Source organism: Sus scrofa, chromosome 10 (genome assembly GCF_000003025.6).
Source record: "Sus scrofa isolate TJ Tabasco breed Duroc chromosome 10, Sscrofa11.1, whole genome shotgun sequence".
Taxonomy (NCBI): Eukaryota; Metazoa; Chordata; class Mammalia; order Artiodactyla; family Suidae; genus Sus; species Sus scrofa.
In genome coordinates this window covers 64,745,934-64,868,011 of record NC_010452.4, presented here as the reverse complement: position 1 = coordinate 64,868,011, position 122,078 = coordinate 64,745,934, and the positions used below count along the sequence as shown (strand labels likewise).

Here is a 122,078-nt window from a genome sequence, read left to right as displayed (position 1 = left end):
CAGAAGAGGGATTCAGGAAGGAGGGGCTGGAGGGGCAAGGGACCCGGCCAGGGCACTTCCGGGCTCTGCCAGCCTGGGTGGTTGGGGTAAAGCCTACTCCCACTTCTGTGTTTTGCATCTGCCCGCAGCATCCCCCGACCCGTGTCCTTCCCTTTAAGCCCAGTTTCCTGCCGGGTGTCAGCCGTGGAATCTGCCTGCGCCTCCATCACGCTGCCCAGTGGTCTTGCTCCCTCTGCCGAGCGCCCGCATCTGCCTCTTGGCCCCTAACTGGGAGAACTGTAGCGTCAGGGCCGAGAAGCCCCCTTCTGGGTCTTGTAGTCACTTTAGCATTGGGGTAACTGAGGCGCAGAGAGAGGAAGGGGCCCGTCCGAGGTCAGCCAGTGTGCCGGTGGCCGCGGTTGGCACCAGATTCCGGGCCTCCTGATGCCAGGCCCTTCCCAGCAACCCGGCCGGGTCGGTAAGGTGCCGGGGGACGAGCTCACCCCTGCTCCTGCGACAGCAGCTCCTCCCTTGGGAACCGCTCTCCCTTAGCTCGGAACCGTGGTTCTCCAGGACCTCCGAGACGGGGGATGGGGCCCCGGGAGCCACCGCCGCCGCTGCCATCATTTGTGTCCCCACCTGTGGGGGCATGGGGTGGGGGGCGCTGGTTCACCCTGAGACGAGGAGATGACTGGCGGGAAAAGGAATGGGAGCGGGCTGGGTCCTGGCTGTGTACAGGGGTCCCTGCAGCAGATTGGCATCTGGTCCTGTGACTTGCACACTTGGCCTTTCACCCTGAGTAACCTCAGCATTCTTCCAGAAAACGGCCCTTTAGAGCCAAGATGCCCGGGCCCCATGGCGCTGAGTCTGCGGCTTGCTTGTTCTGTGACCATCCGCTGCCCGCAGGCCCGTCCTTCCCTCTACACAACCCCGTGCACCAGGAAGCTCCGCCAAGGCCCTAGTCATGGTCCTGGATGCCTCTGGCACTTGACACTGTTTAAAAATTAATTCCCCGGCTAATTCTTGAAGCCGTCTTGAAGAAGGCAGCAAAGGCCTAGGAAGAGCTTAAAAGCCCTTCTCAAGTCCCATCCAGAAACTTCCCAGCAGCAGATCTATAGTTTAGCTTTCATTTCAAACATTTTTTGCAAAAATAATATTACCCACAGTTCAGAAGGCCTGGAAACCATTATTATGTTATGTATTTTTGGTATTTTTTGGGGTTTTTTGGGGTTTTTTTTTTTTTTTTTTTTTTGCTCTCCTAGTTGGGGGTCTTTCTGGTCTTTTTGGGGTTTTTTTTTTTTTTTTGCTCTCCTAGTTGGGGGTCTTTCTGGTCTTTTTGGGGTTTTTTTTTTTTTTTTTTTTGCTCTCCTAGTTGGGGGTCTTTCTGGTCTTTAGGGAAATTGTCCCTTGGAACATGACTTTGACTGGCTGCTGACGACAACTGTTTATTAAGTTTTTTTAATCCTGAAAAAGGTTTCTAGGTAAGCAGATGAATGTGAGGCAAATGAAACTCAAACTTTTGAAAATTTGGGGTTAAGTTGGGTGATCTGCATCTATTTGATATTTTAAGAGAGATGGCAATATTTTAAGAAAGTATTTAAGAAAGTGGCAAATTTGAGCATCGAATGGGGGAACCATGTGTTTCCAGTTTAAACGATGTAATGGAGCAACAGGTGTAGACCTGTGGTTTGAGCTAACAGGGGCAATACTTTGTCACAGTTGCAAGCAGTATAGAAACATTTAAGTGAACTTAAGATTCCCTGTACTCAATGGGTTAAGAAAGTGCTTGTGAGCAAACTGTGTATTCCAGAGTTAATTTCATATATGCAGGTATCAATTGTTAAGGCAGTTTATTTTATTTATTTATTTATTTATTTGTCTTTTTGCTATTTCTTTGGGCCGCTCCTGCGGCATATGGAGGTTCCCAGGCTAGGGGTCCAATCGGAGCTGTAGCCACCGGCCTACACCAGAGCCACAGCAACGCAGGATCCGAGCCGCGTCTGCGACCTACACCACAGCTCACGGCAACGCCGGATCGTTAACCCACTGAGCAAGGGCAGGGACTGAACCCGCAACCTCATGGTTCCTAGTCGGATTCGCTAACCACTGCGCCACGACGGGAACTCCCATGTTAAGGCAGTTTAAATAACTACATTTCTAAATGGGACCAGACATCAGACTTTCCGTTAACAGGGACTGAAATTTTACCACATTTTATAAAATAGCGTTATAAGCAGCACAACAGTTTTAGGTGAAACCTGAAAGCTTAACAAAGACCTAAAATGTTGAATTTGAATAAATTGAATATTAACTACAAATAATTCAAATTATATATATATATATAATATATATATATGCCACCTTCAGGAGTTCCCTTGTGGCTCAGCAGGTTAAGAACCCAACTGGTATCCATGAGGATGCAGGTTCGATCCCAGTGAGTTAAGGGTCTGGCGTTGCTGTGGCTGTGGCATAAGCCAGCAGCTGTAGCTCCAATTTGACCCCAGCCTGGGAACTTCCATATGTTGCAGGTGCAGCTGTAAAAAGAAGACTAAAAGCCACCTTCAATTACAGTAAAATGTCCAACAGTAGAATTTTGATGTATCTTTTCCTTTAAGCCGTCATTCCCTCCTTCCTTTCAGCCCACAGCTCGTGTCCTCTGTGGTTGCAATGGGGAAACCGAGGCAGAGGAAGGAGGAAGTGGGCCCAGTGGCAGAACCAGAGCCAGTGCTAGTCTCGGTCACGTGTCCCCCACCCGCCCCACGCCCGCCTCGTCCACTGGTTGCTTTGCCTCTGGAGTGTCCTCATTCCAGGCAAAGTGAAATCCCACTGGGAAGATGTACCCTTTTTCTCCAGAAGCGATCATGGGGCTAATTTGAACTCCCCGTGACTCTTCATTCTCGCCTTCGGAAGGCAGCGACATATTCTCGGACCGTGATGGGGCTGGAAAGCCACCCCTCGGCCGAGCAGCTTAGCCTGATTTCTGGGAAAGAGGCAGCCTGGCTCCTCAGCCATAAATAGGTTATTAGCCTGGGTTCCCGGCTAGCCTCGCCCTCAGAGGACCGTGACAGTGACCGCGGGAGAGAGCACAGCCCCCAGAAGGGGGCTGGGTCCGGAGGCTGATCGGGGCTCTGCTCTGTCCTCGTCTGGCCCGGCCACCAGGCAGGCCACTGCCCCGCGGGGCCAGCTTTGTCGTCCCCAGGACGGCTGAAGGCTGGCCTCTGCTTGGATCAAAAACATATCAGGGCGCAGGGAAAACACACACGCGAGCCCTTTGTACCCTTAAAAGAGCCTGGTTGTACTGACCCGGGAGTGGCCGCCTAGGTCGGGCTGGCTACACTCGCAGCTGTTCAGGACTCTGATGTTTCAGTCACTGGGGCCTCAACACAGCCCGTCCCTGGGCTTCAGAGGCTAGAGTGCATTTCTGAGAACAGCTCTTCAAGGCCAACCCCTGACCTCATGTCAGCTATGCTTTCCTTCTGAAGAAAGGGGTGACTGTCCCCACGGAGCCAGGGCACACGTTCCCAGGGACTGCCGCTGTGACAGCTCAGTGCTCATCAAGGTACAGAGACAGCTGAACTAGGGCCACACAGGAGCTCTCCTTCCCTGGGGGCACTGATCCAGGTCTTGCAAAGGATCTGGCCCCTAGAGACGAAATCCTGCTTTCAGAACCCCGGCTGGAAGGAGGAGAGAGGTGACTGGCTCCGTTCCCTCGTGCAGTCAGGAGCTGAAACAGGAGGACTGCTGGAGGGGAAGGAGGCCCTTGCTGAGAATCGGCCCTGGCCAAGCAGGTCAGGCTGACCTGGGGGCCCTGGGGAGCCAGCACCCTCCCTCAGGGAGCCCAGCCCCATCCAGGAAGCTGCTGCCCACCCATATCCACAGGCTTGGTTTAAGCAAGGACTCTCAGAGTTCCCGCTGTGGCACAGCGGGTTAAGACTCCAACTGCAGGAAGTTCCCTTGTGGTGCAGTGGGTTAAGGATCCTGAGGCGTCACTACTGTGGGGCGGGTTCAGCCCCTGACCTGAAAACTTCTGCACACTGTGAATGTGGCCAAAAAAAGAAAAAAAAGAAAAAGAAAGAAAGGGGGAAAAAGGAGAAAATCTTAAAAAAAAAAAAAAAAAAAAAAAAAAAGAATCTGACTGCAGCGGCTCAGGTTGCTGCAGAGGCAGGTTCAATCCCTGGACGGCACAGGAGGCTGAAGGACTTGGCGTTGCCACAGCGGCAGCTCGGATTTAGTCCCTGGCCAGAGAAAGGCCACAGGCCGCAGGGGCAGCCATTCAAAAACAAGAAAGAAAAGCAATGACTGTCTGAGGGGGCAGGATGCCCCCGAGATTCCTGGTGACACATCTCCCCAGTGAGTCCAGCAAACAGGGCTCTAGGTACCGCCAAGAAGGGAATTTGCAGATGTGATTACGACCCGGGTCCGCTGACCTTAAAGTGGGAGGTGGGGTGGGTGGGCCTGCATCCCTTAAGGCAGAGAGGTTTTTCCCGCTCCTGCCCGGCTGGCCTGACGGTGGAGGGACCATGTGGCAAGAAGGCAGGGGCCTGTGGGAGCTGAGAGTGGGACAGCCCGTGGGAAACCGGGGGCCGTGTGTCCACAGCCACGGGAACTGAATTCTGCCCCGGGGAAAGGGCTGAGACGCAGGGTCCCTGCAGAGGCTCCTGATGAGCCTGGATGCCTTGAGTTCAGCCTTGGGAGTCTCCGAGTAGAGCCCGGTCCCACTGCGAGAGCTCTGACCTCAAGTAAGCAGACGGTATTTAGGTCACTGGTGATGCTCGGGCCACCTGGCAGGTGGGCGCTTCCGTCACTAAGGGGAATGAGCAGCTGCCTATGCCGCCAAGTCAGGTTGGAGGTTTTCTCATCTAGTGACCTTGCCGGCATCTCGAATTACTTTTTTAGGTCTGAAAACCTTTTCATTTTGAATTCAGTTAGATTTACAGCAACGCTGTAAACAGTACAGAGTTCCCATGGACCCTTCACTCCAATTCCCCGTTCCGTAAACCCAGCACAGCTACCAAAATCTGGAAACAAACACTGGCACGGCCCTGCTCAAAGTTTCCCTCTCGGGTCCAGGACACGGTGTTGGATCACATGCCCCACTCAGCGTCACGTCTTTTGAACCCACTTTGATCCGGAGCGGTCTATGGCTTTTGTAATCTTGACGTTTTTGAAGAGGTACTGGCTCGCTATTTTGAAGGATGCCCTTATTTTAAGTGTCTTTTGGCCCACACCCGGGAGCTGGGAAGCTTAAACCGTCCCCAGGGACATGGCAGTGGGGGGGGCAGGGCAACCAGGCAGTGCCATGGGGGCCCAGCTGCCAAGTTCTTCAGGGGCCCTGCCGGTCCCTCCCCGGGCACCCTCCTCTTCCTTCCTCCTTCGCAAATACCACCCCCCCAACCATTGTTCCTGATCCCATCAAAAGTTCCCAGCCTCCTTCTTTGGCCTGGAAACCCTTCACTGGGGACAAAGGCTTACATCCTAGGATGAGTGAGACAGGGCTTGAAAATGCAGTCCCCCAAGGGAGTTCCTGCGGTGGCGCAGTGGAAACGAATCAGACTAGTGTCCATGAGGATGCGGGCTTGATCCCTGGCCTCGCTCAGTGGGTTGAGGATCCGGCGTGGCCGTGAGCTGTGGTGTAGGTCACAGACAGGACTCTGATCCCGCGTTGCTGTGCCTGGGGTGTAGACCGGCAGCTCTAGTTCGACCCCTAGCCGAGGAACTTCCATATGCTGCGGGTGCAGCCCTAAAAAGCAAAAAGAGAAATCTGGGAGGCGGCCCTTCTCTTCCTGCAGCAAGAGCACCAGAGGCTGTGGCCCTGGGCACTTCCTGCCCCCAAAGCCTGGGCAGGGAGTGGCGCAGAGGGCAGCAATGCCAGGAGAAAGGTGGCTCATGTCCTGGGAAAGTGGAGCCCTGATTCTGCCTTGGCTCCCTGGGGCCTGCACCTCTCAGCTGAGTCTCACTTTCCTCTCCCATCCTCCAAGTATCGTCTGGAAGCAGGAGAACCAGCAACATCCCTACCACCCGGGCACCGTGTGCCCCCAACCGTGGCCAGCCTTGATCGGAGACTAGGGCTGAGGCTCCACCATCGGTGTAACCAGCGCTCCAGCTTCCTCTCCCGCCTGCAAGAGGACCTCTGGCCTCAGGACATGAGGTGACCAGATTATGCTGCTGATGGCGACCATGCTATGCTGATGGTAAACCGGGGCCTGGAGGAGGCCTTGAGCCTGGCCAGGCAACCCCTGGCATTTCCTCGTGGTTCTGGCAATTAGGCGAGGTTTCCCAAACACCGCTTTGATGCACCCAGAGCTTCTCAGGAGAACAGCAGCGCTCAATCAATAGTCCACTAGATGGTGCATAGAACTGTCAGCAGACCCACCGACATTCGGCGAATACTGATGAAACGACTTGGTTTATGACTCGTGCTATATTGTTGACAGGGCCTGGGAATAAATTCCTTTCTTGCTTTCTTGCCTTCTAGGGCCACACCCGTGGCACATGGAGGTTCCCAGGCTAGGGGTCGAATCGGAGCTGAAGCCACCGGCCTAAGGCACAGCCACAGCAACTTGGATCTGAGCCGCATCTGCAACCTAAACCACAGCTCACAGCAACACCGGGTCCTGAACCCACTGAGCGAGGTCAGGGATTGAACCTGCGTCCTCATGGATACTAGTCAGATTCATTTCCACTGAGCCACGATGGAAACTCCTAAATTCTCAACTTAAAATTGTTTCCAATCTTCCTCCACTTCTGAAAACCAGAGTGCCAAATCCCTCCCTCCTGCCCCCACCCTGCCCCGGCCTGGCTCCCGAGCCAGTGCTGGCGCGATGAGCCTGGTTCAGCCAGTCCTTGGCCATGAATGCTTATTGCTCGTGAACTTGCCAGGGCTGTTTCGCCCCTTCTGCAAGGGCCGAGCAGAAGCCCTCTTGATTCAATATTCACTTCAGTCCTTGCCGGCTGACTCTGAATGGCGGTGAAAAGAACAAATGTTTTCAGGATCATTTACCAAGCAGCACACAAACCTGAGAGGGCGGCTCTCTGAAAGTGGGATGGAAACCCAGACTCAGGGGTCCTGTGTCCTTTCCCCACAGGGTTAGACTCAAAGCCCAAAGATCGGGCGGCCTGAGTCTCGACCGCTTTGACTCACAGCCGTGTGCCCCCACGAGGGCGGGTTAGCCACAGCCACCTCTCCAGCTCTGGACAGCCGCTGGGTGTCCTGCCCTCCAGCTCAGTTCTCAAACTTTCTGGCTCGAGCCCACACCCCAAGGTTTAGGGGCTCAGCCCCCCCTCAAGTGCTCATTGCAGGCACTTCCCAGGGTCCCCTTTTCTGTCCAATTTGGCTACAAAGTCTGGGTTCCCTCCAACCCCCTCCTTTCGGCTTCAGTTACTTGGTAGAACGGCTCACAGACCTCAGAACAGTGCTCCACTCGCTGTTAGCAGTTTATTATCGAGGAGGCGAGTCAGGAGCAGCCCCGGGGAGAGGATGGGGAGAATGGGGGGGGGGAGTGAGAGGGAGAGGCACTCGGCACCTCTCTACCCTCTCTGGGTGCTCCCCCCTCCGGCACCTCCATGTATCTGTCAACCCGGGAGCTCTCTCAGCCCCGTCCCGGTGGGGTTTTTAGGGAGACTTCATTTTGTAGCTGTGATTGATCAAATCATTAGCCTTTGGTGATTGAACTTCATCTCCAGCCCCTCTCCTCTCTTGGGGGGGCTGGAGGAGGTTGGCAGTGGGGTAAAAACTTCCAACCCTTTAATCATGCTTGGTCTTTCTGGCCACCGGCTGCCCATCCTGAATCTTTCTAGGGCCCCCAGCTTACTGGTCATCTCATTAGCATAGAGATCCTTCCAGAGATGGCCAAGGTCTTAGGAGCCACGTGCCAGGAGAGCAAACATGTGGTTCTCACTGTATCCCAATCAGCCATAGGAGTCCACAGGGCAGTAAAGGTGCCAACGGGGAGGACGAAAGGCCTGGCCATCTCAAAGTGCAGGTCCTCAGGCTCCAGCGTCACTCACAGCAGTCCAGTGCCCCTTATCTGGCCTCCGTGCCAGCTCAGTCCATGGAGTAAAGTGTGCGTGCACTGGGCACATGGGTGTGGCAGGGAGGAGGGCAGAGCGAGCTGACCATCGCTCCCAGCATTCGATCCAGGACACCTCCCCCAGTCCCTGGCTTCCTGCTGCTCTCAGGCAGATGGACGCCCACACGCATGGGGGCTCACCATCCGGATCTCCGGCTGTGTCCCCACAACCGTGTCTTTCCAGGAGGCTCCCCCAGGGCCACGATCCCAAGCCAGCTGCCAAGATGCTATCAGACCCCCATGGCTACTTCCTTCTGCCTTCAAAAGAGGGTGGGGGCAGGTGGGACTATTAACCATCAAAGATAGCACGCTAAGAAACTGACTCTGATGAAGAAAAGATGAAAAAACCCAAACCACTGGCTCTGACTGGATGGGTCCCCCCCCCCCCCCCCCCCCCGCGCCACTATCCAGAAAGTGGGCCAATTGCTATTTGCATGGATACTTTTAAATGTTAGATCAGGAGATTGTCCTAAAATCATTGCTTCCCACTGCAACATGAAATAGCACTTTTCAAAGGAATTAACTCTTACCCAGTTAGAAGGGTGACCTGCCTTCCAGATGTCGGAACCCACCAAATGATAAACCATTTTCTCAGGTGCTGGTAGGCAAAATGAACAGTGATGTAGGGGTGACCCCCTTCCCTGTTTCTCTGGGCTGTAGTTTCTCAAGTCCTACTAGCATCGTTATCTTTGGACATATGTAGTGAGCTGTGTGCGTGGTTCTCCCTCCAGCCCTCATTTAATTTCAATTCAAGTCAAGACGCCATTTGGACAGTCTGGTGTGCCAGAGGACAAAAAGATTAAAATGGGATAAACTTCCCCCAATTCTTCCAGGGATGAAGTCCCCGAACCGCCCGAGGGCGTCGGAGAGAGCTGGCTTTCTCCCTAATAAGGCGCTTCCTTTCGGCTTCCCGGCGTCTGGAGAGGCAGGGCCACTCCGGTGCCCGCCGGGGTCTCGCCACCTCGGGGAGGCTGCGAGCGCGCGGGCTGGCCGGGAGCGCAGGGGTTAAGCGGTTTCCGCGAGGCCCGCCCCGGGGCCGCGCTTCCCGCTTCGCCGCGGTTCCTCCCTCCGCCGGTGACGCGCCGGCCTTTGCCCAAATATGTCCCTTTCCCCCTCCCTCGCCCAGCACCCGGCACCCGCAGACGTCCCCGAGCCGCGGGACTGGCACTCGGACGTCGCCCGGCCTCGGTGTGCAGGGCCGGCCCCGCTGGGAGCGCCCCTCCGCGATGCCCTTCCGGAAAGGTAGGCGGCGTCCCCGCGGAGCGAGCCCGGGCGGGGGCCGGGAGACCTGCGGGCCAGGTGCCCGCGCCGCGCGCGGGGCTGCGCCGGGGCCGGAGCCGGGCGCGGGCGGGAGGACGCCGAGCCCGGGCGCCGCGGGGTCCCCGGCCGCGCCGCACGGCCCCTCTCCTTCCGCGTCGCCCCTATGACCCGGCATCACCCCCTCGGGCCGCTCGGCGGCGGGTCCCACGTGCGCGAGCCGGTGCGCAGCGCGGGCTGCGGTGGGCGGTGCGCGGAGCGCGGGCGCGGGTCGCGGTCCTGGGAAGGCGCCCGGCTCGCGCTGCAGCAAGTTCTGAGAATCAGGTGGAATCGCGTTCTGCCCGAGGACTGGCGATGTGGGCGGGGAGGGGGTTCGCAGCGTGGGTCCCGGCTCGGCTGGTGGTCCGAGTCTCCGGGAGGGACTGGAGGGCGCGGGGTGGGGTCGGGGCGACGCCGGCCTGCGCGCTGATGAGAGCGCGAGTCCTGCCCCCGCCCTTTTCTACCTTCTGACTCTCGGGAAATCATTTAACCACAAGAGCCTGAGTTTCTTCATCCGCACAACGAGGACCGCTCTGTGCGGGCGGGTGAGACTGCGCAGGGCAGCAGGCGACGTGAAGTGGGCGGGCCTGCAAGGCAAGACCTTCCTCCCGGTGCCCACCGCCGCGCGGAGGGCCCCACCTGGCCCCCCGCAGGCCCGGCTCCCCTGCACCCGGAGAAGCCCCAGACGGATGGATGCTCCCATGGCCCCATTTTCCGGGCAGGGTGAGGGAGGCCCTGCTGCGCCCAGGGCGTTGCAGAGCTGGTGGGGGACCCGGTCACCCTCAAGTCGGAGCCCAGGATGGAGGGGATTCTTTTTACATTCCAATCCGAGCCGTCTGATTGACTCCTCTGGCTTTTTCTGTGTGTGTTGGAAGGGGCGTGGGCTAGGGGGACCCATTGTCACTGGGACCCAAGGCTTCCCCACCCCCGGCTGAGTACAGGTGACCGGCGCAGACGGGGCGGCTGGGTACCGGCGACTGGCTGCGTGGCTTCTCCGGCTGCCTCCAGCCCACCGTTCTGGCCACCTCTTCGTTCCTCTTCTGTCCAGATCCATCCTCAGGTGAACCTATTTCCCTCTTGGTCTCTGTCCCAGAAACGGAGGTTGCTAAGGGGTCACTAGGAGGCCCTGGTTGTGAAGGGACAGAGGAGCAGTCCCTGTGGGGAGGGCCAGAGAGAGGGTGACGGCTTCTGTCGGGTCCTCGGTCAGCTGATGACGTCTGGTCCCAAAGTCACCGTCCTGAATGGCTCCATTATCCCTCACGTAACGGAGCCGCCTCGTCGCTGGACGTCTCCCAAATCCCCACCTGACCTCATTCAGCTGCAGTATGAATCGCCGTTTATCTGCTCCGTCCTTGTGGTCCCTGGAGGCAACGTCTCTGGTTTACGTGCCAGGGCGCTGGGGTGCCTCTTGCAGGAGCCAGGCTGAAGCGCCTGGGCGCTCATCAAACCTTGAGGTATGGAGGGTTCTCTCTGTGACAGAGACGTCACACCACTCGGGACAAAACGTCTGCCAGCAGCTGAGCGGGTTAAGCTTTGATTTTTTTTTTTTTTTTTTCTGATCTGAACACTGCTGCCTGGAGAGGTAAATAAACCCTGCCCCTCCGTTCCATGAATGGTACTTCCTGAAGGGTCCAGGGTGTGAGAAATGGGCATTGTTGGGTTTTCTGGAAGCTTTGGTGTGAGCCAGGGCAGGGGGCTCTGGAGGGCTTCCAGCCCCAGGCAGAACTTCCGCCCTGCACTGAGTTGTGGCACCCTGTACAGAAGTACACACAGCAAGTGGGCGTTAGGCTGAGACCCGGTTTGTTCAATACGGTGATGAGGGGTCCTTTGGAGCTGCCTGGAGGTGGAGGGGGACATGGCGCCCCATCCCTGAAACTGTCCCATAGCTGGAGACTTAAATACACACACATGCGCACACCCACACTCTTTTATACTTTCAAAAATTTTTTTGAATCATCCGAATATATTAACCATTCAAAAAAGTAATTTAAGGAGCTCTTTTGTGGTGCAGTGGGTCAAGGGTCCGGCATTGTCACTGCAGGGACGTGGGTCGCTGCCGTGGCGCAGGTTTGGTCCCCAGACCGGGAACTTTCACATGCTACTGGTGCAGCCAAAAAAAAAAAAGGAAAAAAGATGGGAAATGAAAAGGCTTTGCTTCTCTCTCCCCACACGAAGAGAAGCCAGATGGAGAAGGATCCCTTGCAGCTAACGACTAGAAGGTTAAGGGGCTGCGGCATCCCTTCCCGGGCTGTTTCCATGTCTTGGGGATCAGCTCGGTCAGCGCCTGGCAGGAAATAGGCGGCTCCTGTTGGGCAAGTTGAGAAGAGTTTGCTGAGGGTCTGTTACCAAGGTGCGGGCAGGAGAGAGGAAAACCACAGGGACGTTGCAAAAGCTGGGCGGCATCACCCTGGGCTTCAAGGCTTGAGGACCGAGCTGTCACTGGAGCCGGTGGTCTGATCTGGGCTGACCCTCCCTAGAGGCCGCAGGTGGCTTGTGGCCCTGCAGAGACCTCTGACCCCAGGGCACGGGCAGAAGAGGGCCAGGGAGCCTGGGGTGTGCGTGCAGGGCCGCCCGCTGGGACCAGAGCTGGGTGGACTGGCCCTTAGTGGACGGTGGATCTGCAGGGACAAGCTGATCACCAGCCGATGTTTGGTACCTGTGCTGCGCCTCGCCTGTGGGAGGGGCTCGATCGATGGAGCTGAATTTCATTAGGGCAGAGTTCAGTGATGGCACATCATTCACTCATTCATTCTTGTCTTCATTCATTCATTCGTTCATTCTCGAGGTCGAGCACCTGCTCTGGGCCAGGCACACCCCAGGGTTTGGGTGAACGAGAGACTCTGCCGTTCCCTCCCTGCAGTTACACCTCCCCAGCTCAGCCCATGTGACCTGAGTGGGGTGACGCTGGGGCTGGGATGCTGGGCAGTGCCCTTCTCCGTGGGGATGAGACGCGAGCACCGTGTCTGTGCTCACATGGGCACTGGCCTCTCTCCTGGGTGGTGCCAGGTGGTGGTGCTGGGCTGGGGAACAGAGTCGGACCCTTGGCTGAGTCACTGGCGTCTTGAGATGGGCTTGAGTAAGAAGTGGAATGTGAGGCCGTGTCGTGAGAACAAAGGGGGGGCGGGGAAACGTCGGTGGGACCCGGGGGAGGTCACGGACGGGCCGGTCACCTCTGGAAAGCCGGGCACTTTTCTGTCTGGAGGACTTTCAGGGCAGGCTAGGCGGTGATTTTTCAGGGAGCTGGGGCTGCTCTGTTCAGAGCCTGGGGCCTTGGCCACATTCTCGAGGCCTCTTTCAAGTGGAGAAGCTGAAAAATGTGTCTTCAGATGGCAGGGTCCGCAGTCCCACGCATCCAGCCTGCAGAGGGGATGGGCGGGGGCCCGAGGTTACGATGACAGAGCAGTGAGGAACCAGCTCCCAGTCGGGACCCCCTCCCAAGTGCTGTGCTCAGTGCTTTGCTGTGACCCTTTATCCTCACAGTGTCCCCGGGGCTGTCATTGCCTCTGGGATGGTGGAGACAGTGAGGCCGAGAGATGTCCCGTGTACAGCTGTCTGCTTGTGCGCTGCGCAGAGCTGGACCAAGGCTCTGTCTTTGCAGGAACATCCGTGATGAGGGGGCGGGATGGGGCGGGGATGCTGAGTCTCAGGCTGAGACCCTGCAGTGCAGTGAGCCTGCTGGTGCCGTGAGCAGCGAGGCAGACTAGATGCCGGGCACTTCCGAGGCCAAGAGATGCAGGCAGAAGGATGGGCCTCCGTGGGGACAGTCGCTGTTCCCCTCTGTCCGGTGGCCCAGCTGTCAGGTGCTGGGTTCATAAGTCCATTTGGGTGTTGTGGAGATGACAGGCCAGCCAGACGTCAGGCCACAGCTGCATGGGGAGCTGCCCTGTCCCCAACCAGGCACGGAGGCCAAAACAAGTCCCACATGGCAGGGAGGCCGCACCTTGGGGGCTCCGGCAGGCGCCCATGGCAGCGGGGACACCCTCGAAGTGAGGTTAGCATTTTTGAACGCATGCTGGGACCTCTCCTTCCTGTGTCCCCAGCAGGGGTGCAGAGAGCAGACGCTGGAAGCACTCTGCAGGAGGCCGGCTGGCCCTGGTCCTTCTGTCCCTCCCCCAGTTCCCGTGCTGTGCGGGCACCGTGGGCCCCACAGGCAGGCTGTGATCTGGGGCACCCTCTCCTCTCGGGGCCTGGCACCCTGCCAACCAGGCCCAGCCAGCCCGATTCCATCAGGATCCGGTGTCCAGGTTGCCCCTCTTCTGGGAATCCTGAGAGCCCCCTGCTGACAGCGGCTTCCCAGGCTAACAGTTTCCCGTGATTCCTTAACGTGCGTCCTCTGCCGTGGCCGGTGTCCTTAGGGTCCCATAGCGGCCACGCAGGGGGGCTGGCCCTGTGCTCTCACACCTGTGCTTCCCTCCCGCTCCCTCTTCCCCCAGGGCCCAGCCTCACGTGCCAGGTGCCTGCTGGCCCTCTCTGTACATTCGCATGCACGTGGAACACACGCCTGCTTCCGGCCATTCCTCAGGCCCCGCTCAAGTTCAAGGCTTCTCTGCTCTGTGTTCCATCCAGTCTAGGCAGATGGGGCTCCCGCAGGAGCTCACTTGTCTTGCCCTTGGAATCTTCCTGGATGTCCATTTGTCCTGATTTGGGACTGGATCCGTGTCTCATCTTTCTGTCGGGCAGGTGGTGGCAGATGCTTCATAAATCCTTGTGCTTGGTTCGTTTGTCCCAAACTCCACTGCCCTCTGCAGTGGGTAGTTGCTGAGCCAGAGCAAGAGGGTCAGGTCCCTGGTCACTGGGGGAGCATGTCATCCTGCCACAGGTCATTTAAGGTACAGACAAGACCAAGTCATTGCTTTGGGGGCAATATCAGGTTCTAAGCCACAGCAGTGGTAGCTGTGCTGTGAGCACACGGGGGTTGGGGGGGCGTTGGGTGGACCTGGGGGCCCTGCAGGCAGGGCGCTTCCTCTTGTAGAGCTGAGAATACCCGTGCCCAGGGGATGTGGGGGCGAAGCCTTCAAGCATCTCCCCCCTTCCACCCGCTGCGGCGAAAAGAATGTGCATCTCCTTTAACTTCACAGGACTCTCCCGGCAGGGTACCCACCTCCGTCCCAGCGCCGTGGGTGGCCTGCCCATTTCCTCCTTATTGGCAGCTGATGCCTGGAGGTGTGGGAGGCAGCACCAGGGCCCTGCGGGAGGCAGGACAGCTGTGCCTCCCCTTCCTTCCCAGGGGCCGTATTTAGATGAGAGCTGGCTAAAATGAACACTGGAAAGACATCATGGGGTCCCAGGAGAGGGAGTTCCCACTGTGGCTTAGTGGTAAGGAGCCTGACTAGTATCCGTGATCCCTGGCCTCACTCAGTGAGTTAAGGATCCGGCGTGGCTGTGGCTGTGGTGGGGGCCGGCAGCTGCGGTTTCAATTAGACCCCTAGCTTGGGAACCTCCATGGGCTGCAGGTGCTGCCCTGAAAAGACAAAAAACAAAGTCCAGGGAGAAACCCAGGAAGGGTGGGGTGAGGGGATAGGCCGTGGGGGAAGCAGTGGGAGCCCCCACCCACCCGCTGCTGGCAGGGCTTGAGGTCTGAGGTGTGTGAGGAGAGCCCCGGGCCTTCTGTAACATGTGCACTGGGTGCAAAGGCCCCAGGCGACCACCGCGGAGATGCGACCACTCCTCCTGCAGGAGCCTGTCGGCACATGCAGATGCTGCTCGCTAGGTGTTGGTGCGCCCTTGTCAGGACCACTCCGAGCGCTCAGGCAGGTACCACGGGTGGCAGGAGTGACGTGGGAAGCATCTGAGGAGGGTGGGGACACGCTCTCACCAGGGCTCAGATGTGTGCCTGGAGGGGACAGCGCTGGCCGGGTGCCCGGAGACCAGGCAGGTGGCGGCAGATCCTCTGTGCCCACGACAACGGGCTGGGTCTCAAGGCTGCCTGGACAGCACTGGCCTCAGTTTACCCGTCTGGAAACGAAGAGGGTGAGCTGACATTCCCTCCAGCTCCGGCCCAGAGATGCTTGGGTCCCAGCTGCGGGGACACTGGTCCCACAGGTGCCCGGGCCTCCCCTCCTGAGCTCCTTGGCTGACTGTCCCGGGCACCCTGCCTTGTCCCCGAGCAGCTCCAGGCGAGTGGTAGTGAAGGCATCCTGGGCCTGTGATCTGGGGTCTTTATGTCCCCCCCAGCTGTCCCCTTAGGACTGAAATTTGGGCCAGAAGGAGGTCAGTGTTAGAGCCCAGCTTCCATGAAAACACACGGTTCCCTTCTGTGGGTACCACGGTTGGGCCCTGCCCGTGATGTCAGGTCATCGTCATCCTGGGTGTGTGTCCTGCAGGGAGCTCACGGCCGCGCCCTCTTTGCGCGTCGCCCCAGAGTCTGCAGGCATCCTCCGTGGCAGGGCCTCCCGTGTGCAACTTCAGCAGAGTGACCGTGCCGTCCACTTTCACGGGTGGCCAAGGGGAGCGGCGTAATTCACGGATTTCAAAAATGGAAGGCCTGCAAAAATGAGCACGACGATGTACATCAACCATATGTCAATCAAACTTAAAAAACGAAGAGACAAAAAGACCACTCTAAAAGAAATTTAAAAAATAAAGCTACATTGAATCATTAAAAAAAACCGGGAGTTCCCATTGTGGCTCAGCAGGTTAAGAAGCCGACGAGTATCCATGAGGACGAGGGTTCAGTCCCTGGCCTCGCTCAGTGGGTTAAGGATCCAGCATTGCCGTGAGCTGTGGCTCTGAATCCACTCCTAGCCTGGGAACCTCCCTGTGCTGCGGGTGTGGCCCTAAAAAGAAAAAAAAAAAAAAAAAAAGATGGGAGTTCCCGCTGTGGTACAACGGGATTGGTAGCGTCTCTGCAGCGCCGGGACTCAGCCCAGGGGGATAAAGGATCTGGGTGGGTCACAGCCATGGCTCAGATCTGATGGCTGGCCTGGGCTGTGGGGCGGCCAAAAAAGAAAACAAAAAGGGAACAGAAACAAACCCTAGTGTTTTCCGTGTACGTTCAATTGCAAGCAGCTTGGAAAATGGAAAATGCGGAAAACTGCAGAGGCGAACACAAAAGTTGCTCGTGGTGTCACACCTTCCAGGGAACAGTTCTGAAATTTCCTGCTGGTGACTTGGCTGGTGGAGGGACAACAGTAAGAGGGGACCCAGGGAGGCCGCCCCCGAATCCCATTGGCCTTGAACGGCGTGTCCAGCTCCTGGCTGCATTGGTGACCAGGGACTGAGCGGGGTGTCTGGCTCAGGGACCAGGCAGGCGATGCCTGGAGTGACTTCTTTGGTGGTGTGACCGTCAGCTTGGCCTACTGCACCCCAGTGGTGGCTTCAGGCAGGCCTCCCCTGAGGCGGCTTCGTGTCACCCAGAGGCTAGTGATGTGCCCGGGGGGAGGACGGGCTTTGAAGCAGGAAGGGAGGAGGAAGGTCCTGAGCGCAGAAAGATGCATTTTGATGCCCTTGTCACTGCTCCTGTGACCCCTTGGCCCCATGCCGGCTGGGCTGGGATGGCTGGATGCTGGCCGGGAACGGAAGGTACCGGGGCACCGCTTCTTACTTCTGGCCGCACATTCGGGTTGACTGGGGAGCTTTGAAAAAAGTCTGATGCAACAGAAATTCTGACTTAATGGTTCTGGGTTGATGCCCGGACAGAACGGTTCATGAAACGATGCCCATCCTGAGGACCGAGGGCAGCCGGACGTGTCCCGTCTGTTCCGTTTCATTGAAAGAGATTCTGGGAGTTCCTGTCGTGGCACAGTGGTTAGCGAATCCGACTAGGAACCATGAGGTTGTGGGTTTGATCCCTGGCCTTGCTCAGTGGGTTAAGGATCCAGCGTTGCCGTGAGCTGTGGTGTAGGTCGCAGATGCGGCTCGGATCCCGCGTTGCTGTGGCTCTGGCGCTGGCCGGCTTCTACAGCTCCGATTAGTCCCCTAGCCTGGGAACCTCCCTATGCCATGGGAGCAGCCCAAGAAATGGCAAAAAGACCAAAAAAAAAAAAAAAAAAAAAAAAGACTCTGGGCAGGTTGCAATACACCCATTTCAAAACCATGAGTGCGGAGGGAGCCACACTCCTGAAAACGCTGTTCTTGTAACTCCGAGGCCAGGCAGGCCTCACCTGCACCTCCCAGGCTCCCTGGCGGCTCAGCTTCTGGGTGTGACTGAGGGTCTGGGGCACGTCTGGGCGGTGCAGGTGCAGTGTGGGGGTGGTTTCTGAGCCAGGCACTGTGGGAGGAAGCCGCGCATGTGCCTAAAAGGAGGGGGGCCCCCCACCACAGCCATGTGCAGGGCCACTTTCTCTGGGGACATCATAAAATAAGCCTTTGGGGAATGTAGGAAAGGGTGGGTTACGGCTAAGGAACTTGAGAAGAGACGGCGAGACCTTGGGGGCCGGCCCCGCTGCCTCTGCCGACACCCCCCCCCGCCCCCGATGTGACTTCTGTTGCCTCCACAAGCCCTGCAACCTCGTGGCAAATGTCTGTTCGGCGCCGAGTGGGGCAGGGGTGGGGCCCGTGCTGAGGATGCAGACGGGAAGGAAACAGACGCCTGCCCTCGTGGGCGTCCATTCTGACGGGGAGACAGGCAGACGGGAGCAGGTGCAGTGCGTGTCCAGTGGGGACCAGTGGTGCCAGTGCCAGGAGGAAGGTAACACAGCAAAGAAGGGGCAGGGCTGCTTCAAGTAGGATGGCAGGGTTGTCACTGAGAGGTCCTCTGGGCCGAGACTGAAGGGACTGGAGGCGGACCGTGCTGTGTCTTCAGCGTGTCCGGTGGCGGGTGGCGAGTGACCTGCGGCCACAGGGGCTGAGTGTGGAGGCCGGGGGGCTGGCCGGGAGCGAGTGTGGACCGTGGTTCAGAACGGGGGTCGGAGTTCTCATCGTGGCGCCGGGAAAAAGAACGCGACTGGTGTCCATAAGGATGCAGGTTCGATCCCTGGCCTTGCTCAGGGGGTTTAAAGCTCTGGTGTTGCCGTGAGCTGGGGTGTAGGTCCCAGATGTGGCTCGGATCCCGTGGTGCTGTGGCTGTGGTGTAGGCTGGGAGCTATAGCTCTGATTTGACCCCTAGCCTGGGAACCTCCATGTGCTGCAGGTGCAGCCCTAAAAAGCAAAAAATAATAAAAAAAAAAGGAAGTGGGGGTTGTGGGGGTCCTTGAGGCTGCCGGAAGGCCTCGAGATGAGGTGGGAGGGTTTGGCAGAGGCGAGGCATGAGTTCGCTTTATTTTATAAAACCCTCTGTACAGCACATGGCCAGGACGAGACTGCAGGGGCCAAGGGAGTGTGTGCAGGTGGCCCTGTGAGCGGTGGGGTCCGGGGGCACCATGCAGGGGGCTGGGGTGGTTGGTCGGAATGTATAGACCGCGGGCTCTGTGGATGGACCAGATGCGGGTGAGAGAGAGACAGAGACAGAGAGACTGAGACACACACATAGAGACAGAATGATACACAGAGAGAGACAGAGAGACACAGACTGAGACAGAGAGACAGAGGCAGACACAGAGAGAGACCGAGAGAGACAGTTGGGGTAGCTCCGGACCTGCGCCCTGGCTGAGCTGTGACGATGCCGAGGACACCGACTGGCTCTTTAATAGCCCCACCACCGGCGCGGGACAGGTCACGGAGGGCCTGGGGGCTCTGTCGTGCTGAGTGACAACGAGAGGGGTCCAAAGCCCTGGGACTTGGCAGGTGGCCTCTGCAAAGATCTGTCAGGCTCTGGGCCAGTTGCCAGATAGATGCTTCTTGTAAGAAGAAACTGGCTTCCAGGTCTAATCAGGCTTGACCCACACAGGGGACTCGTGGCTTCCGTGTGGCCCCAGGCACAAGAGTGTCCATGCTGGAAGGGAAGCAGTAGGTAGGATTTCCACGCAGCCAGCGTTTCCGGGTCAGTAGACCTGAAGCATCAATGAAGTGTCTCTCAGCTCCTCAGTTTCCTGAGGCCGTGGAGGCCCCGCTGTGGGTGCAGAAGGAAAAGCCCACCCTGGGGAGCCTCCCTGGACACGCGCAGCCCACCACCAGCCACCAAGCCAGCATCCCAGCAGGGTGACCAGCACGCCCGGCGTCGATGGGTCTTCCCCGGCTTAGCATTGACAGTCCTGAGCCACCTCCTCGCCCTAGGCAAACTGGGCCTTGGGTCACCCTCCAGCCAACTGTCATGCCCCAGGCTTGGCGACAGCTAGGTGGCCTCACTTCAGAGAAATAGGTTTGAAAACCTCATTCATGTGTTAACAACAAATAGAATCCAAGTTAATTTGATGGCCATGGGGGAGTTCCCGTCGTGGCTCAGCAAGTTAGGAACCCGACTAGTATCCGAGAGGACGTGGGTTCGATCCCTGGCCCACATCCTCTTGGATGCTAGTCCATCCGGTGTTGCTGTGAGCTATGGTGTAGGTCTCAGACAAGGCTCGGATCCTGCGTGGCCGTGGCTGTGACACAGGCCGGCAGCTGCAGCTCCCATTCAACCCCTAGCCTGGGAATCTCCACTGGCTGCACCTGTGGCCCTAAAAAGGAAAAGAAAAAAAAATTTATGGCCCTGGGATACAGGCTTGAAAGTACAGAAGATATGTTTCAAAATGATTCTGCCAACAGACTTACTAGAAAATCCGAGTAAGCATTTTATCATCCACTTGCTGTAAGAACAGCAAAGGAATCCGAATCTGCACATCCAAAACTCAGACGTCATCCCTTTTTAATGAAAATGTGTCAGCCAGCATCCACTTCACCATGACTCATGGTGGCTGTTATTACATCACTTCCCAGATGTCAGTGGGGGGAAAAACCCGGAACCCACTTCCAGCTGCAGTCATGTTGGGGGCGCATCCTGGATGACAGAGACGCTCTCATGTAAGTCACTTGCGTGCGGCCAAAGGTCACGTGGCCACGCCTGCTTGAGAGGAAGTGGGCTTCTTAACCTTATGAAACTTTGACAAATTCATTTTTGGACGCTTCCCAATAAATAATACACACCTGACGGTAAACACATCATCCACACTCCTGGACACCAGCTGTGCCCAGCAAGGGGACGGGCTGGTGTGTGTCTGCGGCTGGCTTTCTGCCTCTGGCGCTTGTTAGAGAGAAGTAATGGCTGGTAAAAACCTTTTGAACATCAGGCAGCAGGAAAAGAGAAAGGAAATGTTGCCTCTTCACTGCTCAGGAAAATGCAGGCGGCGATCACGGCAGAAGGAAGGTTCCGTTTGAAGCCTTCTTTGCTGGCGGACGTCGTGAGGTCCCAAGACGGTATCAAGTGCTGGGGAGACGTGGATCACAAGGGGGCGTGGCAATGGGTACCAGTGCCTGGGAGTTTCGAATGGTCCTGACAAGTTGAAAGGCAACACCCTGTAACCTGGTGTCACTCCTGGGTGTGTCACTGGGAGAAATGCCTGTGCAGATGGCATTCCTTAAAAATCTGCCTGGAATTCCTTGAAACAACCCAAAGCACAGGCACAGGAGAAGCGTGCGTTCACTCTTGGTATAGTCGCCTCGTGGAATAGTCTCTCCGGCAATCTGGATGAGCTATGCGCTGAAGAGAGCTGCCCCCCGGGTTGTCCATGATTATTTAAAAAAAAAAAAAAATCTTGGAATTCCTGTCGTGGCTCCGTGGAAACAATCTGACTAGCATCCATGAGGATGCAGGTTCAATTCCTGGCCCCTCTCAGTGGGTTAAGGATCTGGCGCTGCTGTGAGCTGTGGTGTAGGTCAGCAGCAGACAGCTCCGATCCACCCCTAGCCTGGGAGCCTCCATATGCTGCAGGTGTGGCCCTGAACAAACAAGCCAACCTCCAAACATTGGATACAGTCAGATACTTTAAAAAAATAAAATTGAAACAACAAAAAGGAAACAATAGGCTTTTAAGGAATAAAATAGTATTTCCTTTATGAGTCAGGAGAATGGTTGACTTCTCTGTGCGAGGAGGCAGAGACAGACAGACCTGATCAGTCGGTACTTCAGATGTCGATGGGCTGATGGATTCCTGGTTGTCTATTATTAATCATTTAAACAAACAAAGAAACACAGAAGGAAGCCATTCAGGGATCAGTGGTGAAAGCGTGAGATGAACCAAGGGTTAGGATTAACCCGGTTCTCTACACGGATGTCCCCAAATCGTAAAAGCACCAAGAGGAATTTTCCTTCCTACTTGTTAAAAAAAAGATCAGCGGCTCCCAAGCTCTAAGATCAGCCGCTCCCAAGCTCCGTGGTTTATAAAATCATTTGGGGGCAGTTGGACTGCCCTGAGTGCCTGCAGGAGGGCTTATTTTCTTTTTTTTTTTTTTTTTTTTTTGTCTTTTTTTTTGTTGTTGTTGCTATTTCTTGGGCCGCTCCCGCGGCATATGGAGGTTCCCAGGCTAGGGGTCGAATCAGAGCTGTAGCCACCGGCCTACGCCAGAGCCACAGCAACGCGCGATCCCAGCCGCGTCTGCCACCTACACCACAGCTCACGGCAACGCCGGATAGTTAACCCACTGAGCAAGGGCAGGGACCGAACCCGCAACCTCATGGTTCCTAGTCGGATTCGTTAACCACTGCGCCACGACGGGAACTCCATTTTTTTTTTTTTTTTTTTTTGTCTTATTTTCTAAATGAAGTGGATGCGAGGCAGGAAGAGGATGCTAACCCAGGACCCAATGTCACCCTCCATCAAACAGGACATAGGTGCTCCCGCTGTGGCTCAGTGGGTTATGAACCCAGCTAGTATCCATGAGGATGCAGGTTTGATCCCTGGCCTCACTCAGTGGCTTGAGGATCTGGCGTTGCCATGAGCTTCGGTGTAGGTCGCAGACGTGGCTCTGATAATGCGTGGCTGTGACTGTGGCAGTAGCTGCAGCTCTGATTTGACTCCTGGACCGGGAACTTCCGTATGCTGCAGGTTCAGCCCTAAAGAAAAACAAAAACAAAAACACCCCCAAAACCTAGAACATAAGGTCGGTTTAAAAATTCTAAATTCAGTTATATTTAAGTTTTAACAGTTATGTTGTCAGTTGTATTATTATCAGTTATTTTTGAGTTTTAACAGAGAAATGAAATTAACTTGGAGGGTCCATTTCAAGGAGTGGGTACTTTTGCGTATTGAGTTCTTAGAGGGACCCGATTAGAGACACGGTTGCGAATGTGGTGTGTGGTCCTGCCTGGGGTTGTAGACGTGACCGGGCCCATCCGCCGAGTTCATTTGGAGCCTGTACCGTATGTGAGTTAATTTCCTGCTTTGATGGTTCTCCTGGGTTATGCATGCAGGCCGTCATCTTTGCTTTTGGGTAATACCCGTAGCAGTGTTAAGAAGTGGGGCAGATTTTACCCTCGGGGTTCAGGGGGGGACAAGTATGAATATTTAAAAATTTAAAAAAATACTATATATGGTATTTAGTATATCTAAAATATTAGTATTAAATAGTCATTAAATAGCAATGATACCCCTCGACGGACAAAGCAGATGTGGCCAGGTGTTAACAATTCGCAGATCTGGGTGGAGAATACATGGACATTCCTTGTGCAACTTGCAGTTTTTCTGTAAGTTGAAAATTATGTCAAAATAAGAAGTTAAAACCAAAGTGAGAGGCGTGTGGTCACCTCTCCAGCCTCATCGCCAACCCCTGACGCTGGTTCCTCTTGCTCCTTCCTTCTGGCCTCACGGTGGGGCCTTTGCAGATGTGGTTCCCCTGCCCGGAATATCCCCCTGCCCCCCAGCTTCCCGCAGCGACTCCCACCAAACCTCGGGGGCACCCCACCTGCCCCCCAGCCAAGAGCCCTCACCCCTCCCTGCCACCCTCCTTGGCCGCCCTCCCCCACCTCCAGGGCTGTAGGCAAAGGCACTTTCTTTTTCCTCCACCCCGTGGCATAGGGAGCTCCTGGGCCAGGGATCAACCCAGGCTCTGGTAGTTGCAACCTTTGCCGTAGCTGTGGCAACGCCACATCCTTAACCCACTGTGCCGGGCCAGAGATCGAACCCACCTCCCAGGGCTCCTAAGACACAGTGGATCCCTTTGCACCACAGCAGGAGCTCCTCAGGCACTTTATTTATTTTTTATATTATTATATATATATATATTTGAATTTTTTTTTTTTTTTTTTGCTTTTTAGGGCTGCACCTGCAGCATATGGAAGTTTCCAGGTTAGGGGTCTAATTGGAGCTACAGCAGCTGGCCTACACCACAGCCACAGCAACACAGGATCCACGCCGTGTCTGTGACCTACACCCCAGCTCACAGCAACGCCAGATCCTTAAACCCACTGAGCAAGGCCAGTGATTGAACCCGCATCCTCATGAGTATGTGTTGGGTTCTTAACTTGCTGAGCCACAGTGGGAACTCCTTCGGGCACTTTTTACACAAAGGCTTCACCACCCCTAGGACCCGGCAGTTCCACTCCTAGGAATGCGCCCCGGAAAAATGAAAAGATACTCGCGTGTTCTCAGAGCAGAACTACTCACAATCCCCTAAAGGTGCAGCCACCCAGTGTCAGCGGACGGATGCGATAATGAAGAATGTGGTGTATCCACACAGCGAACTTCCCTTCGGCAATAAAAAGAAATGAAACAGGCCACAGCCCAGATGAGCCTTGAAAAATACACTGAGTCGAGTTGTTCGCAAAAGATTGTGTGATATCACCATTACTTCCTGTCTGGAAAAGGCAAATCTATGGAGACAAAGTGGATTCGAGGTTGCCTAGAGGTTAGAGGAGGGGGAAGGGGGGCTGAGACAGCCAGAGGGTTCTTCCCGGGGGGTGGAAAGTTCTAGAATCATGTTTGCACAAGTCTGAATATACTAAGAAACACTGAACTGCATGGTTTTGAATGGGTGAGGGAATTCCCGTCATGGCTCAGCGGGTTAAGAACCTGACTAGCATCCATGAGGTTGTGGGTTTGATCCCTGGCCTTGCTCACTGGGTTAGGATCCAGCATTGCCATGAGCTGTGGTGTAGGTCACAGACATGGGTTGGATCCTGTGTTGCTGTGGCTGTGGTGTAGACCGACAGCTCAGATTCCACCCCTAGCCTGGGAACTTCTGTCTGCCACAAGTGTGGCCCTAAACAGTAAAATAAATAAAGGTAAATAAATAGGTGAATAATAGTTCAGGAGAGCAGGACCAAAACCCAAAAAGAACTCATTGTGTCTGTGACAGCTGGTTTGTCAGCCTTTGAGAAACGAGGCTTAGTCTCCTCTTTCTGGGTGAGCAGGAAGATGCAGCCTTCACAGTCCTTGTCGAGGTGACAGTGACCAGGAGGAACCTGGCTCCAGGCTCCATCTGGACTCCTGCCTGCCCAGTACACCCCTGTCCTTCTTCCCTGGGGACCAGCTGCGGGGCCGTGGGGACAAGGTCCCTGATCTGGGGGCTGCCCCGGGAGACCTCAGGGAACTTGGGCGAGCGTGCTGGGCGGGCGGGAGGGACCTGGGCTCCAGTCCTGTGATGTCTCTATCTGTCCTCTGATGTCACCCCCCCTCTCTGGGGCTTCGTTCTTTTGCTCATAAAATGAAGAGTTACCTGAATCATCACTCCCAGCGGGTCTCTCTGCGATTCCCGCGATCCTCTCATCTCTCAGGCTGTTGGATTGGTTGCTTTCTTTTTTTATTGTAGTTCCTTTACAATGTTGTGTTAATTCCTGCCAGAAAGTGATTCAGTTGTACATACACATTTTTAATATACTCTTTTCCACTATGATTTATCTTGGGATATCGAATGTAGTTCCCTGAGCTGTAAGGAGGACCACATTGCTTATCCATCGTATATATAATACTTTGCACCTGCTAATCCCAAACTCCCAATCCACCCCTCCTCCACCCCCTCCGCCTTGGCAACCACATGTCTGTTCTTTTTGTCTGTGAGTCTAATTCTGTTTGGTAGGTAGGTTTATTTGTGTCATATTTTAGATCCACATATGGGATATCATATGGTTTTTGTCTTTCTCTGCCTGGCTGACTTCGTATGATAATCTCTAGGTCCATCTGTTTCTGCAAATGGCATTATTTCATTTTTTTCATGACTGAGTAGTATTCCATATGTACCACATATTCTTAATCCACTTGTCTGTTGATGGACGTTTAGGTTGTTTCCACGTCTTGGCGATTGTGATGGGTGCTGCCGTGAACACAGGGGTGCATTATCTTTTTGAATTATGGTTTTGTGAGGATAGCTGCCCCGGAGTGGGATTGCTGGATCCTATGGTAGTTCTATATGTAGTTTTCTGAGGAATCTCCTTGCTGTTTTCCACAGCGGCTGCACCAACTTGTATTCCTACCAACAGTGTAGGAAGGCTTCCTTTTCAATTTATTTATTTTTTAATTCAATGAAATTTATTATATTTGCAGTTGGATGCCCACCACCACAACCTAATTTTAGAACATTTCCATCCCAGCCCCCCAGTTGACCCCTCTCTCCCCCCATCTGTCCCCTGTGGTTCCCATAAGTTTTTCAGAGACTGTGTGAGTCTGTTTCTGTTCTGCAGATAAGTTCATTTGTATCCTTTAAGATTCCACATATAAGTGGTATCATGTTTGCCTCTCATTGTCTGACTTTTCTCACTTAGTATGATACTTTCTCGGTCCATCCATGTCGCTACAGATGCCATTATTTCATTCTTTTTTGTGGCTGAGTAATATTCCATTGTGTGTCTGAATCACATCTTCTTGATCCACTCCTCTGCCAGTGGACATTTAGGTTGTTTCCACGTCTTGGCTACTATTCATAGTGCTGCAATGAACATAGGGGTGCATGTATCTTTGTGAGAGTCGTGGTTTCCTCTGGATTCAATGTCTTTATTATTATTATTATTATTTTGTCTTTTTAGGGCTGTACCTGCAGCCTATGGAGGTTCCCAGGCTAGGGGTCTAATTGGAGCTGTTGCTGCTGGCCTACGCAACAGCCACAGCCACACAAGATCTGAGCCACTTCTGCAAACTATACCACAGCTCACGTCAAAACTGGATCTTTGACCCACTGAGCGAGGCCAGGGATTGAACCCGCAACCTCATGGTTCCTAGTTGGATTTGTTTCCACTGCGCCACGATGGGAACTCCCAATGTCTGTATTCTTGACTACAGTTTTACACTGCATTAGACTCTCCTCCCATCCCTTACAGCGACAGCAGGGAAGGTATACTGTGGGGAGCCTGACTGCCGAGGAAGGAACAGAAGCCTGGAAGGTTGGCAACTTTTCCAGAGTCACTGGGCGTTGCAGCTGCCCGGCTTGGGAGCTCCCAGCCTCGAGGTCTCGGGTGTTGCTGACTCCGATGGCTCTAAATCAGCTCTGATGCCTTCTTTTGGGGTGTCGCCTCGAGGTTTGGTCTCCATTGCCTCGCTCCTTCACGGCTCACCTTCTAACAAGGCAAATGCTTCTTTTTCATTTTTTTCATTTCAACTGTTATTATTTTGTCTGTTCAGGGCCGTACCCAGAGCCCACGGAAGTTCCCAAGCCCACATCTGCAGTTTACACCACAGCTCACGGCAATGCTGGGTCCATAACCCCCTGAGTGAGGACAGGGATCCAACCCTCATCCTCATGGATCCTAGTCGGGTTCGTTACTCCTGAGCCACCAAGGGGACGCCTCCTCCTGAAAGTTCGAGAACCACTGCAGGGTCTGTGGGACAAACGGACAGGACAGGCCTCGCTGGCCTCCTGCGACAGAGGAGACACTAGATGCTTCAATGACAGCAGAACTGGCCAGAAGGAGGCCTAGGTTTCAAGAGACCTTTTCTGTGACTCACTGAACTTCCTCGTAATCAACGTCCACCGTGTTCTTTGATCCGCAACAGAAATGGCAGAATCTGCTCTCCTCAAAGTCAGTTATAAAGTGGCTCCTCTGGGAGTGCCCTTTGTGGCTCAGTGGCTTAAGAACCTGACTAGTATCCACGAAGATACACATTCGATCCCTGGCCTCGTTCAGCGGGTAAAGGATCCTGTGTTGCCGTGGCTGTGCTGTAGGCTGGCAGCTGCAGCTCCCATTCACCCCCGAGCCTGGGAACCTCCATTATGCTGCAGGTGTGGCCCTCAAAAGACAAATAAAAATCATAAATCCACCCTTCCCTCTCTCCTTCCTGTCCAGGGCCGGAGAGCTATTCCTTTCCTTCCCCCCGTGCTATATTTATGGTGTTTCTGGGAATTTAAAAAAAAAAAATCTTGAATCTCCTTTTTCCTGGTATGATTAATTTAGAAAACAAAGTCCCTCGGGATGACTGTCTGGTTCCCCACGAGCGATGGCAGTGCGTCGATCATAAATCCAGTGCACAACCGGGGGCTGATCTCACGTCTTCTGGGGCCTTAAAAAAAAACATCTGCATAGCTGGGGGTCCGGAGAAAACAAAATTAGCAAATACTTTATGTTCTTTCTGTATTTGCCAGTCGTTTCACAACGCCTGTATACGCCTTTGCAAATAACAAGGAGGGTTTTTGAAGGTAAACATTTGGGGCACGAGGTGTAGAACCCCCATGCCTGCCAGCCCCTCTGAGCAGCAGGCTTGTCCTCATCCCCAGTCACAGGAGCAGATAAGCCACAGGCAGCACCTAAAAAGGAGGAGAAAGGAAAAGAAAAAAAAATATGTGAGGAAAACCAGCATCAGAAGAGAAACCGCAAGTGTAACATGTATGAACCATCAAGACACAGAGTGCGCAGCGGACACAGGACACAGAGTCAGACGTGTAGGGCTGATGAATGATCACAGCTGAGGTCAAAGTGTCATGAAGAGGCGGCAGCTGCAGCCTTGCTTCAGGGCGTGGTCCCCATGGCCCTGACCGGGGGGCTTGTTAGAGATGCAGACCACGCCTCACCCTGGCGTGACTAGAACAGAACCCCAGTTCCCCAAGATCCACAGGTGATGTGTTTACCCACTGATGTCCTTGGAGCACTGAGCTAGAGCGCCTGGCGTCTGAAACTTGGATGGTTGGAAGAAAGAAAAAAGAAAGATTGGTGGACTGCCCAGCAGACGTAGATTTAGCTGAACTGAGCTGAACCGGTGGCTTTTAGTGAGTCAACTACACGGGTGAGGGGGTCTCAGTGTTGCAGCTGAGCTCTCGGCAAAAGCAGACATTAGGAGAAAATGAAGAAATATTTTCCCCTTGGAATCCTGTACTTAGTATATAATCTGCCAGTGAAACGAGAGTAAAATGGATACCTTTAGGAGGGCAAAGATTCAGAAAAGTTACCACCCTGGAGCCTCGGGCAGGGTGGGGGCCTGGGAGTGAAGGGGGACCATGGATGAGGGAGGTTATCTGACAGAATAGCAGGAAGCCCAGAGGAAATAAAGAATTACCGTTATAAGATACAAGGAAGAGGAGTGAATAATGAAATAGCAAACCTAGATTAGTTTTCAGGAACTCCTGGTGTATAATTTTAAAATATTTATAACGACTATAAAATGTTTAGTTGTAAATATTTAAAATATGTATAACATAATTTAAAATATTTAGTTTTAATTATTTAAGAGTTATGGTAATATCCTAGGTAATCTCAAAGCAGAAGGTGGCAGAGGGCAGTGAAGACGGAGGAATAAAAGCCTATGTGGACTGGATGTCAACGTTTCCCTCGTACAAACCGAAAGGAGAGGAAAGATGATTTTCCCTCTCCCCTTCTAGGTCTTAAACCCACAAAGATCCCTATCTGGGGACGTGAAAAGGCTGCCGGGCAGCTGAGGCTTATACACCCTCCTGAGCTAAGCACAGGGAAGGGGTCTGGGGCCTTCCCAGGGGAGGAAAGCAATTCACTAGGAGGTGGCAGAGGAAAGGTGTCATTAACAAAGTGTGGTGTCGACCCCGCCCTACAGCCAAGTCTCTAAGGTGAGGAACAGGCTCCCTTTCTAATGTAAATTTCCCTTACAAAAGGGTAGCCTCTCTGTTTTCGAAGCTTCTCCCGGGTCCGCAGTTTCGCAAAAATAACCAGCTCAAAATAACCCTTATGCCAAGAGGCATATTTTGGGGCGGCTATTCCGCCGCCCAGGACACACCTCCCGGCCCCTGACTCTGGGGATGGAGGTGGCCGGGGTCGTGGGATAAGGAGGGCCAGGCGGAGGGCGGGTCTCTGCGGCGTCTCCCGGCGGGGAGGCCCGGGAGGAGCCTGCAGGTGCTCGCCGCCCTGCCCCAGCCGCCAGCCACCGCCTCGCCCGCCGGGGGCTGCTGTCCGGCGCGAGTTCAGCTGCGCCGGGCCTCCGGGGAGAGGTCACTCCGGGACACGCGGCGGCGGCGGCCCAGGGAGGGCGGGGCCTGGCAGGGGCGGGGCCGGGCGGGCGGGCCGGCGCGCGGATTGGCTGCAGGCGCGGCGCACGGGCTGGTCAGCGCGCGCCCCGCCCCGCCCCACCGCGCTGCACGCCGCGTTCACGTGGCGCCACCCCAGCCTGCCCCGCGGCGCGGGTGCTGCACGTGGGCGCGGCGTGCATCCCGCGCTGCCGGCGGGCGCCCAGGGCTGGCTTCGCGTTTCCCCTCCCCGCGGCCTCGTTTCCCTTTCCGGCCAGGGGGTTTTTCCGAGAAGGCCTGGGAGCGGCCGTGGGTTGTCAAACCGCCCGAGGAAATAGGCCGGCAGGTGGCTCGCCGAATCCAGGGCGGGGCGGCATGCGCGCCGCTGAAAGGGAGGGGGAGCCGGGAGGCAGGCGAAAGAGTGGGAGGCTGCGTTAGCGCATGCTGTGTTTTTATCTAGCGGAGGTAAACAGTGCAAGTGCCTGGCGTTGTTTTTTCCTGCCTGGCAGAGAGGTACCAGACCCGCTGGTGCTGGACGTGATGTTCCCTTTAACAGTATGTAAACAGCCCGCACAGCCGCCCTGGGGAAACGCATCCCGAGGGTGGGTGGGGGGGCGCTCAGTGAACCCCGGAAACTGCCGGCACCTCTTGCATGAAAGCTCTCCCGGCCCCTAGGTTCCCCAGGTGCCGAGCTGCGAAACTCCGCTTCCCTCCTCCAGGGCCTAGAATGAACCGGGATCCTGGTCATGCCTGGCCCTTCCTTAAGGGGGTATGGAGTTAACCTTCAGAGAGTGACTCAGCTAGTGGAGGGTCTGGAAACCACGTCATGTGAGGAGGGGTTGAAGAACTGGGGTGTTTAGCCTACTCAGGACAGGCCCCAGGCTCACCTGAGCCCAGATAGAAATATGTGAAGGGCTCTCAGGTGAACAAGAGATTGCACTGGGCTCGTACTGCCTGAGGGGCAGAGGGACAGAACAGAGATGTTTACGAGAGGGGAATTTCAGGTCAATTACAGAGAAGGGGCACGAAAGAACGTTGTTGGAGTTTTCTCCAGGAATCTGGTACAGCGAGGCGTTTCCATATCAGAAGAAAAATGGTGGAGCCAAGATGCAGGCCCTGATCTGCCAGGCTCCCCTAGCCTTTGCCTTTTCGTGATGCATCCGTCTTAGCAGAGTGGGGGTAATGTCAGTGCCACAGAGCTTCTGCTCTGATAGGGTGCCCTGAACTAGAAGACTCATCAGGCCCTGCTAACTGTGTCACCTACTCTCTACCTCGGACGAAGGGGGAGGTTGTCCTGGGCTGGACAAGGATGCCAGGGCTCCCTGAGAAGAAGGTGGCTCACCAGCTCATCAGCAAGTCCGCTTTTCCAGCAGGGGCACACCTCTGATCCATTGTCCCGCCACACTTGTTAAAACAGTCTTCACTTTGAGTCCAACACAGGCGATCACAGTATCCAACTGCCCCCACCGTTGTTCCTGCTTCCTGCCCCTTTTGAAACTGACAGCACAGACGTCTGAACCCAGCCAGGACACAGATTGGGACTTAAACCCACAGTTTTGTTTTTTGTTGTTTTTTTTTTTTTTTTTTTTTTTTCTTTTTGCCATTTCTTGGGCCGCTCCCGCGGCATATGGAGGTTCCCAGGCTAGGGGTCGAATCGGAGCTGTAGCCACCAGCCTACGCCAGAGCCACAGCAACGCGGGATCCGAGCCGCATCTGTGACCTACATCACAGCTCACGGCAACGCCGGAACCTTGACCCACTGAGCAAGGGCAGGGACCGAACCCGCAACCTCATGGTTCCTAGTCGGATTCGTTAACCACTGCACCTCGCCGGGAACTCCAAACCCACAGTTTTAAATTAGAATCGCTCACCCCGTGTCTGGACTCACTGAGTTCAGGTCCCTCCTGTCCCCTCGCAGAAGGATTCAGCGAGAGACGAAGTGATGGGCAAGAAATAGATTATTAGGGTAGGACGCTTGTGAGAGATGCCAGCGGGCAGGCACGGAAGCTCTGCCCTGAGGATCTGGTGGGCTACAGCTTTATCCTTCAAGGGGCCTGGGGGTCGGAAAGGCCCGCCTCTTCCTTTCTGGGAGTAGCAGCTCCTCCTTGGTCTCTGTAAGGTGTGTATGCAGATCCGCACAGGGTGGTCCTCAAACTCCCGCCCTTGGTCTGAGTCTGAATCCAGGCCTCAGCCCATCCCCCACCCACGACCTGAGGCCGTTCTCGCGCCTCCACTAGTCAAGCAAGCCTGCCTTGTGCGGAGGGCTTTTTTGAGCAATTTATTAACTTACAGTGATGTCCCAAAGTCCCTTAATAAGTTCCACATCAGGACCTCTACGACTACCTGTGCCCACTCCATCCCTGTTACTTTTGTCACATCTGCCACTCTCTTATCTACTCCATGTGCTTAGACCTGGCTGTTAGTGGGAGCAACCAGGGAGGAGCTGGGGGCTGGGGGAGCGAGTGACTCTGACCTGAGTGCACACCAGCCTGCCAGGCTGCACCCTAAAACTCAGGGGGAGGCACCTGCTGGGCTGGGAGGCTTCACTCTGTGGCCCTCAGTGCCTCATGGTTCAGACTTTGAGCCTGTGGAGAAGATGCGTAGAGGAGGTAGGCCCCCCCCCCCCCCCGAGGTCCCAGGTCCACTTTGTGGATTCTTGATTTCATGCTTGCTTTCTTTCCTTTTTCTTTTCTTTTTCTTTTTTTTTTTCTAGGGCCCCACCTGTAGCATGTAGAAGTTCTCAGGCTAGGGGTCGAATCAGAGCTTCAGGTGAGACCGACACCACAGCCACAGCAGTGCCGGGTCTGAGCCATGTCTTCAGCCTACACCACAACTCATGGCAACGCTGGATCCTTAACCCGCTGAGCAAGGCCAGGGATCAAACCCACATCCTCATGGATCCTCATTGGCTTTGTTACTGCTGAGCCATGACGGGAACTCGGTTCCTGCTTTCTGAAAAGACACGAGCACTTGAGTTGATGTTTGTCTCTGCTGCCTTTATTTATTTATTTATTTATCGTCTTTTTGTCTTTTCTAGGGCCGCACCCACGGCATATGGAGGTTCCCAGACTAGGGGTCAAATCAGAGCTATAGCTCCCAGCCTACACCACAGTCACAGCAACACGGGAGCCGAGCCGCATCTGCGACCTACACCACAGCTCACGGCAACGCCAGATCCTTCGCCCATTGAGCAAGGCCAGGGCTTGAACCTGCAACCTCATGGCTCCTCGTTGGATTCATTCGTTAACCACTGAGCCACGACGGGAACTCCTCTGCTGCCTTTAAATTGTTCAGTGTGTCCTATTTTAGTATCTTTGGGAAGGAGGTAAAGATATGAAGTGTGTATAAAGAGGCCATGTCTTGTTTTTCTTGGATCTCCAGGGGACCTGGTTACAGTTTTTAGTCAAAGATCCAGCCAGAAAATAACAAACTGAGCCCTCTTCTCCCAGAGGAATTTGCCTGAAGCAGTGTCTGCCCTGAACAGTTTTCTGGGCTCTGGAAGCGGTCTGTGGGGGGCCACGCTCCTTCTAGTAAGTCTCCTGACTTGGAGGTTAGGGAGCTGGTAGACTCAGGCATCCTCAGTAGCTGCAGAATAGACCGGTGGTTTTGATTTTAATCTTAGGCCTTTGTGTCTGTTCTTCTGGCCACCGGGGGAGGGGTGCCTGTGGGTGTGTGTGGGGGGGTGTGGGTGTGCGGCGTGCGTGCGTGCAAACTTGCCTCTGCTGGCTGGTGAGGGTAGGTGTGGGAGAGGAGCAGGGAGCAAACCCTCCTAAAATGTTGGCGTCCTTAAATGCACATGCCCCCGTGGGAAAGTGCCACAAAATTGCCCACAAAGACCAGAGACCCCAGGGAGGACTGGCCCCAGCCTGACTCTCAATTTCATGTTTTTATAAGGTTTTTGCTTTGTAGATGTGCGTTCGCGTTTCCTTAAAGCTTCCCCAGCGCCTTTGAGGTCCTGGGTCTGTTTGCAGAGAAGGTTGAAATACGGTGGTGTGGGTGGCTTCCTCTCTGGAAAGACTTGACTTTTCCTATCCCCTATTTGCATGAACCTTAAATTACTAACATTTTGGGAGTCTTTTTGGCACTGAACTTCCTGGACTTGTGTTTGTGGTTATTTTGAAGTGGCGGGGACCCGGGGGATGGGGGACGTGCCCTGGGGGCCCACCCGCAGTTCTCTAAGGAGGAGACCCTGTTTACTGTCCGCCGGAGCTCCGGAAATAGACACCCACCCCAGATGGGAGGCGGCGGGCCCAGAAGCCATGACAAAACCTCTGTAGTTTGATTCTCATCTGATCGTCAGCGACTTCTTGGGTTGTTTGTGGGTCTGAAGTCAGAGGGCGGATTGCTTTTGCATCAAAAGAGAACCTTGTCTGCCAGCTTCCTCCCACCCTCCTCCACTCCCATTGAAGTTTCCCTTCCTGTTCCTCTAACAAATGAACCAAGAGGTGGCGGGTTCGATCCCTGGCCTCGCTCAGTGGGTGAAGGATCTGGCGTTGCCGTGAGCTGTGGCGTAGGTCGCAGATGCAGCTCGGATCCCATGTTGCTGTGGCTGTGGCGTTAGACCCCTAGCCTGGGAACCTCTATATGCCGTGGGTTCGGCCCTAGAAAAGACAAAAAGACAAAAATAAATAAAATTTGAAAATAAAAAATAAACGAACTAGAGGCTTTGAGCCACAAAAAGTCCCCGTGGGAAAATTAAGCGAGACCCCCAGGCTCTGCCCTGAGAGTTGCCCTCCCTTGATCCCGCGCTTGAGAAAGGCAGGTGCACCCGTGTCCTTCCTCAGCCCCCAAAGATGACGCCTCTTTCTATGGAGCGTTGACCCATCCTTTTTCATCGCTCATTTCCATGTGAGGTCATGATACCCCAGTGCGGCTGCACAGCGCACAGAATTTACAGCCGAAGACACGTCTTCCTGGGAGGTAGCGGTTTCTGATCAGAAAAGTCGGGAGCCGGCTGCTCCGAGAACTGATGACTCAGCTGGGAGAGCCGGGCGCTCGCAAACTCCGAGTGCACGGGACTCCCTGGCGGTGTTGCCAAAATGCAAATTCATGTCCCGTAGGTCCTGGCCAGAGCCTCCGATGGTGCGGTTGAGGGGCTGACTCAGAGGGAGTGACATGGGGTTTTTCCCCCCGTTTTGCCCCGAGTACTCCATTTGGTGTCTTAGTCATAAAGGGGAATTTGAAAGCCAGCGAGGTCCTGGGGGGGCAGGAGCAGATGTCCTGGAGCCCCCTCCCCGAATGTCCCAGCCTTCCCCTCCCCCACCCCCGTGCTGCGGGAAGTCCCAGCATCCCTTCCCATCAGGGACGTGTCTGTCCTGGGCGTGTGACTTTGCTTTGCTTCTTGGTGCAGATGCCCTGAGGGCCCTCTTCCCGGGGAGGGAAGGTGCTGGGTGTATCGGGAGGAGGGGTGGTGGGTACACAGGGGCCCTTCCTTCAAGCCGGCGTGGTGACTTGCCACACTCCTAGACAGGTGACACGGTGCCCACTGCTTCTGACATTCACTAGCGTTTACAGAGCACATTGCAACACCGCTGCTTAAAAAAAGACAGCTCCCCGGGCCCAGGATTTTTTTCTTCTTTTCTTTTTTGCTGCACCCATGGCACATGGAAGCTCCCTGGCCAGGGGCTGAATCTGAGCCTCATCTGTGACTTATGCTACAGCTGCAGCCATACTGGAACCCTGTCCCTTAATCCACTGTGTCAGGCCAGGAGTTGAACGGCGGTGGCCACAGAGACAAGCTGGATCATTAACCCGCTGTGCCACAGCAGGAACACAGGGCCAGGATTCCTTTTTTTTTTTTTTTCTCCTTTTTAGGGCAGAACTGGCAGCATATGAAAGTTTCCAGGCTAGGGGTCTAACTGGAGCTGTCGCCGACAGCCTACACCACCGCCACGCCAGATCCAAGCCACATCTGAGACCTACACCACAGGTCATGGCAATGCTGGATCCTTAACCCACTGAGCAAGGCCAGGAACCGAACCTGCATCCTCATGGATACTAGTCGGGTTCATTACCACTGAGCCACATTGGGAACTCCGGGCCTAGTATTCTTTTCACCACTTCAGCGATGAGGAAACTGAGGCCTGAGTGGTCAAGTGCCCCCTCTGAGGTGACAGTGCTCTGCAGCACTCGGGCAGGGCGGGCTGTTCTCACTCATGCTTGCTGTCCCTTCTGTTCGAGTGCAAACTGCCTCTGTCTGGGAGCTGGTGAGGGCCAAGAGGCTTGAGTTTCTGAGGACCGAAGCTCTTGGTCATTCATCAGAAAGTGTCCATGCCGTGTCCCGCCCTCAGAGTGCAGGATTCAGAGGGAGCCAGGGGGACCTTGGCCTTGAGGGAGACGGAGAAGCACACATGCACCTCCCAGGCTTTGTGGGGTGCCCTGATGGGGTCAGGTCACTGCGCTGCTGGGGGGTCCTGTGCACAGACGGTCACGTGGGCGGGGGGTGTTGAGGCCGAGGCCTGAGGGTGACTCTCTCACAAAATAAAGGGCAGAGAGTGGCCACCAGCAGGAAGGTGGGTGGACGTGGGAGTTTCGCCTCAATACCTTTGGCGCCGAAAGGACAGTGGTCAGTACATTCGAGGCTTAATGCGGAGAATCCTGACAACTTAGGCTCAGTAATTGCTAGGTCCTCCTGCCGGATCGGCCCCTTTGATCCTTACGAAGCGTTCCTCTGGGCCGCTGCCGATACGGTTTGCTCTGAAACGTGCTTTGCTAGTGGTGCGGCGACTCCCTTTCCTGTTGCGCAGCGTTTGCAGGCTGCGTGTCTCCCCTCCTCTTATGTTTAAGAATCCAGTCTTCATATTTAACCTGCAGTTCTCATTCTTGGCCTTGTTCTTTTTATCCAGCGTGATCTGTCTTCTAAGTAGTGTTTAGACCAGTTAGCACTTAGTGTAACCGTGCACCTCCAAGGCCGCTGTGCCCCTCGGGGAGGGTTTTCTTCCAGTCTCTTCGGGGCCAGGGTCTGGATCGGGTCTGGCCTGCTGGCTTTAAAGATTTCCCCAGTAGTGGGCCCCAGAGCCTGCGACCTTGGGTCTGGAACCTGGGGAGCTTGGAGGTTTGGGAGGAGAACTGGCTCCGTCGTCTCCAGCCCTCACACCCGTGTCTCGCCATTAGAACCCCCTCCCCACTCCCTCCCGCTCCGGTCCCAGAAAGCCCGCTTACGAGGCTCGTGCTTACGAGGGTGACAGCTGACCCGTGTACCCAGGGGCTTGCCTGTGGGATGCTCGCTCCGCACCAGCCTCGTGAAGCCCTGGGGGCGGGGAACGCACAGCACCAGAAGCATCTCTTGGCGAACAGAATTGCTCAGGCTTTCCCTGCAGCCTCCAGCGTCACGACCAGACCGGGTTTGACACGTTCCGGAGGAGAAGGGTTGGCCCCGGGCCTGCGAGGGTGGACGTCCAGCCCTGTACCTGCTCATCCAAGGGCAAGGCCATTCTCCAGGTAAACACCCAAATGGCCTGTGGATGCCTCTGGTCACTGCTCAGCAACCCCGCGGCTCAAACACTAATTCTCAGCCCCTGGGGGACCCTGTGGTGAGTGCGTCGGGAGACACGAGAGGCCCGGCTTCCTGGCCTTGCGTTAGAGCCGAAGGCGCAGGCTTCTGAGGCCCAGGGGCACCTGGCAGGTGATGGGTCCTCAGGATGTGACAGTGCGCGACCTAGAGACCTGGGCCCTGAGGACCAGAGGGAGTCACCGGCTTCCCAGGGCCGGGCGCCGCGGGGGAAAAGGAGCAGCCGATGGGCCACCATCAGGAGCGCTGGGCACGTCCGCCTGTGTCTCCCCAGGGGTGGCCTCTCGGTGATGAGCCTGTGTCTTCTGGACCCTTTCAGTGGCACTAAGCCTCACGGCACCCCCCCAGCCGCCACCCGCTGCATTATTCGGGCCTCCCCTGGACCCTTAGACCGTGTTCCTCCAGCCTGGGACGTTCTCTGAGGCCCTCAACTGACCCCTTCAATCTCCGCTCGCACCGCTTCCTCCATGCAGCCTTCCCGGATTGCCGGGGCAGAACTGGGTGATATTTTCGCTCCTCCCCCCGGCCCTTACACACTCCTGTAACAGTCGCTGCGTTCATCTCTGCTCTGCCAGCAGCCCCTGGAAGGTGGAGGTGGGATTCTGTAATCTCTGCGTTACCAGGGCCTACCTAAACCGGAGAGCAAGCGAGTCAAAAAGCCTCTGCGGAGTTCCCGTCGTGGCACAGTGGTTAAAGAATCCGACTAGGAACCATGAGGTTGTGGGTTCGATCCCCGCCCTTGCTCAGTGGGTTGACGATCTGGCATTGCTGCGGCTCTGGCGTAGGCCGGTAGCTACAGCTCTGATTAGACCCCTAGCCTGGGAACCTCCATATGCCGCAGGAGTGGTCCAAGAAATGGCAAAAAAAAAAAGACAAAAATAAATAAATAAACAAAAAGCCTCTGCGGGAGCTCCCGTTGTGGCTCAGCGGGTTAAGAATCCACCTAGCATCCATGAGGATGTGGGTTTGATCCCTGGCCCCGATCAGTGGGTTAAGGATCTGGTGTTGTCAGGAGCTGTGGCGTAGGTCGAAGATGCAGCTTGAATCCTGTGTTGCTGTGGCTGTGGTGTAGCTCGGCAGCTCTGATTCCACCCTTAGCCTGGGGACTTCCATGTGCCTCGGGTATGGCCCGAAAAAACAAAACAAAAAAAAAACAAAACCAAACCCAAAAAACCCAACAAAAAACAAACCCCCCAAAAATCATCACCAACAAAACAGAGGCATTGATAAATGACTCACCCAAGGGCAGGAAAAAGAAGCCCATGCGTGTTGTTGGTGTCTTTTGGGTGTCGAGTCAATCAGTGTATGTTTGCAGCACCCACGTTCTGTGGGGACCGTGCTGCCTGCTGTGTTGGATACGGAGAGAATGTTCCAGCTCTGAACACACATGCACAGCACAGATCCACGCACGTGAGAAAGGTGTTTGATGCAGTACAAGAACACCGGTGTTTGATGCGGTGCAAGAAATAAAAGCCTCCGGGCACAGCGAGGGCAGGATGCTGATAGCCGCAGGGCACAGTAGGGCCTGGTCAGAGGAGGAGAGGGATTTCCGGAGGAGGAGCAGCGCCCTGTGGAAAAGCAGAGACAGGTGGGTGGTGGTGGTGGTGTTGGGGGGACGTCTTGGGGGGAAGAAGCAGAAGGGAGGCCCGAGTGGAGGGGGCGGAAGGGGAGAAAGGCTGCCGGGAGCCTGCTGCCGAGGCCCTGCAGTGAAGACGGGGTTGGACGTGGTCTTGGGGAAGTAGGGAGCCAGTGATAGTTCCTGAGCAGGGAAGGAGCAGGGCTCAAGTCTGGTTTTAGGGGATGAGTGTGAGCGAGCGGTATGTAGATTGCAGACTGGAGCAGGGAGCCGGGAAGCGGTGCCCTGGGGTCCAGGTGTGAAGTCTGAGGGCTTGCACCGGACTGCACACAGGAGGATGGGACAGAACACTTATTACTTGTTCCGTAAAATAGGTTTTGGTGACTCATCAGCCCAGGGTGTGGCAGGGACCCAGAGTATCACGTTACGGTCAGAGGAGGGTCGGGGATCAGCGGACGGGCCCCCTCTGAAGCCCCCATCTTGTCCTCTAAGCTCTCTGAGCCTCGGCGTCCGTGTCTGTGCCATTAGGGAGCCGAGCCCGGGGACTGTCCCGGACGCAGACCTGCTGTTTACATCATTTCACTGTCCCAGGCCTGTTTACCAGAAGCCCGGGCCTCCCTGATGTCTGCCCAGCTGGCCGAGTCACCTCCTGTCCCCAACCAGCCAGCGTGGGGCTTCTTAGAAGTCCTGGCAGCCCCAGTAGCCGGCCGTCCAGGCGGGCCAGCCCTGTGTGCGGCTCAGGTTCCGAGGCGCGGGGGTGGCCCCAGCCCTGGCTGACCTCCCAGCCCGGCAGCCTGGACCTGCCAGCGGCCCCCGGTCAAGGAGGCCGGGATGGAGCCCAGCTGTCAGGACCGAGGGGACCACAGGGCCAGCCCAGGAGAGTGCGCCTCTCGTGTGGCGGGAGGAAGGGCGGGTGTGGGGCCTCCTCCGTCCTGGGCTCCGAGGTCTAATTCTGCAGCCTTTGCGGGCGATGCCTGGACGTGGGGCCTGGGGTTTGTTTTCGTTGAGATGCGTGGGCCCCGTGTCTCCCCTCAAACCCCGTGTCACCTCTTTTCTGGTTCCCATGACAAGGGACAGCTCCTTTTTTGGTGGAAGAGCAGGAGGCCGAGGTGAGGTGGTGCCAAGTTACCAACAGGTGGTGAAAGGTCTTCTCAGTCTCGCTCCGTGCCCTCTGCCCTCCTCTCTGCAGTTCTGGGCACTTTCTGGGACAGACTGCCAGGTGTCCGGGTAAACATCACAACTCACCAGCACTCATGACGGCATCCCCCCGGGGGGTTCGCACACACTCGCTCGTTCGGGTTCACGGAGGGAGGTCCCAGGTCCTCACCCCCGTTTTCCAGATGACGTAGCTGGGGAGGGGCGGGGGGGACCCCGAGTGACGGCCACCTCCTCACTCACGGGGGCTGGAACGTGACCCAGGAAGTCTGGCTCCAGAGCCCGTCCCCAAGACCTGGTGTTCCTGTGTGTACAGATCCACGAAGTCACCGTGGATGAGGAGACAGAAAAACCAAGCAACCAAAAAGGGCTGAAGGCGGAGACCCAGCTGAACAGCTCAGGGCGCCAGCAAAGAAGGCGTCCGAATGGCCCGGAAACAACACCCAGCCACTGCACCTGCTCAGTCATCTACAGAGTCAAATTAAAGCCAGAGTCAGGCCCTCGCACAATGTGGGGTTGGGGTGCCAACAGCTCCCCCCGCCAACGCACACAGTCAAAAATCCAAGTCCTGCCTCTCTCTGCCCCCAAAACAGAAGAATTGAGTTCCCACTGTGGCACAGTGGAAATGAATGCAACCAGCATCCATGAGGTCGTGGGTTTGATCCCTGGCCTCGCTCCGTAGGTCAGGGATCTGGCATTGCCAGGAGCTTCGATATAGGCCACAGGTGTGGCTCAGATTCCGAGTTGCCGTGACGTGAGCTCTGGTGTAGGCCGGCAGCTGTAGCTCCGATTCAACCCCTAGTCTGGAAAATTCCATAAGCCTCAGGTGTGGCCTTAAAACCCAAAAAAGGAGTTCCCGTCGTGGCGCAGTGGTTGGCGAATCCGACTAGGAACCATGAGGTTGAGGGTTCGATCCCTGCCCTTGCTCAGCGGGTTAATGATCCGGCGTTGCCGTGAGCTGTGGTGTAGGTCACAGACGCGGCTCGGATCCAGCGTTGCTGTGGCTCTGGCGGCTACAGCTCTGATTGGACCCCTAGCCTGGGAATCTCCATATGCCGCAGGAGCGGCCCAAGATATGGCAAAAAGACAAAAACAAAAAAAAAACCCAAAAAAACAAACACCCCCCCCCCCGCCGCCCCAACCCAGAGGAACTGATAAATGACACAGCCAAGGGCAGGAAGCTGATACCTGGAACAAATCAGGACTCAAACCCTTGTTCTTTGCCTTCTGCCTATTGTGACCTCTCATCAAACACAAACTTCCCCCACACCTACTTCATTTAAGCATCTGGAAAATGAAAATACAAGTACTCTATTGAAAAAAAAAATCTGGGAGTTCCTTTCGTGGCTCAGCGGTTAACGATCTGGACTAGTTAGTATCCACAAGGATGTGGGTTCGATCCCTGGGTTCGATCCCTGGCCTCGCTCCGTGGGTCAAGGATCCGGCGTTGCTATGAGCTGTGGTGTAGGTCGCAGATGTGGCTCAGATCTGGCGTGGCTGTGGCTGTGGTGCAGGGCAGCTGCTGCAGCTCTGATTCAACCCCTAGCCTGGGAACCTCCATATGCCTCAGGTGTGGCCCCCCCCCAAAAAAAATCCGCATTTAAGTGGTTCCATGATCAAACCCGTACTGTTCAAGGGTCGCCTGTATGTCCCTTCTCAGCCAGAGTGGCTAAAATGAAAGAGACCAAGAGACCAAGTCCTGGGGACTCTGGAGTGATAACTCTCTCGTGGAAGTGAAAATTGATCCCGTCCTGTGGGAAAAGTGTTTGGCAGTATTGCCTGAACCGTGATCTGGCGATTCCACTTCTCTGGGTAGACCCGCAGCAATGGTTCATGCGTTCTAGACGGGCTGGCACCTCCCCGGCAGCGCTCCTGGCTCCGGCCCCTCAGCGGAACCCATCCCGGCGGCGCGGGGAGGGAAGCGGGGCGAGGCAGCAAGGATGCCGAAGGGACCAGGGCTGCGAGAGGCCTCGTGGAAGAACCTCGGGGGCAGTGCTGAGTGGACAAAGCCAGACCCGGGGGAACAGAAATGCACTCCCCCCTGATGAAACACTCCAACCAGAGACCAAGCCATGTTGTTATAAGTCGAGGGGTGGTGACAGCGGGGCTCCTGGGGTCCCAGTAAGCGACCTGGTTCTTGCACTGGCTGCAGTCACTCGGAGCTTTATGGGACAGTGCATGCTTGACCTGTGTTACATCTCAATGACATGTTGACTTCAAAAGGGATTTGGGGTCAGGAAGCCTGGACTCTAGCTCCGTTAACCTGTGTCTCAGGCCAGCCACCTCCCTCTCCACTCACTGTGCTGTGAAATCGGTGGCTTGGACTAGGTCGCAGTTTGTAAATGTCTCAGAGCCTCAGAACCACCCCTTCAAACAAAACCTCACCTGAGGGAGTTCTGTCATGGCTCAGTGGGTTAAGAACCCAGCCCTGTCTCTGTGAGGATGCGGGTTCGATCCCTGGCCTCGCTCGGTGGGTTAAGGATCCGCTGTTGCCGCCAGTTGCCACTTAGGTCACAGGCATGGCTCAGATCCCACGTTGCTGTATCTGTGGCAGCTGCAGCTCCAGTTTGACCCCTAGCCAGGGAATTTCCGTATCTAAAAAGAAAATGAAAGAAACCCCCTTCCAAAAAAAACCCTCACCTGATGTCAGAGTACATGTGACATACGGAGCTATCTGATCTGGGAAGAAACCAGGCATGAAACCAGGAGGGGGTGTGGCCAGGCTCCGGGAAGCAGGCGGGCGTGTGCTCTACTGGGACTGCGGGGTTGGGGTGGCTTCTGGGGGCCTGTGACCCCCGCCTGCACAGAGCCACTCTAGCACTTCCTTGTTCTGTGGTGGCTTCTTACCGGCAGATGTCCCAGCTCTACAATCAGCTCTGGTAGGGAGGGCTTGACTCCTTTGCTCTATCTCCCAGTGGATGGAAATTCAGACACGACCTGGGGACTCCAATGCAGTCATTCACATCTTAGTATGAATTCCTCGCATCACATTTATCTCCCCCCCCCTTACACACAAAAGAATTCAATAAAACCCAGTTAATGGGACGTGTGGGGTGCGGGGTTAGGGTGGGGATGGTTTGGGAAATGTGGACAATTGCTGGGAGGTGGAGTCTGGGCAGAGGGCTTTGGGCACTTGGTGATCGTGTGAGGTGGGGGCTGGCATGAAGATGCTGGTATGGGGAGGGGCTGAGGTGCAGGTGAGGCTCGCACCTGATTTGGATGCAGCCTTGGTAGCTCATCCCGGGGACGTGGGGAGTCTAACATCAGTGGTGCTGGGTGGTAGGCAGAGCCCCGTGGCTAGGTCTCCTTGCCTTGGGTCTCTGAACCTCCGGGCACACGCCAACTGGCACAGCCATCGCCCGCCATCCACTCTGTGCCAGGCCTGGCTCTAGGTAGTGGCCATTCACTAGTGGCACAAAGATACCTCTCTGCCCTTGTGGGGGCGGCGAGACCGTAAACAGGTTAATAAAACACAGCGCTCTAGACGGGGGTACATGCTCGGGGGAAAATGAAACAGGCAAGAGAGACGTGGAGCATCCAGGGTAGCTGTGCTAGATCTTAGAAGGGGGGCCTCGCCAGGAGGCGGTGACCTCTCAGGGCAAGGAACTGGGGGGTGGGGGGAGTGGGCAGGAACTGTTAGTGGGGGAGCATCTCCCTCCCTGGGGACCTTTGCAGAGTGCTCTGGAATGCAGTCGAGTGCTATTTCTCCTGGGGGCAGGGAGTGGGCATCTTTGCCTTGAATTTGTTTGCTAGATAAAGGGATTTATTGCTTTTGGTGCAATTCCAGCCCTGCGGGGCAGGTGGGGAAGTGTTGGAGCGCACACCCTGGGGCCCCAGTGGGGCACCCTTCTGCTTCTGCAAAGGCAGGATTGGGTCACTGGCACCGCCTTTGAAACAAACTGGCATGGGGGATGTTCTCTTTCCAGCTTCCTCCTTGCTCCCCCGGGTGCCCCTGTGAAGGGCTTCCCACCACTCCGGTCTGAGGACAAGTTATTTAATCTCTCGGGGACTGACTGCTTATCTCCAGGATAGAATCGTTCCTACCTGGTCGAGTAGTTCCAAAGATGAGCGATCTTGTCTTTAACGTTCTTGCCGTGATGTGCTTAACACGATGCCTTGTTATGTTCAGTAAAAGGGAGCTGAGAATAAAAGTAGCTAATGCTCCCTGGGCTCTGTTCTCTCCCCTTTTACCAGCCAAGAAACTGGGCGCAGAGAGGTGAAGTTCTTGCTCCAAGGTCACAGAGCTGGCAGGTGGTGAATCTGAACCCAGGCAGCCTGGTTCCCCTCACGGAGGAGCAGCAGATGAAGGTGGCACAGGCGCAAGCTTGAACTTGTGGGGCGCTGTGTTGCGTTTGAGCTGTTTGGAGAAATCCCTCACTCTTTGCTGGAAGCTTTCTGATCGTTTATCAGCTGTTTGTTCCCTTTGGTGCTGAAAGCATGGGGTGTGGGGAGGGGGCCCCCCAGCAGGAGGAATTTTCCTGCTCCTTCTTCTCTGCTCTGGGATATCGCCATTAGGGGGCCTGGCAAAGGTGGATACAGGAGGGATGGGGCGGGGGGTTGGCACAGAGATGTGAGCCAGACTCAGCCGAGGCTGCTGGCGGCCCGGGGCATGGTAGTGGCTGAAACCTGGTGCTCCTTCCCGTTTGGTGAGTGTGAGGTGGCTGCTGAGCCCTCCTGAGGGACACCCCGTCTTGCTCCAGACCGGAAGCGTCCATTAGCAGGTGCAGAGTGACACCCATCTAAGTGACAGATACGACCTCGTGGAAATGATTGGACTCTCGGCACTCAGCCGTTCAAAGTAACCGGCGTTTAGAAATGTCTGGAATTAGCCGTTTTGAATGATGGAGTGAATGAGTCAACGATGCATACGCTAAGTCGGTGTGGATTCCGTGTCCACCGGCATGTGTGCCGAGGGATAGACACAGTTTTTGTCTGAGGGCAGCAGTTGTCCAGGCTTTTGCTGTAGAAAGGGCAGGAAAGGTCAAAGAAAGAAAGGCGCCCCCCCCCCCCAGAGGTGGCTGCTGTCACCGCTTCCGAGAATTTCTGTCGAATTTTATTTTTTCCAAAAGAGTTGATCATGTATGTATACAATTTGAATTTTGACTGCCTTCCTTTTTGAAAAATATGCTTTCTTTTTTCATACTCTTTCCCTTTATGGGTTATCGTAGGATGGTGAGTATAGTTCCCTGTGCCAACTCCTGGTCCCCGCCCCCAGCCCTGCCCCCTTGGCAACCACAAGTCTGTTCTCCATGTCTGTGAGTCTGTTTCCGTTTCGTAGATAAGTTCACCTGTGTCCTATTTCAGATTCCACATTGAAGTGGTATCATATGGCATTTGTCTTTCTCTGACTTACCTACTTCACCTGGTAGGATAATCTCTCGGTCCAGCCGTGCTGCTGCGAATGGCATTATTTCGTTCTTTTTATGGCTGAGTGATATTCCATTGTGTCTCTGCCCCACATCTTCTTGATCCCCTCCTCTGGGGATGGACATTTAGGTTGTTTCCATGTCTTGACAATTGTGAATAGTGCTCCTGTGAGCATAGGGGTGCATGGTTCTGCCTTTTTTGACTTACAGTTGTGTCTGGATAGAGGCCCGGGGTGGGATGGCTGGATCCTATGGTAGTTCATTGTTCAGTTTTCTGAGGCACCTCCTTGCTGTTTTCCACAGGGGCTGCACCAACTTACTGTGGTGAGGCCGGCAGCTACAGTTCCGATTCGCCCTCTAGCCTGGGAACCTCCATATGCCGAGGGTGCGGCCCTAAAGAGTAAAAAACAAACAAACAAACAAATTGAGATGTTCTACTGGGTCTATTCATTCTCTGGAAAATAGCAATTTGTTGGATGTGTTCCTAAAACTAAGACGTATCTTAATCGTGTCATAGGAAGGCTGATCCTGACGCTTTTCAAGAAGAGTTTAGAAGTGAAAGCAGAGGCCTGACACGTGTTTGTACAGCCATGCTCGTGGCAGTGCTGTTCACAGCAGCCGCCAGGGGTCAGCAGCCCAGGTGCCCGTCGGCGGATGAATGGAGACATCCGTGCAGTGGGGTATATTATGCAGCCTTGAAAAAGGAGGGCCTCTGACACATGCATGAACCCTGAAGACAACATGCGCAGGAAAGAATGCAGCCACAAAAGGGCAAATGTATGATTCTACTGATAGAATCTGGAATTCTGAGTCAGGGAGTAGAATGGGTCACCCGGGGCTGGGGGGGGGGTACTTACTGTTGAGGGGGTGAGAGCTTCATTTGGGAAGAGGGAAATTTCTGGAGGAGGATGGCGATGGTTGTCCAGCCTGTGGATGTGCTCAGGGCCCCTGGCCTCATGCTTAGAAGTGGTTCAGTTGGTCAGTTTTAGGTTATGTCCATTTCACCAGGAGGAAACAAAGAAAAAGATAAGAGTTTGAGCCTTGGAGCCTGGCTTCGGCCCTCGGGGCTCTGCTCCCTGCAGCTCCGGCTCTATCCCACCTGTGCCTCTGGGAAGCATGAGGCTGCACCTCTATCCCTGCAGCGGGAGGGCAAGGACAGGGAGCCCTACAGGAGCCCAGCTCACATGTGGGGTGCCCTTCAGTCCTGACACCACCTCGGGGGGAAGCAGAGCCTCCCTGGTCACAAGCCCCATGCCTTCCACCCTCTGCTTGGCTCCCCAGGGCAGCGGGCCTGGCAGAGCAGCGCACTTCTGCCTGGTGGCTGGGATGGGTGATGCCGCACTGACCGCACCCCCAGATCCCTGTCCTTCCCTTGGCTCCTGCCAGGCTGAAGACGTGGAGCCTGGGTTCAAGGGGCAGTGGGAGCCAGGGGAGGAGGCAGCGAGCTGGCCCCAGGCCCTCCCTGTCTCAGCTGGCTGATGCCCAAGTGGGTGAAGTTTATGGTCTGTCCAGGGTCTGGGGCCGCAGTCAGGAGGGCAGAGGGGCCGAGTCTCCGCCAGGCAGTGCAACACCATTGCCGTGCCCTGGGGACCCCCCTCGCTCCACGGCAGGTCAGCCGGGGTGTCTGTCTGTCCCCATGGCACCACCCTGGTGACCCCAGAAAGTGTATGTGGCCAAGCCTTGCAGGGTCCAGCAGCAGATCCCTGTGTACACACGTACACATGTAAACACACACACACACACACACACACACACACACACACACACACACGTGCACCCAGGCCCATCCCTGGGTGACTTAGTCCTTAAGTTCAGCTTAAGTTGCTTAGGTTAAGGCTTAAATTCTTGAGCCACACCTGCTGCTCTCACGGGGTGGGGGGTGGGGGTGGCATGAATCCCAGTGGGTCGCCTCTTCTCTGTTGGGAGAACCGACTGTGTGGATAAATGGCTTCTCGGGGGACTTTTTCAGCCTGGGGTGACAGGCAGGAGGGGATTTTTTCCTGGGAACTACCCAGTAGTTTAGTATCCTGAGACTCTATCCCGCCTTCTTTCAGAAGGTCAACCCAGGTCTCAAAAGCAAACAAAACACACCCGACTGGGTTTCAGGGCGGCTCAGTGGCTGGTCATAAGCCCCGAGAAACAGGCTGCAGGAGCAGCAGAAACGCCAGCTCTGAGAGGCTCACTTTCTCCCCGTGGTTTGCTCTCGAATCTGCAAAACACCAACAAACCCCACGGCGATTTTGTGTGCCCCTTGCTTCCCAAGCGCGTACTCTTCGCGTCTGATCTCGGTAGAAGAACCTGTACTCAGATCCCACCCCCTCGGGGCAGCCTGCAGCTCCCCGCGGTGCAAGTTAGCATCTTTATTTGGCTAATGCGGGGCTCACTCGAGAGGCTTTTTAAAAACCTGCAAAGCCGAAACCCCAGGCAGCAGTTCTGATCGAATGGGGCTAGTGTGAGGTTTACACATCGACGTTTTGAGAATGTTCTTGCGGGTCCCTGACGCAGAGAACCAGGGATCAGTAACGTGGTTCAGGTGAAGTGATCAGTTTCCCAAGTTCACTCTTCCCCCGCCCCCGATTATCCAGCCTATCAGCCTGGATATTTCTGTCCCAAAACTCAGGACATAAAAACACCTGATTGAAACAGCCAGGGGGCCAAGCCTTGCCTTATGTCAGGCTCCCGTGGGTGAAACCCTCAGGTGACCAGGTCGTGCCTGGCGGGGGGGCGGGCTTCCTGCTGGGGTTGCCTTGCGTCTCTCATCGCCACGAGGCCCCATCCTCATTTGATCTCCTGCTGCTTTGGGAGAATTGTGGAAAGGACTGGCTTTAGCTCTCGGAGCATCGCAGGCTGGGCTGCTCCTGCAGGGGCGTGCTATGTGGATGCCGTTGGAGGGGCCCCAGCTGCGGGGGCCGTGGCCTTTGCATGACTCCGAAATGCACGTGCGATACCCAGTTTCGAGTCATGAATGAGTGATTACAGCCTGCTGCGTGTCAGCTCTTCGTTGTAGGCAAAGTTGTTCAAATTGGGCCATGTCTTCAGGGTCCCGGTGTCCCGCTGTGATGCGGGGCTGAGTGTCCTGTGCTCTGTCTCACGTGGGACGGGCTGAACTGGCACAGGGACCTCTCCCTGACGGAGAACTTTGGAAGAAGGCGCCTTTCCGTGTATGTGGTGTGTTGGCAGGTGTGACGCATTGCAGGGAGCATGGGGACGACCCTATGCAGACGTGACCTTGCTCTGTCCCCGGCTGACCCACTGCGAAGGGATTTCTTCTCCTTCTTCTTCCTTTTCTCCAGCCCTCAGTGTGGGCTAAAAAAAAAAAAAAAAAGAATCCGAAGACAGCTCATACATACTTGCTAATTTGCCAGCTGTCTGCTGCCTCCCGTTGTTTTTGCTGACTTAATAACCCACATTTGCATCAGAGGTCGGAGGAGACAGGAGAGCCTTTAGATTTTTCTCCAGAAGTTCAGGGCCAGCAAATAGGGAGAAGGGGCCAGGGAGGCAGCTCCCCAGGGAGCTGAAGCTTAGGTAGGGCCTCTTCCTCTGGTTGACACAGCGGCTTCTGGCTGCCCCTCCTGCCCGAGGTTCCCTGGCAGACCCCCACCCCGGTCCAGTCCCCTCCGCCCCCCTTTTTTTGGCCCACTGTTCAGATCCACACACATGTGTCTATTTCCTTCAAAAGGGTTTCGTTTCGGGGCCCCGTGGGCAGAGTGGTTAAGGGCGTGGACTTCCAGCTTAGCCGTCAGGCAGCTGGATTCAAGCCCCACTTGTGTGGCTTTCCTTCTCTGAAAACTAGTGACATCATTACTTACCTGAGTGAGTTGTTGAGAAAATATACGTAAAGCTTGAGCCCAGGGCTTAGCCCAGACTCAGGGCTTGGGATAAATGGTAGCTGTTTTAATAATGATTACTACTCTGATTATCGAATAGCTCTTATGGTATTGTGTTCTGGTTATTAGACAATCTTTTAAAATGTAGGAAGGCTTACACACAAAGTGACAGTGAAAATCACCTATAATTCAACCGCCGAGATCCATCATTTCTGATGTATAGAAACACCTAATGTTTTCTAGAGAATTGAGATTCCACCAGCATTAGTTTGTTTTTTTTTTTTTTTTTAGGGCTGCAGGTGTGGCACATGGAAGTTTCCAGGCTAGGGGTCAAATCAGAGCTGTTGCTGCCAGCCTACACCACAGCCACAGCCACAGCCACCCCAGATCTGAGCTGTGTCTGCAACCTACACCACAGCTCACGGCAACGCCGGATCCTTAACCCACTGAGCGAGGCGAGGGATCAAACCCACACCCTCGTGGACACTCATAAGGTTCGTTACCACTGAGCCATGACGGGAACTACACCAGCATTAGTTAAAAAAATTTTTTTGTTCGAGTATAGTTGATTTACAGTGTTGTGTTAATTTCTGCCGTATAGCAGTGATTCAGTTATACATACATATATATATTCTTTTTCATATTCTTTTCATTGTAGTTTATCACAGGATATTGAGGGTAGTTCTCTGTGCTCTACAGTAGGATCTTCTTATTTATTCTGTAGATGCAAGTTTGCACCTGCCAATCCCAAATTTCCAACTGACCCCTCCCACACCCCCTTCCCCAGGTCTGTTCCCCGTGTTCCATCAGCATTACTTTTATATGTAATTTCCTTTTTGCCGTGTTCTGCTATCAGCAGTGCACCTTATGCGTGGCTCATGGCATTGGTCAAAGAACACGCTCGCCTTGGCAGTGACACCATCCGGGTCCCGTGACTGCTGTGTCTGTGGTTTTTATCTTTTTCCTTCTTATTTCTCAGTGATGAATTCCTTCTGTTTTATCTTTTTCCCCCGTTTTTTATTATTAAAGTATAGTTGATTCACAATGTGTGCCGCTTTCTGCCGTACAGCAAAGGGACCCCGTCATACATAGGCATATATTCCCTCTCTTATAGTATCTTCCAGCAGGTTCTATCCCAAGAACCTGTGCTCTACAGCAGGACCTCACTGGCCATCCCTTCTAAATGGAACAGTTGCATCTACTAACCCCAACCCCAGTCCATCCCTCTCCCTCCCCCTCCCCCTTGTCAACCACAAGTCCGTTCTGTATGCCCTTGAGTCTGTTTCTGTTCTGTAGATAGGTTCATTTGTGCCATATTTTAGATTCCACATGTAAGTGATACCATACGGTATTTGTCCTTCTCTCTCTGACTGAGTGTGAGAATCTCTGGTTGCATCCATGTTGTTGCCAATGGCATTATTGTGTTCTTTTTTATGGCTGAGTAGTATTCCATTGTGTATTTGTATCACATGTTCTTAATCCATTTGTCTATGGTGGACATTTAGATTGTTTCCATGTCTTGGCTCTTGTGACTCATGCTGCAGTGAACATAGGGTGCATGTCACTTTCTGAATTGTAGTTTCGTCCGAATCTGTGACATGGTGCTGAGTTTCTGATGCCCTGTGGTGGGGGTGGGTCATCAGGTGGGGTCCTCTGCATTGGCTGCGTGGCTGTGGGGGTGCTTCCTGCTTGATTTGTGCACCCCAGGGACACCCTTGGAGCCGGTGCTCTGCCCCCCTCCTTTGGCACGGGCGGGGCTCTCCCCACACACCTCTATTCCCCGCCCACCCCCCGGGTGTCCTTCCAGCTCTGGAGGCAGCAATCTGGGGCAGCCCAGGCCAGGACACCATGGCTGGGGCCAGTTTCCTAAAGACCAAAGTTTTAGGAAAGAGAACCCTGCCCCTGCCCCTGCTCCCGGCTCCAGAAGGCAGACGAGAAGGGGCTCATGGATCCCCCTGGACAAGACAGCCTCTGGGAGCAGCCAGAGATCACAAGCAGCCAATCCCAGGCCCCCCACCTCGAGTGGGGCACCTTTGCTGAGTGCCTGACGTGCTGTCCCTTCAGCCCCCGTGTTCACTTAGGGTCAGGGACCGTGAGAAGGGCAGACTAGGCTGCAGATGGGATGGGCGGCAGCTTACCTGCAACTGGGGATTCCTGCCTCCCCCACCTGTCCCAGGAGGTGCAGTCAGTGGGGAGAAACATGGAAGGGGCTGGGAGGCAGACAACGGCCATGGCAGTGGAAGTAAGTCTTCAGCTTTCTGCAGCTTATGGCTAACACGGCATTTGATTTGTTTTTGGAAGAGGAAGATGAATTTTTGACAGGTGAGTTCAAGAACTGTGTTTTTAGGAGTTCCTGTTGTGGCTCAGCAGGTTAAGAACCCAACATAGCATCCATGAGGATGCAGCTTCGATCCCTGGCCTCGCTCAGGGGGTTAAGGATCCAGCGTTGCTGTGCGCGGCAGCAGAGGTCGCAGATGTGACTTGGGTCTGGCGTGGCTGTGACTGTGGTGCAGGCCGGCAGCTGCAGCTCCAACTTGACCTCTAGCCTGGGAACCTCCATATGCCACAGGGGCGGCTCTAAGAAAAGAGAGAGGGAAAAAAAAGAGAAAAAAAGTGGCATTTTACAGGTGAGGGTTGCAGATTGAATCACTGGTCTTGTCTGAGTGCAAAGCTTAGTATTGTTCCCACTTTCTGTATAATAAAAGGCTCTGTCTCTCGAGGGGTGTTTGTTGAAAAGTTGTGCGTTTGGCAAAGGGTGAGGCGGCAGAGACTGCTAGCGTTCCCCCAGTATCCATGCACCCCCCTTTCCCTGCTGAGCCACCAGGGAACTCCTTGGTGTCCCCAACTTTGTACTGTTTAAATCGTGTAATACATAGAACAAAGCTTAGATTACACTGTTTCATAGAGGGTGATGGCTATGACATGGCTTATGTTGCACCATTTAAAATATAGTAAGTGAGGAGAGAAGTTAGGCCACCCTTCTAGGCTGCTTCTCCACCCCTGCCCCGTTTCCCATGTGGCAGGTGTTTTCTTGTCGGCAAATGAACAGTCAATTACATTTAATTGCCCCTTTACATTCTCTTTCGGCATTGGGTTTCGAAATAGTACTGATGCCTTGATTTGTATCAGAGGTTTACAACTTCCAACCCCGAGGAAGAGCCTCTTGAGCGGAATGGGTAGAACTCCTACCATTTTGGGCACATCCGTGAACTGAGATGTTTTCGCGTTTTAATTTTTTGTTTTGAAATAATTTCAGACTTACACGGAAGTTGCAAAAACTTAGTGCAAAGCGTTCAGCCTTCCCCCCGGATTTTGCAAATGTTGACATTTACCCTATTAGCTTTCTGATTCTTTCTCTCTCTTTTCCTTCCCTCTTTCCCTCACTCCTTCTCTGCTTCTCTCTCTCTCTCTCCCTCTCTCTCTCTCCATCCATCCATCCATCCACCCTACCCACCCTAGGAACACCACGTAAATGGAATCATACAGAATTTTTGTTTGTTTGTTTTTGGTAACTGGCTTGTTTCACTCAACATAACGTCCTCACGTTATGATCCCCATTGTAGCAGGTGTCAGAACTTCCTTTTTAATTTTATTTTTCTTCTTTTTAGGACTGCGCCTGTGGCATATGGAAGTGCCCAGGCTAGGGGTTGAATCAAAGCTACAGCTGCCGGCCGACACCACAGCCACAGCCACAGCCACACCAGATCCCTGGCATGTCTGCAACCTATACCACAGATCGTGGCAACGCTGGATCCTTAACCCACTGAGCGAGGCTAAGGATTGAACCCGCATCCTCATGAATGCCGGCCGGGTTTGTTACCACTGAGCCCCAACAGGAACACCTTCCTTCCTTTTTAAAGGCTGAATAATATTCCTCGGGGTGGACGGAACACACTCTGTTCATCCACTAGCCTGAGGATGGATGTTTGGGTGGCTTCCACCTCTTGGCTACCATGAATGATGCTGTTTTGAACACAGGTGTGCAAAGATCTCCTCGGGACTCAGGCCGTCGCTTTCTCAGACTAACCCTCCACTTGGGTTTGTTTGTTGCTTCTTGATGTTTGGGTCAGGGCTCTGCTTTTTGGGCAGGTGTCCCAGGGAGGAGGGCTGCATTCTTGAAGCATCACATCTGGACACACACATGTCCCCTTCCCGTGTTGCTCCCTTGTGCGGGATGGCATCTGCCAGCTTCCTCTGTGGTGAGGTTACTCTTCCTCCTTTGGGACTAATAAGTACTTGGGGACAGATACTCTGAGGCTTTGCAGCTATCCCGTTTCTTGTCAAACTTAGAGCTACCCAGTGACTCTGGTCTGAAATAATTACTACTGTGGTGATTCTCATGTGCCTTAGAGGTTCCATCATTCCTTCTTTATTTGTAGGAATTCTGAGTAAGGAGACGCTTTCTCATCTCTTGCACTCATTCACTCATTCACTTATTCATTTTATTACATGTGAATGGGTCCGGGGATTCTCATTTTCCTCTGGGTTATAATTTTGTTGCTCAATTCATACCTGATCCGGCCAGGGGAACCCCTTAAAGCAGGCCCCTGTGTACTTGTGTTTTTTTCTTTTCTTTTTCAGTACATGGAAGTTCCTGGCTAGGGGTTGAATCGGAGCTGCAGCTGCCAGTCTACACCAGAGCCACAGCAACGCCAGATCCTTAACCTACGGAGTGAGGCGAGGGATCGAACCCACGTCCTCAGGGATGCTAGTTGGGTTCGTTACTGCTGGGCTTCAACAGGAACTCCCCTGTGTCTTTTTGGACATATTTTCTCATGCACTCACATGCCAGCCTCACGGTTTCTTGTGGTTCCCACCCTTACACAGTGATCAATACCGGGTACCCATGAACTGCTAAATAGCTGAGACTAAATCCATCTAATGCTGTAGTTGGCCAAACCCCTCAGAGCGCCTGCTGGTCATTTATCTGAGTGCTGAGCCAGCCAGGCGTCAGGCGCCCTCTTGCTTTGTACCCTAAGTTCTGCCCTAACACTCGCATGGTCTTGAGCTCGTTTATTTAATTTATTTTTTTATGGCTGCACCCGTGCCATATGGAAGTTCCCGGGCCAGGGATTGAATCCAGCCTGAAGCTGCGCAACCCCAGATCCTTGACACCCACTGCCCCAGGCTGGGGATTGAACCTGCGCCTCTGCAGCGACCTGAGCTGCTGCCATCAGATTCTTAACCCACTGTGCCACCACGGGAACTCCTCAAGCTGTTTTATTTTAAAGGCAGGTGTGTTGGTTGGGTCCTCTGAGAAGCGGCCAGTAGGATGGAGCTGGACCTGCAAGAGGTTGACTGGGGGCCCGTTGCTCGTGAAAGATAAAGGAAGCGGGTTGCAGGCCTGACGCGGTGACCGAGTGGGAAGGAAGCTGGGTGGGTGGGGGGTGGGGGTGCCGTGGGAAGATGTAGGGCATCTCAGAGGTCTCCCTGGCCCCGGGGTGGGGGGAGCTCAGGTGCAAAGCTGGTCCATTGGGGGCAGAACCAGCCAGGCTCTGGTGCCCTGCTGGGTGCAGCCATGGCCCAGGAGCTGCTGAAAAGGGCCTGGGCTTGGAGGCCACCATGGACCCCAGCATGCTGCTGCTGGAGATGCCTTTACCTGCACTCCTCACAGCCAGGGAGCAAGTTCTCTCACAGGGAGACCGGAGCCAGAAGCCTCTAAAGTTGCCATAGGAAAGATAGGTAAAAGTCGTATTCACGGATTCAAAAATTAGAAGTTTGAAACAGAACTATTTCCTAGTGGGGGTGAGCGCCCCTGGGGACCCCTGAGGTTTTGATAATCTGAGGCAGTGCTGGGCCGGTGTCTTACTCTGTTTTCCTCTGGATTCCAAGCTAGAGTCTCTGGCTGAGCAGGGCCACCACTGAGGTCCCCCATGGCCCCAGCACGTGCCTTGAAAGAAGGAGCAGTCAGCTGGGTCGCCCCGGGGGCTGTCGCATTCCAGGGGGCTGGTCAAGGAGTGTCACACCCAGTCTGCGGCTCCCAGCCTCTCGGCCACCCCCAGGCGGCTTCAACGGGGAACGAGGTGCTGCGTCAGCAGCAGGACCCGGGGTCACGGAGGGTCCCAGTTCTAGACTCGAAGGCCTCCCAGCAAAAAAGGACCCCTGAGCTGGCTGGGTCATTCCACACCAGGGACGGGTCCTGCCCGGTGAGATGGGTGGGGCTCCCCGGGGCAGGCCCTCGTCCCCAGTCTGTCCCGCAGCTGCCCCCTGCCTCCGGCCACAATCTGGTTTCTGCTCACGATGCAAGTCTGCTCCCCCGGGTTTGTCCGGGGTTGTCATTTTATCTCCTCTTGCTCCTTATTGCCCGTCTAGCTCTGTCGCTGACCTCACGAGTCTCTTCCCATCCCTTCCAGGGCGCCACCCAGCAAGGAACCACCGCGCCCGGGGACGGAGCCTGTGCCATAGCCCGGCCTGGCTGCGGGGGGCGCTCCACCATGTCGTCAGTGTTGTTTTCCAAAACCTGCCTTTAAACTTTCTGGCCCCGATCTTGATCTATTTTTAGAATGTTTTCCACCCAGAGAAGGAGGAAGTACAAGGGGAACAGAGCCGGGGCAAGGATGCCAGCCCTGATGGGGCAATCGCACCGCGGGGCCAGGCAGGTTTGCAACACGGCCCGTGCCCCACTCTCTCCACCGTGGTGGCTCCTGGCACGTCGCCCCCGCCGCGCGTGGCAGAGGGTGGGCCACTTGTCACTTTCTGTCCTGCCAGGGGCCTGGGCAGGGAACCTGGGTTGTTTTGACTTTGGCTCTTTGCTCTGTGTGTGTGTGTGTTGGGGGGGGGTCACTCTAATGGCCTCATTTAACTAATTCCTCCTTTAAAGCCCCTGTGTCCAAATGTAACCAGAGTCTGAGGTCCTGGGGTCAGGGCCTCAATGCGGGGTTTCAGGGTCACACAGTTCAGTGCACAGTGGTCCTGTTTTCAGGTTTATCCACGTCGCCATGTGTGTCAGGACCTCTCGCCCTTTTCATGGCTGAGTAACGTTCCACTGTGCGGCTCTACCTCATTTTGTTTATCCTTCATCTGTCGATGGGCACTTGGGCTTTTGGCTCTTGGGAAAATTCTGCTATATCCGCTGTCTTTTTACATGAAGAGGTTCCTGGGGTTTGCATTGCGGCTCAGTGGGTTAGGAATCCAACTAGTGTCTATGAGGATGCGGGTTCAATCCCTGGCCTTGCTTAGTGGGTTAAGGATCCAGCGTTGCTGTGAGCTGTGGTGTAGGTCGCAGATGCAGCTCTGATTTGATCCCTAGCCTGTGAACGTCCATATTCCACAGGTGCCGCTGTAAAAAGAACAACAACCAAAAAAGAGGTTATTGGTGTTTGGGGGATGGGTGGCAGAGGAAGGCCAGGTGGGATGTGTCCATTGACCCCAGAGAGCAGTGCTGAGTGTCTGCGTGCAGATTCAAGGTCCAGCCTTCTGTACCAGGGCGGCGCTGGCCGTCCCTCCTCCTGCCTCGTAACCGGTAGCTGTGCTGTCATGAGCTTGCCCTGGGGCAGTGAGGGCCAGGGGCTGCTCAGGTCTTTAGAGGGTGTCCTCACTGTCCCTGGCATCCGTCTGGCCTCTTTGTCCCATGACTAATGGCTGAGCAATAGCTTTCTTAGCGATGAAGAAACAATCTCAGCTATCAAACGTAAGAATTCCAGAATTGTCTAACTTAGCCTCAGTTATTTAGTGATGTTCTCAGAAAACCCTCCACCTACTTTAGAAGTTGTATTTTAGGCGTTCCCGTTGTGGCTCAGCAGGTGACAAACCTCACTAGCATCCATGAGGACTTGGGTTCGATCCCGGGCCTCGCTCAGTGGGTTAAGGATCTGTTGCCGTGAGCAGTGGTGTTAAGTTGTAGATGTGGCTTGGATCCCGAGTTGCTGGGGCTGTGGCATAGACTGGCAGCTCTGATTCGACCCCTAGCCTGGGAACTTCCATATGCCAGAGGTGCAGGCCCTAAAAAAGAGAAGAGAGAGAGAGAGAGAAGCTGGATTTTAGCAGTGCAGTCAGAGATGGTCCAGCCCAGGGAGAATAAGTCCCAAACCAGACCAGTAAGAGAATGGTGTTGAAACTAGACTGCCCTCCTGGTACGTTTCTAGGAGATCAGCTGCTGGTCGGAATAGAACGTTCAGATCTGCTCAGGGACGCTTTGTCTGTGAAGAAAGGATTCTGTGCCTGGTGGGGCAGAGAAACTGATGCATGAGTTTCTCAGCAAATTTCCCATTAATTGGTCCTTATTCCAGGATCTGAGAGTCCCTTACCTCCTTGTATACTATGGTTGCAGGTCCCAATGTCCAGGAATGGGGTCCTCAGAGTTCCTGTTGTGGCTCAGAGGGTTAAGGACCCAACACAGCATCTGTGAGGATGTGGGTTTGATCCCTGGCCTCGCTGAGCAGCTTAAGGATCCGGCGTTGCCGCGGCTGCAGTGTAGGTGCAGATGTGGCTCGGATCCCGTGTTGCTGTGGCTGTGGTGTAGCTGGGAGCTGCAGCTCCCATTCGCCCCCCGGCCCGGGAACGTCCCTGTGCCGCGGGTGCGGCCCTGAAAGGACAAAATAAATCAATAAAAGCATGAAGAGTGATGGATTCCAGCACCTGGCTCTCGTTCTGCCCCACCCCTGCCTCTTGTTTTCAAACCTTGGAGAGGAATTTCCCAGAATAAAGGTTTCTGGCTTGCACTGCCCTTGTGGTTTTGCAGGCTGAATGCGCTTCGGGGGAAGAGTGGAAGGGAAAAGGGGAGCCAAGTCCTTTGAAACTCCTGCCATGCAGGGGCCTGTATCTTGAGCTCTCCTCCCCGCCCCTGCCTTAGCAACCTCAGCCAGAGATTCTGAATGTCACTGTCACTGCAGGGTCCCAGGACCGTCGTCTGCGGGTTATATAACCCGTTCTTCATCCAGTAACCAGAGGCCGGTCTTTAAACAAACGTGCGTTCTGTCAACCTGTGTGGCCGGACACCTGCCACCCACCGGGCTGTTTCTGGCCCTTGTGATACAAACAGCCGTGAACACCAAGGTCCCTCCCGGCCCCTTGCTCGTCCTTCTGGGTGCCTCTTGGTGCCTTGCTGGGATCAGGAGCCACGAGATGTGGCCTGACCAGTGCCCCGCCATTCTCCAGCCCTCTCCCCCTGCCTGGCTCTTCCCTGAACCCACATCCGGCGCCAGCGCCTTCGCTCATGTGTCCTCGGCTTGGTCGCCTCTTACTCCAGATACCTGGAAGGGCGACTGGGAATGTAGGCTAAAAACCGGAACGCAGGCCATCTCGACAGCGTGTCACAGCGCAGCGTGTCGGAGGCAGAGCACTTGGGGTCTCGGAGGGGTAACCAGAGCATGATCCTGCTGCTAGTTTCTCCCGCTTCTTGTCATGACTGGGAGACATTAAGCCGTGGTTGTAGCTTCTATGGGAAGCCCTGTCCTGGAGTCTCGGCGATGTTGTGCTGTCCACAACGTGGCTGAGGCCGTCAATATGTATTATTACTTTTTTATTACTATTTTTTTAGGGCTGCACCTGCCGCATTCAGAAGTTCCCGGGCTAGAGTTTGAATCAGAGCCGCAGCTGCATGTCTATACCACAGCCACAGCAACACCAGATCCGAGCCATGTCTGCAACCGACACCGAAGCTTGTGGCACTGCTGGGCCCTTAGCCCACTGAGTGAGGCCAGGGATCCAACCTGAGTCCTCAGGGACGCTGTGTCGGGTTCTTAACCCACTGAGCCACAACAGGAACTCCAAGGTGTTTTTTTGTTTGTTTGCTTGCTTTTTAGGGCCACACCCTTGGCATATGGAGGTTCCCAGACTAGGGGTCTAATCGGAGCTGCAGCTGCTGGCCTACACCACAGCCACAGCAACGTGGGAGCCGAGCCGTGTCTACGACCTACACCACAGCTCATGGCAATGCCGGATCCTTAACCCACTGAGCGAGGCCAGGGATCGAACCCACAACCTCATGGTTACTAGTTGGATTTGCTTCTATTGCACCACAATGGGAACTTCCCAAGATGTATTATTAACCATAGAAATGTGAGGTCTATCAGAGAATTTGATCTGTATCAGAGACAGAGGACTTTTTTTTTTTTTTTTTTTTTTTACCACACATTTTTACTAATAAACTTGGGCATCTTAAAACCTTTCGGAAGTGCACAGAAAGCCCAAGGCTTCCTCCATTTCCTTAATGCTGATACAGTTACAGCTCATAAAAGCCGTTATTTCTCCTTCCATTGGCTCTGCTGTGGCAGCGACCACGTGCCTTTTCTGCATCAGAAAGGAGGGCTGTCCAGGTGTGACAGCCGCAGCAGGAGGGCTGGGACTTTGGGGGGCTGGCTCCCCATCTTCATCTCTAGGTAGCACTTTACCTTGTAGGTTCCTTTGGAAGTTTTTAGTTTATTCATTTGTGTAGCAGTCGAAGATGGCCCTTATGTGCACCTGCTCACCAAATACTAAGTAATTTGGACCTTGTCATCAAAACCGCGTGGATCCAGAATTTGGTTGTTGGCCTTGTTGTTGGGAAGGGGACCCAAGTAATGGAATTGGGAGCCACCAGAAAGAAGACCAGCCTAGTTGGAGGTCTTGTTGGTTATTCCTTGGCTTATTAGCTATGTGATCAGAGGAAAGTAATTTCATATTTCCGAGCCTCGGCTTTATCAGCTCTAAGGGAAAAACGTAGGGGTGTGTTTGTGTGTGTGTGTGTGTGTGTGTGTGGTAGGGACACGATGAAACTCAAAAATGAATTCATACTTCTGACAAGGACCGCATCTCACGTGACTTTAGGGCCCCAGGACAGCTGGCTTGCCGTGACTTCTTGTTGGTTGTAGGAAGAGATGAGAGATGCTGGCTTTGCTTTCCTGTGTGCTCTTGGCCTTGGCAGAGACAAAGAACAATGAGATGGATGTGAAATTCCTAGTTGATCTGCCCCAATTACAGGCCGACTTTGCTTCCAGTCCCAGCATGGACTTGCCCTGAGCCTGCATCCCGCTTAATGGCACCTGACCTGACACCTCCCTTCTTGTTCCATATGTTTGTTCTAACGTGGGTCCCTGTCCGCCTCTGGTCTGTGGGAGCGCTTTCTCTCTCACGCTCAGTGTGAGCCGGAGCTCAGAGCACCGGGATGACAGCTGCGTGATCACCGGTCACCGGCTCCTCTCCTTGGCTGGACTCCAGATTGTTGGGATTCCAGGTGCGACCTGTTCCCTGCAGCGTCTGATGCGCAAGCGACTGCCCGTGAGCATCTAATAAATGTACCAGAAGAGGATGGATGGTGAACGGCTCACCCCTGAGCCTCCTGTCCCTCCAGGAAACACAGGCTCAGCGTGGCTGTCTGCCGTCCTCTGCTGAACTCTGCGTGTGTCTCCTCTTCATTCTGCGTCGTGCATGCAAATTGGTGACCAAGACTACACACCCATTAAAGAAGATTTACGCAAAGCCCAGAAATAGCATCCTCCGCCCCCCAGCGTAAAACACAGCTTGAGCTTGATTCTCTTTGCCCACAGGTGCAGGATTCGTGCAAATTCCGTTTGTATATGTGTATCATTTGCAAGAAGCAGAGGTGTTAGGAACACATGCAAATCACTGAAGAGTTCCTGGCTGCCTTTCTACCCCGTTCCCTTCTCCCTCAATGCCTGGATCTGTCCCATCTGTGCTTTCCTTTTTCTCCCTTGTGTTTCGTCTCAAATTTAAGCAAACGGAGCTAGCGCTGATTTTCAATTTTTGGAGTTTTTGAAAAAAAACTTTTCGTTTTGAAATACAAGAACTTACAAAATAGCATACAGAGTCCCAGGAACCTTTCACCCAGCTTCCTCTAGTGGTGACATCTGACATGACTGTCGTCAAATATCACAACCAGGAAACTGCTGTGGGTTCACGCCTGTTCACTAGCCCACAGGATATCTGATTTTTTTTTTTTTAAAGCACAAATATTTCGAGGTCCTAAAATAATATGTTTACACACAAGGAACCTATGTGTTGATATTGGTGAGGTTGACAGGGGGTGTAAAATAGTCTCAGAGCAGGTGGGATGCTGATGTGAGAACCAAGGGGTGGATTTAAGAGTGTGGTCCCGAGGTCGGGGGTGTGCCCTTGAAAAAGGAAAGGCTGACAGGAAGCGGAGTGACAAGGACGGAGCAGAGGGAGATGGAAACGTGCGGGAAGGCTCAGTAGGGCTTCAGTTGCCACGGTTCCCCCACTATCAGGATGGGGCTGCATACAGCTGTCCTTATAACCCTCATAATGAGATGGGTCAGTCCCCTTATTTGGAGAACAATGTATATAGTATTTGAAGAAAAATAGTGATTTTCCAAAATTTATTTTTTATTTTTTTTTAGAGCACTCGTAGATTCACAGCAAAATTGAGCAGAAGGTACAGCATGCTCATACGCCCCGCCCCGCCAGGCACAGCCGCCCCCATCATCCACATCCCTCGCCAGATGGTACCTTTTTACTGAGAATGAACCTGCACTGACCCGTCGTCATCACCCAGACTCCATGGTTGTCTGTCATTTAGGAGTCCCTGTGGGTGGCGTATGTTCAGCGGGTTTGGACAGGTGCATGAGGTCACGTAACCATCCTTATAATGTCGTACGGAGCAGCTCTGCCCCAAACATCCTCTTTGCTCCACCTGTTCACCCCCCTTGCTCCCTAACCCCTGGGGACCGTTCATCTTTTCCCTCTAGTTGTGTCTTTTCCAGAACATCACAGAGTTGGAATCGTACACTCTGGGGCCTCTTCGGCTTGGCACCTTTCACTTGGTCACCTTAGTTAATGTTCCCCTGTGTCTTTATCATGGCTGGACGGCTCGTTTCTTTTGAACCCTGAATAAGATCCCATGGTCTGCAGGCATCTCAGTTTATTTATCCATCACTTGCTGAAGGATGTCTTGGCTGCTCCCACCTCTTAGCGATTATGAATACAGCTGCCATAAACCTCTGTGTGCGGGTTCCGAACGGGGTTTTCAACCCGCCAGTGTGGCACCGTGCGGCCATCTCTGTCTCTGTTCCCCCTCGTGGCTGCATGACAAGCATTTCATTAAAAAGAAGGAAAAGGCCGCCCTCTCCCCTGTCTTTGGGAGCTAAGGGCTTCTTTCCATCTTTTCTTTGGTGTCTCTCTTCACTCAGACACGGGATGGTTCACCGGCGCGAGTGACGACACTTTGAGTCTAATTAGCAACTCTGATTGCCCGCAGCCTGCCGTGGCTTGTTCTGGCTCCTCTCTCTGGGGCGAAGGGGGCGGTTGCAGCCTGGTCCCGATGCTGAAATCGGCCTCACTGGCTCGGGACCATGGAATTGGGGTTGCCTTTTGCTGTAGGTACAGAAGAGCAGGGCTCCATGACCTTGGCCCGCAGAGGGAACTGCGAAGAGGGCGGCTGGGTCGAAAACCCGCTCCCACGGCCCCTTCTGCGTCTAAACCTAGCCAGCGAATTCTCCTCGACCGCTAGGCACCTCCACCAGGCACTGCCGGGAGAGAAGGCTTCCCTGCCGGCTCCTGCCATCTGCTCAGCTGCTCTGGGTGAGACGGTCTGAGTAGAGGGGGCTCTTCCCTCCCCGGGACTCCACTCAGCACCCCAGCCGGGGTCTGGCTGTGCCCATCCTAGGTCCCCAGGGAGCCATCAGCTGTCCGTGTCAAGTAGGGGGAAAGGTTCCTAACTGGTTGTGTTCCTTGACCTTTGGCCTCGTTCGTACCCCTCTAATCTCTAAACTTCCCTTTACCCATTTAGAGGATGACTGGATCCTCTGGAAGAGCCCTTCCAGCCTTGATAATGCCCAGGACCATGGGTCATAGAATCGACCCCCCCCTCTAGTCCCTGGAGCTGTTCTCATCCTTATGGTAGAGGAACTTTGACATTCTCTGCTGCCTTTTCTGAAGGACGGCGTGCCTGCTCGCCAGATTGGGGAGCTGGTCAAAGCCCCAGAGGTAGTTGGATACCCCGATGGAGTCGTTAACAGAACTAGGGAAAGAAGTGGGTGTCTAAACGGGTCAGCTCTGAACCAGTGCACTCCTGGAGTTCAGATGCAGTTGGGTTGTTTGTAAAGGACTTTGCAGTGAAGCAATTTTATCTTCTACAAGGAAACCCCAGCGTATGCACTTCAGGGTCCCAAGGGCAGCACCACTTCTGGCTGCCCTGCCCCCAGGCTTTTTTAGGGCCACACCCGTGGCATATGGAAGTTCCCAGGCTAGGGGTCAAATCAGAGCTGCAGCTGCCAGCCGATACCACAGCCATAGCAACGCCAGCTCCCAGCTGAGTCTGTGACTTACACCACAGCTCCTGGCAACCCCGGATCCTCAACCCACTGAGCGAGGCAAGGGATCGAACTCGCATCCTCATGGATTCTAGTCGGATTTGTTTCTGCTGTGCCACAATGGGAAGTTCTGTTTTAAAAGTGTGAATTCATCCTTGTCCCACACTCCCTCCCAGTTTGTTTGCACTTGGATATCTGAGGGGGGAGGGGGTGCAACTCGTGTTTGCTGGCCCATCAGGTGCAGGAGGAGGTCCAGGGAACTTGGCCTCTGCTCTGCAGAGGGGATGGCTGAAGCCCTGAGGTGTTATTGACACCCAGGCTGGGCAGGCGCCAGGGCTGGGTGTGGAGTGCGAATGCTTAGTTGGAAGCCCCAGGACGGCCAACTGCTTCAGAGCTGGGCCCTGGTCAGGTGCCATCAGGAGATGAAAGGTGTGCCTTCGCGGTATGGACTGCTCTCCCCCGAGCTGAAACCCACACTTGTTTGCGAGGTTGGAGGGTTGGAAGAATGCCACCCTGTCCTCTTGCCCTGCCACTCAGGGTGCAGAAAAGAATGAGTAGGAAAGTCGCAGGCAGGCGGGCACACTGGGTTCCGCCGAGAGCCAAGGTGTTCGAGCTTGCGGGGTGCAGCAGCCCCTTCCCCGACCCCAGAGAGCTGGGGGCAGCAGGCAGGGCGACCGCTGGCTCGCTGCTCTTTCCCCCTTTGGGTCAGCCCACTCTTATTTCAAGAGTGGAGTGGGACTCCCTGGGGCGTTATAGGATGTCATCGCCGGCATTTGCTCCCGCTGCAGAAAAACAAGTCCAAATGCAATGCACTCAGGTTTCTGAACAGCTGCCGGAGCGCCAAAACCAGACAGTCAGCAAAGCTGTGGGAGGGAGAGCTGGGACTCCGGGGAGAGGGAGGCGGGGGTGGGGGTGGGCCTAGGGCGGGGAGGGGCGGGGGGAGGGGGTCAAGGGCACCCTTTCGGTGGGCGACGCTCGCTCCTCGCCCTGGGGTGCGTCGAAAGTGGGGGATGCTCGGGCGGGCAGGGTGCCCGGCGTGGGAATCGGGGCGCGGGGGCAGAGGGTCAAGCGTCCCCTCCCGGTGGGGGAGACACTGGGCTCTCTGAATCCCTGGGTGGGCTGGGGTGCGCGGAAAGTGAGGCCACTGGGCCGGGTGGGGTCCCCAGAGTGGAGGTCCCGGCTCGGGGAGGGGGGAGGGGGGAGGGGTCCCCACCCGGTGGGCAGCGCTGGGCGCTCTGCGACCCTGGGCGGGCTGGGGGAGGAGGGGTGCCTGGACTGGAGCTGGGGGTGCTTCGGGCCACCGGCCGGGCGCTCCCGCCTCCGGGCGGGCTGGGGTGCGGGGAAGGGGGAGGCCCGGCGGGGCGGGGCGGGCGGGAGCAGCTTGCCCGCCGCCAGGGAGCGGGCGCCGTCCCAGCCGAGCCATGCGGTACGTGAGCGACGTGTGGTAGCCTCTGCGCAGACTGTTCCGCGGCGGCGGGGTGGGTTTCAGCGAGCGCCGCCTCCTTCCAATCACAGCGCAGCCCCAGCGCGAGGGATGCACCTCTGCGGGGCAGGGCCGCGCTCGGGCTGAGGCATCGCGTGCCAGAGTCACATCCCTGTAATGCTGCAGACCCCGCACAAGGCACCCCAGGTCTTCACGGGGCGGCCACTGGCCTGACTACACGACGGTCACAAGTCGCGAGCTGACTGATGCAAATCTGCGAGGACCGGGGAGGCAGAAGGGACACAGACACCACAAACGGGCGCGGAGGAGGTGCAATAGGGGCTGTGCAGGTTAAATGCCACGAATTTTAGGGGCTTGCACAATCAAGACGCCGCCTCCCAATAATTACTCCGGGGCTTGCGGGCAGGTAATGAATTGCAGGTCGCAATAGGATCTAATTTTATTTACTCTTCTACTCGGGGAAATAAAGGTATATCGGAAATATTGCACATGTTGACCGTGAAAATCAAGGTGCTGCGTTCCATTTCGGTCCGGGCTCGGTCCGGATCTTTCCCGCCCCCATCTCCGTGGTGGATGTGACTCACAGGTATTATTAGGGAGCAGCTCCGCCAGGGAGTGACCGACCCCACAGAGGCTGTCAACATCCTCCCTCTGGCTTCCTTCTAGGGTGGCAGAGTCACCCCCCCCCCAGGCCCTCCTAACCTCTCTTCAGCCTTTAACCCGGGCCTTCACCTTGACTGTGCCTGACATGGACCGCGTGTTAAAAATGCAGAGTATTGGGGTCCCTTTCCCAGAGAGGCCGAGTCAGTAGGATGCATTTTAACCGGCGTCCCTGGGGATTCGGCTGCAGGGCCCCGCACACTGGCCTGGACAGAGCTTTTTCTTTCCTCCCAGCACAGCCCAAGTGATTATTCTGGGAAGCCGTGCAGGTTGTTTTTAGGGGATAATAGGAGGAGACTGATTTGGGGCGTTATCTGAGGGACCTCCGTGGCCCGGCGCACCGCTGTCACCGGCCTGCAGGGGGCGCCAGCAGGCTGCCTCCAGGCTAGGCCACCCTCCTCCCACGTGAAAGGGGGCTGGAACCCGAGGAATGCGTCCCCGCCCCGGGGTTGACGTGTGCGTCGCTGCCGGCCCGAATTCTTAAAAGCCAGGGCGGAGCGCGAGGCATCTCAGAGGAGCCGGAGAGGAGGCGTGCGGGTGGGGACTGCGGCGCACTCGAGTCAGCGCACGGGGACCGCGGCTGTCACTGCGCTCCGAGCATCCCGGGGCTTCCCGAGTGGACGAGCCCGGCCCTGCGGGAGTTGCGGGTCCAGCCCCAGCCCCCCGCCCCTCTCGCAGCGCTGGTGGAGCCTCACGCCCCGGGCGAGCGTTAGTGATTTAGCACAAAGCACGTTTCCAAAAAGCCGCGCTCTCGCGCACGCACCTTCTCCCCCCTTTGTTTCGGGGGTCGACCGGCCGCTCTCCTCCCCAAGTCTGAATTCTTCAGAAGGGGCGGAGGGCCGCCGAGTCTCGGCTGGGAAGATGCCCTTGGAACTGACTCAGAGCCGGGTGCAGAAGATCTGGATCCCGGTCGACCACCGCCCCTCGCTGCCTAGATGTGAGTGCAGACGCGCGCGGGGCCCCGCTGCCGGGGAGGGCGCGCCGCGGGGAGAGCCGGGCCATTGTGTGGCGGGCGCCGGCCGGGCGCTTTTGTGCCGGCTCCCCTCCGCCGGCGCGCTCGGGCCCGCCGGGCGCCGCCCTCCACGCCGTCCCCGCGCCGGCCCGGGCGCCCCCCGCTCCTCCCCGCCGGCCTCGCCGTGGGGCGGGGACCGCGGGCGCTGCGCCTCCCCGGGCCGGCGTCGGGGGCGCTGTGGCCCTGCGGCCGTCTCCGCGGGGCTCGGCTCGGCTCGGCTCGCGCCGGGAGCGCAGGGGGACCCGGAAACGGCGAGCGCGCCCGGGGCGCCGCGGAGAGCCTGGGCTTCGCGGACGCGCGGGAAGGGGTGCCGGCTGGTCCCCCGGCCCGGGCCGCCCCTCCTCGGGTCTCAACCCCCTTTCTCTGTCCATCGCCTCCTCCCCTCCTCTCTCCCGGTCCCTCCATCCGTCGTCTTTCGCTGTCGCCTCTCCCCTCCCTATATAGTTCTCTAACCTCTCCCCGGCTCTGTATTTCCACGCCCCTCACTGCATCCTCCTGTTTCTCTGTATATTCCCATCTTCTGTTTTTCTCTCTTCCTGTCTCATCTCCTCTCTCTAGTTCCTTTACACCTCTGTCTTCTCTCTCTTTCTCTCTACCCGCCGCTCCTGCCTCTAGCTCCTGTCCTGGGGGCGGCAAGGGAGCTGTCTGGAACCAAGCCTTTGTGCAGTTTTTGGGGAGGGTCTGCAATCGGCGACTGCACAGTTGGCAGCCTTTCCCACGAGGGCACCGACACGCACTGAACTCAGGCTTTGCTGCGGTTCACCTCCCCACCCTGCCTGTCATGGCCCATAAATGCTTTGGGAAGGTTTACCTTGGGGCCCGTCCCCAGCCAGGGAGAGAGCCACCTCTTGAAAGGGTGGTTCCAGTGGTTTGATGGCCACATCACTCCTCCGGGGACCCCGCCCAGGAGCCCAACAGGTGGACGGGCTGAGACCAGGCTGAGACCGTGGTGAGTGTTTTGCTCGAGGTCAGGTCAGGTTGCGGGAGAGGGAAACATCGGATCTCAGGTGCAAACCCTCCTGGTGGCTTCTAGGCATCTTCGGCCCCTGGGCGCTAGGTGGCCTGCTGGCCTCCTCTGCTGCCACATTTCTCAGGGGCTGGTCACCAAGGCTACCGTGACAGCTCTTGCTCCAGGCTCTGCCCAGGTGTGAGTCACCTCCCCATCCCAGACCTGGCCCAGCAGGTGGGGAGAGCGACCCTGGGGTGCTTCTCCATCGGCCCAGGATGAGGACAAGGCAAGGGGCTCCCCAGGCTGGGGGCTGCTCCTCAGTCAGCTTGATCCCTCAGGTCCAGCCGGCTGCAGGGGCCTGGAGGAGAACGAGGCTTCAGTGCAGTGTCGCTAAGGGCTGGGGGCCTTGCAGGTCTGTGTCTTGTTCTCCAGCCCTTTCAGTTATGCTCTTAAATAGCTTGCTAAGCCATGGTCTGGGGCTGACCACATTTCTATAAAACCTACTGGGGGTGGGGAACGGAGCACCCTAAATTTGAGGGAGACGGCAAGATGCAGAAAGAGCCCTGACTTTTGAATAAAAGATATTTATGGAGTGCTTTGTAAACCGTAATGGGTCAAGCGAATGTAAGTTGGTTCACTAAATGCCTGTATTTATACGTATGTGAGTATAGACGCGCACACACCCCCTGAGCTGTCCCCTGGGGTTCGTGGTGGGGTGGGGACTGGGAGGTCTGGCTGGAGGGCACTGCGACGGGCTTGCCTTGGCTCAGAGCGTGATCCTGCGACCCCAGTGTGCAGCCACACTTCCTCCAGGCTTTAGAGACCCATCCATTAGCTCCCATCAGTCTGCACGTCTCACACGCAGATGAGAGATTTGCCTAAAAATCCCTGTCAGAACAATTCAGAGCTGGGGAGAGGGGGTTTGCTAAAGCTGATGGATTAAGTTCTTGTCCCCGCCTACTCTTGGAATCCCTGTGTGTGGTTCTGGGGTTACACTTTTGTCTTATAAAAATATCTGCACCCTGGATATTTATTGCTTGCACGCCCTTATTTTTAGTAGTGCTGTCTTTCTCGGTTTATAGAGTCCCATTTGTCTCATCCAAGAGCGAAAAAAGAAGGTATTTCTTCTTGACGTCTTTCCTGATTCCCTGCCCCTCCCCCCTTTAATGGCATCGCAAATGCTGGATGGATCCCCCCTCCCCCGCTGACCCTGGCAGCATCTTTCTCCGTGGTGTCCTAGTTGGGGTCTGCAGCAGGCAGCTTGGGGATGTGTTAACTAAAATGTGGGTGTTCTCTCCAAAGAACAGTAAAACAGCCACAGAGCGCCCCAGCTTGATTCGTTTGGGGGTATTTCTGCTTCTGAAGCACATCAGTTGGGTGCCCCATTGCTAAGGCTTGGTGGCGGTAAATGCTGCTTCCAAAACCGGTGGCTTCTTTCAAGTGCAGACGGTAACACAGGATGCTTCCCCGGTGAGTGAATCAGCTGAATGCACAAGGAAGTGAATTACGGCCTGGCAGGAGCTGGCGATGCCTTCTCTTGATCCTCCCAGAAAGCTGAGAGATCTGTGTGCAGGTCCCAACTTAGCACTTCTCCACTCAAGCCAGTTTCCTCTTCTGCGAAGGTATTATGTCCTGTCTGCTGATAGAAAGGTTTCGTCTCAGCAGGGGCTCACCCCTGCGGGACGGTTTTCCCCTGACTTAAGAGGGAAGATGGGGGTTCCAGAGAAACGGCGACCTCATCCTTGGGTGGCTGCTATAATTTACGGCAGTGATTGTCAGCCCCGGCTGCACAGTAGCGTCATCTAGAGGAGACTTTGGGGAAAAAGCCAGGCTGGTACCCACACCAAGTTGGAGGCGCTGCAGGTGGGGCCCGGGCAGAATTTTTCAGAAGCTCCTTAGGTTGAGAACTGCTAACTGAGGAAGAAGTGCTTGAGGATTTCGGGAGTGAAGGACCTTAGAGAGGCCCAGGCCTGTCCACTGTCACTTGTGCAGTGGGACTTACTGTGGGAGGCCACAAAGGCCGGCATCTCATGCATATTACCCTGAGGCTGAGCCCAGGAATGATGATGAAGCATCCTTGCATTTCACCGAAAGGGGCAAAGGAGACGCCAGAGGTCAGGTAACTCATCCAAGGCCGGAGGAAGTACTGGGGCCCGGCTTTGAACTCTGTGGTTCTAGACCCTCTCAGCCACGTGCTATTGTACTGCCAACTGATGCGCTGAACGCCGGTCCTTCAGCGGCTGGCAGAGACTGCGGCTGTGTTGAGAGGGCGGTTCGCTGGGTAGAGATTAGGCAGAGTTAAAACGTGCTGGGAAGTAGTGGATGCAGGTGGCCTGCACCACATAGAACAGAAGCACTTTTGAAAGAGGCTTTGCGGGCCCGGGTTCTCCCGCCCGCAGACCCCAGCAACCCCTCCCCACCGCGAGGAGCTTGTGTGAATGTGGCTTCTTATCGCGGATGGATCGGACTCTTGGGCTGATGTGATCCCAGGAGAGGAGGCTTTGTGTCCAGCGGGCCACAGCCAAGCGTCCGCTGTCCCTTCCTGCCGTCCATTCTCCCAGGGCCAAGCACGTGGACCTTGTTTCCCAGAGAGCCCTTCACGGATGCTGTCACCGCAGAGTCACAGCAAGGCTTTCTGAGCCGCGTGTGGTTTGCCCTTTCTGGGGGGGGGGGGCAGGTCGCCATGGTTACTGCAGACGCGGCAGGGCCGTCTTGGGCACCGACCCCGCCCACACCCGCGGTTACACCGCACTATTTTCCATCCGCCCCCACCCCCACCCCAAACTCGCTGGAGCATAACTTAGCTACTCAGAAGAGAAGAGTGTGCGTCACGTGACATCTTTTTGAGGTTAGCATTTCAGAGCGCCTGCGGGTACAAAGCTTGGGGGCGCAGATCAGGGAGCATCAGCAGAGTGTCTTCCTTGGGTTTATTTTACTTGCAGAGCCTGCGTTTGGAGTCCCTCAGTACCGCTGGCTGGGAGTCTGTGCTGCCTGCTTGAGGCAGTGGGTTCCAGCAGCCGGAGAGGTTGGCAGCTCAGTCAGGCAGCAGGGCTGGACCGCGAACCGCCCGTGCAGCCTCTGTCCCCGGGCTGCACGCGGATGTCGGCTTCCTCACCCTCCGACTTCTGTGCGTCCCCTGCCCCACAAGTACTTTTTGGAAAACCTTGCGGTAAACTCCGTACCTGTCTTCTCTGATCCCTGTGCTGCTGGGGAGGAGGAGGAAGAGGCAGAGTTCCAGGGAGGAAGGTGTGACAGATGAGAGGGGGCGGAGGGGCTGCAGAGAAGAGGAAGCTGAGGGTCGGAGGGGAACCCAGGCAGGAGCAGGTGACTGGAGGACCACGAAGGTACTTGCCATGGGCTCTGAGTTTAAGGGGGGGGGTAAGACCCGAGGGGTTCACTACAAAGTTTTGTGGCTTCTTTGCTCCCTTGGGGACCGCAGGCGGAGGGGCCCCGGCAGGCACGTTTGACAGTCCCTCTGGCAGCTCCTTGAACCTCATGCAAGAAGCCCAAGGAAGGAGTTCCCGTGTGGCTCAGTGGTTAGTGAATCCACTAGGAACCATGAGGTTGTAGGTTTGATCCCTGGCCTTGCTCAGTGGGTTAAAAGATCCGGCGTTGCTGTGAGCTGTGGTGTAGGTCGCAGACTCGGGCTTGGATGCTGTGTTGCTGCGGCTCTGGTGTAGGCCGGCGGCTACAGCTCTGATTCGACCCGTAGCTTGGGAACCTCCATATGCCCTGGGAGTGGCTCAAGAAAAGACAAAAAAAAAAAAAAAAAAAAAAAAGAAGCCCGAGGAAGAGGGGGGATGACTTCTTTGTCAGACGAGGACGTGATGGTTTATTTGCGTTTGAGATGGAGTTTGCGTTTTTGGCTTAAGATGCTTGCCCTGCTGTATCTTAATGGGTTTGCTTTTTTTTTCCCTCTCCAACTGTCTACTACCAGAGGAGATGTGCCCCTGTGATTAGTGGGCATGGACATAATCCTCCATTTGATGAATCCGTCAGCCTCTGTCTCCACTTCCTTGGCACGAGGCCAACCAAAGCATTCCGCGCCTGTGCACAGCTGAGAGTGTGTGTGTGTGTCCATCTCTGTGCGGGTCTGGCTGCTCCCCGGAGCAGGGGCCTAGTGAGGACATCACATGAGACCAGGGGAGAGCTGGCGGCTTGGGGACGCAGTAGCAGAATGAGTGCTGTTTCCAGGCACAAGGGAGGACACTTTCACTTTCTCGTGTGTCACCTGCCGCTGCCACATGGCTTACTGTGGGTGTGTCTTCTGTCCCCACGGGTTTACGTGGAGGCTGCCAGCCTTCTCTGCTTGCCCCCTGGGGACTCAGGAAAGCTCCCCGCTGCTTCTTTGTCCCCTGTTGTGCCCGTGCGGGCAGGAAAAGGCCTCTCTTCTCTAGGAACTTGTTTGTTCCTGCCACAGCAGCTGAGCCCTCCCAGCCCAGTGTTTCCTGGCCCCCGATGGCCTTGCTCCTGGTCCTCAGGCTGCCTGGAGATGGTCCAGGAGCACCGAAGACGAAACAGCCCCCGCACGTTTGCATCTTCCACAGCCCCCGCCTGCGGGTCCAGGGTCAGACCCTGTGACTGCATGGCTGGTGTTTGGACATGTGACCTCAGTTTGGTCATCAGGGCCAACATGGGGCCGTGTTGGGGCTTCCACCTTAAGAGGAGGCATCTCCTTGGGCCTGTGCAGTCAGCGGCCTGGTGGCCACTCCTCCTCCCTCCTGTCCGGGCCTCTCCCACTTACACAGAGAACCTCGGTTTTGAGGTGCAGCTGAGGGGCTTTGCCTGTACTGTGGCCAGAGCAGGGGGAGGGGGCTGCGGGGCTGGTGGGGAGCAAGCAGGTGGTGGCCCCGGGCTCCTGAGCACTCTTGTCACCAGGGTGCCCGAGAGTCTCAGGGGCGAGACGCTGCCCCTGAAATGTCCAGAATGGGGTTCTTTGGGCTGCCTTCCTGAAATCCAGTGCAAGCCTCCCTTCCCACTGTTTTATCTTGTCGAGGTGCCAAGGACTTGGGACAGTGGTCCAGCAGCAAAGCCAGGAGGGGCTTCACAGGCAGTCCTGTGGGTTTCCCTGGCCCTGCCTGGGGCCCCTGTGACTGGCATCAGTCAGAACTTCCAAGGGGCAGAGGTGGGCGGGAGAGTCTAGGTTTATGGGGGTCGTCCTTCTGGGCCCCTGCACCGCTCCATTTGATAAACTCTTGTTGAACTTGCCTTTTTTATTTTTTTTATTTTTATTTTTGCCTTTTCTAGGGCCGCTCCCGTGGCATATGGAGGTTCCCAGGCTAGGGGTCTAATCGGAGCTGTAGCTGGCAACCTACACCACAGCCACAGCCACAGCCACGCTGGATCCTCCACCCACTGAGCAGGCCAGGGATCGAACCCGCCACCTCATGGTTCCTAGTCGGATTCGTTAACCACTGAGCCATGACGGGAACTCCTAAACTTGCCTTTTAAAGATGACTTTTTGTAGGAAGGCCACGCAGATCTCCTATGCGGAGGCTCAGAAATTGACAGTCGGCCTCTGTCTGTGCCCGGGCAGCTCCAACCTGCCACCTCGAGTTACAGCTTATGTTGCACTTGGAAAGGGCCTCTCCTACGGATGGCCTCGCCCCTGCTGGTGCCAGGGGTCCCTTCCTCTTCCCCAGGGTGCTTTCCACTCTGGGCGTCCTGGCCAGTCCCCGGCTGGGCTTGGGGCCCTCGGCTGTCAGGCTGGGAATGCGGGGATAGGAGGTCCCTGCCGCTGGGACCTCAGAGCTGTGGGAGCGAGGGTTTGGGCCAGCAGGGCCCCGACCTGCGGGATTGTAAAATTCGGGAGCTTCGAGGTGGGAACGAAGGACGCCCCCCCGCTGGTGCTTCATCCCCGCCCCGTCTGTGTTGCTCTCCGCAGCCTGTGGGCCGAAGCTCGCCAACTCGCCCACGGTGATCGTCATGGTGGGCCTCCCTGCCCGCGGCAAGACCTACATCTCCAAGAAGCTGACCCGCTACCTCAACTGGATCGGCGTCCCCACGAAAGGTGAGCCGCGGCCCCAGGCCAGGACTGGCCCCCTGAGGCTGCCATCCCGTGGCCAAGACAGCCCCCCCCCAAAAAAAGGTTGCCCTTTCCCTTTGCACCCAGTGTCTTCTCCCCCGCTGCTCTGATCCCCACTGCCCCGCATCCTGCCCCCCACAGCCCTCACCTCCTCCAGGAAGCCTTCTCTGATCACCGCAGTCTGGGCGGATCTTTTCCTTTAATTTTCCGCAGCAGCCCTTGGCTGGGAAATTCCCTCGCTGACTGTCACAAGATGACAGTCTGTGCTGGGCGACATTTCTGCGAAGCTTCGTCCGGCCTCCCCAGCTACGGGGAGGAAGCCCTGAGCACCCTCCCGATCCGACCCCTAGTGATGGATTTTTCACACTTGCTGTCCCCCTGGGGCTCGTGCGGTGCTTCTTACACGAAGCCCCCACTTGGCACCCAGCGCCCCCCCTCGGCTCGGGCCGCTGGACGGCAGAGTGGCTGCTGTGGACCCGGCCATGCGTGTGAGCGTCACTCGCTCCCAGCCCTGTGGGCAGGAGTCGTCGCCCCGATTTTCCCTAGACGTATGGCTGCCACCTGCTCTGGGGCTCAGCCTCCAGCTCTCCCTGGTCTGCAGGCTGGGCCCTAGGAGGCGGCCCAGAGCAGCCGGCCGCTGTGAGCAGTGCTGGGTCTGGGGGAGCAGGGCTGCCTTCCAGGCTGGTGATGGTTCTGGACGTGGAGCGGTCTGGTTTCCAGGGCTTCCTGGAATCTTGTGCAAGTCCTGTGCTGGCTTGGTTTCCTTTTTTGGAATGAGTGTTCCTGGCCGCGAGGGGCCCCCGCCTGGTGGCCAGCATGGCAGGCTAAGGGCCCTTTCTTTTCCGTCCAGTGTTCAACGTCGGGGAATACCGGCGGGAGGCCGTCAAGCAGTACAGCTCCTACAATTTCTTCCGGCCAGACAACGAGGAGGCCATGAGAGTCCGCAAGTGAGGCCCGGGCTGCGGGGCGGGAGGTGGGGTGGGCAGGGGGCTGTGTCGCTTTGCTCCGTGCCCCTGGTTGTGAGGGAGGCACTACCCACCCCCCCATATAGCAGCCCTGGCCTCTGCGCCTTGGAGCCCCCCTGCCTTCCTCTGCTCCCAGATGGTCTGATTCCGCTGATGCAATGCAGACCACCAGTAACAGCTCATTCAGAACGAGCAAAATTGTTTTGCTGGAAAAGTCGTCTGTTTGTGTTTGAAAAGGAGTTTTTTTAAGCCCAAGGGACCCCATGTGTGGGGGCTGCACTTTAGAATCCCGCGGGAGCTCGGCACCACCCCGATGCCAGCCCTGCCTGGACGGGACCTGGGCGTCGTGCTCTGAAAGCTCCCAGGGTGGGGGGCTCAGTGTGCAGCCCCCAGGAGACCAGCTCCCCAGGGCCGTGGCCGTGGGCAGGGCTCTGGTTGGGAGCCCGGATCCGGTGGTCCTGGCCCCCTGCACAGTTTGGCAGTGGGATCCTGGTCACCCCACTTGCTGGGGCAAGCTGGGGGTGTCTGGCTTTCCCCTTGGATGGACTGGCTCTGAGGCACCCGTGCTCTTTCTGTGTCGCAGGCAGTGTGCGCTGGCTGCCCTGAGAGACGTGAAAAGTTACCTCACGAAGGAAGGGGGCCAAATTGCGGTAAGTCTGGGGAATAAGACGCCCCGTCGGGATCCCCATAGTGCGATGGTACCCTGGAGAGCAGGAGTGTAGACACAGCCATGTGGGGACACCTCAAACGGGGGCAGGTGTCTCTGGCCCAAGTGCCGAGGGAAGCAGGTGGCAGGGGCAGCCTGGGGACCCAGGAGGAAGGCGGTGGGCACCGCCCTCGGGGACAGGCTGGGGACCAGTGTCCCTTCCTCGTGCCCCCTCCCTGGCATATGCTGCTTCTCAATTGCTTTAAGGACCGTTCCCACCCCGCTTGGGTCCCTGGGTGTGGGAGGCAGTGGGGGACGCTGGGGGGTGCCGTCTCTCGTGGAGCCCCAGAACGTGACAGGCCTGACCTTTGGGGGTTTGGTAAACACCCGTGAAGTCAAACTGGGCTCTCTTCACTGCCCCTCTTTCTCCCTGCCAGGTTTTTGATGCCACCAACACTACTAGAGAGAGGAGACACATGATCCTTCATTTTGCCAAAGAAAATGATTTCAAGGTGAGCTGGCTTCTTGTCCTGCCCGGAGCAACTCAGCAGCAAGGGAACCCCACAGGGTCGGCTGATGCCTGGATCTGGAGCCCCTGTGCGCCGTGCTTGGGGACAGGGGTGTTCCCTCTTTGGGGAGGGCCAAGGACTTGGGACTGAGTGGGACTTGTTCTTCTACCTGTATTTGGGGATGATAAGTGGGGTCCTTCCGGCTCCCCCATGGTGGTGACATCACGTGATCCCAAGTTGGCCCTTTGCGTTGGCCTGGATTTCGTGTTTCCTAACGTTTCTGACTTGCCTCCTCCCAGGTGTTTTTCATTGAGTCTGTGTGCGATGACCCTACAGTCGTGGCCTCAAACATCATGGTAAGAGCCCCCGCTGGTGTGGCAACCTGAGAGAAGTGAGGGACCAGGTCGTCCCGGAGAAGTGCCTGGACCCTGAGAATACGCTGGCCCTCCCAGCTGCTTGGTGGCTTTGTCTGAGAGGGACTCCGGGAGGTTAGAAGTGCAGGGTGCTGTTTAACTTCGAAGCACCTCCTCTGACCTGGACTGCCTTTATCAAGCTCCTTTCAGACAGTCAGCTGAAAGCAGTCTTTTGGGGATATGAGAGAGAAATTGGGGGACCTTGGACAGTTTCTGTGGATGGCAGTTTGGCAGCTGGGGGGTGGGGGGCTGCTTGGGGCAGAAGGCAGCTCGCCGGTCCCGACGGGAAAGGAGGCAGGAGGCCATCTCTTGCTGTTAAGGTCCCTGGTAGATGAGAATGGTTGCAGAATGACAAAAGCCCCTGGGACTCAGCAGACGGAAGGCAGAATTCCCAGGATTGGGAAGTGTGGGGGGCGGTAGCGCCATCTTCCTGTTCCACTCGCCCCCGTCAGGGAGAGGCTGCCCAGGTAAATTGGGGGTAACCGGCAGCTTAATTCGATTAATTCTTTTTTTTTTTTTTTTTGGTCTTTTGTCCTTTTAGGGCCGCACCTGTGGCATATGGAGGTTCCCAGGCTAGGGGTCTAATCAGAGCTATTGCTGCTGATCTACACCACAGCCACAGCAACACGGGATCCAAGCTGCGTCTGTGACCTACACTATAGCTCTTGGCAACACCGATCCTCAACCCACTGAGTGAGGCCAGGGATCGAACCCGCAACCTCACTGCTCCTCGTCGGATTCGTTGCCACTGCACCACGATGGGAACTCCTCAATTAATTCTTAAATTTCACTTGCTGGCAATAGATCATAGACAAATGGTTATTGTGAAGACTTTACCACAAGTCACCTTCTCATATTGTAGATAATTTTCTTCGCAACTTAAATACATCAGGGTAAGATGTTACTTATAAAGAAAATCAGGTTGGGAGTTCCCGTCACGGCTCAGTGGGTTAAGAACCTGACTAGCATCCATGAGGATGTGGGTTCGATCCCTGGCTTCGCTCCGTGGGTTAAGCATCCAATGTTGCCATGAGCTGTGGTGTGGGTCACAGATGAGGCTTGGATCTGGAGTGGCTGTGGCTGTGGCGTAGACCCCTAGCCTGGGAACTTCCATATGCCACACGTGCAGCCTTAAAAAAAGAAAAAGAAAAAAATCAGATCTGACACTTTACAGGGAACGCTAGAGCTTGGCCACTGCAGGCGTGCAGAGGGGTTCATTAGCTTCTGGGATTAGGCCTTTTCTCCAAGGAAGTGGGACTCTTTGCAGGCATTTCTCAGAAATGAGTTCATGTTTCAGGAAGGGCTATTGAAATGGTAGAAAATCAGTCCAGATTGGTTTCGGCGGCTCCAAAGCAAGAGGCTCAAAGGATGAGGAGACGGCCCTTGCCGTGCTCTCCACAAAGCGTTTGCTCTGTTTCTTTGGTTTGGTTCTACCATGTCCACTTGGGCGTGAAGCAAAGCGCAGCTGCAGAATAGTTCTCCCCCGATGAGCGGTTGACACTCGCTTGGCCAGGAGCTCACGACTTGTGTCCTTCTCTGTGACCTCACGGAGCCCTTTGCCTCAGCCCTCCGTGTTCAGAAATCTTACTCCGATGAAGCCCCAAGGCATCTTTGTCATTATTACGCCTTTCTGTTGTGCTTTTTATGGGGCAGGCCGTGCTGGAGAAAGGGCCCCGTGAACTCAGAGTTTGTTTCAAATCGTGCTAAAATATCCATGGTCAACCATTCTGACCATTTGGGAGCGTTGAATTCCGCGGGACTCAGCAAATTCCCTTTGCCATGCGGCCATCCCTCCCAGCCTCCTGGACCCAGGACTCTCGCAACTTCCCCAGCTGAAGCCATGCATCTGTGAAAACTCCTCCCCACTGGACTTGGGAGTTTTGCAGAGCGCCTGCCTCTCTTTCATGGCCCTGGTCACTGCTGAGGGCCCAAAGAGTCCATGCATTCAAAAATTCTGGGTTTCCCTGAAACCTGCCAGGTGGCTTAGGCCTATTATATAGTGAGGGGATGGCAGGCCAGGGGCACCTGTCCTCCGTCCCCAGAGAGCAAGCCTTGGACAGGACTGGGCATGTGGTCCAGGCTGGGAAGCATCATTCGGGGACCAGTTACAAGCGTGTGCCGCCCCCGACTGTGGGCATTAGAGGAGGAATTCTGCCAGGCGCCCAGGGCACCTCTAGGGGCTCCTTTGCTTCCCGGCAACGTCCTCTTGGTGGGGGCAGCGCTGCGGATGCTCACGGGCAACTCAGTTGAACGGAGGGCTGGTTGTCCGCTGGTGATCTGGCTACTGGATGGATCCGGAGTCAGGGCCCATCAGAGGGGTCATTAGAATCCTCGTCCCCATCAGTGAGCCTGTCCACTGTGGGTGCCCTCGTGGGGAATTGTGGGGGTCCTGACTCCACGCCCAGGCTTCTCTCGCTCTTTTTCCTCCTGCGATGCTGGGTAGGGTCATTGGCATCCTGCTCCTGTCCCTGCTTTTCCTCGTTTGCAAAAGCCCCAAATCCTGCTTCATGCTAAGCAGAAAGCCTTCCAGCGTGATTCATCAGCTGCCTCTTTGTGGTGTTACAGGAAGTGAAGCTCTCCAGCCCGGATTACAAAGACTGCAACTCAGCAGAAGCTATGGACGATTTCATGAAGAGAATTAATTGCTACGAAGCCAGCTACCAGCCCCTCGACCCTGACAAATGTGACAGGTAATTAATTCCTAGGAGGTCACTGTCTCAACCACCTACTGAAGGGCTTTGCATGTTTTCTTGATGTTCTCATGAACCATTAAGCTCCTGATGCCTTTATAAACCCTCTTTTAAAGTACCTTTTTTTTAAGAAAATGCTTGATTCGGGTGTGTTGTAACTACTCGAGACACGGTGTACAGGTGTGGAAGGTGGATATCTGAGCCCCATCCTGCTGCTGCCCTCTGAGGTCTCCTTTCTTTTCGTTTCCTTCTCTTGTTTCTCTCCCGTCGCCGAGAGGCCAGCCCGCCTCTCCAGCACTCCTTCCGCCTGGGTCGTGCACCCTCAGAGCCCCTGCGCGCTGATGCCGCGGGTCAGCGGGGGGGCTGTGTCTCCGCGGCGGGGTGGGGCGGTCAGTGCGTGCGGTCGGCGGGGCTCTGACAGGCTGGTCGCCTTCCCGTGCAGGGACCTGTCCCTGATCAAGGTGATCGACGTGGGCCGGCGGTTCCTGGTGAACAGGGTGCAGGACCACATCCAGAGCCGCATCGTGTACTACCTGATGAACATCCACGTGCAGCCGCGCACCATCTACCTGTGCCGGCACGGCGAGAGCGAGCACAACCTCCAGGGCAAGATCGGAGGGGACTCGGGCCTGTCCAGCAGGGGCAGGAAGGTAGGAGGGGAGCGGGGTCGGGCGGGGAGCCGAGGGGTGGGGCTGTGTGTCCTTGCGTGTGTCCCTCGGTGTATGTGTATATATGTGTGTGTGTATGTATGTCTGTGTGTGCGTCTGAGTCTGTGTGTCCCTCTGTGCATGTCGGTATGTGTGTGTATGAATGTGTGCGTGTGTGTGAGCGCAGGCTCAGGGAGGGTGCGTGTGCACCGGCAGCACAGGCGGCTGGCAGAGCGGCGGGGCCCAGTTCGGGGGCAGAGCCTGACTCCCGCGTGTGCCCCTCGGCCCGCCCCCTCCCAGTTTGCCAGCGCCCTGAGCAAGTTCGTGGAGGAGCAGAACCTGAAGGACCTCAAGGTGTGGACCAGCCAGCTGAAGAGCACCATCCAGACGGCCGAGGCCCTGCAGCTGCCCTACGAGCAGTGGAAGGCGCTCAACGAGATCGACGCGGTAGGTCGGGGTCTGGCGCCGGGGCGGCGGGGCCCGGAGGGCAAGGGGGCCTCTGCCGGGATCTGCCGCCCGGGAGCCCTCCACCCGCGGCCCGCGCCATCACCCAAGTGACGCTGGGTGTTCCTGGCAGGGCGTCTGTGAGGAGATGACCTACGAGGAGATCAGAGACACGTACCCCGAGGAGTACGCGCTGCGGGAGCAGGACAAGTACTACTACCGCTATCCCACCGGGGAGGTGCGTGCCCGCCCCTCGGGCCCCGCGCGCGTGCGCACTCCAGCGGGCCAGCAGGCGTGCTATGGGGGAGGGGCCGGGGTGGACCCGAAACCCCGTGTCCGCTGGGGCACGGGGCTGCTGGGGCCCTGGGGACTCCAGCGGGGAAGGGCCCCTGCGTCTACCCTCCACCTCTGTCCCGATGCTCGTCCTGGCACTCCTGCCTTTGAATCCGGTCTTCCCGAGTTAATCCCTGTAAACAGCTCAGGGGACACACGGTGTATTTTCCTACGAGAGGCAGGCAGGCAGAGCTGTGTTTGGCTAATGACGTATGTAACGACTGGGGAAAGAAAAACAGTCTTAGGTGGTGATTCACTCTGCATGTGGGCTCCCTTGACTCCAGGCAACCTGGCAGACACGTCAGCAGGTCACTGGTACTGAGGCCCCGATGGTGGTGGAGGGCACCCTGGGCCAGAAAGTCCCCCCACCCCGCCCCGCGCGCCCTGCTAGGGCTGCGGGAGCAGCTGCCTGGGCCTTGGATGGAGTCCAGGTGCACGCGGTGCTCTGGGGGCCAAGGTTGGCCTGGGGACACCTAGAGGGGGTCCTTTCTGTCTGCGGCACTCACAGGCCTGCGGTTTGTCACACGTCAGTTCCTCAAAGCCCAGCATGCTGTCCCTGGTCTCTGCCACCCCTGGGACCTGGTTAGTGACAGAGGGTCCTGTCATAAAAGCCAGAGGCTTTCCCTTTCTTTTCCAGTTTCCTTTTATTGAGATAAAATTCTCATCAAGTGAGTCATCATTGTAGCCAGTTTAAACGACGCAGCTCAGTGGCTCTTGGTACATCCACAGTATTCTTCAGCCTTCACCACTAATTCTAAAATACTCCAGGGCTCTACAAGAAAGACCGTTTAGCGGTCACTTCCAGTGTCCCGTTCCCCCTCCCCCCGCAACCTCGAGTCTACCTTCAGTCTCTGGAGTTGCACAGGTGCTGGTACAGGGAGGCAGAACCCTGAGGCCTTTTTGCCAGGAAGCAGCATTTATTCCTGCTGGCACCGGCTCATCAGCAGATTCATATCCAAAGGCTGAGCCCCGAACGCAGCAGGGGCGCTGTCTCACATACTCTCCGTTATTTTTTTCTTTTACACTTTGGCCCCTTTGGACCCCTCAGAAGGTAACATCCATTCTGTAATTTCTGAGTGGACAGTTCTAGATGCGGTTGACCCCTGGATTCAGGTTGTTGCATTGTTATAGAACTGCGCCTGCGCGGACCAGTGTTGCAGAATTGCGCATGCGCGGACAGGTGCTGCGGCTGCACGTTGCCTTCTCTTTGTCCTGGGGGGGCCCTTCCCCTTCCCCACCCCCACTACACCTGTTCTGGACCTTTCACGTCAGTGGAATCACACACCCCGGGGCCTTTCACTCTGTGTATCTTGATCAGGGCTCCGTTGCCTGCTTCCCTGGTGACGGTCGAGGATCGGAAAGGAGCAGTGAGAGGGCAGTTGCGGTGGCTTCTCCCAGGGCCCAGAAGGGGTGTGGCATCCACACACCGACCAGGGTTCATAGCGGATCAGTCGGGGTTTCTGATGGGGTTTGGGATGGGGGTGGTGGCCCTGGATGCCCAGTTTCTGCAGCAGCATGGCGCCCCTTCCCTCTGCCTTACAGTCCTACCAGGACCTGGTCCAGCGCTTGGAGCCGGTGATCATGGAGCTGGAGCGGCAGGAGAACGTGCTGGTTATCTGCCACCAGGCTGTGCTGCGCTGCCTCCTGGCCTACTTCCTGGACAAGAGCGCAGGTGCGGGAGGGGGAGGGGGGTTGTCGGGAGCCCGTCACCGCCCCCGAAAGCAGGGAGGGAAACTGGCCTTGGACTTGGAGGATCCACACTGCCTGCCAAGCGTTCCAAAGGCTGCAGGGCCTCCCCCGCCCTGCTCAAGGGCAGTTTGACACTGGGTAGATTTAACAGTCTCAAGAACCAGCCTCTTGAGGCCTTGTACCCCCACCTCTCAGGGGCCTTGGGGGGTGGGGGGGGCAGCACACCTTCTCAGCCCAGAAAACTCTGTCCGTACTTTTAGAACTTAAGTGTGTGGTCTGCTCGAGGTTCAGCTGGATCCCAACACACCTAAATTGTGTGGGAAATGAATTTTGACTCCAGTGCATTATGGGAGGGTTTGGGTTTGCTTCGATGCTGCTCTTTAGGTGTCTTTGGTAGGGCCACCTGCCTCGAGCCGGAGGACCTGTGCCAGGCATACGGGAGTTAACACCCTGCCCAGACAGGTCTCTGCAGGGCCCCACATGGCAGGAGCTCTCACTGGGGCCTGGCAAGGTCTGTCCTCAAGGCTCTCCTCTCATTGTGGGCCCTTCTCTCCTTTTCAGAAGAGATGCCATACCTGAAGTGCCCCCTTCACGCCGTCCTGAAGCTGACGCCCGTCGCATATGGTGAGTGTGGGGACACAGCCCTCTGAGACCTGTACCCTGGCTGGGGTGGGGGTGGGGCTGCGAGTGCGGGTCCCCTCTGATATGATGCCACCCTCTTCCCCCTCCCCTGCCCCACCAGGTTGCCGCGTAGAATCCATCTACCTGAATGTGGAGTCGGTGAGCACACACCGGGAGAGGTCAGAGGTGAGTGTGAGCTCGCTGCCTGCATCTGGGGGTTGCCGCTGAGTGGTGGCACCAGGGGGCACCAACACTTGGGAGGCCCCCTCAGCCGTGTTGCTTGTAAGGGCTGACTGTGTCTGTCGGCGGATTGTCACCAACTCGTTTGGAATTGTGGCCCTCGTGACTGTCCCTCCCTTCCTCGCCATCTGTGTGCCTGTTTGGCGGCTTCCTGGCATCGTCTTCCTTTTCTTCCTTCCCACACTCCTTCCCCCGTTTCCACTTGACTTGAGAAGTGAGCATTGAGTGGGGAGACATTCTGCTCTTTTAAACGTAACTGTAGCACAGTCATCGCTGCCTTTTTCTCGGTGGCAGCTAAACAATTTCAAGTTCCAGAGTCACGGGTGGCACGGAACCCACAAATCCGCCGTCATCTGCCTGCACTTAGGACCCGAGTCACCACGGAGGTGCTAGAAGTGGAGAAGGGAGCGGGGCTGCGGGTTGGGAATCAGAGATGGGGGTGGTGGCAGATGGACCGTTTTTTCCGGAGACCCCGGTCCCTGGCTGCATCTGAGCCCGCCCGGGCGGTCTGGGACTCGGTGGCCTGCCTGGCCGCATCTCCCACGGGCAGCACAGATTTCTGCTCAGGCGTATGTTGGGAAAGAAAGTTTGTATTTGTACCGACTGTCAACTCCAGTGCTTTGCCCGCGTTAGTCTGACCGTTTCTTTTACAAGTGTGGCATCCCTGTCCCCAGCGGGTTTTGGCATGAAAACCCCAGCCTCCCTGGCCGGGTGACTGAAACACAGGCAGCCGGCTCCCCTTGGCTCTCACGGCGCCCTTCTGCACGGGGCAGCGGGGTGTGCATTGCTTTCCCTCCAGGAACCACAGCCTCCCCGCCGGACCCCCCAGCACCGCGGTAGTTGGGTTTGGGCCCAAACTGGGCTGTGAGGGCCCCTGAACACTTCACGGTGCAGAGCAGGGCGGGGGCTTCATGGAGACAGACCCCCAACTTGGGTTCCTGGGCCCCAATCTACAGAGTGACAGGCCCCGGGGACTGCAGGGGTCCCCACTCCAGTGGAGTTGCCCCTTGATCTGAAGGCTAGTGTTTGGCTCTGGCTGGTGGTTTCCCGCGTCTTCTGTCTGCTGGCTCCTGTTGAGGCTTCGTTTCCTGTCCTGTTCTGGTCGTAGTCACTTGGAGCGGGAGCTCTGGTCAGCGGGAGGGCGTCCAGCACCGACACCTTCTCCCCGACCCCTCCTGCCACCCCCAGGAGGTGCCTGAGCCTCCCATCCAGTTGTCCCCGCCCCCCCGCCCTGCAATCTCGGAGGCTGGCTGCAAGGGTCTTTCCTGCAACGTCTTCTCTGCTGTGACTGCATCACTGTCTGGGCAGCACCGTCCTGCCCTCCTTCCCCTGCCTGCTTTGCAGATGTTGCGTTTGTCCGAGTGGGTGTCTTGGAATGATCGGGAAGGGGGCTTGGGAGGAGAGCGCATCCCTCGTTCTTGCCGACTGGGAGACCCACGACGAGCCAGCAGCCCCGGGGCCGTTCACCGTGGTTGCTCTTGCGGTCTCAGCAAGATCCAGAAGCAGAGAAACGGGATTCATTTGGTTTTGGATTTTTTTTTTTTTTTTTTTTGGCTTATTTACTTCCCCTCCTTGTAACTGTCGCCTTCTCTCTTTTGTCTTTGTCTCGCTTAGGATGCAAAGAAGGGACCTAACCCGCTCATGCGACGCAATAGTGTCACCCCACTAGCCAGCCCCGAGCCCACCAAAAAGCCTCGCATCAACAGCTTTGAGGAGCATGTGGCTTCTACCTCCGCTGCCCTGCCCAACTGCCTACCCCCGGAGGCGCCCACGCAGCTGCCCGGACAAGTGCGTCACCCCCTTTTCCTTCCTGAGACTCGTATCAGGGTGGGGAGGGTGTGCCTCGAGGGGCAGCGGTGTTGGGGTAGAGGACACGGACACCTCTCAGTGTGGGACCCCTGGATCCGTCCTTGAGACCATGGCTGTGTGTGCACACGCCCCTTCTGAGGCGGTGGCTTTCTCTGGTCACACCCAGCCGAGTGGGGAATCATTCAAGTGGCTCTGACCCAGTCACAATGCGTGAGTAGTTTCTCCTAAGTTCAAGGACACCCCTAGTTCAGGAGTCTCCGTTCAGCTCTGGGCTGCTGGCTTCTCTGTGGCCTGGGGACGCCTCTTCTGTCCCCTTGCTGAGTATTTGTCTTTAATTCCTCCCTCGCCCTCACTCTCCATCAGAGAAACGCTGTCGTCAGGTGCCCTTGTCGGTTGGGGCCCTTGGAGCGTGTCTGGAGCCCACGTGGCTGGGCTCGAATCCGGGCCAGAGGACCTGGAATTAGCCACTCACTTCTATAACGTAGTAAAACCCCCCAAGTGAAAAACCACTTAGATTTCATTCTTAGATTATTTCGTTTGCTGAGATGATGGAAGGCTGAAGGATACTGGCTGTTGGGTACTAAGATGGGCTTTCGGAAAACCACTATTTTCCTCAACAACTCCTGAAAATCTTTGCCAGCATGAGGAACTGTAGAAATCTCTGGGCACCAATTTGGGGTCCACCCAGGGGTCTCCCCCACCTCCACCCATCACGTCTGGCCTCACGCACAGAAATCACGGGCTAAAGTTCCCGTTGGGTTTGTTAATGAGCTGAGCGCTCAAAGCCACAGAGCCTTCCAGCATTTCCCCTGAAACTCATTTAAACCTCGTGTTGTCTGGAAGTGTGCTGGGGGTGGGGGCAGGGAGTGCCACGCAGCCCTCTCCAGGCCTCAGTTTTCTCAGCTGTGGAATGGGGGAGCAGCGCCTATTGCTAGGAGCCTCTGATGCAACGGTGTCCACCCCAGCGCCGGCTGTGGGACCTTCCTGTCAGGCTCGGTCACCTCCCTGGCCTTCAGTCTCCTAAGTTTTTAAAATGAGGGGGTAGGAGTTCCTGTTGTGGCTTAGCGGGTTAGGACCCTGACTGGTATCCGTGAGGATGTGGGTTTGGTCCCTGGCCTTGCTCAGCAAGGTAGGGATCCAGTGTTGCTGTGGCTGTGATGTGGGCCAGCAGCCGCAGCTCCGCTTCGAATCCTAGCCTGGCAACTTCCACGTGCCGCAGGTGTGGCCGTAAAAATTTAAAAAATAAATACAACAAGGGAGGTAGACTGGGCGCTGTCTCATTGACGCGCCTTTCAGGTCTAAAGTCAGAGCTGTGTTTCATGAACACTGAGAACTGAAGCGTGGCTTCAGGGGACAGTCTGTGCGGGTGTAAATGGCGGGGTCACAGTTGGACATGTAGCTCACCTTTGCCCTGGGGACCGGCCGGGGCTGGGCTTGGGTGGTGTGCGGGGCCGTGCTGCCCTCAGGGGACGGGGACACGGGATGCTGGCCGGCCAGGGTTCCAGACCCAGGGTTCCAGACCCGGCTCCTGGGCGCGGCTGGAAGCCGCTGGCTGGCGGGGCTGGGAGGGCCCAGGGCTTCGCCCGGTGGAGGCTGCCTGCTTGCGGATGCCCGGGGCCTCACCCCGTCCCTGGACTGACTCTCTCCTGCCTTTTCTCTCTGCAGCCTTTGCTAGGGAAGGCCTGCTTGTAAGTATTTCTCGGGACCCTTGTGCTCTGGGTGCCTCTGCCGTCGCCGGCCACTCTGGCTTCTTGGCCGTTGAGAGTGTTGAGGATGCTTGACAGTTGCTGTGAAAGCTGGAGGAGGGACCTGGGATTCTTGAGCTTTCAGGAAAGGATGCAGGCAGTCGAGGGGGTTTGGGGGGTGTCCTCCTGCCTTGAGGCTGTGCTCCCTTGTCCTCGCTCCCTCGTGGGGCCCGGGGTTACTGTTAGTATTTGCTGTGGTCAGTGGCTGGACGTCTGGGGGTCAACCTTTTCCCACGTAAGGTCAGATTTTGGCTCAGGGTTAAGGTCTGTGCCCTTTTATTTTAAAAGGGAAGTTTGCCCATAGTGTGGTGGAGGGTCTGAGCCCTCCTGTCCTGGCCGGGACCCCCCTCAAGGTACTTGGGAACCACTGTCTTGCCTCGGAACCTGCTTGGCCTTCACGGTCATGTTCAAGGTTGGGCGCGGCTTTTGCTCTGCAGGACGTTCCTGGTTCAGGGTTAGCAGCTGCCAGATGACTTGGCCTTGCCTCTGCTCCCTGGTCTCTGGCCGCAGAAGCAGCCAAGGCCTTTATATCACAGAGTTTTAGTAACAGCCACTGTGAACTGTCACCCCCAACCCCTTGTCACCCCCCCGCCCCCCACTGTCTGCCCTTTGGCTGGTCGGATTGCCTGGATCGATGCCCGCAGACTCGTGGCAAATTGGAGTAGTTGGGCATCGTGCTTGGACCACGTGTCGAAAAATGCATTTCGTCACTTGACAGCTCATGGAGAACGTGCCTATATGTGTCCCAAGTCTTTGGTCCTTAGACTAACCCCAGGAGGTCTCAGGGCACTTCCTGTGTCCGTTTCCCAGTTGAAGGCGACTCTCGCCCATGGTCGCCCAGCTGCTCCAAGGCACAACCAGCCCTTGAGCGGCTCTCCCCGTCCCGAGGGTCAGCTGCTTTCCCTGGGCTGTTTCCAGAACAACCAGGGGCCCGTTCGCCTCCCTGTCCCTGGTACCTGACATTTGCCGCCTCTGAAAACGTCTGAGTCCCCTTCTTGTTGCCGCAGCCTCCCCTGCAGCTGCTTCCTGTGGCTGCGGTGTGTTTATTTTAATGGCCACCTGCCTGTCACGCTCAGTCTTTAAGAGTAGCAGACCCACGTCTTTTACCCCCACCCCACGCCCTGCAAGCGAGGCGTTTCCTGCGGGACGACCCAGGATCGAGTTCCCCTTCCGTGCACTAGCCTTTGGGTTTGGAAGCTTCCGGTTCTGCATCTGTGCGTGTTCCTTTTGAGCCACCGCCCATGTTGCCAGGAAAGCAAACTTTCTGCCAGGGCCGGTGGGGGGGGCTTGGGCACATCCCCCACCTTCCAAGGTTGAACCTGCCCATCTCTATGGCTGCAATAGTACCTTTGGCCAGAATTCCTCCAGGTCTGCAAAAATGTCTTCTCTGGACCCATCACACCTGCACTGCACTCTGGACCCAGCGTTGAGGTGTTTTGATGATGACAATATACACATAGCACTTGGCAGAACACCTGGCACGTGGTCAGCGTCGAGTGGACGATAGCAGTTCCCCTGGGAGACAGGGTGCCCTGTGCCTTGGCGGCCACATCTGGCTCTTGGGTCTAGGCCAAGGGACTGACTGGGGCGTGGGGTGCCCCTGGGCTCTTAGGATTGCAGCCCAAGCATGCTGGTGGTCCAGGTCTCGGGTCAAACAGGTGGGATGGATGCAGCGCCCGCCTTGCCGGCCACGCCCCAGGGGACTGCACTAGGCTCGGGGCCGGCGGACCATCTGACACTCACGAGGCCGCCTTGATTTTTTAGATTTCCAGTGCATGCTAAAAAGAGACTACTACTAAAGATGCTGTCTTCTGTTTTTCTTTCCCAACATGTTTCTTCCTCCCCTCCCCCACTATGCTTGAAAGACGAACTGTCTGTCATATTTTCTCAAAGTTTTCTCCCTACTAACCTTGGAAAGGTAAATGGCTCTCTGTGCATGCCCCACTCCACCCCACCCCCCCAGTCCCCTCCACGTCTGTCCGGGTCCTGGCGTCCCGGGCCTCGTGAAGACTGGCCATTGTGAAGTCTGTGCTTCATACACCTCGTGCCCCGGCAGCTGTGTGTTTTATTAGAGCAGCACCACTGTCTCCATGTGTCCTGCGCACGGGGCACCCTGAGTGAAGGGTCTGACGTGGCCTGTGCCTGTGGTCCCCCGTGTCATCATTGCATTGTCATCATTTGTGGGCGCGCGGCCAGCCTTGGTGTGAGATGACCCAGGGTGGGTGGGAGCCAGCAGCTGTGCAGGGACAGGCCAGCCCCTCTGTCTCTTGATCCCAAAGGGTGACAGGGTCCTTGCTGGCGAGCAGGCTGGGCACCCTCCCCAGGAGACGCCTGCTCCCAGGGGTTGTCTGACGCGTGGTGGTCAGAGGCTCAGTCCCTTGGGCTCTCAAGGCCCGCGGAGAGCAGGCCTAGATTGGGCAGCGGTTTCACTGCAGCCAGCCCCGCAGTTCCGCTCCAGTCTGTGCAGGAGGGACTGGCTGGCGGTGATGGCTGCGCTTCCTTCTCTCTGCTGCCCCTTTGAGACAGTCTTGGTGGAGACACTCAAGATGCAAGAGGACACTTTTAAAAATTGTCCTTCCCTTTGCAGCCGGGTGGATTAAAGAGGGTAGGTAAGGAGACCTCGGCTGCAGCCGTCCTCTGTCCCCGACTGACTGAGAAACCCTTTGTTAAAGGGGCTTCGGATACCAGCAAGCTCCTAGGGTAGGACGGCTCTTGTTAGACCCGGGTGGGCCTGTTACTGACGCCTGCCCTCTCTGCCATGTCCAGCCTGCCCACCTGAGTTAGGCATCAGAGCTGTGTTCCTAGAATCCCGGTCCACAGGGGAGTGGTTCAGCTGTGTGTGGATGAGGCTGGGAGGAGAATTCTGACGCTTCTCCAGCGGCTACCTGGCCACGAGTCCTCTGCCTGCGGGGCCAGTGAGAGTTAGGGGAGCAGCCTGGCGGTGGGGGGGGGGGGGCAGCCTGGGCTCTAGAGGGCCATGAGCCAGAGGGTCAGAACAGCTCTGACCCACAGGAGCTGCCCACCTTCCCCTCCCCACCCCCCACAGGCCAATGGCAGGGCCCCTCCAGGCCCTCCTCCTGTGTGAGCAGGGCTTAGCCCTCCAGCACGTTCCTGGGCCTCTGTATTTGGTGATGATGGTTGTTGTTGGGGGTGGGACGCGTCTCGATTGCATGGCTTTCTCTTTGCTTTGGAAGCCCAGTCCGCAGGAGTGGTAACCGGCTTCCCCCTCTTCTCTCCCGAAAGCAGAACGTGAAAGGCTCCCCCAGCAGCGCGGACGCCTCCAGGACGCACTGACGCAGCCCCGCCGCTGTGCCTTCCACTCCTGCAGCTTTGCTCGAGCCCTTGCGCCTGCCCGAGGCCAGCGATCCCGAAGACTTCGATCCCGAAGACTTCTCCCCGGGCAGCGCGGAGGAGGCGCTGCTGCGCCCGCACCCGCCAGGCAGCGTCGGGCACCGCCCGCCCCCGCTGTGCTCCCCGCGCTTCCGGCTGTGTCCCCGCCCCTCGGACGGACGATGCGCGGCGGAGGCGGATTGTGGGCGCTTCGGTGCTGGGTGCTGGCTTGTTCATCTCGTTTCTGTTCGTTCCCCGCTGGGGAGGTGGAAGTGGCCCCCGAGTCCTAACCTTGCAGGGGGCCTAGATCCCAGCTGCAGAAGGTTGAGGGACGATGAAAGCTTTCAAGAGGCTTTTGGTGCATCTCAGCCTGGAGGTTGCCCGGGTTCCGGAAGAAGCTGGTCCCCGAGTTGGAGAGAGGAGCTGGGAGCTGGACCTGCGGTCAGTCGAGCAGCCGGTGTCACCCACCTTTCCAGGTCCGTGTCCTGACGCGGAAGATGTGGGACATTCTGGCTGTGGAGGCGGGAGGAAATGCTTTGCGGAAATGGCACAGGCCCTCCCTCCCAGGGGAGGCCCCCGCCTGGATCTCGGTCTCCTGGCACACGGCTCCGCCCCGCACTTTCTTAGGGCAGAGCCCGCCGCCGCAGAGTCACACCTGCTTCCGGAACTTAGATGTTTGGGTCTGTGCCCTTGGGGCTGGTGCCCTGGAAGGATGTGGGAGTCGTTGGGGACCTCAGAGAGACCCCCTCCTACAACGCCCAGAGAGCACGTGTTAGAGTCATTGCAAGGCTGACCCGGCCGGTGGCGTGGGGTCTCGAGGCTCTGGTCTCCTGCTTCAGGGCGTCCCTGCATCACCTCCCAGTGACAGTGGCTGGAGCCAGGCCTTGCTGACGGCCACTTCCTCCAAGAGACTGTCCTCTGGTCTCTCCATCTGCGACGGGCACCTGCTGTATGTCCTGCGTGGGGCTGGGCTCCTTGGAGGACTCTAGAGAAGAGAATGTGCTTGCTTGCCTTTGTGGCCCCTGTGGCGTTTGGGGAAGAGGGGTTCAAGCAGAGCTTGTGGACTTGTGGTTCTAAACACCTGTAGTTTCTTCCTGCTGGTTTTCCCCTGTTGGCCCAGGAGAAACGATTTGGACTCAGCAGCAGACGTTGTCCAAGTGACCCTTTTTCAGGATCTCTAAAAGCGGTGCCAAAGGTCACCTCTTCTTCCTGCCTTCTCCTTTGGGGCCCCACGTCCCTCCGCCTCTTAGCTTGTGAACAGTCCTTGGGGGTGGAGGGGGACGTTTAGACAGCTGGAGCTGGGGGCGGAGAGGAGCCGTTTTTGTTTTTGTTTTGTTTGAAAGGAGCTTTTAGGAAACGCACGTGTCTGTGTTTGGGATTCAGGGGGAAACGCGGGTGCGAGGCATACGTCCTGTAACCAGGCTTCTGGGTTTCCCACCAAACCGCTCAAATCCCCGCTTCTCTTCATCCTTCATTGGCCATCTGCCCAGGTGACACCTGTCTGTCCATCCCTGGGCAAGACTCGGGTCACTCTCCCCCTTTCCCGCTGTCTGGTTAGGCACTGCGTGTGTGTGTGTGTCTATGTGTGTGTTGGATGTATTTTCAGACGGAGGGCCCGCAGCTCTTGAGGAGAGCTCTTGTCATATTCTCGTCATTTGTCCCACTTTCTGGCTCCTCCTCTGGCCATTGGCACCGACTCTGAACTTTGGCTCTTGAGGCTGATCCAAGTGGGGGCCGAATGAAGGTGGGTTCACCCTCGCCTCTGACGGCCCGCATCCGTGCCCACACGGAGGAGGCCTGGTCTGACCCTGGTTTGGTTGGCAGGGACCTCGATGGGGAGGGGAGACGCGGAGAGAGCAGAAGGCTGCAGACTGGAGCCAGGACGGGGCTTGGGAGGAGGGCGGTGTAGACCGGCGGGGGGTGTCTGAGCCGCGGTCGGTCGTGGGGCCTCTGCTGTGCTGGCCATTGACTCTCACTCCCGTGACCCTCGTCAAATGCTGGGACCGATGTTACCTTTGCCTGTTTGTTTTGGGCGGGCTCACCGCCTTCCTTCCTCTGTCCTGAGACTGCGCGCCAAGACCTTCCTTTCGGGGGAAAAGAAAGACTGAACCACGCCAAGGACGTTTTCATTTCTAATACTTGAAGTTTATTTTTTTATTATTTTGATAGCAGATATGCTATTTATTTATTTAATATGTATAAGGGATCCTGAAAACGGAAAGCTGTATAGATGGGGTTTCGTTGTGGGTTGGCTTGGGGGCCTTTTACATGTGACTTCCGACTCTGTGTGTTCTGTATAAATTTGTCTGAATTAATTACCTGGGATGAAGCTGTGCCAGCTTTCAAACAGGGGATGCCTATTGGAAATTTGTATATTTTGCAGTTGCCAGAACAATAAAATTCCTGGTTGAAATACAGATGAATGCATCTTGGGCTCTTTTTTTGAGTCGGCGGGGGGGGAGTTTAATTTCACTTGGGTCAATGCACCAACTTTCTACCAATCGTCTTCCTTTAAACAAACATGCTTTAAATTGCCCAGTGGCTGTATTTGCAAAGCAGGAAGACTCTGCCCCCCACCCCATGGCCGCATCTATGGCATATGGAGGTTCCCAGGCTAGGGGTGCAATCAGAGCTGCAGCTGCCGGCCTACACCACAGCCACAGCAAGACCAGATCCGAGCTCAGTCTACAACCTACACCACAGCTCACGGCAACACTGGATCCTAAACCCATTGAGCGAGGCCGGGGAATTGAACCCGAATCCTCACAAACACTATGTTGGGTTCTTAACCCGTTGAGCCACAGTGGGAACTCCAAAGGAATAGACTGTTTTCGAGCAGTCTTAGGTTTAGAAGCCTGTCTCTCCTATTATTGTCTTGCATTTATTTTATTTTTACCTCATTTTTTGTTTTTAGGGCCACACCTGTGGCATATGGAAGTTCCCAGGCCAGGGGTTGAATTGGAATTGCAGCTGCTGGCCTACACCACAGCCACAGGCACGCAGGATCCGAGCTGTGTCTGCGACTTGACACCACAGCTCACAGCAACACTGGATCCTTAACCCACATAGGCCAGGGAGCAAACCCATAACCTCGTGGATATTAGTCAGGTTCTTAACCTGCTGAGCCACGACGGGGACTCCCACATCTTGCATTTATGGTGCAAGTGTTGCAATTGAGGAGCCAATATGGACGCATTATCATGGCCTCGAGCCTGCGGTTTCCCCTGGGGCTCACTCTTGTGGTTCTGTAGGTTTTGACAAATGCATCCTGATGGGTATTCAGAATCCCATCAAGCTGTATTCCCTCAGGACCGTCTTGCAACCCCTTCAGCTGCAGGTGGTGTCAGGGCCCTGGCAGACGCACAGGCCGGCGTTTCCCCTTAGATTCTCGTGTCCCTTTCGGGTTCCCACCTTGCTGCCCGCACCCTCCCAGCCCCTCCGAGGTCCTGCTGGGAAGAAACTCAGTGCAGCTTCTAGGACCAGTCCTCCCCGACTTGAGCTCGTTGTTTGGCTTCAGCATCTTCATCTCTGCGATGAGGGCATGTCCTCAGGTGGGCACAGGGCAGGGTGAGGGCCGAGTGTGGTTACGAGGCAGGGATGGGCATCCCCACCAACCGTGGCCTTTGTCACCTGCGGGCTCTTGCCGGCTTTGTGACCACAGCCCCACAGCTCCACTCCAGAAACAGCTCTCACTCCCAAACTAGTCTTTCTCCTCCCTCAGGCTTTCCAGCCCTACCTTGTGAAGAGAGCAGGACTCTGCTGTTTGGCACTTTCACTGTGACGTGACTTTCGCAGTTGTCACCTGTCATCCGAGGAAGGGGGCAGAGCGCTCAGTATGCATCAGGGGCAGGCAGGGCTTAGAGGGGTGGCCTTCACAGACGACATGGGTCCTTGTCCCCACCTTGGGGCCAGTCTTCGGATTAATCTACCAAGGAAATCGCAAGGCTGGCCCTAACAGGATGGTACCTACTTTGAAGTCCTGGGCCTGCTGGGAGAGGGGACTCCATGACAGTGCTGTGGCTTTGGGGCAAAAGCTGAGATTCACCTGTGTGACAGTGGGGTGGTCAGGGGCCACTGTTCCTGAATAAATATTAGGGAATGAGTCACCAGGTGAACACAGCGGGGAGGGGGTGAAGGGGGCAGAGGGCTTGCAGGCGAGTGCCAGAAGGATGTCCTTACCGAGGTCCCAGGTGTGGGCCAGACCCTGTGGCTCTTTGTACCCGGAGAACCAGGTCAGGAATTCACCTGAAGCAGATAAAGGCATTCTATCAAGAGCCTGGCTGCAGTGCTGAGGCCCTCGGCTTGGCTCTTAGAGATCCTCCGAGGCCCCTGAGGTCGCGTCTGTTACCGTCAACCACAGAAAACTGGAGACTCACCAGAGGTAAGGAACCTGGCAGGTGAATTGCAGAGATTCAAATCCAAGTGCCTGGGACTCTAGGTCCTTGGTTTTAACTGTCAAAAACCTTTTCCTGCGAAGCTGCTCGCCTGCTAGGGCACGTCGCAAGCCCCCACCCCTGCCTTGCTCCCTGTGTGGCCAGTTGGTGGTCAGAAGGCCAGGGAAGTTCACAGCGGCCCATCGGGGGAAGGTAGGAGCCCTGGCCCGGATTCTGGAACCACCCCCCCACCCCGGGTAATATCCAGAATCCACGATGGCTATCTTCCTCTCAAGATGTGCACTTTGAAGAGGCAGCAGCCAGCACTGTGTCGGCGAGAGAGGGTGGTGAGTGGGGGCGGGGCGTGGGCACAGGTGCCGAGGTAGGATTTGCTGCAGCAAAGTGACTTCTGAGTCCACAGAGCTGGTGGCTTGAGGGCAGAGCTGTGCTGCATGCTTCACGCCAGGGGCTCCCACCTGCCGGCCCCAGGCGGCCAGAGGAGCCTTCAGCCAGACTGATTCTCATCTTGCGCTGCCCTTGTCTCACTTTCCACTTTTCCACCAGCACGGTTGAGACTTTCTTAACGTGCAATGACTTAATCAGCTGTGCTGGGAGAAGTGGCCAGCTGCTGGGGATGAAAACGCTAATCAGATCAAGCATTACACCATCGAAGTGTTTAACGAAAAATCAAGCTATTAACAAAGGAGAAGAAAATGTTGGTGAATCTCTAGTTTGTGGTGGGACACAGACCAGGCTTAAAAGCCATGAAAGAAACTACAAAGGCAATACTGAGATTCCACAATGGACATCTTTTATGTTCAAGGTCATTGAAAACCTTGACCATGAGCCAAAGAAAAGCAACAGGCTAAGGGATATTTGCAACAAATTTGCCTGGTGCCCAAATTATCCTAGAACATAAACTGGAAACTCATCCAGAGCGGGAGGTGAGACGCGGGTCCTCTGCTAGGTCCCTGGACAAAGGCTTTTATTGAATCTTTACCGCAAAACATTGCAACCCTTTAAAGACTAAAGACGCGGCACCGGTCGTTGGGTGGAGTTGGGTCCTAGCAGGTGAATTATCAACTTCAGCTGGAGCAATACCGCAGTGACTTTCAGGCTTTTTGTGAGAATTAACTCATAAATGAAGCGTGCTTGACTGTTCTCGGTACACAGTAAGCTTGGAAGTGGTAGTTATTAATCTAATAACCTGTGCTGGGTCTTGAAATGCAGCGTTGATGCTGTCAGCACCGCTTTACAGGTGTGGGTCTGAGCTGGGGGAGCTTCAGGAGCCTGCCTGATTCGCTCAGCCATCAAGGGGGGGGGGTCAGCCCCAGGCGGCGGGCTGCCAAATCACACAGCCTAAAAGCCGCACAGCTGAGCCGGGCCCTGCTGGAGGTACAGCCGACCACAGGAAGGGGACTGAGTTATGTGCTAATTAGCTTTTGTGTCCCCAGGGTTGTGGAGAAGTCTGTCTGCATCCAAAAATGCGTTCAGAAAATAAGATTTCTTTAAGGGGTCGTGCTTTGGGATGCTCACAGAACCTCTGAGACCCAACGTCCTGTCCTTAAGAGACTGCCTTTTCCCTTCACACATCTTCAAACAGGGCCTTGGAGTTTCCCTTGTGGCGCAGTGGAAATGAACCCGACTAATATCCGGGAGGATGCGGGTTCAAACCCTGGCCCACTCAGTGGGTTAAGGATCCGATGTTGCCAAGAGCTGTGGTGTAGGCCGGCAGCTGCAGCTCTGATTCAACCCCTAGCCTGGGAACTTCCATATGCCACAGGTGCGGCCCCCACCAAAAAGACAAAACAACAACAACAAAAAAGCCCAGGGCCTTGAGCCTGTCTTTTGGGGTACCCCATTCCTGGAGTCCATGAGAGCTTTCTCAGGAGTTCACTGGCGCAGACAGTTTTAGGCAAACAGATTTCCAGAGCCTCAGCTTCCACCTGCGCCTTTTCTAAAGTAGCCTGAGACGTTAGCTCACATTTGCAAGCGTCTTTTCCTGGCTTTGCAAACAAAGCCTCCCCCACCCCAAAAGCAATCACTGCAGCGACTGCCCCCAGAGTGGAAACGCCACCCGGGCACCCAAGAAAGGGAAGCCTCTTTTAATGATCAACCCAGGCGCTGCATACACACCCCCAGGAGTTTCCTTCCCACGCTTATCTTTCTGTTAAGCCTGGAACTCAGCTATTGTTGGAATGTTGTGAATTTAGAACAGGTAATGCAATATGGTCCTGCAACAGGTCTCCAACTGTGCAGTTGTAAGACTCCTTTACACGCTTAGAAATTATTAAAGACACCAGAGAGCCCTTGTTTAAGTGGGTTATATCTGTCCATGTTTAATGTAGTTGAAATGGAAACTGCAAAATTAAAAAACCCATGTTTCAATAACTTATTTAAAAATAACAATAAGCTCTTTACATGTTATAAATAACCTATTTTATGCAAAATAATTTCCAAAATAGAAACTATGTGGGGAGAAAATGGCATTTATATTTTTTTCTAAATCTTTAATGGCAGATTCTCATATCTGATTCTGTATGCAGCCTATAGTGATGTGTCTCTTGGATTGATATCTGTAAAGAAAATCCAGCTTCACACAAAAATGTAGTTGAATGGAGTTCCCGTCGTGGCTCAGTGGTTAACGAATCCAACTAGGAACCATGAGGTGGCGGGTTCAATCCCTGGCCTTGCTCAGTGGGTTAAGGATCCAGCGTTGCCGTGAGCTGTGGTGTAGGTTGAAGGGGATGTAGCTTGGATCCTGAGTTGCTGTGGCTGTGGTGTAGGCTGACGGCTACAGCTCCGATTAGATGCCTGGCCTGGGAACCTCCGTATGCTGCGACTGCAGCCCTGGAAAAGGACAAAAGCCAAAAAAAAAAAAAAGAAAAAGAAAAAAGCAATGTCGTTGAAAATGGGAGGCGGCATGTTAATAGCTTTTTCAGGTAATTGCTGTGTTCTTCTTTGATTCTAATGGACACAATGCAGCTTCTTGAAGTTTCGTTGCAGTGCCCAATCTGAAACCATATCAGCACTTTGTTACATAAAAATCCATTTCGCTGATCTTACTTTTTGGATTGATTTTTTTACCCACACACACGATTATGTAACATCCAGATTAGCTTTTAGCCATGTCAGCTTTTCTCTTTCACTGACTATATCTAGGGACAACCTGAATTTGATGGTTAGGTCATAGAATGGAGCTACTTCTCGTTTTTATTTTGTTTCTGCGTTATCTTTTAAAAACACAACTTAAAAAAAATATTATTTGTAGGAGTTCCCATTGTGGCTCAGCAGAAATGAACCCCACCAGTAGTATCCATGAGGGTGCAGGTTCAATCCCTGGTCTCGCTCAGTGGGTTAAGGATCTGGCGTTGCTGTGAGCTGTGGCATAGGCCGGCAACAGCAGCTCCAATTCAACTCCTAGCTTGGGAATTTCCATGCGCTGCACCTGTGGCCCTAAAAAGAAAAAAAAATTAAAATGATGTGCCAGCTGCCAGACAGATTAAATTTTAGCCATGTTAACTTTTCTCTTTCATTAACTATATCCAGGGAAAATCTGAATTTGACGGTTAGGGGATGGAACGGAGCTACTTGTTTTTATTTTGTTTCTGTTTTATCTTTTTAATTTAATTTAATTTAATTTTTTTCACACCGTCAAGTTGGTATTTTTCCCTTTCTGTGTCTGATTTTTTTGGAAATGAATCACGGTCCAGCTCACATTCAGGGGAAGCCCATTGGTTCCCTCTCAGAAGGGAGGCGTGTGTTAAAGAATCTGCGGATGAGTCTTAAAACTAGCTCAGTCATTGATCCAGATTTCGGGGGAGATACTTTGAGGCTATACAAACATGCTGTTTCTTCTGGAAGTTTCAGCTTTGGGCGTTAGCATTCATGTGCATCTTCCTTGCGGGTGTTATTACTGTGGGGTCTAAGGGTAATTTTCTGTACCTCTCCTTCCTTTGACAATTACTGTTTGTAATTCTTCCGTAAGGGGACTCACTTCTCCCCTTTCGTTTCCTTATTCAATCGTTTATTGACATCACGGTGGAGTCACGGATGCTCCTTCGCAGAGGAGTCCTGACGTTTCTTACCTGCCTCGGGTTCTTTGATGTCTGTGAATGACCTGCCTTCCACGACCTAGACTGTGTAGCCCTTGACATGCCCACCTGGGGCGGATTGGTCACCTCAGTGGCCAGGTCAGCAGCATCCCCACTCAGGGGTTCCGGCTGTGCCTTAACTGCTGTGGAAGATCTCTCTGGAGTGTGTGCGTGGAGCCTGCAGGATGAAAACAGTCTCACTCTAATGCCCGGAAAACAGTCCCCCCCCTTTTTTTCAATTGAAAAATAGTTGATTTACAGTGTTGTGTTAGTTTCAGGTGTACAGCAAAATGTACAGTTCTGCATACATATATATAAATCTGAAAAATACACACACACATATATACTCATATATATATATGAGGTTTCAGGTTCTTTTCCATTACAGGTTATTACAAGATATTGACTATAGTTCCCTGTGCTCTATAGTAGGTCCCTGCTGTTTCTCTATTTGATATACAGTAGTGTGTCTGTTAATTCCAGACTCCCAACTTAACCTTCCCTCTTGAAAAAAATTTTTTAACAGCAGATTCAGTTACTGTGCAGTCTAGAGGATCCATTCACTAGAACCTGAGGCTTTTCTGTGCGCTTGGAAGGGGCTTATCCCACCCCCATCCTGACAAGTGTCTGTGGAAGGTGTGTTACGTGCAAGTGCTTGTTCCAAGTATTAGAAGCAGAAAAGTTTCAAGACTTGGCAGCACCATTTCTGAGCCAGTGATCTAATCGATTTGCGGGGATGCCCAGGTCCTGAGGGTTCCAGGACAGCCGAGGTGCCCGTGTAGAGAAGGCAAGGGGTTCAAACTGCCCCATTAAAGAAGGAAACAGATCCCTTTACAAACCGCATCGCCACAGTTGGAAAGGGAGCGGTAGCTGGTCCCAGGACCACACATTCAGCATCCTTGGTCCAGCTCCGAGATGAGCAGGAACCCTGCTCGCCACTCTTTACTTTGTTATTAAATCCCTGCATGTCTCGGGGGTGAAGTTGGAGGAATGACAGGTATGGAGAGAGACAAGGAAGGAGAAGTCAAGGCGCTGTGACAGCTTCAGAAAAGCCCCCCTTCCCCCTGAAAGGGACAAGGACATGGCTGTCTGCTCAGGCTGGCCTCTGGTTGCGGTCGCTCTGATCCCTCATCTGAGCCATAGCAGGGGCAGACATTCCCCTGGGCTTCTCCCTGGGGGCCCAGGACACTTTCTTAGCGGGCCCATTCTTTTATTCTAGTTCACTTTGCACCTCCTCCGACAGAGTGGAAGAGGGGGTGTAAGGCAATTGTGATCCGTCCTTTTCTAACTCCAGGGCTTTGGAGTCAACTGCCTTAGCTCTGTTTCCTCAGCCATCGAGGGGACCACGTGGCCTCAGCTCTGCTGTTGGGGGCTTTCTGGGCCCCAGGTGCCAAATGAAGTGCATGAGAGCGCAGCACTTCCCAGGATAAGAAAGCCCGCACACAGGGGGTGAGAGTCAAGGGCATTTAGTGGCGGTCAGACCCTCAGTTCTTCATGGAAGCTGGACCTCTGCGAGTCTGGTCAAGAGGCAGTGACTTTCTGGAGAGATCTGCTTGCTCAGGGTGTTTTTATTATTATCATTATTATTATATATTTTGGCCGTACCCACGGATATGGAAGTTCCCGGGCCAGGGATTGAATTCAAGCAGCAGCAGGGACCTCCACCACAGCCATGGCAGTGCCAGATCCTAAACCCACTGCGCTGGGCCAGGGATTGAATGGGCATCGCCACAGAGGCAAGCTGGGCTTTAACCCACCGTATCACAGCGGGAACTCCTATTATTGTTTCTAAGTGAAGTATAGTTGATGCACAAGGTTGTGTTAATTTCAGGTGTACACAAAGTGGTTCAGTTATACCTACACACACATATGCATATACAGTCATTTTCAGATGCTTTTACCATGTGGGTTATTACGAAATGTTGAGTTCCTTGTGCTGTACAATGTCCTCGTTCTTCATTTTCTATCTATCAGTCCCAAATTCCTAATTTATTCCCCCCTTTTCACTTCGGTAACCATAAGTTTGTTCTCTGTGTCTGTGAGTTGTTTCTGTTTTGTAAATAAGTTCGTTTGCATCATTTCAAAGATTCCACATATAAGTGATATCACTGGGTATTTGTCTTTCTCTGATTTAACTTCTCTTAGTATGAGCATCTTTAAGTCCATGTATGCTGCTGTAAATGGCATTATTTCATTTTTTATGGCTGAGTAGTATTTCACTGTATTTATGTACCACAACTTCTTTATCTGTTCTGCGCACTGTGTGTTAGAAAGACTCTAACCACATTCCAGTTCAGACCAGGTCTGAGAGTGTAGGTGCCGTACCCCAAAAAAGCTGTGCTCAGCAGGGACTCTGGGTCAGAGATGCCTCAGCCCTGTCAAGACTCTGGGCTTTCTGACATAAGAGTAAGTTAGTTTTGGAGTTCCTGTTGTGGCTCAGTGGTCACAAATCTGACTGGTATCCATGAGGACTCAGGTTTGATCCCTGGCCTTGTTCAGTGGGTTAAGGATCAGTGTTGCTGTGAGCTGTGGTGTGGATTGCTGACATGGCTCGGATCTGGCCTTACTGTGGCTGTGGTGTAGGCTGGCGGCTGCAGCTCTGAGTCCACCCCTAGCCTGGGAACCTCCATATCTCACAGACAAAAAGACAATAAAAAAAAAAAAAAAAAAGTTAGTTCTGTGGCAAGCAGATTACATTTGGAGAAGTTTTTTTTCCCTCTGATTTGATACCTCTTCCATTTTATTTTATTATTTTAGTCTTTTGTCTTTTTAGGGCCTCACCCACAGCATATGGCGGTTCCTAGGCTAGGGGTGGAGTCGGAGTTATAGCTGCTGGCCTACACCACAGCCATAGCCACGCCAGATCTGAGCCGCGTCTTCGACCTGCACCACAGCTCACAGCAATGCCAGATCCCTAACCCACTGAGTGAGGCCAGGGATTGAACCCTCAACCTCATGGTTCCTAGTCGGATTCGTTTCCACTGTGCCACAGCGGGAACTCTAGATACCTATTTCATTTTATATTTATTTTTTTAGACATGCTACATTTATTTTTTAAAAATAAGGAATAGTTGATTTACAATGTTGCATCAGCTTCTGTTGTACCGCAAAGTGACCCAGTCATATATATACAGACACATTTTTTTCTCATCCTGTCTTCCATCCTGTTCTATCACAAGAGATTGGCTGTAGTTCCCTATGCTGTACAACAGGACCTCACTGCTTATTCACTTTACATGAAATAGTTTGCATCTACTAAAGTTTTTTCATTTCATTTTATTTTATTATTATTATTTTTGGCTTTTTGTCTTTTTAGGGCTGCACCTGCAGCATATGGAGGTTCCCAGACTAGGGGTCTAATTGGAGCTGTAGCCGCTGGCCTATATACCACAGCCACAGCAACACAGGATCCAAGCCATGTCTGCGACCTACACCACAGCTCACGGCAATGCCAGATCCTTAACCCACTGAGCAAGGCCAGGGCTCGAACCCGCAACCTCGTGGTTCCTTGTCGGATTCGTTAACCACTGAGCCATGAAGGGAACTCCCAGGAATTGTTTTACATGGTGGTCGATAGACCCTTGAATGATGGGACCTCTCTTGACTTGTGCTTTATTTCTCCAGCATGCATGAAAGAAAAGCTGGCGACTTGGGCTCCTTCGATGTGGTGAGTTTCTCATCCTGCCTGCCCTTCCCTGAAAACAAAACTCAGGAAGCATGACTCTGAGAAACTAGGCAACTGGAAACAGTATCCACTTTCTAACTCTGTCTTTATGGCCTGTGTTTTGTGTTTTATTTGTTTACTGATTCAGTAGGAAGCCTAAGCGAAGGTCATCCTCTAAATTTCCGTCGTTCGTGGCCGTTTTTAAATTCAAATCAAGCCTTTTTGTTCTAGCCTCAGACTGCAGGAAAAGGGACAAGGGCTGACCATTGTTGTTTCTGCTTTGTTCTGATTTTGACTCAAACTCACATTAATCTTAGAAAAATGTCTTGAGGGTTTTTCTTTTCTTTTCTTTCTTTTTTTTTTTTTTTTTTTTTGGATGTGTGTTCTGCATGGCCAATAGAATTACGTGGTCTTAGACAAGTAATTCTTGGTCTTTAAAATCCACAGCACACCGAGGATGAGCTCGAGACGCTGGCCGGGGCCGATAAGGACAGAGGTGCACTGTGCTATTATGGGGGGGCCTCCTCGCTCAGAGACGGAGCTACTGCAGGCGTGAGAAGAGCTGGGTTCCGTCAGGCTCCTTCATTCATCCCCTCACAGTTGGCGAAGTTCCTTTTATGGTCCAAGCCCATGATAAATGCTGGGGGGAGATTTGATGGCAGGTGGGTGAGAAGCACCTTAGTTCCTATCAAAGAGAACTATAAACATAATAGGAGCTTTTGCGTCTCAGAGGCCTTGGCGGGGGAGGGGGGGAGGTGAGCTGGGGTCTTCCAGCTCCTCTCATTCAACTCTGACACTTTACAAATAAGGCATCTGCGGCTCAGAGAGGGCACGTGACTTCAGAGGTGACAGCGGCTGGGACTACACCAACCGGACTCCTGATCCAGCTCCTTTTGCGGTTAGAGTTACTTGTCTGGAAAGGATGGGAGAGAAAACAATGCCCCAGGCTGTGTCGGAAGCTCCGTGTGGCATCAAGGCAAACACTGCTCTAAGCTGCCAGATGCAGCTACCACCCACTGGTGCCAGCGGCTAAGAGGACAATCCTTCCTCTCTTGGAGGCCAAGCCTCTTGGCCCTTCTCAAACAGGCTGCAGGGGCCCCTCAGCCTCCTGCTCACCCCCAGCCCCCGTGCTCTTGGGGTTGCTTTTTGGTGCTGCCTGTCACCCCCGCTGGACCCAAGCCTCAGAGTCTCCGGTTTAAAGGGTGAATTTGCCACAGGACTTGCAGGACAGGCCTCGGGCAGTGCTGCCGGCAGAAAGGGCCGGAGGCGCTTCCATTCAGATTAAAGCCAGGGACACAAGCCTTTCATCTCAAAGCCCGCGGTGCGGTTGCATTAGAGGAACACTGAGCCCTTCTCTGTGGCTCTAGAACAGGGCAGGAAACTGCGGAGATGCCAAGGAGGACACAGAACCCAGCCACGAGCAGGGTCACCGGTCCCGGCGTGGGGTGGGGGGAGAACAACTAGGTTCTGAAACACAATCCATCCCAAGACAGAGGAAGGCTGGGGGCTGAGGTCTCTGTGCAGATGAAGCAAAGGCCACCGTCCTGCGTGTTCATTCGCTGGAAGTAGAAACAAGCTGTCTATGGAGGTCCCGTCGTGACGCCGTGGAAACAAATCCGACTGGGAACCATGAGGTTGCAGGTTCGATCCCTGGCCTCGCTCAGTGGGTTAAGGATCCGGCGTTGCCATGAGCTGTGGTGTAGGTTGCAGACACGAATCGGATCCTGCATGGCTATGGCTGTGGTGTAGGCTGGCGGCTGTAGCTCCAATTAGACCCCTAGCCTGGGAACCTCCATATGCGGCAGGTGCGGCCCTAAAAAGACCAAAAAAAAAAAAAAAAAGACGCAAGCTGTCCAAAGAGGGGTCTTACCTCTTGGTGTGTCAACATCTGTGCGTGTCTCCGTGGAGCTGGTCTTTGTGTCGAGGGAAATTTCCTGTCTCTCAGGGAGAAAACCTCCCCCGCTAAGTGGAAATGAGGCACTAGCTGTTTTCTTTGGAGGGGCCAAACCTTGCGTGAACATGGGAAGGCTCTGCCTCTCACCCGATGGACCCGCCGATGGACCCGCCGGACAAAGCCCTCTTCCTGTGGGGGAAGAGGAGGCGGACTCAACAATCAGCGCTGTCAAACGAAGGTTTGTGAAAACAGCCCGCAGGAAACAGCCCGGGACAGCCATCCGCCCACTGCCGTGGCCGGTCCAGGGGAAGGCCCAGCACAGGAAAACCATCCAGCTGGTTCAAGAGTTCAGCTCTCCCTCCAGGAGGAGAAAGAGCGTCTCCCTTCTCCCTGCGCTGCTGTGATGTGTTACCTTCCAGACCCGTCCTTACTGAACCCCTGAACCCTTTGCAGTCTTTTTTTTGGGGGGGGAGGCACCACACTTGCTGCGCATGGACGTTCCCAGCCAGGGATCAGGCTGGCACCACAGCTGCAGCCCAAGCTGCTGCAGTGACAACGCCAGATCCTTAGCCTGCTGAGCCACCAGGGAACTCTTGAACCCTTTTTTTATTCTTAGGACTACGGGCATATGGAAGGTCCCAGGTTAGGGGGTGAATCAGAGCTGCAGCTGCTGGCCTACACCACAGCCACAGCAATGCCGGCTCTTTAACCCACTGAGTGAGGATCAAACCTGCATCCTCATGGAGACTAGTCGGGTTCTTCACCTGCTGAGCCACAGCGGGAACTCTCGAACACTTTTTAGTTCTGATGGGAGAGTTGCCCAGGTCTTCGGTGGCCAGTTTTGATGTTGGAAAGTTCTGGGCATCAGGACCAGGCAAGAGTTTAACTAGATTTTCTTACCAGAGAATTTATGAAGACGTGGTCCTGAAGAAGGAACAGAAGTGTTGTGTATAATTTATATATATATATATATATATATATATATATTTTAGGGCCGCACCCACGGTATATGGAACTTCCCAGGATAGGGGTCGAATCAGAGCTGCGGCTGCTGGCCTACACCACAGCCACAGCCATGCAGGATTGCAGCCGCATCTGTGACCTACACCACAACTCACGGCAGTGCCAGGGCCTTAACCCACTGACTGAGGGAAGGGATCGAACACACATCCTCATGGATACCAGTCAGGTTCGTTACTGCTGAGCCACGCCAGGGACTCCCAGAAGTAATATTTGAATGCACACTAAGGGCTATAGATGTTTAGACTTGGAATATTGCAGTGAATTCCCCCCACAACATTATGAGCTAATTTTAGGATTCTCCACACCTGCATCTCATATTGTTAAAAACAAGGCAACAAGCCCAAAATGGAGTCACCTATGCTAAGCCCTTCATCACCAAACCCAGACTTGCCTAAGGTTTTGGCTCTCCCAGAAGTGGAATCTCACACCAGGCAGTCAGGAGTCAACTTCTTTGCACGAACGAGGCCCCGTCTGCCTGGTCGACCCCTGCTTCCCCTACAGGAAGTAACCTTGTTAGTAACCAAGTCTCCTTTCACCTAGATAACTTCCTTGTTCCTGCGCCCTCCTGGCTGTAGAAGGTTTTCATTTTGTACAGCTCCCAGGAGCTCCTCTTTATCTGCTAGATTGCTGCTGCCTGGTTTGAGTCCATTTTTCTCAAGTAGACTCTTAAGAAATTTAATGTGAGAGTTCCCATCTTGGCTCAGGGGAAATGAAGCTAACTCGTATCCATGAGGACACAGGTTCCATCCCTGGCCTTGCCCAGTGGGTTAAGGATCTGGCGTTGCCATGAGCTGTGGTGTAGGTCGCAGATGTGGCTCAGATCCTGTGTTGCTGTGGCTGTGTGTGTAGGCCAGCAGCTACAACTACGATTCAACCCCTAGCCTGGGAACCTCTGTATGCCATGGGTGTGGCCCTAAAAAAGACCCCCCCCCCAAAAAAAGGAAATTTAATGTACCCGTGTTTATCTTTCAACAATGTATATGAGGCAACTTCGGCTCAGAAGTTGAATAACTTGAGAGGTTAAATACTTTTCCATGGATCATAGAGATTGTCATGGCTGGAGGGGGACATCCAAGCAGGTAACCATGGATACCAGGTGGCCAGGCAGCCAATGTCTTTGGTTTTTTTTTTTTTTTTTTTCTGGATCTATCTTGATCAGAGAAGCATCAGTGAGTTTCCAAAAGGAGAAGAAACTGTGGGAGGCGTCTTCTGAGATGGGAGTTTTTCTGGCTTGGAGATGCCCTTCTCTCTCTGTAGTGGATGATGTGTTCAGCCTGCACTTGTTCAGAAATGCTTTTTGTTCCTGATGTGGCGTCCTGATCTCATGGGACCGCCCGGAGAACAGTTACCGAATACCTGCTTTCCACCTGAACAGCAGTTTCTGTGGGAGGGGGGACGGGCACCTCGGTGCTGAGAAGTGGCCCGTACCCCCAGAAGTGGAAGGAGATGCAAGAGTCTAACATGTGAACATCTAACCTCACGTCTAAGTGCTGATACAAGCGAGTTGGATTGAACCCCTTCTTTTCCACATGGCATCTCAGAAGCTCCTTGCGGACTTGAGAAGGTGCTGTGATCTGGGCCTGCCCTGCAGAGCCTCTGTTTTAATGGGTCCCCATGTCCCATCGCCCTACTCGGCCCACCCCCCCAGTGAGATGTATTTTTAAAAGCTTCCCGGTGATTCTGACATGCAGCCAAGATTGAGGACCTTGAACTAGAATAACCAAAGCTAACTTTTTCCAGCTCTCGGATTGCATAAGTCTAAACCTCTGAGGACACCTCGCGTGTTCAGGGGCAGGGGTTGGGGTGGGAGGAAATTATTGGATTTATATCTTCGATCCCAGTTCATCTGTACAGGGCTCACCCATCACCTGCCCTCCGTCTATACCCCCCACTCCCTCCCCCACTGAGCCAGCGCCTCCAGAACAAAGGCCACCTCCCAGCACGGGGAAGAGCCCCGGGCTGTCCCTACAATTTAGCGCCTTTCGGCATTTTTTTGAAATCGCAGTTCTCAATAGTTTTACAGCACATGTTTTTGTTAGTTTATGCTGTTTCTCTTTTTCTCCTTTCCCAGGGCTGTGGGGGGCGCGTGTGTTGCAGTTGGAAGAGGAATTCTTTCAGGCCCTGGAAGCGCTTCCAAGGGAGGGGGGTAAACTGGAATTTGGGGAGTTCCCTTTGTGGCTCAGTGGTTAATGAACCCAACTAGCATCCATGAGGACTTGGGTTCGATCCCTGGCCTTGCTCAGTGGGTTGGGGATCCGGTTGCCGTGAGCTGTGGTAAAGGTCGCAGAGGCGGCTCATCCCACGTTGCTGTGGCTGTGGTGTAGACCGGCAGCTACAGCTCTGATTCGACCCCTAGCCTGGGAACCTCCATATGCCGTGGGTTCAGCCCTAAAAAGACAAAACAAACAAACAAACAAAACTGGACTTTGGGAGAATTAGTCTAGTGGCAAAGGCAGGACGATGGCCGTTCGGGAGAGCCGGGATGTGGGCAGCGGGAGGATGCAGCAAGGACAGGAGATGAGATAGGAACGGTAAGAAGGGAACAGAGGCTGAGGTGTCATGAGACAACAAGCTTCGAGTTGTAGAGACAGGTTCAAATCCGTGTCTAACTCCAAAGCCTAAATCTTTGGTCTCTGTCTTTTGTGTAAGTGGCCACAGGAAGCTCCTGCCTCTGCTGTGGGGCTAATACAGAAATAATTCTCTTTGGCTTCAGTTGTTATCCTGGTGTATTTGAAGAATTTACTTTTGGCTCTTGGGACTCCTATAGTCAACTTTGTTTCATGAGATTGAATGAGATGCTTCAGAAAACTCATCCCCAAACTCTTGGCATAGTTGGTAACAGATACTCCAGAATGTCCTCTGTAAATTTCCTTGGTTCCTTGGTGATTTTTTTTTTTTTTTGAGCATAGACTGTGATCAACAGAAATGTATATTTTCTGATTGGTAGCTAAATAATTAAGCACAAAGACATTTGTTTTAAAAAATTTAGTCTCTTCCGGGAGTTCCCATCGTGGCGCAGTGGTTAACGAATCTGACTAGGAATCATGAGATTGCGGGTTCGGTCCCTGCCCTTGCTCAGTGGGTTAAGGATCTGGTGTTGCCATGAGCTGTGGTGTAGGTTGCAGATGCGGCTCGGATCCTGAGTTGCTGTGGCTCTGGCATAGGCCAGCAGCTGCAGCTCCGATTAGACCCCTAGCCTGGGAACCTCCATATGCCACGGGAGCGGCCCAAAGAAATAGCAAAAAAAAAGACAAAAAAAAAAAAATTAGTCTCTTCCAATTCATTGATTCAGCTTCTAGAAATCTGTCCTGAGACCTAATGCATATAAAGTATTTATAATGTATAAATAACTTTATAGAAAGTTATTTATAATAAGAATACATTTGTATAAAGTCCTGAGACCTAATGCATATAAAGTATTTATAATGTATAAATAACTTTATAGAATGTTATTTATAATAAGAATATATTTGGTTATGACAGTAACGTCTTATATTAAGAGATGATCTATATAATATACTCATATATGTGCATGTATATATGATTATAAAAATATATGAGACAAATAGTCATCCATATGGAATTGGTTTAAAAATTATAATATGCTCACACTATGGAAAACTGCAATAATTAAAATTAACTAGATAAACATGTACAGATTTAGAATATCTCTAATATCTATTATTGCGAGTATGGTATCATTTATGTCTCATAAAAATTACATATAATATTTACATATAAATCTACATGATTATTACATAAAATTATATATAAATTGTACAATATAATTTGTACATAATATACAGACATATAATTTATAAAAATATACAAATGATGTCTATTAGGGGCCAATGCGCAGAAAAAGACTAGAAGGGTATGTATTCCGCTGCTGATCACAGTGAGTTTGGGACGTGACGTTTCTGTGGGTGGAACGTTGAGGGGGGAATTTACGTTTTACCCCGTAAACTTCTGTATTTGCATCTTTTACAACGAGAGCAAGGGCTTCTAGTACATGTGTCATTAAAAATAGTAAAATCTTTCAAAGACTCGACTTCCCGTTTTCTTCCTACGTGCTTTCTCGTAAGGCTTGGCTGCTTATGGTAGGATAAAAACCCAGTCACCCTCTCTTCCAGAAATCTAAAGTGGTAGCGTGAAATTGAAGTGACTGGGCAATTGCTTTGGGGTGGGTGGCGCCCAGTGTGGTGGCACTCAGCTAGATAGTGGGTGGCTGTGGGTGGCAGGATGTGGTCCCCTAACGCGGACCGATTTGGTCCAGTGGAGGTGACCTCAGGTCATCCCCCGACAGCCAGTGGTGAGCTGTGTTCTGTGACAGGAGTCATTGGCTCAGAAAAAGCTCCCCTGTCCCTGGTTCCAACATTCTTGTCCTCTGGTGGCTGGTGGGGAGAAGAGAGGAGAGGCTGCCACAGCCTGGCCTTGGGGACCCCGGGGAGCTGGAGGGCTGGTGGTGCATCTCCAAGACGAGAGAGCAGCCTAAGATGTGATGTGTTTCTTGTGAGATGAGGAAGAGTATCTTTTAATTCACGTACTTCCAGGTGATTCATTTTTCCTCTCTATTCCCTTCTGATTATCCACTCAAGCCAATCAACCCACAACGCTCCATCCTATTAGGAGTGAAAGACTGGCACTGAGAGAGGGACTCTGGGTCAACCCGTCCAAGCCCCAGGCTGGCAGGGCAGCACGTGGGTACCCGGTGGGGTGGCCCAGGCATCCAGCGCCCCGGAGCCCGGGCTGGTGCTTTGACTGTACCTTCGCTTCTGGGCTCTCTGGAAAGCAGCTCCTAAAGATAGCCTGAGACCAAGCTGAGCGTCCAGGAGCAGGTTTCCCTGTTCTGGGGTCATCTGGCCCTTTTCTCACATCAATGTCAGTTGCATAAAAGGTCAGTTTTAGTGTCTTCTTGCTTTTGGAGCCAGTACAGAGTGATTGAAAATGATTGTTTTCCATTAAGCTGACACTTTCTGTGGTTTGGACCCCATTAATAGCGTTATAGATGGAGGTTTCATCTATTTCTATTTCTTTCCCACCCCCATGCAAATGAAATAAAATCTAATCAACCTCTTCTTTCCCCCCTACTCCCATGGCATAACGAAGTTCCTGGGTCAGAGATGGAATTCAAGCTGCACCTGTGATATGTGCTGCGCAGGTGGCAATGCCAGATCCTTAACCCACTGTACCAGGCTGGGGATTGAACCCATGCCTTGGCAGGGACCAGAGCCCCTGCAGAGACAAAGCTGGGTCCTTAAACAGCTGCACCACAGCACAAACTCCAATCAACCTCTTTTTTAAAATCAATTTTTTTTCTTTTTTTCTTCTTCTTCTTCTTTTTTTTTTTTTTTTTTTTTTTTTTTTTAATTTTAGGGCCGAACCCGCAGCACATGGAAGTTCCCCTGCTAGGGGTGGAATCAGAGCTACAGCTGCCAGCCTACACCACAGCCACAGCAACTCAGGATCCAAGCCATGTCTGCGACCTACACCACAGCTCATGGCAATACTGGATCCTTAGTCCACTGAGGGAGGCCAGGGATCAAATCCGAATCCGCATGGATTCATCAACCGCTGAGCCATGAAGGGAACTCCTAAGACCCATCAGTCTTACTGCAAAAATGTAAGCTCTATTTTTTCTGGATAAGAGCATCTCAACAGGTGTCTCCCTTATCCCACTGTGGAAACTTGAGACTCAAAGAGTCCTTTTCTGGTGTCGTTTTATTGAGTGCGCAGAAATCCACCAGGTCGGGACAGAGACGGTGTTGGACGCAGAGGCTTTGCCAGGGGCCAGCTGGGATGTGCGGGTTTTAGGAGGGGAAGGCTCTGGGTTCTGAACATCATCTGGGGGCAGTGCTCCATGTTCTTGGCCCAGAGGGGGAGCCTGGGCAGGCACCCAGGATGCTGGAGCTGCTGAGGACGTGGTACAGCTGCTCCTCCTGCAGGGCCTTTATCGTCACGAGTGGGAAAAGTGACAACATTCTATAATGATAATGGCAACTATCATTATTTAAAGGGTGAGGGGCAGGTGATAGGGGCCTTGACATGACCTCCTGTTCTCTCCTGTGTTCTTATTTCTAATACCATTAGCAACACATTTTGGTGCAGAGAACCTCAGGCCAGGAGTTAGGAGAGCTGGCTCCTACCGCCGGCTTTGCCACCAGTGGGTCCATTTGGGGTAAACCACCTTAACTCTGAAACGCTGTTATTTCACCCCCTTCACGGTCTGGCCCCTCCCACCTCCAAGATTTCAGCACCTGTGCCCTTAGCCCTGAGTTTGTCTTTGGCTCCAGGCATCAGGGCTGAGATGCTTTCCTGAAAAGGATTTCATTCTGCTGTTCGTGGATGGTTTGGCCCCCATAGGTATTCCTCCAATCAGAGGCCGTGCATCTCAAGGACGAATTGAGTTTTTTGTTTTGGGGGTTTTTTTCCACATGGGAAGAGGGCAGGTCTGCAGGAGACTGTGAGAGGTCCAGGTGAGTCAACCTGTTTTGAGTTTGTCATCCCGGATGAAAAAAAAAAACCACAGGTAAGGTGTGTCTGGGATGTGAAGGAAACACACCGAGGAGCCGGCTGTGCCTGAACCCAGCCTGTGACAACGTGATCGTGTCCTCAGTGTCCTCCCAGAGTCTGTGAGCTCGCAGGCACCACGCCTCTTTGTTACACGGGGCGTGTGTTTTAAGGGGACTGGCTTTATTGATCGCCCTGGAAGCTTTGAGGATGGGGTGGGGCTACCAGCAGGTGTATTGAACGTGTTGGAGATGTGTCACCCTGAAATGTCATTTGGAGCTGTCCCGTGAGCGGAAATCCACAGCCAGGGATGCGTGGGGCCCTTCAGCCACGGATAGATCAACCTCACAGGCACGAGGAGAGGACAGAGAAGCCATCGAATGCTTTCTGCCTTAGGTTCTGTGTCAAGAGAACTGCGTAGAGGAAGTTTCTACCCTGGCAGTTTCCCCAGAGAGGAAGACCGTTTAGCTTATTTTTAGAGGTTTCCTGGACCAAAGGGGTCCATATAGAATTCCTTGTGTCCTAGCTGCTCACTGCAAAAAGAAATAGTCAAGCCGGAGTTCCCGTCGTGGCGCAGTGGTTAACGAATCCGACTAGGAACCATGAGGTTGCGGGTTCGGCCCCTGCCCTTGCTCAGTGGGTTAACGATCCGGCGTTGCCGTGAGCTGTGGTGTAGGTTGCAGACGCGGCTCGGATCCCGCGTTGCCGTGGCTCTGGCGTAGGCCAGTGGCTGCGGCTCCGATTCGACCCCTAGCCTGGGAACCTCCATATGCCGCGGGAGCGGCCCAAAGAAATAGCAAAAAGACAAAAAAAAAAAAAAAAAAAAGAAATAGTCAAGCCACTTGGAAGCTTCCCTTAGCAGAAATTCCTAGAGCATTTCACAGTAGCATCCATAAATGAAGACTCTGTCATCAAAAGCTTCTCTTTTTTATGGGGGAGCATCCAGGGAGTAGGGAAGAGGCTAGACTTTGGGATGTGAGTCCATGTTATTTCTCAGACAAAAGACTCTTTCTGAGTCATTGATCTGAAAATACGGGACCCAGCCTCTGGGGGGGGGGATGTGTAATAATAACCATTGATTTCTTAGGAATCTGAGAGCAGGGCCGTTCGGGAAGTCATGGGGGTTGAGCTCTTTGATCCTAACTTAACTCCAGGAAAAATAAACAAGCTTGCTGAGTCATTTATCTTCTCTGTAGCTAACAGAGGTAGTGGGTTCCTCGCAGTCTTATTTTTAACCTCTGACGGCAGGCAGGAGGCCAGACAACTGACTTGACTAATGGCTAAGAGTAGCTAGGTGGGTGGTGGTGGGGGGTGGTGATTAAAGACTCTAGCGTAGGACTAGTGTGCAAATATGTGAGCAGTATGGTCTGGGACCGGAAAAATCAGAAATCGCGCAAAAACCCCCGAACAGGAGACTGGTTTGGTGGATTCATGCGCATCCTCTAGGGTGAATACTATGTGTGGTGACTCATCTCCCCCAGACACACCCTGCAACAAGGCTTTGCCCACGTGGGATTTATTAGGGATATGTTCCCAGGACAACCCTGTAAAGGAGGGTGGGGGCACGAGCCAGGGAAGGAAAAACACGCAGTCAGGGAGCTCCCATCATGGCTAGTGGTTAACGAATCTGACTAGGATCCATGAGGATGCGGGTTCGATCCCTAGCCTCGCTCAGTGGTTAAGGATCCAGCATTGCTGTGAGCTGTGGTGCAGGCTGGCAGCTACAGCTCCAGTTCTACCCTCAGCCTGAGAACCTCCATACGGGGAGAGAATGGCCCTAAAAAGACAAAAGACCAAACAAAACAAAACAATACACGGAGTCAGGGAGCAATTTCCTCAAAGGCCCGGCACTTGCTGGATCTCTTTGAGGGAGCTCTGGAGTATAAATGGTACCCACTGGAGGGGAGAATTGGGCTCTCTTAATCCTGCAGGCCCTCCTAGGTCTTGTGCTTTTAGGCACCATTGTTCCAGAAGCCAGGGACCTCTGAAGAGAGGGGCAGGTGCCGTAGTTAAAAGCACGTGTCTGCTGGGGCGAGCACAGGCTGGAGAGGTACAGGGAGCAGGGGGGGTCTGGTTAGAGTGTCTGCTTTCCTATGTGACCCCCCAAAAGAATGCAGCAGAGTGCAGCACTGAGAACAGAGAGCTGGTGGCCTAGCAACGTATTCTGGGCTGCTTCCCGACATCAGCTGCGTATCAACCATTCAGTGCGATTCTGACACCACCCACCTGGCGTTACTGTCAGATGCCACCAGTTCAAGGGCTCAGTTCCACAGGGCTGCCCCCACGTCGGATGCCAGACCCAGGTTGCCACTGGTCCCCTGGCTGACTGGCTGCAGATCAGGGATTCCCAGCCCCCTCCCTTCAGTTTCTAGACTTTGCTAGAATGGCTCAGACAGCTGAGGCAAGCATGTTATTCACAGTTACAGGTTTACTGTAAAGGGTACCACTCAGAAGAGTAAGATGGAAGAGATGCAGGGATGAGGCGTGAGGGAAGGTGTGCACCCCTCCCCCGGCCCTTCCAGGTGGTCGGCCTCCTAGGAACTCATCAAAATGTTCAAGAGGTTTGTGGAGTTTAATCTCCAGGCCTCCTTCCCCTTTCCCCTAGCTTGGTGGATGGAGCAGAAAGTTTCAACCCTGTAACCAGTCTTTCTGGTGACTAGCCCTGAGCTGAGGTTATTCTGGGGTCCCACCTGTATCACCTTATTAGCATAAACTCAGGTGTGATCAAAGGGGGCTCTTTATGAGTAAAAAAGATACTCCTTTTACTCAGCAAGTTCCAAGGGTTTTCGGACCTCTGTGCTAGGATCCTGGGACAAAGACCAAATACTTTGGTTCTTATAGCGTATGCACATAGTTCGATAACATGTTTTACACTAAAAAAATGTGTGGGCGTGTAAGGAGAAAAGACTGGAAGGCAAGAGATCCAGCTGTGAATTGTGTCACCATGGGGTTGAGCAGGAGGCTGTGTGTGTGGAGACGTTCAGAGTTTAGAGCAGGCACATTCTGCTTCATAACAGGAATAAGAAAGAACGCATCGTGCAAGCTCTCTGCCTTGGGACCGTCGCATACGCCTCAGAGGTGACAGCCTTGGTCTGCCGTTCGGAGGCCCAGACAGGAGCCTAGTGCCTGCTTTCTGAATGTAATGATGTTTCTTTTCCCTGCGATGGACACAACTTTGAAGACTGCAATTACACACAGGAGTGGTCTGGAAATTGTGGCTTCAGTGGTCTCCACTCCGGATGCCCTGTTGTCATTTTCGATTGTCTTAGGAAAACATATTCTTAGCCCAGTGAATTGGAGATGCATGAGCTTAGCCTCTGCGCTGTGTGGGTGACTGTCTGGAAAAATGACTCTCATACTCTGCCTTCCGCCTAGATTGAGAGCCCTGGCTGAATGCTTAATTTGTGGGTAAAATAAATTGCCTCCTTGCTGGTAGGCGTTATAGATCCTGCTTGATGTAAGCCTTTCCCTGGCTGGTAAATAGCCAGGACGGTCCATGAAAAGTTCTGCAAAAATGGCCACCCACTTCCCTGTTATCACAAAGCCTGCAGCCTTCTTGTATATGATGTACGTTAAGCTCTGAGCAAAGAGAGCTGTGTGGAGGAAGCCTTACACTCCTGGAGCTGCCAGATTTGCATCATCTTAACTCCTGCTTCAATTTAACCACCCACCCATCCATCCACCCATCCACCCATCCACCCATGCACGTGTGCTTCCATTCACCATCCATCCATCACGCATCCATCTGCTTACGCATCCATCCCCTCACCCATCTGTCCATCCACTTGCTCATCCATCCATCTGCCCATCCAAGCATCCATCCACCGACCCATCCATCCATCCATCCACCGACCCACCCATCCATCTATCCACGCATCCATCCCCTCACCCATCCGTCCATCCACTTGCTCATCCATCCATCTGCCCATCCAAACATCCATCCACCCGCCCATCCAAACATCCATCCACCGACCCACCCATCCATCCATCCACGCATCTATCTGCTTACACATCCATCCCCTCACCCATCCATCCATCCACTTGCTTATCCATCCATCCATCCATCCATCCATCCATCCATCCATCCATCCATATTCCTAATAATTATTGGGAGACACTCATAAGTCAGGCTCTGTTGGAGGGACCATCCCTCAATTCCTGGCATTTATTTGTAGCAAACACACTTAAGGAGTTTCTTTGTGGCTCAGCATTTAACAAATGAACCCGGCCAAGATTCCTGAGGATGCTGGTTTGATCCCTGGCCTTGCTCAGTGGGCTAAGGATCTGGCATTGCCATGAGCTGTGGTGTAGGTCACAGATGCCGCTCGGATCTGGTGTTGCTGTGGCTGTGGGGTAGGCTGGCAGCTGTAGCTTCGATTTGACCCTTAGCCTGGAAACCTCCACATGCTGCATGTGAGGCCCTAAAAAGCAAAAAAACAAAAACCAAACAAAAAAAACCAACAATAACAAAACACTTAAAACTTACCTATCTTCTACCTACAGCCGTTAGCCTATGTTAGAAACCATTTTAGGCTCTAGGAGCTTCTTGTTGGGGTTTCGTTTTCTCCCAGCCCAGGTTCACAGTTTCTTTTGTCTCACAATCGCACTACACCAGATAACACAGCAGCATCTGCTAAATACTTATTATATGCCAGGCACTTTGCAAAGCCTTCTGTACAGCCTAGTTCACATCAGCCTTACAATGATCCTAGGAAATGTGCCTTATCTACATTTTTGTCTTTTTGTGAGTACAACCTACATAAAGAAAAGTGCACATAAAATAAAGTATGGTTTTATAATTGATCAAAAACACATAAATGAGATAAAAGTAGCACCTTGCCAGCACCCGAAAGACCTCTTCATCCCCATTATTCGTCACACCCTTTACCTCCTAGAAGTCAGGCAGAAGAATAACTCGGGGAGCCAGTGTAGGAGCCTGCGCTTCCCTGCAGTCTTTGATGTGGCCATTGATTGGCATTTGCGGCTCAAGGGCTCCAGGGAGTAACATCCCCACGGGCCTTGTTTGCTGTAGGGCGTGTACCCACGCCCAGATGGACGTTAATCAATCTCGAATCCCCTGTGACTCAGTCTACAGGAGGGAAAGGGCAAAGAAGCCATGAGATTTACGGGACATTTCCAGCCCTAAGACCCCTATTGGATAAGGACTGATATAGGTAACTGAGCAAGACCAATGGGAGAAGACCACATCTTTCTGGTACCCACCCCCCCATCTTTAAGGGATTAAAAACCCCTATAGGACAATAGAGATCGGGGGCTCTTCTCCCCGCTCCCAGCAACCCTGGGAGCTATTTGCTTTCCTGTAATAAAGACTTTGCTCGCTTGCTGCCTGCGTGTTCTCGGAGTTCACTCTTCCAACTGCATGAACAAGAACCTGGATTCCGGTATCATCTTTCCCACATCAGAAGTCACCACTTTCCTGATGTATATGATAATGACTTCTGCTTTTCTTTATAGTTTAACCATCTAAGCCTGCATCCCTACCCACTACAGTTTGGTCCTGCCTGTTTTTTAAAACACAAAATCATACTGTATGCGCTCTTTGGTGAATGTTTTTCTTAAAGATTCAAGATTAAATTCTTAAGATTCACCCTTATCGTTGCACTGGTGGTAGCTGATTCTCTTTTCTATGCAGTATTTTATTATATGAATAAACCACAATTTATTTTCCAGTCTTTTGGACGTTTGTGTTTTGACCCACTGCACCACAGTGGAAACTCATTTCTGAGTTTTGGCTATTATGAAAAATGCTTCTGTGAGCATTCTTGCATGCGTCTTTCGGTGACAGAGTCTGCATTTCAGTTGGCTATGTAAATAGGAGTTAAATTGCTGGGTGATAGGCATGCATTCAATTTTGGTAGCTAATGCTAAACAGTTTTCCAAACTGATTTGTTCTAAGCCACACTCCTACCCACAGCATGCAAGGGTCTTTTTGGTGTATATCCTTACCAGCCCTTGCCATTGTCAGTCTTTTCACTTTTATTAATTTTTATTTTTTGCTTTTTAGGGGGGCACTTGTGGCATATGGAAGTGCCCAGGCTAGGGGTCAAATTGGAGCTGTAGCTGCCGGCCTACACCACAGCCATAGCAACGCTGGATCCTTAACCCGCTGAGACAGACCAGGGATGGAACCTGCATCCTCATGGACACTAGTCGGCCTCATTACTGCTGAGCCACAAGGGAACTCCAACACTGTCAGTTTTTTTAATTTCAGCTTTTTAAATGCTGTGTAGTGATATCTTGATTTTAACTTGCATTCCATTTGTGAGAAATGAAGTTTAGTGTCTTTTTATATATTTATTGGACGTTTGGATATCATCTTTTGTGAAGTACATTTTGAAATCTCTGCTCATTTTTTTTCAGTTTTATTGAGGTATAATTAGCAAATAAACATTGTATATATTTAAAGTAATTTGTTCATTGGGTTTTCTGCCTTGATTTGTAGGCGTTCTTTATGTCTTTATATGTAGATACAAGGCCTTATTTTGGGGGAGGTGAAATGCATAGCACAGACATTTCCTCGTTTGTCACTTGTCTTTTAATCCTTTAAAAGAGATCTTTGGATATCTTCAAAGTAATTAACTTACCAAGTTTTCCCTTTTTTTGGTTTTTGTCTTTTTGTCTTTTCTAGGGCCTCCTCTGTGGCATATGGAGGTTCCCAGGTTAGGGGTCTGATCACACCTGTAGCCGCTGGCCTACACCACAGCCACAGCAACGTGGGATCTGAGCCGCATCTGCAACCTACACCACAGCTCTCGGCAATGCTGGCTCCTTAACCCACTGAGCGAGGCCAGGGATCGAACCTGCAACCTCATGGTTCCTAGTCGGATTTGTTAGCCACTGAGCCACGACAGGAACTCCCAGGTTTTTCCTTTCTGGTTAGCACTGTTCTGTCCTGCTTAGGAAATCTCTCCCTACCCTGAGGTCTTAAGAACATGCTGTCTGTTGTATGTCTCTGCTGCGTTGGGAGAAAAGAACTCACACTATGTAGTTTAACAGAGGGAATTTAATAAGAAGAACCGGGTTCCGAGGTTTCAGAACTCCAAAAAGAAACGTTAGGTGAACAGAGATAATCGCTTTGGAAAACAGCGCCTGCCTGGAAGGCCAGGGGCCAGTGGGGCGGCAGTGGGGTTCTCAGAACCTAGAGCTCAGCCCCCAGCTGAAGAGAGGATGCTATGATCTTGACGTTGATGGCTCGTGGGCGGGGCGATGAGATGGGCTCCAGGTGCGCTCAGGGAGGCTGGTGCCTGGAACCAAACGCTGTCCGGGTGAAGGGCTGCCGCTGGAGAGATGCTTGCAGATCAGCGCGCAGGGCGGGAAGGAGGAAGCCTCTTCTCCGTTCCTGGACACTCTCAGTCTCCTCTCTCAGCCGCTACTGCAGAGCCTCGTGGGAAGGCCAGGGGCCAAGGAGACCCTGGAACCTCAGCCCCGGAATCACTCAGTGGAGAACGGAAGGATGGGCTTGGGGCGGAGACAAGCGCTTAAGAGCTAGCGCAAGTCATCTTCTAGAAGTTTGGTTATTTTGCCCTTTACATTTGCCTACGCTCCATCTGGCATTGATGTTCGTGAATGGTAAGAGATTTGGGGGGGGGGGGTCTGTCGTCACCTCCTCCGCCGTCTAATTGCTCGGGAATCACTTATTGGGAGATGGTGCCTCCCCTCTTTCTCCGGTGCTGTTTTGTCGTAAAACTAGAAGGTCTGTTTCTAGACTCTTATGTCCCACTGACTTGTCGAAACTTGTACCAATATCTCCTCAATTAGTGTAGCTTTAAAGGAAAGTTGAGGGAGTTCCCGTTGTGACTCAGGAGAAATGAACCAACTAGGATCCATGAAGACAGGGGTTCAATCCTGGCCTCGCTCAGTGGGTTAAGGATCTAGCATTGCCATGAGTGGTGTAGGTCGCAGATGCGGCTCGGATCCCGAGTGACTGTGGCTGTGGTGTAGGCTGGTGGCTACAGCTCCGATTGGACCCCTAGCCGGGGAACCTCCATATGCCGTGGGTGCAGGCATTAAAAAAAAAAAAAAAAAAAAAGATAAAAAAGAGTTGATCCGATAGAGCACATGGTCTCCCATTGTCCTTCTCCAAGGTTGTCTTGGCTGGTCTTGGTCCATTGCATTTCCATGGGATTCTCAATTAAGCTTTTCAAATGCCATTAATATTTCACTGGGATTTTTGCTTAGATTGCACTGATTCTATAGATTACTTTGGGCAGAACTGACATCTTCGCAGTATTAAGTTTTTCAATTCGTGAGTCCGGTTTATTCCTTCACTATTTAGGGTTTCTTGATGCTCGTAATTCTGTTGAAGGCATTACCCGTATTTTAGCATATTTATTCATGGGTATCTGCTCTTTTCACTTTTTATTTTGAAAAAATTTCAAACTTACAGAAAAGCTGTGAAGATAGTACAGAGAAATCCCGTGTACCCTTTATACCCAGATTCGACCTTTTGACAAATATTTGGTCATATTTTCTTTGTCGTTTTTTTCTTGCTCATTCTCTCTATAATTGCATGTCTTTTCTAATTTTCTAAATCATCTGAGAGTAGATTGCATCAATTTAGCCCACTTGTCCAAATAACGTCCTTCCAGGACAGGACCTAGGTCAGGGACACATGTGCAGTTACCTGTCGTTGGACGTTGGTTTTCTTAGCACAGTTCCTCCAACTTCGTCTTTCACGGTGTTGACAGTTTTGAAGACGATAGCCCAGTTGTTGTATCGACTGTTTCTTGATTTGGATTTGCCTCAGGTTTCCTCCTGAGTAGATTCGGGTTTTAGGTCCCTGGCTGGGATAGTTCCTGAGTAATATGTGTCTCTTACAGGAGTCACAGGTAAGGTTACCTGATGCCTATCTGCCTCTCACTGATAATGATTTCCATATGTACATGTGTGTTTAGTTTATAATGTGTGTATATATATATATTCTTTTTCATATTCTTTTCCATTATGGTTCATCATAGGATAGGGAGCATGCTTCCCTCTGCTCTGCAGCAGGATTTTGTTGTTTATCCATCCTGTATATAATAGTTTGCATCCGCTAATCTCAAACTCCAAATCTATCCCTCCCCCACCACTCCTCCCCCTTGGCAACCAAAGTCTGTTCTCTGTCTGTGAGTCTGTTTCTGTTTTGTAGGTAGGTTCATTTGTGCCATATTTTAGATTCCACATGTCAGCGCTATCACATGGTGTTTGTCTTTCTCTGGCTGTCCTACTTCACTTAGTATGATAATTTCTAGGTCACTCCATGCTGCTATGAATGGCATTATTTCCTCTTTAACGGCTGAGTAGTATTCCATTGTATGTATGAACCACATCTTCTATCCATTCCTATCCACGTCCTCGGCAGACGCTTAGGTTGTTTCCATGTCTGGGCTATTGCGAATTCATTGGTAATGATCTTGATCACCTACCCCAGGTATTGTTCCACTTTTCCCCTGAATACCTACCGTTTTCCCCCTTGAATCAAATAAACAATCTGTGGGAAACACTGAGGCTTTGAAAATATCCTGCTCCTCATCAGACTCTCCCTTCACGTGAACCTGGGTTGATAATTCTTGCCCAAACCAATCTTTGCTGTGATGACCACAAAAGGATAATCTTCTAGTTCCTCCCCCCTCCCACAAGTCTACTGTCGGGAAGAGCCATCCTTTCTCATTTATTTGGCTGTTTTTCTATTATTTTGTGGCCTCATGGATTCTTATTGTATTCGGTGGTGCTCAAGTGGTCTTCGCTTTGGGTAGTGGGGACGTCTTTAAGCTGGTTCCTGTGTCCTTTCATGGGCTCCTTCTTTTGCTTTGAGGATTTCCTTACGTCCTGATCCAGTAAGAGAGTCCATGCTCACCTGTGTCTTCCCCATCTCAGCCCTGGGGTCAGCCAGGTGTCCAGCTGGCCCTTGTTCCTGGATCTGGATGGAGGTGTGTTTGAGCTATTGAGGTGTCTTTGCTTCTAGGCTCTTTCAGTGGCCAGAGCTAGGATAAATATATGTGTTTGCGTATTTGTATATGTAAAACTATACATTAACTAATAACTCATATATCTGTATAGATAGTTGTATTATTAGAAACAGATGTTCATATTGGTATATCTGACTCCAGTGGAACCCACAGAGGCTTACTTTACCATAACCCAGGATCGTCTGTATAATTGGCAGAGTCCAGTGCGAAATGAAAGGTGGAACTCTTTGTTCAAAGCTTAACCAGAATTTCAAGATACAGCATTAAACCAAGCAAGGGACTTCTAAACATGGAACAACTTCCTAGGTCTCAGGCGTTTAAAGTGGGCTCTGCCTTCATCATTCCACATTCGAATCTTCCTTTCTCATGGTGAGGATGCTCCCTGGCAGGACTGGCACACTTACTCAAGGCTGTCTACATCATCTGGGGCCACATGCAGAATGAAGACTTAGAACTCTTTGTTCAAAAAGCAAAAAAAAGAAAGAAAAAAGTAATTAAATGTCCTAAGAGACAAAGCTTTTTCCTTTCTCCTGAGGTTTCTTCATTTGCCACTATGACATTTGTACTGTGTATTAGATTCCAGATATAAGTGATATCATATGGTATTTGTCTTTCTCTTTCTGACTTACTTCACTCCGGATGAGTCTCTAGTTCCATCCATGTTGTTGCAAATGGCATTATGTCATTCTTTTTTATGGCTGAGTAGTATTCCATTGTGTATACATACCACATCTTCCTAATCCAATCGTCTGTAGATGGACATTTGGGTTGATTCCATGTCTTGGCTATTGTGAATAGTGCTGCAATGAACATGCAGGTGCATGTGTCTTTTTTAAGGAAAGTTTTGTCCAGATATACACCCAAGAGTGGGATTGCTGGGCCATATGGTAGTTCTATATATAGTTTTCTAAGGCGCCTCCGTACTGTTTTCCATAGTGGTTGTCCCAGCCTACATTCCCACCAACAGTGTAGGAGGGTTCCCTTTTCTCCACACCCCCTCCAGCACTTGTTATTTGTGGACTTACTAATGATGGCTGTTCTGACCGGTGTGAGGTGGTTCCTCATAGTAGTTTTGATTTTCATTTCTTTAATAATCAGGGATGTTGAGCGTTTTTTCATGGGTTTGTTGGCCATAGAAACAAAATTAAATTTAAATCATTAGCTGGAACTCTCCTGTTCATCTTTCCATGGTGTAAAATGCCAATTTTACGGGCAAATGAAACTCACAAGTGGAGGATTACTGTTTCCTCATTCACACATGCGTGCGTA

The 122,078-nt window shown here is 54.0% G+C and overlaps 1 protein-coding gene across 6 annotated transcripts; it reads left to right on the top strand.

Moving 5' to 3' along the window:
• PFKFB3 (6-phosphofructo-2-kinase/fructose-2,6-biphosphatase 3) lies at positions 8,894–91,697 on the top strand. 6 transcript variants are annotated; one of them, XM_021065027.1, is made up of 16 exons: positions 65,704–66,150; positions 73,059–73,184; positions 74,050–74,146; positions 74,748–74,814; positions 75,248–75,322; positions 75,619–75,675; positions 78,298–78,422; positions 78,865–79,072; positions 79,370–79,516; positions 79,647–79,751; positions 81,389–81,518; positions 82,097–82,159; positions 82,278–82,342; positions 84,011–84,184; positions 85,871–85,893; positions 89,197–91,697. In XM_021065027.1, exons 1-16 carry the CDS (start codon positions 66,075–66,077, stop codon positions 89,201–89,203), a joined length of 1,545 nt encoding a protein of 514 aa, XP_020920686.1. In that variant the 5' UTR covers positions 65,704–66,074; the 3' UTR covers positions 89,204–91,697. The 6 variants fall into 6 exon arrangements, with proteins under 6 accessions (XP_020920690.1, XP_013835772.2, XP_020920686.1 ...); XM_021065031.1 differs by lacking the exons at positions 65,704–66,150; positions 85,871–85,893 and adding an exon at positions 8,894–9,290; XM_013980318.2 differs by lacking the exon at positions 85,871–85,893 and having other exon boundaries at positions 65,689–66,150.

What these genes read in the sequence shown, in the direction of transcription:
- PFKFB3 (XM_021065026.1), top strand. Translation starts at nt 74,428, where the DNA reads ATGTGTGGGGGCTGCACTTTAGAATCCCGCGGGAGCTCGGCACCACCC. An exon ending in CCAAAGAAAATGATTTCAAG is followed by an intron (nt 75,323 to 75,618) that starts GTGAGCTGGCTT and finishes GCCTCCTCCCAG; the next exon opens with GTGTTTTTCATTGAGTCTGT. An exon ending in GACCCTGACAAATGTGACAG is followed by an intron (nt 78,423 to 78,864) that starts GTAATTAATTCC and finishes CTTCCCGTGCAG; the next exon opens with GGACCTGTCCCTGATCAAGG.